Source organism: Eleginops maclovinus, chromosome 14 (genome assembly GCF_036324505.1).
Source record: "Eleginops maclovinus isolate JMC-PN-2008 ecotype Puerto Natales chromosome 14, JC_Emac_rtc_rv5, whole genome shotgun sequence".
In the NCBI taxonomy this organism is placed as follows: Eukaryota; Metazoa; Chordata; class Actinopteri; order Perciformes; family Eleginopidae; genus Eleginops; species Eleginops maclovinus.
In genome coordinates, this window is record NC_086362.1 from 1,121,384 (window position 1) to 1,259,252 (window position 137,869).

At 42.6% G+C, this 137,869-nt stretch overlaps 14 protein-coding genes, 2 long non-coding RNA genes and 5 other non-coding genes across 44 annotated transcripts in view; 7 read left to right on the forward strand and 14 right to left on the reverse strand.

The window, feature by feature from the left end:
* The first annotated feature begins 20,559 nt into the window (after positions 1–20,559).
* Positions 20,560–26,232, forward strand: fga (fibrinogen alpha chain). Its single transcript, XM_063901176.1, has 8 exons — positions 20,560–20,770; positions 21,084–21,185; positions 21,535–21,718; positions 22,140–22,285; positions 22,490–22,588; positions 23,490–23,654; positions 23,866–24,475; positions 24,946–26,232. Exons 1-8 carry the CDS (start codon positions 20,675–20,677, stop codon positions 25,635–25,637), a joined length of 2,094 nt encoding a protein of 697 aa, XP_063757246.1. The 5' UTR covers positions 20,560–20,674; the 3' UTR covers positions 25,638–26,232.
* Positions 26,233–26,439: 207 nt separating this feature from the next.
* LOC134876215 (fibrinogen alpha chain) lies at positions 26,440–29,905 on the forward strand. The gene is made up of 4 exons (XM_063901157.1): positions 26,440–27,310; positions 27,747–27,930; positions 28,286–28,431; positions 28,616–29,905. The coding sequence occupies exons 1-4, from the start codon at positions 27,254–27,256 to the stop codon at positions 28,928–28,930; spliced, it is 702 nt and encodes a 233-aa protein (XP_063757227.1). The 5' UTR covers positions 26,440–27,253; the 3' UTR covers positions 28,931–29,905.
* A 552-nt stretch (positions 29,906–30,457) lies between these two features.
* Positions 30,458–36,839, reverse strand: fgb (fibrinogen beta chain). The gene is made up of 13 exons (XM_063901078.1): positions 36,614–36,839; positions 36,479–36,511; positions 36,293–36,402; positions 35,242–35,344; positions 35,096–35,164; positions 34,868–34,982; positions 34,011–34,117; positions 32,967–33,081; positions 32,640–32,759; positions 32,217–32,339; positions 31,914–32,008; positions 31,636–31,826; positions 30,458–31,074 (listed from the first exon to the last, which is right to left on the reverse strand). Exons 1-13 carry the CDS (start codon positions 36,704–36,706, stop codon positions 30,843–30,845), a joined length of 1,506 nt encoding a protein of 501 aa, XP_063757148.1. The 5' UTR covers positions 36,707–36,839; the 3' UTR covers positions 30,458–30,842.
* A 720-nt stretch (positions 36,840–37,559) lies between these two features.
* On the reverse strand, positions 37,560–41,245 carry eslec (eosinophil lineage-specific marker). Of its 2 annotated transcripts, XM_063901161.1 has the most exons (6): positions 40,567–41,245; positions 39,631–39,938; positions 39,431–39,522; positions 38,928–39,062; positions 38,615–38,720; positions 37,560–37,853 (listed from the first exon to the last, which is right to left on the reverse strand). In XM_063901161.1, exons 2-6 carry the CDS (start codon positions 39,917–39,919, stop codon positions 37,786–37,788), a joined length of 690 nt encoding a protein of 229 aa, XP_063757231.1. In that variant the 5' UTR covers positions 39,920–39,938; positions 40,567–41,245; the 3' UTR covers positions 37,560–37,785. The 2 variants fall into 2 exon arrangements, with proteins under 2 accessions (XP_063757231.1, XP_063757230.1); XM_063901160.1 differs by lacking the exon at positions 40,567–41,245 and having other exon boundaries at positions 37,561–37,853; positions 39,631–40,222.
* Positions 41,246–43,656: 2,411 nt separating this feature from the next.
* LOC134876155 (toll-like receptor 2) lies at positions 43,657–50,795 on the forward strand. Of its 2 annotated transcripts, XM_063901041.1 has the most exons (12): positions 43,657–43,969; positions 44,832–45,100; positions 45,347–45,503; positions 45,768–45,917; positions 46,378–46,578; positions 46,977–47,099; positions 47,249–47,399; positions 47,483–47,647; positions 48,103–48,282; positions 48,521–48,661; positions 48,848–49,338; positions 49,568–50,795. In XM_063901041.1, exons 2-12 carry the CDS (start codon positions 44,833–44,835, stop codon positions 49,986–49,988), a joined length of 2,448 nt encoding a protein of 815 aa, XP_063757111.1. In that variant the 5' UTR covers positions 43,657–43,969; position 44,832; the 3' UTR covers positions 49,989–50,795. The 2 variants fall into 2 exon arrangements, with proteins under 2 accessions (XP_063757111.1, XP_063757112.1); XM_063901042.1 differs by lacking the exons at positions 43,657–43,969; positions 44,832–45,100 and having other exon boundaries at positions 45,455–45,673.
* Positions 50,796–53,089: 2,294 nt separating this feature from the next.
* LOC134876164 (serine protease FAM111A-like) lies at positions 53,090–60,273 on the reverse strand. 3 transcript variants are annotated; one of them, XM_063901055.1, is made up of 5 exons: positions 60,160–60,273; positions 57,300–57,383; positions 56,129–56,179; positions 55,226–56,042; positions 53,090–55,183 (listed from the first exon to the last, which is right to left on the reverse strand). In XM_063901055.1, exons 1-5 carry the CDS (start codon positions 60,256–60,258, stop codon positions 54,219–54,221), a joined length of 2,016 nt encoding a protein of 671 aa, XP_063757125.1. In that variant the 5' UTR covers positions 60,259–60,273; the 3' UTR covers positions 53,090–54,218. The 3 variants fall into 3 exon arrangements, with proteins under 3 accessions (XP_063757125.1, XP_063757126.1, XP_063757124.1); XM_063901056.1 differs by adding an exon at positions 59,420–59,478 and having other exon boundaries at positions 53,090–56,042; positions 60,160–60,231; XM_063901054.1 differs by having other exon boundaries at positions 53,090–56,042.
* A 1,719-nt stretch (positions 60,274–61,992) lies between these two features.
* Positions 61,993–68,918, reverse strand: rnf175 (ring finger protein 175). Its single transcript, XM_063901132.1, has 9 exons — positions 68,779–68,918; positions 67,026–67,063; positions 66,670–66,811; positions 66,258–66,412; positions 65,989–66,096; positions 64,692–64,812; positions 64,031–64,164; positions 63,784–63,885; positions 61,993–63,148 (listed from the first exon to the last, which is right to left on the reverse strand). The coding sequence occupies exons 1-9, from the start codon at positions 68,797–68,799 to the stop codon at positions 63,028–63,030; spliced, it is 942 nt and encodes a 313-aa protein (XP_063757202.1). The 5' UTR covers positions 68,800–68,918; the 3' UTR covers positions 61,993–63,027.
* A 542-nt stretch (positions 68,919–69,460) lies between these two features.
* Positions 69,461–72,249, reverse strand: LOC134876230 (uncharacterized). Its single transcript, XR_010167375.1, has 7 exons — positions 72,170–72,249; positions 71,312–71,374; positions 70,935–71,041; positions 70,651–70,715; positions 70,401–70,443; positions 69,805–69,860; positions 69,461–69,607 (listed from the first exon to the last, which is right to left on the reverse strand). It is a non-coding gene; the product is annotated as an uncharacterized LOC134876230 (long non-coding RNA).
* On the reverse strand, positions 69,676–69,768 carry LOC134876373 (small nucleolar RNA SNORD14). Its single transcript, XR_010167421.1, has one exon. It is a non-coding gene; the product is annotated as a small nucleolar RNA SNORD14 (small nucleolar RNA).
* On the reverse strand, positions 69,936–70,028 carry LOC134876374 (small nucleolar RNA SNORD14). The gene has a single exon (XR_010167422.1). It is a non-coding gene; the product is annotated as a small nucleolar RNA SNORD14 (small nucleolar RNA).
* LOC134876375 (small nucleolar RNA SNORD14) lies at positions 70,516–70,608 on the reverse strand. Its single transcript, XR_010167423.1, has one exon. It is a non-coding gene; the product is annotated as a small nucleolar RNA SNORD14 (small nucleolar RNA).
* On the reverse strand, positions 70,791–70,883 carry LOC134876377 (small nucleolar RNA SNORD14). Its single transcript, XR_010167425.1, has one exon. It is a non-coding gene; the product is annotated as a small nucleolar RNA SNORD14 (small nucleolar RNA).
* LOC134876378 (small nucleolar RNA SNORD14) lies at positions 71,171–71,263 on the reverse strand. The gene has a single exon (XR_010167426.1). It is a non-coding gene; the product is annotated as a small nucleolar RNA SNORD14 (small nucleolar RNA).
* Positions 72,250–73,147: 898 nt separating the features above from the next.
* On the forward strand, positions 73,148–83,514 carry trim2b (tripartite motif containing 2b). Its single transcript, XM_063901057.1, has 14 exons — positions 73,148–73,258; positions 76,810–77,097; positions 77,213–77,364; positions 77,489–77,669; positions 78,124–78,383; positions 79,073–79,211; positions 79,297–79,482; positions 79,613–79,808; positions 79,908–80,011; positions 80,144–80,311; positions 80,699–80,867; positions 81,297–81,367; positions 81,472–81,612; positions 81,701–83,514. The coding sequence occupies exons 2-14, from the start codon at positions 76,996–76,998 to the stop codon at positions 81,851–81,853; spliced, it is 2,022 nt and encodes a 673-aa protein (XP_063757127.1). The 5' UTR covers positions 73,148–73,258; positions 76,810–76,995; the 3' UTR covers positions 81,854–83,514.
* Positions 83,515–93,318: 9,804 nt separating this feature from the next.
* On the reverse strand, positions 93,319–102,028 carry LOC134876173 (L-amino-acid oxidase-like). 2 transcript variants are annotated; one of them, XM_063901069.1, is made up of 9 exons: positions 101,936–102,028; positions 101,375–101,622; positions 100,744–100,794; positions 99,793–100,028; positions 99,134–99,246; positions 98,862–99,063; positions 96,912–96,980; positions 96,688–96,824; positions 93,319–96,561 (listed from the first exon to the last, which is right to left on the reverse strand). In XM_063901069.1, exons 3-9 carry the CDS (start codon positions 100,775–100,777, stop codon positions 95,772–95,774), a joined length of 1,581 nt encoding a protein of 526 aa, XP_063757139.1. In that variant the 5' UTR covers positions 100,778–100,794; positions 101,375–101,622; positions 101,936–102,028; the 3' UTR covers positions 93,319–95,771. The 2 variants fall into 2 exon arrangements, with proteins under 2 accessions (XP_063757139.1, XP_063757138.1); XM_063901068.1 differs by having other exon boundaries at positions 100,744–100,814.
* Positions 102,029–104,297: 2,269 nt separating this feature from the next.
* Positions 104,298–121,269, reverse strand: LOC134876279 (butyrophilin subfamily 3 member A2-like). Its single transcript, XM_063901268.1, has 12 exons — positions 121,029–121,269; positions 120,390–120,683; positions 120,243–120,295; positions 119,892–119,927; positions 119,642–119,731; positions 119,339–119,443; positions 119,043–119,090; positions 118,792–118,935; positions 118,214–118,318; positions 117,593–117,667; positions 105,536–105,583; positions 104,298–105,334 (listed from the first exon to the last, which is right to left on the reverse strand). The coding sequence occupies exons 1-12, from the start codon at positions 121,267–121,269 to the stop codon at positions 105,224–105,226; spliced, it is 1,350 nt and encodes a 449-aa protein (XP_063757338.1). The 3' UTR covers positions 104,298–105,223.
* LOC134876178 (butyrophilin subfamily 3 member A2-like) lies at positions 107,256–112,104 on the reverse strand. Of its 6 annotated transcripts, none has more exons than XM_063901084.1 (11): positions 112,046–112,104; positions 111,412–111,514; positions 110,379–110,540; positions 109,683–109,976; positions 109,472–109,591; positions 109,006–109,163; positions 108,735–108,845; positions 108,432–108,536; positions 108,136–108,183; positions 107,921–108,022; positions 107,256–107,448 (listed from the first exon to the last, which is right to left on the reverse strand). In XM_063901084.1, exons 2-11 carry the CDS (start codon positions 111,503–111,505, stop codon positions 107,326–107,328), a joined length of 1,317 nt encoding a protein of 438 aa, XP_063757154.1. In that variant the 5' UTR covers positions 111,506–111,514; positions 112,046–112,104; the 3' UTR covers positions 107,256–107,325. The 6 variants fall into 6 exon arrangements, with proteins under 6 accessions (XP_063757154.1, XP_063757149.1, XP_063757150.1 ...); XM_063901079.1 differs by having other exon boundaries at positions 110,199–110,540; XM_063901080.1 differs by lacking the exon at positions 112,046–112,104 and adding an exon at positions 111,819–112,023 and having other exon boundaries at positions 110,199–110,540.
* On the forward strand, positions 112,689–116,892 carry LOC134876200 (sialoadhesin-like). Of its 4 annotated transcripts, none has more exons than XM_063901128.1 (6): positions 112,689–113,784; positions 113,869–113,907; positions 114,037–114,288; positions 114,727–114,975; positions 115,134–115,373; positions 115,452–116,892. In XM_063901128.1, the coding sequence occupies exons 1-6, from the start codon at positions 113,754–113,756 to the stop codon at positions 115,598–115,600; spliced, it is 960 nt and encodes a 319-aa protein (XP_063757198.1). In that variant the 5' UTR covers positions 112,689–113,753; the 3' UTR covers positions 115,601–116,892. The 4 variants fall into 4 exon arrangements, with proteins under 4 accessions (XP_063757198.1, XP_063757197.1, XP_063757195.1 ...); XM_063901127.1 differs by having other exon boundaries at positions 112,691–113,784; positions 114,034–114,288; XM_063901125.1 differs by having other exon boundaries at positions 113,748–113,907; positions 114,034–114,288.
* A 2,320-nt stretch (positions 121,270–123,589) lies between the features above and the next one.
* LOC134876233 (uncharacterized) lies at positions 123,590–125,375 on the forward strand. Its single transcript, XR_010167381.1, has 3 exons — positions 123,590–123,839; positions 123,909–123,967; positions 124,084–125,375. It is a non-coding gene; the product is annotated as an uncharacterized LOC134876233 (long non-coding RNA).
* The window catches only part of LOC134876195 (low affinity immunoglobulin gamma Fc region receptor III-like), a 40,344-nt gene continuing 27,691 nt past the window's right edge, over positions 125,217–137,869 (reverse strand). Inside the window, exons 5-11 of one of the 5 annotated variants that reach the window (XM_063901114.1) lie at positions 130,918–131,037; positions 128,478–128,534; positions 127,608–127,682; positions 126,945–127,007; positions 126,526–126,569; positions 125,945–126,006; positions 125,217–125,590 (exon numbers count right to left, since the gene is read on the reverse strand). In XM_063901114.1, the coding sequence (XP_063757184.1) occupies positions 125,989–126,006; positions 126,526–126,569; positions 126,945–127,007; positions 127,608–127,682; positions 128,478–128,534; positions 130,918–131,037 (377 nt within the window). In that variant the 3' untranslated portion in view covers positions 125,217–125,590; positions 125,945–125,988. Of the gene's footprint in view, positions 125,651–125,944; positions 126,007–126,525; positions 126,570–126,944; positions 127,033–127,607; positions 127,683–127,750; positions 128,274–128,477; positions 128,535–130,917; positions 131,038–137,869 lie in introns of those variants that run through there. The other 4 variants (XM_063901113.1, XM_063901115.1, XR_010167366.1 and 1 more) reach the window with 4 other exon arrangements.
* Positions 135,092–137,869, forward strand: part of LOC134876181 (butyrophilin subfamily 3 member A2-like) — a 28,086-nt gene continuing 25,308 nt past the window's right edge. For all 7 annotated transcript variants that reach the window (XR_010167364.1, XR_010167361.1, XR_010167362.1 and 4 more), the window contains exons 1-2: positions 135,092–135,232; positions 136,046–136,387. Coding sequence is in view for 3 of the 7 variants with exons in the window: in XM_063901087.1 (XP_063757157.1) it covers positions 135,136–135,232; positions 136,046–136,387 (439 nt within the window). In the remaining 4 variants the exon portion in view is untranslated. The remainder of the gene's footprint in view (positions 135,233–136,045; positions 136,388–137,869) is intronic.

Here is a 137,869-nt window from a genome sequence, read left to right on the forward strand (position 1 = left end):
CGTCCTGAGTACTTGTACCTTTACTGAGTACCATCCTGAGTACTTGTACCTTTACTGAGTACAGTCCTGAGTACTTCTACTTTTACTCAAGTACAAGACCTGAGTACTTCTACTTTTACTCAAGTACAAGATCTGAGTACTTCTACTTTTACTCAAGTACAAGACCTGAGTACTTCTACTTTTACTCAAGTACAAGACCTGAGTACTTCTACTCTAACTGGGTACAAGTCCTGAGTACTTCTACTTTTACTCAAGTACAAGATCTGAGTACTTCTGCCTCTACTGAGTACCGTCCTGAGTACTTCTACCTTTACTGAGTACCGTCCTGAGTACTTGTACCTTTACTGAGTACCGTCCTGAGTACTTGTACCTTTACTGAGTACCATCCTGAGTACTTGTACCTTTACTGATTACCATCCTGAGTACTTGTACCTTTACTGAGTACCGTCCTGAGTACTTGTACCTTTACTGAGTACCGTCCTGAGTACTTGTACCTTTACTGAGTACCGTCCTGAGTACTTGTACCTTTACTGAGTACCGTCCTGAGTACTTGTACCTTTACTGAGTACCGTCCTGAGTACTTGTACCTTTACTGAGTACCGTCCTGAGTACTTGTACCTTTACTGAGTACCATCCTGAGTACTTGTACCTTTACTGATTACCATCCTGAGTACTTGTACCTTTACTGAGTACCGTCCTGAGTACTTCTACCTTTACTGAGTACCGTCCTGAGTACTTGTACCTTTACTGAGTACCGTCCTGAGTACTTGTACCTTTACTGAGTACCGTCCTGAACTCTCAGGTGTATGTGTGATGGCGTTTTGTTTGTCTCAGTGCTTACCGTACTCATTTTGAAGCTTGGAGACGCTTCCCTTAGCAAGTGAAGGTCGATAGAAACGGTGTAATAGCAACGAGGCTCTAACAGGAAGTACAAAGACACGGGACAGGAAGGGGGTTACCGCGCCACACGTCTTGTTTTCTCCGCTCTTTAATTGAATCCATACGTCCCAAGGTCGAATCAACGAGCCATTAACGAGGCGGCTCTAACTCAGATTCCCGCTTAATATCCCTGCTGTTTCTTATGGTCTCATTCCTGAGTCGTTCATCTTTCCATTATTAATAAACCGCTGCTTTTTCTCCCATCAGTGTGAATTAGGTTATAGCTGCAAACTAAAGAATAATATGTATTCTGCAGATATCCCCCCCCCCAGACACAGGAACAGGTTCGACCCTGACACAAACGCTCCTGCAAAGTCCTCAGTTTTACGCCTTCAAGGCAAACGCACGGGTGGATTTTATAGATGTAGAACTTGTATGTATTTTTTCAGACCTGTGGAAAGAAAACCTTCCAAAAATCCACATCCAGGAGTTTATTCCACTAACTGTGTCTGTGTGCCTCTGTAGGGTTCTCCTGTTAGCATTACATAACGCCTCATTCTCATTTTCAAAACCTTTCAGAAAACTTTCATTATTATTTTCATTTTTGCTTCTTTTCACCTATTCAGTTATTTTGTATATTATTAATTATTATACATATTTATATTTTTGTAAACATTTACATATTTTGTTTTTGTGTATTACTATTATTACTATGATTAACAACAATAATAATTAAAGTATTTAACACACAATGATATATATATATATATATATATATAATTATATATATATATATATATATATAATTATATATATATATATAATTATATATATATATATATATATATATATATATATAATTATATATATATATATATATATAATTATATATATATATATATATATAATTATATATATATATATATATATAATTATATATATATATATATATATATAATTATATATATATATATATATATAATTATATATATATATATATATAATTATATATATATATATATATATAATTATATATATATAATTATATATATATAATTATATATATATATATATATATAATTATATATATATATAATTATAACCTTGGTTCACTTTATCTACACGTCAAACACACACTCTTGTATAACCTTGTGTGTGTGTGTGTGTGTGTGTGTGTGTGTGTGTGTGTGTGTGTGTGTGTGTGTGTGTGTCTCTGAATGGTCTGATAGTGTTCTGTAGGCTAAATGAATTTTAAATCTGCAAATCAATTTCCTGAACTTAATGGCCTGTCGGCGTCAGCGGCGCCGCAGAGATGATGTTATTTAATGTGTGTGTTCAATGTGTGTGTTCTAATATGTGTGCTACAATGTGTGTGTTCTAATATGTGTGCTACAATGTGTGTGTTCCCCTCTGACAGTTATTGAGCTTCAGAGGAGCGTCAGCAGCAACTTGTTCTGACTCTAAAACAAATCAAATGCCAGTTTATCGACTCGCAGTCAAATGGAAAAACAGCTTTCAGGGGCTTTGAGTTCCCCATCTCCAGCATCACTCAGAGTATTTCACAGTGAGGGGGGGGGGGGGTGTCAGACTGCATGAGAGTGAGAGTGAGGACATTTGACTCACTGAACTGGCTCTCTGGAACATTTTGGGAAAATTTGTAAAAGAAAATCAGACCTTTAACGGAAACTAAATTGGAAAGCCTTTGATGTGATCAGGATGGATGTGTGATTAACGGCCTGGATGGAAATCATTGGAGGGATGATTCGATGAAAGGTTGATTGATTGATTAATTGGTTGGTAACCTAATTGGCGACGGACAGCAGGAAGATTTGAAGGTGGTTAAATAGACCAACTCTCCCCTCCTCCTCTCTTCCCTGCCCCTCTGCAGAGGAGTTGAAAAGTTCAGACGTTTTTCTTTCACATTAAAATAAATTCAGAGACGACGCCAGCAGCGCTTTATGATAATCAGCAGCGGCTCATTAATTCATCTGGGGTTGGCTTTGTCTGAGAGCGGCACATATGTCAATATTATAAAGGCAGAAACATCTTCTTACAGTTCGTTTGTTCAGGGTATTATTTCCCGCCGCTGCGTATTGATGCCTCTAGCCGCTTATTGTTAATAAACGTCATTTTTTAGCACGTTTCATAAAGGAAATGTGGGCTTTGAGCCATCGACAACAGAGCTCCAATTAACATGGAAACAGGGGTAGAGAACTTTAGTAATGGGTACACGTTTAAATAACTTAATTAAAGCTCAACGTATCTGTCCGTACATCTAACTGTTTAAAGTAGAGATGCTACATACTGATATACACCTGAACATCAGCAGGAGAGGACTCTTTAAAGTAGAGACACTACATACTGATATACACCTGAACATCAGCAGGAGAGGACTCTTTAAAGTAGAGACTCTACATACTGATATACACCTGAACATCAGCAGGAGAGGACTCTTTAAAGTAGAGACGCTACATACTGATATACACCTGAACATCAGCAGGAGAGGACTCTTTAAAGTAGAGACTCTACATACTGATATACACCTGAACATCAGCAGGAGAGGACTCTTTAAAGTAGAGACTCTACATACTGATATACACCTGAACATCAGCAGGAGAGGACTCTTTAAAGTAGAGACTCTACATACTGATATACACCTGAACATCAGCAGGAGAGGACTCTTTAAAGTAGAGACACTACATACTGATATACACCTGAACATCAGCAGGAGAGGACTCTTTAAAGTAGAGACACTACATACTGATATACACCTGAACATCAGCAGGAGAGGACTCTTTAAAGTAGAGACACTACATACTGATATACACCTGAACATCAGCAGGAGAGGACTCTTTAAAGTAGAGACACTACATACTGATATACACCTGAACATCAGCAGGAGAGGACTCTTTAAAGTAGAGACTCTACATACTGATATACACCTGAACATCAGCAGGAGAGGACTCTTTAAAGTAGAGACACTACATACTGATATACACCTGAACATCAGCAGGAGAGGACTCTTTAAAGTACAGACTCTACATACTGATATACACCTGAACATCAGCAGGAGAGGACTCTTTAAAGTAGAGACACTACATACTGATATACACCTGAACATCAGCAGGAGAGGACTCTTTAAAGTAGAGACACTACATACTGATATACACCTGAACATCAGCAGGAGAGGACTCTTTAAAGTAGAGACACTACATACTGATATACACCTGAACATCAGCAGAGAGGACTCTTTAAAGTAGAGACTCTACATACTGATATACACCTGAACATCAGCAGAGAGGACTCTTTAAAGTAGAGACTCTACATACTGATATACACCTGAACATCAGCAGGAGAGGACTCTTTAAAGTAGAGACACTACATACTGATATACACCTGAACATCAGCAGGAGAGGACTCTTTAAAGTAGAGACTCTACATACTGACATACACCTGAACATCAGCAGGAGAGGACTCTTTAAAGTAGAGACGCTACATACTGATATACACCTGAACATCAGCAGGAGAGGACTCTTTAAAGTAGAGACGCTACATACTGATATACACCTGAACATCAGCAGGAGAGGACTCTTTAAAGTAGAGACTCTACATACTGATATACACCTGAACATCAGCAGGAGAGGACTCTTTAAAGTAGAGACTCTACATACTGATATACACCTGAACATCAGCAGGAGAGGACTCTTTAAAATAGAGACTACAGACTGATATACACCTGAACATCAGCAGGAGAGGACTCTTTAAAGTAGAGACCCTTCATACTGATATACACCTGAACATCAGCAGGAGAGGACTCTTTAAAGTAGAGACTCTACATACTGATATACACCTGAACATCAGCAGGAGAGGACTCTTTAAAGTAGAGACACTACATACTGATATACACCTGAACATCAGCAGGAGAGGACTCTTTAAAGTAGAGACACTACATACTGATATACACCTGAACATCAGCAGGAGAGGACTCTTTAAAGTAGAGACTCTACATACTGATATACACCTGAACATCAGCAGGAGAGGACTCTTTAAAGCAGAGATGACAGAAGGCTCTGAAATAGACGCTCTATTTGTATTCATGTCACTCCGCCGTCTGTAAACACTAATCATCGTTTCCTCTCGGTCTCATCGCCTGACATTTATCTCTGTCAGCCTGGCTCACTGTTCCTTTAATAAGTTCACACTCCCTGTCTCTTCACGCTGACCTTTGTTCGTTTGAAATGACAACTTTCCTCGGCTTGTCTTCAGTCCGTAACTCTGACAGCCTGTGCTGCCGTGGAGAGAATCTTAAGGTCTTCGGGGAGAAACGCTTAGGGAAAACCTGGTCCGGTGAAGATGACTCAAATATTGGAGATTATTGAAACACACTTTCATGACGTGCAGACCTCTGGGACTTTCAGCTCTCGGGGTATTGTGCAATGCTCATTTTCTCTAGGAAAACATGGACATATTATTGGGAAAAAATACGACCTTTTTGGGATAATTTGGGTGATTTCTTTTTAAAGGAATGTTTGAAAAGCGAAGGCGTCTTTGGAAAACTAAGGCATGGAAAATGTTGGAAAATGAGGACATTTTATAGAAATAGCTGTGGGGAAATGAAGACGTTCTGGAAGACTTTTTCGGATAGTTTGAACGATTTTATGGGAAACAAATTGGAAGGTCGAAACCATTGCACAGAAAACGCAGAATCAAACTCTGGCACATCTGTGAAAGAATGTTCATCAGCGCAAATTGCCGGAAAATTACGAAAAGGGTAACTAGAACTGTTTGACAACCACCAGTCGGGGAAGAAGCGCTCGCTGAAGTCATGCTCTGCTTCTCTTTATCATGAACTATAGTTTGAAGGTGCACGTCTGATTCCTGCAGACAGAAGCAACAAAGTGCAGTCAGGGTTTCCTAACAAGATAATGCATGAGGTGAATGTGTATTCATCGTCGCTGCTGTAGACTGTAGGTGACGCTCGTCTGTGCTCCACATGAAGTTTGAGAGAGTGTGTCTCCCTCCCGCTGTGATCCGGTGAAGGCCTGCAGATTGCTCCTGCCGTCGGAGGTCATTGTTCTCCACCGGAGCAGAAGAGCAGCGCTTAATATCCCAGAAATTAACCGCTGGCCCTGGTGTGTGTGTGTGTGTGTGTGTGTGTGTGTGTGTGTGTGTGTGTGTGTGTGTGTGTGTGTGTGTGTGTGTGTGTGTGTGTGTGTGTGTGTAGGTCACCTCATCAAGGATGAACTCTCTCTGCTGTGGTGACGTGCAGAGAGAGTTCTCTACATCGGAGACAAACACACTTTATATTAAAGCCGTTTGATTCCAGAATCAGGACAACGACTACGTTAGGAGCAGCTTATTATTTGGAAGACGGTTAAAAACACAAACTCAATTCATACACAGAAAGAACATCGATTTGGATTTTTGGGGTTTGTTCTTATTTCTTTGGGAGATTTGAAGCGTAATCTTAACGCTGCTTTTCGAACAGTGTGCTTTAACCCGCATGTTGTTCTGTTACATTTCCAGGAAAAACATCATTAAAATGATTAAAAACAAACGCTGCTGGCTGGGAACAGCTCAGAGCCCAGTGCTGACAGGGAAATGAAAGGCTGCCATGTCTGAGGAAATTTGAATATATTAAAAATTCTTATTTAAATTTGTTTTCAAAGTCTGTTTTGATTCCTGTTGTGTGCAGAATATTCCTCAGCAATCTGAAGTGACAACTGTGAAGAGAGAGTCACAACACACACACACACACACACACACACACACACACACACACACACACACACACACACTTATAATCCTGCCGGTTCTCTGAGGTGTGTTTCCATTAAAGGATAAGCTGTGTGTTAACAAACAAATCAACAAATCCCAACAAACTCCGTCTCCGGATACTTTTCCCTAATTGAAGCCGTAAATAAGCCTTTTTGACACGTTGATGTATAAAGATATATAAAGAGAAGTGAAGTCGCATGAATCCAAAGCTGTTTCCCTTTATTTACAGTCTTTATCTTCCATCTAGCTAGAGTGTTAATGCTAAGCTAAGCTAATACTGGCTGTATGGTCATATTTTACACTCATTTGAAATTGGTATCCATCTAATTTAGCTCACAGCTAGGAAGCAATTTCACGTCATTGTAGTTGTTGTTGCCTCCTCTAAGGATGTTTGTGTTTACTTTGTTGGTTTGTTTGTGTGATTGTCAGCAAGATAACGGAAAAACTGCTCGCCCTGTTTCTAATGAAATTGGTGGAAAGGTGCCGCGTTGGTCGCCAAAGAATCCAGTGAATTTTGGAGCTGATCCGAGGTGACACAGACGTGCTCTCTGAACGCTTTGATATGTTTTATTGAAATCTCATTAACAGATCAAAACCTTCTGCGATGAATGTGTTTCTGTAAGTTGGGTTGGGGGACGTATTATCCAGGGTGAATAACACCAAATATTACATCACGGGAAGCTCTCTGGGATTCTGAGGAAGCTGAAACGGGGGCCGCTTCGCCCCCGGGTCTGGGCGGCCTGCTGAGCTGTGTGAAGCATGGAGGAGAAACATGGGGAAATAAAAAGACCCCCGCTGATCCGCTCAGAAGATCTCCACATGCTTATTAATGCATGAAGGGTTTTACGAACACTTGTTCATCAGCCAGGCGAGGAAACACGGGGTCAGTAGGACGGGGCACGCTTATTCATTTCCCCCGGATTATTTATAGCCTCAGGATGCTTCCCTGTATCGACATGTTGACTGTCATGAAGCATGCACTTATAATCCCACTTGTTTCAAAGCTCTGCACATCATATGTTGTGTCTTGTCAGGTTTCTTGTTTGGGTCCCCATCCCCCAGGTCTGTGGTTGGTTGTTTTATGCTTTGTTTAGTCATTTTTATCTTGTCTCCCTGTTTTAGTTTGGTACTCACCTTCTGCGTCTCGTTCCAGGTCTCTTGACTCCCTGTCACTGCCCTCGTCAGCGTCAGCCCCGCCCCTGACTGTTTCCACCTGTTCCCTGTTTCCTCATGTTTAAGTAGTCCTGTCTCCCCTTGTCTTGTGCCAGTTCGTCTTGTCCTGTCTGTGGGTCAGCAACCAGCGTACCAGCACTGTGTTTATTAATCCTCCATGTGAGCGTCTTGAGTTCTTGTTTTTGTATTTTTGGAAATAAAGTGTTGTTTAATACTCTAACTCTCCTGGGGTCGTGCATTTGAGTCCTCCTGCATTGTGTATAAAGTCCGTGACATCATGGTTATGACTCAGTCTGTATGCACATGGCTACCAATCATCCCAACTTCACTTGGAACAATTCTGTCAAATGTGTTGGACTTTTACCAAAAGGCGGCACTACAGCAGTACCAATGCAACTTCAATTGACGATATTCAATAAAAGAATTGTACAATTGTTCATCGAAATTGGCAAAAATGTTCCAAATCCTCGAAAAATTCTGTCGGTTTGGGAATGATTGGCCTCAAATTATGCTTTTGAAATAGTTTAAAGGTTAAGAAGTATTAGCTGGTAGCAGTCTTAGTTGGATTTGAAACCAGTTACTGATGACTTAAAGTCTGTTTAAGAACCGGTTCCTGCGTCGACATTTTCTCGTCTTTTTGTCGTTTCTTGGGAAAACTTGTCCGTCCTTATTCCTAAAGAAGGTAGCTCTATAGAAATAGGAGGTTCCCATTTATGGCTCTGCTTCAAAGCGGTGTTTCCAACACCTTTGAATGAGTTTTTAATTCAATCATTGGACTGTTTTAAACCTTATATCTCGCTGTGCCTCAGTTTGTTCTGTAAGCTGTGTACAAGTGTCCTCCTAATATTTTCCTCCAATGATGGAACTACTTAGGAGGTCATCCCCTTTTTTTATTCCGGCCACAAAGTTCTGATGTACTCACGCTGTTTCTATAATTGCTTCCTATCCGAACCCATTGGACGGTACGTGAGAAGGAGGTTGTTATATTTCCTCGCAGAGTTTCATTTATTTGAATCCATCCGAGGCTCGGTTGAGATGTACAGACGTCCCAGAGTGACATCATTAACATTCCTGTCTTATCCCGCCTTTATTTCCCAGCAGCTACCACTGTTTGTTTCTCTAAATTACTTCAGTGTTTGGAGATTCACTGTGTGTGTGTGTGTGTGTGTGTGTGTGTGTGTGTGTGTGTGTGTGTGTGTGTGTGTGTGTGTGTGTGTGTGTGTGTGTGTGTGTGTGGTTCTTTATCTCAGATTGGTGAGTTCAGGTGGGTGAGACAGATTTCCTAACACAGTATTATCGGCTCTGACGTTCCACGGACTCTACAAATCATTAAAAGTTGCCGGTTTGATCCAAACTTCCAGATAAAGCATGTTCATTACTGATTATAATCGGAGGAGAAATGGTGCGGAGGTGTCCTCAAAAACCCCCGAGTCATTCCTTTGTTTAACTGACCGAACTCCAGTTATGGAGGAAAACTTGTTTTGATTGGAAGTGAAAATGGGTTGGTTTTAATTGGCCAATTCTATCCACTGGAGCAGTAAAATGAGCTGCAATTACCTGCGTTTGAACAAAGTCACAGAGTTTTCTGCAACCATCCGACAAAAGTTTTAAATATGAGCATTTAGCACCTAGGAGTCGGTGGAGACCAAATAGGTGCTAAAAGAGGACTACAGTTGGGCAGAGAACAGAAACGACTGTAGTTGTGTTTGAAGGCAGCTGTCTTTCTAACATTCTGTACGTACTGTATCTGCAATCTACCACTTTTACCTTCATTTGTGGAACATTTAGAATTAAAAAGAGACAGAAATGTGTTGTTTCTGGAGTCTGTGGAGACCAAACAAGAGCTAAAACAGGACTAAAGTTGGACTTAAATGTATTCAGAGGACAGAAACTAGTTGTGGTTGAAGGCAAACATTACCCAGATGCTTTTAATAGGTCGGTTTCATCAACATAAGCTGCCATTTCTGTAAACGTTTAAATTCATGGAACATTTGAATAGGCAGAGGCGTATGCTTTAGGAGTCGACTAAAAGAGAGGAAATACTGGACTTAAATCCATCAATAGGACACACACTTCATGCTGGTAGTGTTGATAGTCATTATAACCCTCTGAGGGAATAAGTACAGCTTTTAGAACAGGCAGTGGTTCCCAGCTACTCTTAAGGACACTGGTCCAGGCAGTAGAACATTTCCAGCGGCAGAGACGGGGTCTGGTGAAGCGTGAGCTGAGCGGTGGCCCGGTGCGACGTCGGGCTGATGTGAAGTGACAGGCTGTGTTGTTCCCGCTGATCTCTGGCTCTCTGTTCTCTTTGGGGAAGCTGTTCTACTTAATAAACACACAGCATCAAAACAACTGAGCCATGATGCCGGGGAACTCAGAGAACAACATGAAAGATGCATGTTGTTCTCTGGAGTCCCGGGGCTCAGTGTTGCCCGCTGTTACGCCATCAGACGTCTTCACATATGCCTACATCGTCTCCTCTTGCCCGGAAGCCCTGTTGGTCCTCCACTTCGGTCCAAATCGAATAATCACCGTAGCTGTTTTATTGATTTCAATGAAATGTTGTGCAAACATTCACGGTACCCGAAAGGTAAGCTTTCGTGAATTCGGTGATGCCCGGACTTTTCCTCTGGCAGCCGCTCGAGGTTGAACATCTGTGAGTTTTAAGTTAAAGAATCCTGACAAATGTTGGACTGATCCTCCTCTTATCACCCTCGGTCTGAAACCAGAGCCCAGTCTGCTCTGATTGGTCAGCTCTGTTGTGATAACAGATGTCCCGCCCCTTAGCCTCACATCACATACAATGTGTTGGAGCGCTAGCCTTTCATTGTATGTGATATTCCATTCATTGCACTACTATGTATATACTATCCTGCTTTGTATTTAGTTAATTTCAATAGTGTTTAATTATCCTACAGTTTATGCATTATGTATCCTCCTATTCAACTGTTTACATATCTTTTCTCTAATGCCAGCTTTGAGATGTCTACGCTTTAGCAATGTTTAATTCTTCTTTTTATTTCTAATTATTTTCGGTGCCTTGTATTGTATTATGCTGCTTCCCAGTTTGGGATAAATAAAGCAATGCTTATCTTATCTTAGCCAATAGGAGTGAGCGAAGCGATGACACGATGGGCTGGAACACGGCGATTTTAGCCTCTGCAGACCATTGACATGCACAGAAAAAAAAAGGGCCTCTTTGAAACAAACCTTAAAAGCCTTGATTGCAATATGCTCCGGTTGAATGGTCTGCCCTGATTACCCTTACACTAAACCACGGACATGTCCTAATGTATAAAGGTTTTCCTGGAGCTCTTTCACCTCTTCAACGGATTCTAAAGCTCCAACTCTTGCGTTCGGTATCACTCCTGAGAATTACCCCGACTTTATTCCAGGGACTCTTTCCCAGCACAGCGGGAGGAAAGTTCCTGCAAACACTGGAGACTTAGTGAAGGGCAACAGGTGGAATCAAAGCAAACATGCTCCCGAAACACAGGAAGGGAGACGCTTTGTGACTGAGCTGTTTATGCGAGGCTTTTGTGAGCATGACATTTCAAGTGTTGTGTTTTGAAGTAAATGGTTAAGCTGAGCCGTCCTCAGAGGAGCGATACGTCAAGAGATTATGTGCATTATCCCTCAAAGCATTCATAATGCATGAGCCCAGCAGATCCCGAGTCTGTAAACAAATCCCAGGATGCCGTCGGAAAGCATTAGATATTCCCCCCGATCCAGAACGATGCATGAGACAGTGTTTCTGTTTTGTTCTGAACTCTCCACCTCTGCTCTGCGGGGCAACATCTCCTGGTGTGGATGAATATTTAGTCCGATGGAGCACATTGTGTTTAATACAAAGAAAAACACAACATAAAAGCTTATACATTATTCAAGTTTAACTTCTCATGACCTTTTCAACTTTACAAAACACGCTTCTCATATTTAATTTCACTCATCTGAAGACACCAAACTACAGTTACTGTTTCTCAGGATGTTCATGTGTATATCAGTATGTAGTGTCTCTACTTTAAAGAGTCCTCTCCTGCTGATGTTCAGGTGTATATCAGTATGTAGCGTCTCTACTTTAAAGAGTCCTCTCCTGCTGATGTTCAGGTGTATATCAGTATGTAGTGTCTCTACTTTAAAGAGTCCTCTCCTGCTGATGTTCAGGTGTATATCAGTATGTAGTGTCTCTACTTTAAAGAGTCCTCTCCTGCTGATGTTCAGGTGTATATCAGTATGTAGCGTCTCTACTTTAAAGAGTCCTCTCCTGCTGATGTTCAGGTGTATATCAGTATGTAGTGTCTCTACTTTAAAGAGTCCTCTCCTGCTGATGTTCAGGTGTATATCAGTATGTAGTGTCTCTACTTTAAAGAGTCCTCTCCTGCTGATGTTCAGGTGTATATCAGTATGTAGAGTCTCTACTTTAAAGAGTCCTCACCTGCTGATGTTCAGGTGTATATCAGTATGTAGTGTCTCTACTTTAAAGAGTCCTCTCCTGCTGATGTTCAGGTGTATGAAGGAGGAACAGCTTGCTCTGTCCCTTCCTGCAGAGAGCATCAGTGTTGTCTCTCCAGTCCAGTTTATTGTTCAGGTGCACTCCCAGGAACTTGTAGGTGTTCACCACCTCCACCTCCTCCCCCCTGAGGGTGATGGGGGTTAGAGACCTCTTCGTGCTCCGCCTGAAGTCCACCTCCAGCTCCTTAGTCTTGCTGATGTTGAGCTGGAGGTTGATGTTGAGCATCTGTGATGCAGCTGACGATGGAGGAGTCATCGGAGAACTCCTGTAGGTGGCATGAGCCAGAGAAGAAGCGGAGGTCAGAGGTGAACAGGAATGGTGACAGCACAGTTCCTTGGGGGGCTCCAGTGTTGCTCACATCAGACCCGCTGCCCTGCGGTCTGACATACTGAGGTCTGCTAGTGAGGTAGTCAGTGATCCAGGCCACCAAGCTGTGATCCACCTGCATCAGGGACAGCTTCTCAGTGAGCAGGTGTGGCTGGATGGTGTTGAAGGTGCTGGAGAAGTGGAAGAACAGGGTTCTTAGTGAGCTGTGCAGCCTCTCCAGGTGTGAGTTGGCTCTGTGCAGCATGTAGATGAGGGCATCCTCTACACCGATGTTGGCCTGGCCGGCTCTGTTGTGATCGATCAACCACTTAGAGATGTCCCGCCCCTTAGCCTATCACGTACAATGTGTTGGAGCGCTAGCCAATAGAAGAGAACACTATGTTCCGGACCACAGGGATTTTATCTTCTGCAGACCGTTTACATGCACTATGGAAGACCACAGAGAGCTTTAAACTGGAAACGTCACAGCTATAGGAAATGTGCCTCTCTGTACGCTGTAGAGCTGTCATTGTGTTCTGATATCAGCTGCAAACCTCCAAGCTACAAAACATGCAGAACCACTGATGTGGTCCTGTAATTAAAAGGTCCCGCTGGAGGAGGATTCTTCAAAGGTGTACTGCTTTGACTGTGTGTGTGTGTGTGTGTGTGTGTGTGTGTGTGTGTGTGTGTGTGTGTGTGTGTGTGTGTGTGTGTGTGTGTGTGTGTGTGTGTGTGTGTGTATGTTTGCTCTTTTTCTTTTTTGGGGCATTTAATTAGAGTATTGGACCTTGAAAATAATGACATTTTGACTTCGTTGGAAAGTGACGACTCCTGTGTGAAATGACTGAAACTGTTCAGAAGTTGAGAACAGTTTCATAAATCGAGGTCATTCATGAAAACAAGGACATCGATTTTTTTCCAGCAAGTGAGGACATTTTTGAAAGTTCAATACTTTGAAGACACACACACACACACAAACACACACACACACACACACACACACACACACACACACACACACACACACACACACACACACAAACACACACACACACACACACACACACACACACACACACACACACACACACACACACACAAACACACACACACACACACACACACACACACACACACAAACACACACACACACACACACACACACACACACACACACACACACACACACACACACACACACACACACACACACACACACACACACACACACACATACAGGGGGAAAAAGTTATTAAAAATATTTTCTGAAACGCCTCCAGGTAACAAATATGTAAACAAGCTCTGCGCCCATTCGTACCGAAATTAACTGTGAAATGTACCTGTTTGTTTCACACACACACACACACACACACACACACACACACACACACACACACACACACACACACACACACACACACACACACACACACACACGAGCGTGGGTAATGATGCAAACAGAAGTGTGGTTCTGAATGGAAAGCCATTTCCATGATAATGATGTTTTCTTCAGATCTGTCTCATCTGTTTCGTGTTGCCCAGTGGAACCTCGTTATCCATTACAGTATATTTTTATTATTGTTTTCTTGTGTTTTCCTTTATTTTACACATTTATTCCTGAAATGGTTCCTCGTTTCTCCATAGAGTGGATTTGTATTTCATTTGTATTATTATTTCATATTCTTTTCCCCACATTTATTCTTTTCATTGATTTTTTAAAATAATATAATAATAATATCCCTTTAAATTACACTTCTGCTGTTCCCTATAGTGTTGACTTCCTGTCTGTCTTCTTCTGCTGTTCCCTATAGTGTTGACTTCCTGTCTGTCTTCTTCTGCTGTTCCCTATAGTGTTGACTTCCTGTCTGTCTTCTTCTGCTGTTCCCTATAGTGTTGACTTCCTGTCTGTCTTCTTCTGCTGTTCCCTATAGTGTTGACTTCCTGTCTGTCTTCTTCTGCTGTTCCCTATAGTGTTGACTTCCTGTCTGTCTTCTTCTGCTGTTCCCTATAATGTTGACTTCCTGTCTGTCTTCTTCTGCTGTTCCCTATAGTGTTGACATCCTGTCTGTCTTCTTCTGCTGTTCCCTATAGTGTTGACTTCCTGTCTGTCTTCTTCTGCTGTTCCCTATAATGTTGACTTCCTGTCTGTCTTCTTCTGCTGTTCCCTATAGTGTTGACATCCTGTCTGTCTTCTTCTGCTGTTCCCTATAGTGTTGACTTCCTGTCTGTCTTCTTCTGCTGTTCCCTTTAGTGTTGACTTCCTGTCTGTCTTCTTCTGCTGTTCCCTATAGTGTTGACTTCCTGTCTGTCTGTCTTCTTCTGCTGTTCCCTATAGTGTGGACTTCCTGTCTGTCTTCTTCTGCTGTTCCCTATAATGTTGACTTCCTGTCTGTCTTCTTTTGCTGTTCCCTATAATGTTGACTTCCTGTCTGTCTTCTTCTGCTGTTCCCTATAGTGTTGACTTCCTGTCTTCTTCTGCTGTTCCCTATAATGTTGACTTCCTGTCTGTCTTCTTCTGCTGTTCCCTTTAGTGTTGACTTCCTGTCTGTCTTCTTCTGCTGTTCCCTATAGTGTTGACTTCCTGTCTGTCTTCTTCGGCTGTTCCCTATAGTGTTGACATCCTGTCTGTCTTCTTCTGCTGTTCCCTATAGTGTTGACTTCCTGTCTGTCTTCTTCTGCTGTTCCCTATAGTGTTGACTTCCTGTCTGTCTTCTTCTGCCTTTCCCCATAGTGTTGACTTCCTGTCTGTCTTCTTCTGCTGTTCCCTATAGTGTTGACATCCTGTCTGTCTTCTTCTGCTGTTCCCTATAGTGTTGACTTCCTGTCTGTCTTCTTCTGCTGTTCCCTATAGTGTTAACTTCCTGTATGTCTTCTTCTGCTGTTCCCCATAGTGTTGACTTCCTGTCTGTCTTCTTCTGCTGTTCCCTATAGTGTTGACTTCCTGTCTGTCTTCTTCTGCTGTTCCCCATAGTGTTGACTTCCTGTCTGTCTTCTTCTGCTGTTCCCTATAGTGTTGACTTCCTGTCTGTCTTCTTCTGCTGTTCCCTATAGTGTTGACTTCCTGTATGTCTTCTTCTGCTGTTCCCCATAGTGTTGACTTCCTGTCTGTCTTCTTCTGCTGTTCCCTATAGTGTTGACTTCCTGTCTGTCTTCTTCTGCTGTTCCCCATAGTGTTGACTTCCTGTCTGCTCTCTTATTTATTGATCGGAGCCTGAGATTACAGAAACTGTCACTTATTACACACTTCCCATCTTTCCTTTGCTCCTTCATCATTCCATCATAAGAATAGATAGACATCCACTCACCACATTTACTTCAAACGGCAGCACGTGTGTGCGCACACACACACACACACACACACACACACACACACACACACACACACACACACACACACACACACACACACACACACACTCGGGTGGCTGAACATTAAAAATGCATCAGAAGCCAATTAGTGTTAGAGAGAGATAAACACAGAGAGAGAATGAGAGATATGAAGGGAGTGATGACTAAGGAAAGGAAGTAAACATGTTTAGCAGTTTGAGGTGGCACCCTTTAGTGTACACTAGCATTACAGAAGAGGAAGAGGAGGGAGAAGAAGATATGTTTATATGAAATATTTGATTTATATTCATTCATTTTATTCTAAAATGGAGCAACTGTCACAAATCCAATTCATCAACTTTCATCTGTCCTAATTCCTTCCTTCCTTCCTTCCTTCCTTCCTTCCTTCCTTCCTTCCTTCCTTCCTTACCTTTCATCTACCTAAATGTCCTGCCTACCTCCTCCTTCTATCTCTACTGTTTCCACTGTTTCCTATAGTGTGTGTGTGTGTGTGTGTGTGTGTGTGTGTGTGTGTGTGTGTGTGTGTGTGTGTGTGTGTGTGTGTGTGTGTGTGTGTGTGTGTGTGTGTGTGTGTGTGTGCTACCTGGGTATTAACTTGTCAAATATGTTTAGATGATGGAGGAGGATGTAAACCTCTGTAATCTTTGCAGGGCAGCAGACAGCTCAGCTCTTGTGTGTGTGTGTGTGTGTGTGTGTGTGTGTGTGTGTGTGTGTGTGTGTGTGTGTGTGTGTGTGTGAGAGAGAGAGAGAGAGCTAACTGCTCAGTGGGAAATAAGCTGGGGTCAAATGTTGCCTCAGTACACGCACAGAATACTAATAACTGAATTAAAAATTGCACTACCTGTAAAGTAAACACACACACACACATTTGTCACAAAAGTCCAATTCTGAGAAAAAAGGGAAATCATGAAAGAACTCTTTGAATAAAGTCTAAATGTATGACATGCTTTTACTTACCGTAGGTTGAGATTCATTTAATGTGAAATAATAAAACAAACCATTCTGTAAACATGAACTAAAAATGTATTCCTGCACATTTACAAAACCCCCTGCCCTCCCTCTTTCAGTGAGGACTCATTTCTTTAATCCAACTCACTGTAGAAAATGATAGTGTGGCTCCATCTGGTGACCGGGAAGAGCTCGAATGTTATTTACAATAGATCTGCAACTAATGATGTGTTCTTGATAATAAATCTGCGTTTTAATTTCTCTGAGCGTTTTTAAAGTCGTTTAAGTTAACAGGCAATAAGTAAATCAGGTCATTCAGGTCAAAACGCGTTATGTCTTGTTTTTGTCCTAAGCGAGGGTCCGTCTCCTTGTAAAAAAACGAGACAGCGATTGGCTGAGTTTATGAAAGAACCCGCCCCTTTTAAGTTTCTCGAAGCCCATTGGTTGGACTAACACCCGGGAGAAAACAACATGCAGTTTGAGTTTGAAGAGTCCTCCACAGTTTCTCTTTCGCGTGTTTTATTCCGTTTTTAATCCTCATTTCTGGAGGAGGGAGACCAGTTACACCAACAGAAAGCATAACAACTCCAGGTTACAATTATTTACCTTCGTACAGAGCGGATATACGTGTTTGAAAGCCGGAAACACTGGACTTTCTCATCATGTGGTAAGTTTTTAACATGTTTTATGAAGTTTAAGGACAATATTCATTTCACAGAACAACTCATACCAGATCAGAGCTGGTAAAGGTGCAGCTAGTTTGAATGGCTTTGTATACTGCAGGGTAGCTGCTGGATTTACTGCAGGTGAACTACAGTCTGATTTAAGGGATTATATTTACCATCATTCATCCTAATCTGCCTAGCAACTAAATAAATGTGGTGGAGCAAAAGTAGAAGTACTCAGATCTTGTACTTGAGTAAAAGTAGAAGTACTCAGATCTTGTACTTGAGTTAAAGTAGAAGTACTCAGATGTTGTACTTGAGTTAAAGTAGAAGTACTCAGATCTTGTACTTGAGTAAAAGTAGAAATACTCAGATCTTGTACTTGAGTTAAAGTAGAAGTACTCTGATCTTGTACTTGAGTTAAAGTAGAAGTACTCAGATCTTGTACTTGAGTAAGGTAGAAGTACTCAGATCTTGTACTTGAGTAAAAGTAGAAATACTCAGATCTTGTACTTGAGTTAAAGTAGAAGTACTCAGATCTTGTACTTGAGTTAAAGTAGAAGTACTCAGATCTTGTACTTGAGTAAAAGTAGAAGTACTCAGATCTTGTACTTGATTTTAAAGTAGAAGTACTCAGATCTTGTACTTGAGTAAAGTAGAAGTACTCAGATCTTGTACTTGAGTTAAAGTAGAAGTACTCAGATCTTGTACTTGAGTAAAGTAGAAGTACTCAGATCTTGTACTTGAGTAAAGTAGAAGTACTCAGATCTTGTACTTGAGTAAAGTAGAAGTACTCAGATCTTGTACTTGAGTTAAAGTAGAAGTACTCAGATCTTGTACTTGAGTAAAGTAGAAGTACTCAGGTCTTGTACTTGAGTTAAAGTAGAAGTACTCAGATCTTGTACTTGAGTAAAAGTAGAAGTACTCAGATCTTGTACTTGAGTAAAGTAGAAGTACTCAGATCTTGTACTTGAGTAAAGTAGAAGTACTCAGATCTTGTACTTGAGTAAAGTAGAAGTACTCAGATCTTGTACTTGAGTTAAAGTAGAAGTACTCAGATCTTGTACTTGAGTAAAGTAGAAGTACTCAGATCTTGTACTTGAGTAAAGTAGAAGTACTCAGGTCTTGTACTTGAGTTAAAGTAGAAGTACTCAGATCTTGTACTTGAGTAAAGGTAGAAGTACTCAGATCTTGTACTTGAGTAAAGTAGAAGTACTCTGATCTTGTACTTGAGTAAAGTAGAAGTACTCAGGTCTTGTACTTGAGTAAAGTAGAAGTACTCAGATCTTGTACTTGAGTAAGTAGAAGTACTCAGATCTTGTACTTGAGTAAAGTAGAAGTACCAGAGTGTAGGAATACTCTGTCACAGTAAAAGTATTCTAAATGTACTTAAAGTAGCGATGCAAGATCTTCCCCACGTTGTTCGCCCTCCTGCAGCACCTCCTCACAACACACGGGGGAGAAACCGTACGGCTGCTTCAGGATCCGGCGTCGCATCGGTTAACCCACTCTGGAGAGAAACCCTTCGAGTGCCGCCTCCGCTCCGAGGCCTTCAGCGTAAGGAATAATCTGAAGAAGCGCCGCATGATCTACAGCGGGGAGATGCCGCTCTGCAGCTCGCACTGCGGGAAAGGCTGCAGCACCTGGTTACCGACGAGCGCAACCTCACGGGGGAGAAACCGTACAAATGTGACGACTGTGGGAACGGTTACGGCCATCCGTCGACGCTGAAGAAACACCGGTAAACTTACGAAGAGAAACCGCACGGCTGCTCCCTGTGCGGGCAGGACTTCGGCGACAACCAAGAGCTGCATGAGTGCGTCGAGGCGGCGGAGAAACCGCACCGCTGCTCTCAGTGCGGGAGGTGCTTTTCCCAGGCTGTGATCCTGAAGAATCACCTGATAGTCCACGCCGGGGAGAAACCCTACGACTGTAAAGACTGCGGGAAGAAATGTGCAGACAAGAGCAACTTCGCCAAACACATACGCATCCACACCGGGGAGAAACCCTTCGAGTGGGACGTGTGTAGGGAACGCTTCAGGCTCCATCAGCACCGAACAAACCACCAACTGACTTTAAAGACCTCGGATAAATAAACGTTCAGTCCTTTACTCAATAAATCAAACCCCTAAAAGTATAACAAATAAATAGAAGTAGCTCTATCACAGACCGTTCCAATACTAAATGCAATAATTGATGTTGTTGCCTTCAGAATAATGATCAACTGAAGGTCCCATTGAGTTTATCATGGGGTAGTACTTCTTCCACCAATGGGTGTCGCACTTGTATAACGTCCATCTTTGACTTCTATAAACCTTTGACAGTTTTCTTTGTTTCTATTGCGAAATAAATGATGCCATACCCGATGATACGTTTCAGTCCCATCGTTACAATGCGAGTCATACATATACCTCCACAGTTGTCCAAATACTTCATGTACTATGTCCGTTAGTTTAAGTGAGTTTTTACACAACTTAAGAATGAAGTTTTGGTCCCACAATTATCGGAGAAATTCCTCTCCTGTTCCTTTCTGTGCTGAAGAAATCAAAGATGCTATAAATACAATTACACTTTGTATTCAATCCTCAAACCATCCCGAAGGAGTCAGGAGTTCAATTCATTTTATTATCTGTGTTTTCTAAATGTATTTGAATTAAGACTGTTATTTATTATTATCATTTTATTACAATTTAATGCGTTTTATTCACTTTTTTACACCCGAAAAACATGCCGTAATTAAATGTAATTTCATTATAATTTCTGTATTTCTATATTTATTTAAATGAATATGACATTAAACTGGGGAAAGAAACAAACAACAATCATGATATTTGTTGTTGTATTTCAAGAGTTCCGATCCTTTTTAACTGAGCGTTCGTCATCAACTGTTGTGTATTTTGTAGATTCGTCGTTCCTTGACTAATACGTTCTGGACGTTCCTGACAGCGCTGTTTGTCACTGCCAGTAAGTGTGTGGGGGTGTGTGTGTGTGTGTGTGTGTGTGTGTTCATGACAAACACACACCCACACACCAGCGCCCTTTGACCTCACACCGGAGGGTAGAAATGTCCTGCAGCGGCGTCAGAGGAGCATTAAGAGAGAAATCTGCAAAGATGAAGAACGTCGTCTTCCTCGCTTTAATATGCGTGGCTTCAACTCTGGTGAGACTTTTTAAATATCACACACATTTTACAAACCCAGAAACAGCTATGAGGAACTAACGGGACCTTCATTTACAAACTGTTAGGATATATTTGTGCTGTGTGCTCAAAAACCTTAAGAACTCTTGAAGGCGTGAAATTAATTTAAACGTTTTACTAATTATTCATTTTTAAAAAGCCTACGTTTTAAGCTTCAACTACAAGGACCATTTTTATCATTTCAAACATTTTTAACAAGTTTAAAGAATGAAACGAATGTGAGAAATATGCAGTTTGTGCCTCGGGCCTGATGTGTGTGTGTGTGTGTGTGCAGGCTGTTCTGGACCCCCGAGGGGCCCGTCCGGTGGAGCAGGCGACCCGATCAGAGAAATGTTCCACAGAGAAGGAGTGGCCTTTCTGCACCGACGACCAATGGGTACCGTCAATATAAAATGTTCTGAAGGATTTCTGAAAATGTTCATTTATTTTTGGGGACATTTTTTATCTAATCCTATTTATTTCTTCCACTTTTCCCAGGATCATGGAAGTCATTATTGCCATTATTTTTTAATAATAAATTAAAAATCTTGTAAAGTTTTTTAATTTATTTTCAAAAATGTTACTTTTACTTTTTAAATATTTGTATTTCATTTTTTGGTAAAATGGGGCAACTGTCTTTTGTCTGATTTTAGACCATTTACATGCACTCAAACCTATAGAGCACTACAGGAAAGGAAAACCACCCGAAACATATAATAGGCCCTCTATAATATACCTCCCCCCAGGGCTCCAAGTGTCCCTCTGGCTGCAGGATTCAGGGTCTGCTGGATAAATACGACCACAGCGCTCTGAAGAAGATCGAGAAGATCCGCAGCCTGCTGGACCAGAACCGGGCCAAACACCGGTCAACTGACCTGGTCTCCAAACAGACCTACAACTACCTGAAGGAGAAGCTCACCGTCGAATCAGGTCTGGAAGATATATATTATATAAAGAGAGAATTTATATAATATTTGAAGCCTTATTCAACATTTTGATCTTGAAGTAAAACATGCTTCATTTCATTTAACATTTCTGAAATATTTGATGTATTTTAGAAAGATTTGAGATTTAATATTCAAAACCCTATAAATGAAGTGATATTTAAAATATTCTAAATTCTACATTTGATATCTTCTTGAGATAACAGGTTTGATTTTAAAACACCTTCAGTAATTATTTGAAGTGTTTGAATCTACGTGACACATCAACATTTCATTCACTACTTTTTAAAACATAATTGATTTTATTAAAAGAAAGTCTAAAACATTTGAGATCTTCCTAGACATAATGTACACATATAGTATTTCAAATGTTGTAATTATTTGTACATGTGATATTTCTCCTGCAGGAAACGATAACAGCTACTACGACCTGGCTCAGAGTCTCCGTCAGAGAATCACCGACATGAAGATCCGGATCGACCGGCAGCTGGGAGTCCTGGCCGCCCTGAAGCAGCGCGTCAAGGACCAGGTGGACGACATGCAGCGCCTGGAGGTACAAATACATATACCTGTACATATAATACCTTCATTATAGTATTTATACTGCGGAGAATACTAAGAACCCCTCTGGAGGGACCGGAAATACTTTATCATAGTGTCTATAAAAACACGTCATTGGTTCGTGGCTGTCCTGGAGTTTTCTGTGGAGTTAGAGCTTGTACACACCTTTATTTGAATCTGTATTTCCTTCCGTCAGATCGACATCGACATTAAGCTGCGTTCCTGCAAAGGATCCTGCCAAACCTACTCCAAGTTCGACGTGGACCAGGACAGCTACGTGACTCTGCAGAAACAGGTGAGGACACACCGAAGCTCTTTGAAGACATCTACACGTGTCACAAAGATCCCGGTGAAGGGTGAACCTAACAGATGAGGTGATCCTGACTAGATCCAACCTTTAAAAGTTCAAATGTGTCCCAGTCTGCCCGGCAACAAGGCTCCAGCAGCGACTGTGTTGAGGTTAATCTGTGACACTCATCGGCTCCTCTTCAGGAAACCGTAACCAGCATTCATAATATTTTTTGCCGTGAGCATCTGAGTGTCCTGATGAACCATTTGTGTGATGTTTCTGAGTTTAGTGTTTAAAATGTGATGCTGGGGGGAGCAAGTGTGAAGGCTTTCCCACCAGAAAAAATGTTAACTATGGGTGTCTATGGGCAGGCAGCTGGAGTTTCTTTCACTCAAAGGCTCTTTTGGACCAGATTTGTAAGACAGGTGGATATGATGGAGGCACCGAGACAACGCTGACTCATTTTGCTACTCAAATCATCTAAAGTGATGTGAAAATAGTTAATATTATGGGATTTAGAGCAGCGTTAAGAGGTTTCTTCCCTGGAGATTATAAAGCCCCTCTCACTCTGAACACACACACAGCCATTATAACACCTGAAGCGCTCTGAACATTTCACCAAACTCAAACTGATTTTAGGAGAACCGTACCATCTTTCAAAAAACGCTTTTAGTCCAGGATAGTTGAGAGTCTGGAGAGCCAGGTACACTTTGAATCACCTCTCTTCGGTAAAGTACGGCGAGTCAGTGTGACCGCAAATTTGGATGATTTGGAGCTCTGTTCACATTGACTTCCTATTCTTTCTTATCGGGGGTGAACGTTTTCTGCTAGGGTTCCTGATACTTCCGCACGTTTTGATGTGCATGTTGTGGCTTTGTTTTCCGTAAATAAAAACCTCTTCCTGCAGGTGGACCAGCTGGATTCGCAGACGACGCAGAACATCGAGGCGGTGGGAACGCTGTACGTGATGAAGAGCCGCCCGCTGCAGGGCGTCATCGTGGACAGCATCTACAAGTCCGGACACAGCGGCCCGGTGACGGAGGCTCAGAAGAAGGAAGACATGTTCCCCGACGTGAGCACATCTTCATTTTCTCCACACACTGAATGATCCTGCACACTTTTACACCTTAGATGAATTAATTAATGTTATAAAAAAGGACCAACCGGATTCAGGTGGGTCAGGTCTCTGAATACTTAGTTGGATCCAGAATATTTTCCTTTTATCTCGAACACTTTAATATATTTAGAGTATTTTTCTAATCACCCATCCTCTCTGGTCTCAGGTGAAGACGATGAATTTGATCCTGGAGTTGGAGGGCTCCAGCTCCTCCCCTGCCACCATCTCCAAACCCCCAGGTACTTCCTTCCCTTCGTCTTCATCCACCTCCTCCTCCTCTTCCTCCTCCTCTTCTTCCTCCTCCATCACCGAGCTCGGAGGACACAATGATTTCTTCGGCGGTGGCGGCGGCGGCGGCGGTGGCGGTGGCGGCAGCAGCAGCACCAGTACGAGCCACGTCTCACACATCACCTGCACCAAGAGCATCCGGAGAACCGTGGTGCAAACCAAGGACGGGCCGGTGGAGAGGGTGGAGGAAGTGATCGAGGGAGGCCCTGAATGCCAGACCATGGCGACCCACAACGGTGGATCATCGAGCTCTCTCTTCCCCACCCTCACCCACACTTCCTCCGCCTCTTCGTCTCACACCGTCCACTCGGGCGGCACCAAGGGAAGCCTGTTAGACACCAAGGCCGGGTTCGGGAATCCGTTCGCCGACTTTGGCGCTGACCTCGGCGGGTTCATGACGGACCGCGGCGATGACGACCTTCCCGATTTCCACGCCCGCAGCGTGAAGAGCGTGCGGACGGAGCGGGAGGCCGGTTATATAGGAAAAGGTACCGAAACCTCAGACGTGGAGTAAAAAATAAATCTGCGTTCAGCTAGCCGTTAGCATCAGCTAGCCTTATGTACCAAAAATATGAAGTGAACACAGGACTGTTTATTGTTTAATGCAAGCAATTAAAGATTCTCTGTTGGAGGTATTGTTGTGTTTTTTTAGGTATTTTTGGACCTCAAATATGAAAACATCTGAAGAAGTTTATTGGGAGAAAAGACCTTTTGCGGTAAAAGCTGCTCAGGTTGTGTTTCGGGACTAAATACATTCATTAAAGTTAGCATTAGCATTAGCATCAAATTGCCCCTCGACAAAACCGCTCTCAGTGCACATTGACATAAATGGAAAATATTCAGCAGTGTTTTTTCAGACAGAAATGGGTTGCCGTCGTCACCGTTAGCTGCAGTACATTCAAGCTAGTGGTAGCGGTCCAAGCTAACTGGCGGTCTGCGGTGTCCCCTCTGTCCGCAGATTGTGTCGCCGCCCACAGGAAGCACCTGAACGGAGAAACGAGCGGCCTGTTTAAGATCAGACCCGGTGGCGCCGACTCCCCCCAGGTGGTGGAGGTTTACTGCCAGCAGGAGGGGCTAATGGGTGGGTGGGTGTTAGTCCAGCAGCGGGAGAGCGGCGCGCTAAGCTTCAACCGATCCTGGGCCGAATACCGCGACGGGTTCGGCTCGGTGGACGCGGCGGGTGGTGGGGAGTTCTGGATCGGAAACCAGAACCTCCACCTGCTGACGAATCAGGGCGAGAACATGCTGAAGGTGGAGCTGGAGGATTGGGAAGGTGGGGTAGCTAGTGCGGAGTTCACGATCAGGGTGGGTTCTGAGGGCGAAGGGTATCCGCTTCATGTTTCCGGGTACACAGGAGACGCCGGGGACGCGCTCACGATGGCGAAGTCACCCCACAACGGGATGAAGTTCAGCACCTTCGATAAAGATAACGATAAGTCGGAGGGGAGCTGCGCCGAGATGTACGGCGGAGGGTGGTGGTACAACGACTGTCAGGCGGCTAACTTAAACGGGGTTTACTATAAAGGTGCGTACGAACCGGAGAAAACCGCTCCGTACGAGGTTGCTAACGGAGTTGTGTGGGAGACGTTTAAACCCAAAAACTACAGCCTGAAAACTATTCAAATGTTCATCAGATCGGCGGCTTTTTAATTAGACGCTGATAAAGACTGGAAAGATAACATACTATCCAAGAACTCAAAGCTACGACTGTTGTCTGACTGATGCCTAACCGGGGTTTATTCTAAAGAATTCAACCATATGTCTCCAGTGAGTGTCCCATTTTAACATAACTGTATGCGGATTTGGCGTTAGTGTTTCAGGATTGCAGTTTGGTTTGCTGTCCGGTTCAAATGAATCTGACATTGAAAGGAATTAAAAGGATCTAAAAAACTGCTCAGATGTTCATCCGGTCGACGGCTTTTGTTTTAATGAGCACACTTTTATTCAAACACTAAGAACATCAAGGCAAAAAGAGCTTAAAGTAGGACGTATATTTGTTAGCTTCTGGCCAAAACTCAGCGTTTGCTTCAGACTTTGGACTGTTGATCTGTCCGTAAATCATTCAGAGATTTCACAGTGACTCAAACGGTGTGTGTTCTTCCAGATTGTGTAAATTTCATCGAACTGTTTATGCCACCAGAGTTCGTGGAAAATCACAAAGTTTTCCCAATATTTTCCCCTGTTTCTCCACTTTGTACCGAGCGATGAACTCTTGCAGATCAATAAAGACTACATGTTCACTTCAGCTGCTCCGGTGTGTGCCGTCCTTCGACTAACAACTACTAACAAAGATAAAGCAGGTCTAAAGACTTCCAAACACACCAAAGACATTCAGTCTATAATAAAGGAACTTTCAAAAAGAATGGTCTAGGATAAACTAATCTATGCATATTTATTCAAGAAATCCTTTTTTATTTCAATGTTTTTATTGTTTTCCAAAATCAAATATTTGAATTATAAGAAGGTATTTTAATATCTAATGTAAGGCTGATGTTTACACACCAAAGTAGTGGGAAGTCAGAAGTGTTCACATCAGTACTATTTTAAATGAACACTTGCATCTGGAAGGTCCAACTTTTGTATTCTTCATTAAATTTGAATTATTAAACATATCAATTTTATATTTACATATTAATCCTTCAAATTCAATAAATGTACTCTTTAAATACTTTAAAGTCTAAATTAGGGGCTGAATATTTAAAGTTTTCTTACATGAATAATACTTAAAGGGGATACAAAGGAAAAACAATTGTAATAAAAAAGATGTTACATCTGTAAGTTGTGAATTGCATTGCTGACACATTTTAAATTGCTTCTCATATTTTTAACATTATGGGAATTAAATCTAGAAAAAAGTTCTAAAATGATGTCGAATATTAGTCACCTAAAAAACCCACAATGCATTTTTTAGGTGTCATGCTACAATCTGCACTCCTTATGTGATGTTCATGTTTGTTCATACTGTCTGGTTCTTGGGCAGATCGATCATTACTTTTGGGGTACAATAAACGGGTAGAAGTAAGTTTATCCAGTTTTGAAAATAAGAACTCAGATCTGGGTTCATGTTGGATCGACTTGTTTGTTCATTTCCACTAAGTTGTTTCACCGTGTCCTCTCTTACAACACCACTTCACATTTGATGTTGTGTTTGATTTGGCGGCCGGGCCGAGGTGCACTGACCTCAAACATTTGTTTCATTTCTTGTTTCTGCAGTTTGTACAAGGCTGCAGAAACAAGATGGCCGACAGCGCTCAGGTCACACACACATGATGCGACACTGCCGGCGGGAAACACACTTGGCTCTGTGCGCCGACGACGACTGGGTGAGAAACACACAAAAACACACGACAGTTATTCAACTGTAGCTCATGAGGTGGAAGTAAGATTTAAGGTGAAGAATCCCTCAACATAAAGACCTGGAATATCTGAACGTTTACATCTTACTTCCACCTCATGAGCTACAGTTTAAAAATGTGTTTAGACATTTTCAAAAACGTGATTGTTTTTATCTGACGTTGCTTTTCCAAAAGACGAAAATTATTGGTTTTTTTTTATTATAAACATTATAAAAAATCTGAAGTGACTCAGTGTTTCACACCCATGCTGACACATTATTTCATTTCCTTGTGGATTTACAAAATCATACATAACTCTCTTTTACTCGAGTACACAGTTTGAGTGAAAAAGGGAATGCATTTTCTATATTTTGAGTGCAGTTGTAAAAGTATATCATTCACGTGTTAACCGTCTCTTCAAAAGGTTTCTAAATGCCCCTCCGGCTGCAGACTGCAGGGTTTGATCTCACAGATGGAGAGCAAGGTGGAGAGGAAACTCTCAAAGGTGTGTAAAACAGCGAAGATGCACGAAGAAGCGACGGAGAAGTCCATGGCGGCCATGACACGCCTCTACAACTACAACCGGAGAGTCCTCGTCAGCAGCTACGGTGAGACTGTGATGTCGTATTTCTGCATTGGACCCTGAAGGCAGCATCTCCCTGGTCCAATCGGATTCCTCCATGTGATTTGGGATTATAATCTCTGTGTCAAACAAACGTTTCTGATACTTAGACGTTTCGTTCAGCAGGATAACCTCCACACATTAACCAGTTTCCTCCCTCTATGCAGACGATGACACTCAAAACCTTTCAGGGTTCGCTTCAATTTAACAAATCTGTAATTCACAAAAGAAAGTTTTATTCTCTTTGACACTTTTCCACAGCTAGAAATAAACAAAGGTCTCATTCTGGACCAAACAAAGATAGGATGATTAAAACTAATGCTGTCTGCATCGATCTCCAGTTTCAGAGCTGAAGTTGGTGGAACAAAGCGAAGGATTGGCGAGGAACCTCACGTCGCTTAGTAAACGTTCCTCCAGGCTGTCGCTGCAACTCAAGGGGCTAAACCGCGACGTCCAGAAACAATTAGTGGCTTTGTACCGAACAGAGGTAAGACAACTCTCAGAATCTGCAGTGTGGTGATGCTGTTAAGTACTTAAAGGTGCTCCAATCGAACAATTAAAAGTGTCAGCATCTTTTTTGGGTGGGTGAGCGTTTTGGCATCGTTGAGCTGCAAGATTTCTCCAGCAGATTGATGCTATAGAGGAATAACATGGGTGTTCTCCCGCTCCAGGTGGAGGTTGACATGCAGCTGCGAGCCTGCTCTGGTTCCTGTAAGTCGGTGGTACCGTTCAGCCTGGAACATCACAGCTATATAACGCTTCAAACCGACTTGAAGCACACGGACAAGACTCCTAACCTGAGGAGGAAAGTCGCTTCGCTTCCTAAAGACATCCCTCACATGAAGCTGCAGCCGGTAGACGAAGGCCCGGTATCGCCAGAGTATAAGACCATCCCGACGGTCCAGAGAGATCTGTTGACCCAGTTCGAGGACATTCCCCAGAACCGGGTCTTAATGGAGGAGGTTGAAACTGACGAGCTGCACTGAGGCAGGTTACCGGTGGAAGTTCAGAACAGCACTCCAAGCTGCTTCAAGGGTAATATTTTATGAAATCACAGATAATCAACGCTTCAGTATCTTTGTAATATCGTTATCAAGGTATTGGATGTTCTCTAAATCGCCAAGCCCTACGTCCAACCTCACGTCAAAGAAGTCCGTTTGTCCACTTACTCCAGATGTTATCAGTCGATTAAAGGACCGTGATCATGTATTGGAAAGCAGAATGACTGCAGGGAGGTGAGGCGGGGACGTCTAGTGGCTGTCATTAAAAGAAGATTTATTTTGAGTCTTATTTAAAGTTAAGACTTACTTAACATACTTAACTTACATAATGCACTTAGCTTAATAAACCTATGTTCGTGTCTGACGTGGATTTTATCGTAACCCAAACCACGTCCTGAACCAAACCAGGGAGGGTTGATGGATAAATGTAGGTGCAGTTTGCCCATTCGCCCATCGAAAGCATTATAACAGCAGTAATAACGGACATTTAACAGCATGATAACAAGTATGTGGTTTGTCCAGTTTTGCCTATTGAATGCATTTTCTGCTAAATACTTTTCTATTTCTAACAAATTCAACTCACTATTATTGGAAATCAAAGGGAAATAGCGATGATTTGTATCCATTTTGGGGACAAAGTGAATCTCTAACTTTCAGTGACAGCCGACAAACATTACAACGTCTTCTGTTCATACTTTAGTTTAATGGTTTAAGGTTAAGTCATTCTCTGTACCACCTTTTACACTTCATGGTCAACAAATAATGTATTTCTAAAACACCTCAAACCGTTTGAAACATCTGTAAATATAACACACTCCTCTGTTTTCCTGTTGTATTATTTATTGTCTCAACATGAAGGCGCGGAAACACTGTCTTCCCTCAGCCGAAAACTCTCTGCAGGTTGTAATGTCTTTGTGTCTGCACGGATCAGTTAATAAAACACACTTTGGACATATCAAACTCTGACTTTTTGGGGATTTATTTTGCATACTATTATGTTTCTCTATAAAATACACAATGACTTTTTGTACAATATTTTTGGCCATACTTTTTACATACGAGAGGCAAAAGAAAGACATGATATGAGTGAGTTGCACACTGTCGCTCCTTCTATAATAAGTATTTTATATTCTTTATCTTTGGCATTTATAACCTCCCACTCTTGACTGACCAGATTATCTATTTCCTCTACGATCTCTAAAAGAATGGGAACTTCAGATTGTTCCGATGGCCCATTTTTACAAAACCCGGAGCAACTTTTCCTACTTAAAAGGATTGTCTTTATTCCTTGACAGTCGCTGTTTACACCCACCCACTCCTCTTGATTGACAGTATAATGTAAGCAACATAATTGTTTAGCACCACTCTTCTTTACACCTTCTTTGTGTATTTCACCACGATACGTTTTTGTGTTTTGGACACGTCAGCCGGTCTGCAGGAAGTTATTCAGCTGCGTTCATTGTGGTTCTCTACAGTCCCTATAGAGAAATAACAGGCAGACCAGACAGGAAGTATGTTCCTCAACGTGTTTATTGAGTAGCAGAGGACAGTCGGTTAACTCGTCCTGCACACTGAAGACGACCACACACACACTCACACACACTCACAACCAGCCGAGGTTTCTCTTCTCCTGTAGACACAATAATCTGACTGTTTCTCAATTCTTATTTCACTTCGTTTTAAAGCTTATTTTCAGCACACTCTCCTTTTTAGTTGTGCTTGAATGTGTGTGTGTCCACCAAATTGAAGGATTCAGCTAAAATAAAGGACACACTTTCAAATGAGCTACAAAGAGTTGTGCAGCTGTTTGACCCAAAACCCGAATGCCACCCATTTCCTTTCTGTCTTTTATTTTGGCGGTTTCCTGTCATGTGTGCGTCGACGCTCTCCGATGGGATTATCTGGAGGCGAAGAACGGCCTGATCTTCATGCTGATGGCCTTGAGCGAGTACCAGCTCCCCTTCCAGTTCATCCAGACCATTCCGTCGTCGGTGCCGTGTTTGGCCATTCGGCGGGTGTATGCTCCGCCGATGTAGTATCGGCCGTTGGGATTGGCCGAGTGGCAGCGGTTGTACCACCAGCCGCCTCCGTCCTCCCTGGCGCACTGCTTAGACGGATCGCCCGGGATCCTGGTTCAGGAAAACAAGGACACAGGTACTTAGGGAATGAGCCACTGTAGGTTTACACATATGAGGAACTTGATATATTCTAAGTAGCTTCAACTCTCCCCGTCGGTGAGGGAATAGTTCTGATGGGCCGTTATTAAAAAAGCCTATTTGTGCACCAGCGCATTATCTTACTGCAAAGCCCCATACCTGAACAACGAACGCTTACCCGACAGAAACAGGAAGCTACTCGGATTACTTTGCAAAGATTAAGGCATGACCCGCCCAATGGGTCCCTGATTGCCTCATTTTCGCATCCTCTGCTGGTTGAATTCAGCCATGAGGTTTTAGATTAGTTGGGGTAAGAATATCAGGGTAAGCCAATCAGAGGACTGTCACAGAAATGGGCTTTTGGTCCAATCAACCCCACCTTGGTACATCTGAACAATGGTGACTTGTTTATAGAAAACTGAATTCATTACAGGTGTGTTTGGTCTTGTCTCTTAACTGTGCCGCTAAATGCTTTGTGTTTCCCCCCATGGTGTTGCTCTGAGTCTGGGAATGTCCCAGTAACAGGACACTTACCAGTTGTCGTTGTCTCGGTCGTAGGTGCTGAACATCATGCTGTTGTGAATGGTCATTGTGCGGTTTTCACCAAACAGTTCCAGGGAGCCCTCCAGGAAACAGTTGCCAGCGTTCCCAGTGTAGCCGTCGACCGCCATCACGTAGTTGGACGTCTCTGATTGGATGGTGAACTGGCGGTACTGGGCATAGACCTAAAACAAGAAGCAGGTTTCAATTTGAGATAACATTTGCATACTTAAAGATTAGGTTCTGCCCTGAAGAGAACTGTTGTGGCTCACCTTGGCTCCAGTCCAGTCCTCCATCTCGATGAGGACCTCAGTGGGGCCCATCTTGGTCACGTGACTGATGCGGTCGTTACCCATCCAGTACTCACCTGTGAGGTGAGATAGGGAAAACCACAAAGGGATTCCAAAATCATGAATAAACACATTTCTGAAGATACTCATGCCTTTCCCCCAATTTTTCTTGTTACTATATCATAACTTTTTTGGTAATATTTTCCCACAAAATGTCCGGCTTCCACCCATAAATTACATCTCCCTTTAACAAATCCTCTCGACTCTTATTTTGAAAAGTCCTACCAGGAGTCTGGCAGTGACCCTTCCCAGAGTCGAAGGCGATGTTCCCGAATCCACGTCGATATTCGTCCCAACGTCGACCGAAGTCCACGCTGCCGTCCTGCCTGTTCTGGATGAGTAGCCAGCCTGCGGAAATACAAACGAAAGAAGAAGAAGAAGCGTTAATTAAAAACCTCGTTAGGACATGGGAGAGACCTTAATTAAAAACCTCGTTAGGACATGGGAGAGACCTTAATTAAAAACCTCGTTAGGACATGGGAGAGACCTTAATTAAAAACCTTGTTAGGACATGGGAGGGACCTTAATTAAAAACCTCGTTAGGACATGGGAGGGACCTTAATTAAAAACCTCGTTAGGACATGGGAGGGACCTTAATTAAAAACCTCGTTAGGACATGGGAGATATTAAAAAGGAAGTGATTCTGACCTCCTTTCTGTGTGCTCTGATCACAGAAGACTCGGTACGGAGCGCTGAAGCTGTCGGGCTGGATAAGGTACATCTGGGAGTCTATTCCTCCACGGCGGAAAATATCCTCGCACTCCTTACCTGAAACACACACACACACAAACACACACACACACACACAGGTTCACTACCTCCACAGTGCATACACTACAAATCCAGCATCTCTTTCTATCTTGTGATTTTTTTCATATTTTGGGAAACTTACGCTTTGAATTTGTTTCACATAATTGTTTTAATCACATAATCTATGATTTTTTTAAATTATATTATTGGGGACGCCAAACTCACCAGACACCACGGGGATGGGGCACTTGGTAGTGCAGGGCTCCTTACAGTCCTCCCTCTGAGCCTGGATCGCCTTCTCCAGCTTCAGGATCTTCAGACGGATCTTATCCAGGACGCCCTGCAGACAGGAAGCAGTTAGCGTCAGTGTCTGTAGTCTTTACTGCACACAGGAAGCAGTTAGCGTCAGTGTCTGTAGTCTTTACTGCAGACAGGAAGCAGTTAGCGTCAGTGTCTGTAGTCTTTACAGCAGACAGGAAGCAGTTAGCGTCAGTGTCTGTAGTCTTTACAGCAGACAGGAAGCAGTTAGCGTCAGTGTCTGTAGTTTTTACAGCAGACAGGAAGCAGTTAGCGTCAGTGTCTGTAGTCTTTACTGCAGACAGGAAGCAGTTAGCGTCAGAGTCTGTAGTCTTTACTGCACACAGGAAGCAGTTAGCGTCAGTGTCTGTAGTCTTTACAGCAGACAGGAAGCAGTTAGCATCAGTGTCTGTAGTCTTTACAGCAGACAGGAAGCAGTTAGCATCAGTGTCTCTAGTCTTTACTGCAGACAGGAAGCAGTTAGCGTCAGTGTCTGTAGTCTTTACTGCAGACAGGAAGCAGTTAGCGTCAGTGTCTGTAGTCTTTACTGCAGACAGGAAGCAGTTAGCGTCAGTGTCTGTAGTCTTTACTGCAGACAGGAAGCAGTTAGCATCAGTGTCTGTAGTCTTTACAGCAGACAGGAAGCAGTTAGCATCAGTGTCTGTAGTCTTTACTGCAGACAGGAAGCAGTTAGCGTCAGTGTCTGTAGTCTTTACAGCAGACAGGAAGCAGTTAGCATCAGTGTCTCTAGTCTTTACTGCAGACAGGAAGCAGTTAGCGTCAGTGTCTATAGTCTTTACTGCAGACAGGAAGCAGTTAGCGTCAGTGTCTGTAGTCTTTACAGCAGACAGGAAGCAGTTAGCATCAGTGTCTCTAGTCTTTACTGCAGACAGGAAGCAGTTAGCGTCAGTGTCTGTAGTCTTTACTGCAGACAGGAAGCAGTTGGTCTGTAATGTGTCCTGTCTCACTGACCTGCAGCACTCGGATGTTGGAGGGGAACACGGTGTCGACCGTCTCCTTGATGTAGGCGTGTTGCTCCTCCACCCGATCCGTGTACTGACTCACCACCCGGCTGTTATCTGAGCGGGAAACACACCGGTGTTACTGGCAGTGTGTGCTAAACTCGTTCAAGATGCACAAAGATAAGTAAAGGGGTATTTTAGGGAAGTAAATATAAAACGGGTTATATAAAATGTAGGGTATGTAACTATCCGAAATATTGCCACTTTTGCTCAAATGTTTGGACTCTAGCTAATTCTGAAGCTTGCGATGTGCAAGTTCAGCATGATGTATGCAGATGTATATTTTGGGTAAAGTAATTATATTACTGCTGTTGAAACACTGACCAAAACTCACCTTTTGAGACTAGCCAGATAAATGTGCTTTTATTGCTCGATTTTAATTCGACTTTTATCTTATTTGGATTTTTTTTTAGCCTCTAAAAAATGTCTAAAATATACAAATGAAAAATCGCTTTTATTTGTTCTTCTACTCTGCCTGAATTTTGTGTCTGTAAATATTTCAAATATTTCAAAATCTATGGAAATATTTGTTTATTTGAGTTTTACTTTTTGGGACTTTAAAAACCTTGCAAATCATGTAGAGAAGAAAAATGGAGAATATGAATTAAAAATCCCTTGTTTTGCTTTCGGCTGGATTTCGGGTCTGTAAAACACTCCTGCAATTATTTGTCAAATCACTCCAAAGATAAACTAACTTTTTTAGACTCTAGCAAATCCAAACTGCACTTCATAAACCACCATTGATCCCTGCCATCATGCAGACGTATATTTAATGCTTGTGCTGAATAAAAGGTGAGTGTTTCTCACCGTTGATGACTCTCTGCCTCTCCCTGAGAGACGAGGAGATGCTGTTGACGTAGTTGTACACGTTGTTGGAGGATCGAGACAAATCCTCCACCAGAGGCTTCAGCTCGTTGATGCTCTGCCACAAACAGAATAATATGCATTTAGATTTAAAGCAACGGATATGGACTTGAACGAGCTCTCAGCCTTGTTGGAACACTACATTTCTCTGAAAAAAAGAAGACGTTTTACCGTCTTGACGTTCCTCTCCTGCTTCAGCAGCATGGTCTTCAGCTCGCAGCCGGTCGGGCACAGGACACCCTGATGGACGGAAACATATCTGGTTAATCCCCCTCCTTATATTCTCACCCAGTTATCCTTTGCTGGTGTTTTCCTACCATCTCCTCTGCAGCGTGAATACATCCTCCTTCATCGGGCTGCACCTCCTTCTCCTGAACCTGCTGACCTGCCACCGGAGTGGCAGAAGGGCGGCCGCGATACCTGGGACAAACCAAGCCAAACATTAGGTCTAATTTGACCCGTGAACCACTGAAATGTCTTTAAAACGATGGGAGAGATTGCACTAAAACGTTGTATCCCGCTGGACTTTGTTGTGCTTTTTATTTAAATTACGTTTTATATAAAAAAGTCAGAAAAGCCTACCCTGGTTTAGCGGCTAATTGAGTCTAAATGGGATCATGGTTGACTAAGCGTGCATCATGCTGTCCTGGAGAAGACTCAAACCACAGATTGAGACCCTAAACTCATCAGGAAGTCGTCCACCGACGTAATAAATCAAACTAAAGTAGCGGCATTTTCTCGTAGACTTCTATACATGTGCTGTATGTTATATGGTTTTTCTCTCCATTCTTTATTTGTAGGAACCAAAATGTTCACCAATTGAGAGAACAGTTGTCTAATGATGGAATATCTACCAGCAACTCATTTTCTCATAACCATATAATAACTAAACCTAAATTAAGAGAAATGTGTGGAAGTACTTCTAAACATGTTCTTCTTCATAGACTTCTAGACAATTTTACAATCAGCTTGTCGCCCCCTGCTGGATATTAGAGAGGATGCATTTTAGGGTTTTGTACCCCTAACTAAACCTTAATTAAGGTTAGACATGTTTGACCTTTAAACTCTTTTTCTCATAGACTTCTATACATGTTCTTCTTCTTAGACTCCTAGACTAGGGTTTGTAACTCTAACTAAATCTAAAATGAAGACTAGAGATGAAATCTGAACTATTTTTCTAGACTTCTGTACAATTTTACAATCAGTGTTGTCGCCCCCTGCTGGATATTAGAGAGTGTGAGCTCTTGACTCTTTTTGTCATAGACTTCTATACAAGTTCTTCTTTTTAGACAACATTGATCTTTATCGACATATAGCGGCGTCAGCAGTAAAATACATTTACATCAAAAGATTAAAGTTTAAATCTACCTGGCGCCGCCGCTGATGGGGGGAGGGGCATAGCGGTTGGGGGTGTATGTGTCGTGGCCTCTCGTGGTTGGGCGATGACCTCGGGCATCTACACTGGTCGATGGTGGCGTCTGCAGGTCATCAAGATAAATATATTAAAACATGTATAATAACTTCATTGATTAATGTTTGCAGAGTCATACTCACTGTCCCGTTCTTCGTCGTCGTGCTCTTGGCGTCCTGGGGAAGAAGACAGGAAAAGATTGTGCATTTTTTCTCAGTGCAACTTGTGTTTGTCACTGTTGTTTAATAAAGGATGCACACACACATACACACACTTACCGTGTCATAGTTGTCATAATCCAGTTCATCATGAGCCAAGGCAGCGGACACACACACGCTCACACACACACACAGCAGCAGCAGCGTCCTCATCGTCGGCTGTCGATAAAGTTTTATTTCAAAGCGCTCGTCAGTCTTCAGTGTGCTCTCTCCCGTTTCTGTTCCTGAAACCTGCTTCACCACTTATATATCCCCTGTGTGTGTGTGTGTGTGTGTGTGTGTGTGTGTGTGTGTGTGTATTGATCTGCTAGATATTGGTCAGTATGTGCAGGAACAGTTTACATAACCTGAGTCACTGCACACACTGAACAGAAGGACAAACTGACTAACAAGCATTCTGAAACTGAAGAGGAGACAGGGTTTAAACTACCTTTGAGATGTCTTCGTAATGATTCAATGAAAAGGTTGAAATAGTAAAACACACAAAGGGTAAAATATTAAAAAAGTTGATTACATTTTTATAGAAAAATAGGAAATCTTTGGAAGAAAAAAGCTGTAAACAATAAAAGCGAATCATTTCAGATCAAAATGATTGCAGTATTTCAGTCAATGTGGAAAAAAGTCCTGTCTTTTAAGGAAAGCAACTGGAGCAATATCTCTTATTAATATCCCCCAAAAGTTATATTTAGAGGAAAACAAGTCAAGTTCATAAGAAAAAAGGACATTTTATAGAAACATTTTTTACATTTTTCGGGGAAAGAAAACAAAGTCAAACAATTCAGGAAAGAAAAGAAAAATTCCCCAAAAATGTGAAATATTTAGACCCAAAGTCTTAATGTGATTTATATCTTTAAACGGCGGAGAGTCACTTTCGGGAAATCAGGACGATTGAGCAACGGATGTTTGTTTGAGTCCAAAAGGAGACGTGGTGCAAATCCTTAAACACACACACACACACACACACACACACACACACACACACACACACACACACACACACACACACACACACACACACACACACACACACACACACACACACACCTCTTGTATCCTTATTTAAAACCTGACGTGAGGAGAGAAATGAACTTTTCACTTTTCATGCATTTTTTAATAATTCCAGCATCACAGTTCTTCGTTTATACAAACTTACTTTAAATGCAGAAAATAAAAGCCAACCTCTGGGAGCTTCTGTGCTTGAATATTTATCTAAAATAACAAACCCCGGCTGATCAGACCCTCTTGGCACAGAGGAAGGTCAGCCGTGTGTCGCAGGAGGCGGGATCCCACTTCTTCTCATCTGAAATCAGAACCAGGACGGTATATCGGTGTTCAGCTGGCATTATGTGGTGCACTTACAGGACTCAAAAGGCAGGTTGAGTTTATTTTTCTCAGAGTTTAAAAGTAAACGTTACTGATTTAATTCAGCTCAATCCTGCGAAGACAAATGGTGTGAGTGAACCCCCTTTGACCGTAGCATTACTTGCAATAAACAGATCAAATCTATCCTGAAACAGCACATCTGGAGCACCGAAAAACGTCTGTTCACATGACTTCTTCCTGCTGAATCATCTGGTTTACTGCCGCTGCACAAACCAGATGATTCAGCAGGAAGAAGTCATGTGAACAGATTTTTACTTTAGTTGAGTTAAAGTGTGTGTGTGTGTGTGTGTGTGTGTGTGTGTGTGTGTGTGTGTGTGTGTGTGTGTGTGTGTGTGTGTGTGTGTGTGTGTGTGTGTGTGTGTTTGCTCTTTTTCTTTTTTGGGGCATTTAATTAGAGTATTGGACCTTGAAAATAATGACATTTTGACTTCGTTGGAAAGTGACGACTCTGTGAAATGACTGAAACTGTTCAGAAGTTGAGAACAGTTTCATAAATCGAGGTCATTCATGAAAACAAGGACAAGGATTTTTTTCCAGCAAGTGAGGACATTTTGAAAGTTCAATACTTTGAAGACACACACACACACACACACACACACACACACACACACACACACACACACACACACACACACACACACACACACACACACACACACACACACACGTGTGTCTTACAGCCATGGTTCATCTTCAGACAGTGCTCGCTGGTCTTCGTGTTGCTTTCCGTGTTCCAGTTTTCGTACAGAAACCTGGAGCCGTCACTCCACATCCAGAACAACACCTGCAGAATGTATATTGGATAATATGTACATACACAAACATGTTTCCGATCCGGCACATTTTGCTCTGTAAAGAACCCGATCAAACCAAAAGACGTAATTACTGTCAACTCACACCCAGAAACCCGTTCACTTCCACTGATTCTTTCACTACTCAACAGATGAGGTGTGCACGGTTGGTGATTATATCGTGGAAAAGACGTACGTACGTTCACGCAGTTGTGGCCTCCGATCCAGGTGGGGGGGAAGTCATGGGTTTCTTCTCGGGTCAGTGCCTGCAGGAAGTGGTTCTCCTCCGGACTCCGGACTGAGGCCAGGTTAGCGCCTTCGAACATACAGTAGCTCTGCCGGGAGAAGAACCGCTATAGGTTATAAAAGCTCCACGTTTAACAAAGTAAAAGCTCCACGTTTAACAAAGTAAAAGCTCCACGTTTAACAAAGTAAAAGCTCCACGTTTAACAAAGTAAAAGCTTCATGTTTAACAAAGTAAAAGCTCCACGTTTAACAAAGTAAAAGCTCCACGTTTAACAAAGTAAAAGCTCCACGTTTAACAAAGTAAAAGCTCCACGTTTAACAAAGTAAAAGCTCCACGTTTAACAAAGTAAAAGCTTCATGTTTAACAAAGTAAAAGCTTCATGTTTAACAAAGTAAAAGCTTCATGTTTAACAAAGTAAAAGCTTCATGTTTAACAAAGTAAAAGCTTCATGTTTACCTCCGCCTCTACCCAAGTCTTCGGGGAGTCGATGAAGATGAAACACTGCCGGCCAAAGCGGGACCAGCCGTACGGGCAGTAGAACTCCCGGTCTGAAAAAATACCATTTAATATTTAACTTGTTTAAACACTGCAACCAAGAGCTGCATGATTTAACAAAATAAAAGCTCCATGTTTAACAAGGTAACCCCCCCCCTCACCACAGTTGACGGGTACGGTCCCCGGCGGCGTCCTGGTGTTGGGGATCTCCCCTCCGGTGATGATGTCGACGCACCAGCAGTACCCGGTGGATTTGGCGCACTGCTGCGGCAGGAAGTTCCCGTTGGCGTCGCACTGTGGCATGAAGGCACCGGGGATGCCCGGCGGCGTCAGCTGCACCAAGTACTCACACAGCCCCGACGTCCGGGTGCTGAGGGAGTTGTTGATCGCCATGGAGACACTCAGGGACAGGAAGCGGGCGAGGGTCAGGGTCACGGTGAGTGCCTTCATGGTGACGATGAGGAGGGAGCTGAACAAACAGGAGCAAAAAATAGAAGATCTGACAAAATATAAACAAATGAAATCTAAAAAGCTGGTTTCCTCAGCATGGCTTTAAAAAATAATAAGTCGTTTAGATGATGAGACAAAAGGATATGACCAATATGTTTGCTAAAATATTACATATCAAAATAACAAATCCTGTAAAGCATATGATCAAAGTTTAGGAACAAATCAATTCTGTCAAATATTCCTCAAAAATGAAACCTTACAAAATAATTCATTCTGTAACAAACATCATTTGATGTGGTTAGAAGGAAAACATGTACGTGTTTCTAATCAATTCCAAAAATAAGAAATTCTGTAGAAATATATGATCCTGTTCGCCAAAAAAAGAATCTGAAAAACCAAATGAATGTGCTTTCAAAATACAGATGTACCGTAGAGAGCCCTTTTGATAACACTGCCGTTAAAAACAAGCATTAAAGTAAATGTAGAGATATGAAGCAAAACCAAATCTAATCTGTCAAAAGGAATAGATAAGAAACATCAATGTTTGATATTAAATTGTGGAAAAATGGATGATCCATACTTTTACAGAGAGAGGTGTATTCCATGAACCGGTGCTTCGAAGAGTGATGGATTCTGTCCGGACTCACCTCTTCCCGCAGCAGTTGAGTGTCTGTGTTTCTGCAGCCTTTTATCCCGCAGATCTTCCCCGCCTCTCTCGAGTCATTATTTTATTTCCCACGACTTCTCCTAAAGCTCGGGGGTCAGAGGTCGGTGCAACAGAGCTGCAGAGGCATGTCTCCCTTTAAATACACCTTTTTATTGACCAGTGTTGTCGCGCTGACTCTTGGGTTTCATCTGTTTTCACGCCTTCATTGTTCTGGAGTCTCAGCTTTCAGTCTCGTCTGGCTTCCAGATGATTCCCTCTCATTTCACATAAAGCTCACATTATTCTCCTGACCTTGTTTTGTGCAAATCTGGGACTTTATTTTGGCAAGAGAACACCTGAGGAAGGCTGGATCATATCAAGTTATAGCCTCCGAAATAAACAACATACAGTGAGACAAAAGGTGATATTTTTAGGTATTGTGGAATTTAAGCTGAATCAGATAAAACAAACATCTTATGAATACCCCCTGAAACCTCCCCAAAGAATTAGTTCTATTTAGACATTATTCCTTTGTATTACACGTTGTCAGAAATGTCCTGTTCTAATATGCAAATGAGGCTTTATCTTATTAATGTGCTCATTTGCAGATTGGATGAAGTCAGCTTCCAAATTCTTGTTTCATTTTGTTCAAATATTAAAGTTGAGAGCGAGTCTCTTTCTATAAGTTCACAAATAAAGCCAACCAAAGTTATTTTCTGCATGTTTTGGGCAATAAAGTGTGAAATCCGAGACAAAAAGTCCTGCTTTTGTGCAATATTTAAAAGCGGCAAACATTTAAAGACAATGTTCATTAAAAATATAACTATTGTATTAAAGTATTATTAGGAGTTCAATCTCAATTATTTTACAATATTTAAACTTCTGTTTTCCTAAATATGAGTACTCGTTTTTGTAGGATTATTATTATATATCTATATTATATTTGCATCTTAAAAAACTGGACTGTTTTATTTGGCTGTACTTGATCTTGTTTTCTGGAGTTATTTGTATTCATTTCAAAGTTATTTCTAACTTTGAAATGAACACATTTTAGGGACTGAATGTTTGACCCTTCTTTGTGCTCCAAGTATTACGCCTGGTCGCTGGTATCCTCCAAAGATGGCCGACGTGCCGTAGATCTACGGACACAGACAGACAGACTCAACTAAACTCCTGGATTAAAGGTTCTCTTTCCTCCTGTCTGAATAGGAGACAGTCCTCACAGTTTATTTATCACATCCGTATCATCCCCAGCGAGTAACTGCAGCCTGAACACGAGGAATAACGCCTTTCATAAAAAGACGGGACGGATTCTGTTCAGGGGTCCATTCGATATCACAAGATATGTGACCCAGATTAGAACCATCCAGACTTTACGTCTCCTCGCTGTTTGGGGTTTAATATGTGAAGTAACAGTACATTTACTCAAGTACAAGACCTGAGTACTTCTACTTTACTCAAGTACAAGACCTGAGTACTTCTACTTTACTGAAGTACAAGACCTGAGTACTTCTACTTTTACTCAAGTACAAGATCTGAGTACTTCTACTTTACTCAAGTACAAGACCTGAGTACTTCTACTTTTACTGAAGTACAAGACCTGAGTACTTCTACTTTTACTCAAGTACAATATCTGAGTACTTCTACTTTAACTCAAGTACAAGACCTGAGTACTTCTACTTTTACTCAAGTACAAGATCTGAGTACTTCTACTTTTACTGAAGTACAAGACCTGAGTACTTCTACTTTTACTCAAGTACAAGATCTGAGTACTTCTACTTTTACTCAAGTACAAGATCTGAGTACTTCTACTTTTACTCAAGTACAAGACCTGAGTACTTCTACTTTTACTCAAGTACAAGACCTGAGTACTTCTACTTGTACTCTAGTACAAGATCTGAGTACTTCTACTTTTACTCAAGTACAAGATCTGAGTACTTCTACTTTTACTCAAGTACAAGACCTGAGTACTTCTACTTTTACTCAAGTACAAGACCTGAGTACTTCTACTTGTACTCAAGTACAAGATCTGAGTACTTCTACTTTTACTCAAGTACAAGATCTGAGTACTTCTACTTTTACTCAAGTACAAGACCTGAGTACTTCTACTTTTACTCAAGTACAAGACCTGAGTACTTCTACTTGTACTCTAGTACAAGATCTGAGTACTTCTACTTTTACTCAAGTACAAGATCTGAGTACTTCTACTTGTACTCTAGTACAAGATCTGAGTACTTCTACTTTTACTCAAGTACAAGATCTGAGTACTTCTACTTTTACTCAAGTACAAGACCTGAGTACTTCTACTTGTACTCTAGTACAAGATCTGAGTACTTCTACTTTTACTCAAGTACAAGATCTGAGTACTTCTACTTTTACTCAAGTACAAGACCTGAGTACTGCTACTTTTACTCAAGTACAAGAACTGAGTACTTCTACTTTTACTCAAGTACAAGAACTGAGTACTTCTACTTGTACTCTAGTACAAGATCTGAGTACTTCTACTTTTACTCAAGTACAAGATCTGAGTACTTCTACTTTTACTCAAGTACAAGACCTGAGTACTTCTACTTTTACTCAAGTACTCAGATCTTGTACTTGAGTAAAAGTACAAGTACTCATGTCTTGTACTTTTACTGAAGTACATTTGATATAATCTTGAGTATTTTAATAGGATTTCTTCTCTAATTGAATTATATTGGCAGGTAAATATAGATCTGCACAGGTATGCTCAGTCATTCATTATAATAAATTGTAATACATTATATATACTACAATATATATCATGTATTATATATATTGTAGTATATTATATATATAATATGTATTGGATATTAAAGGGTTGGAACCCCCTTCATTTTACACAGTATTAAATGGAGCTGGGCGCCATCATGTGGTGAAGATGAATAAATGTAAAGTCTATAAAACATCCATTTTACCAATAAGTAAGAATAGTTTTAAAGATGCACCAATCCCATGAAATCAGAATACACAGGGTAAGGTTTTGATTGGTCAGCCGTTTAGAGACGTCCCGCCTCTTAACCTATCAAGTACAATGTGTTGGAGCGCTGCCGACAGAAGGGTGAGTGTTCCATACTGATGTCACTATGTGTGTGAGAGAAAGTCCCTCTGGAGAGACACAGGGATTTTAGCCTCTGCAGACCATTAACATGCACACTATGGATCACAGTGCAGGAGAGGGGACACTGAAAGAAAGCAGATTAGGGCCTCCTTTAAAAGTCGTCATGCTCTGATACCTTCTGACAGATGCAGGTTTCCTCCCGAGAGTGCGTTTTCACTACCTCTTTTTGAGTTTGACTTCCTCTCCCATAAGACTCTAAAAGTCTGTTTTTGGATTTGAATCAGTGAAGAGCTTCAGGCTCCAGCTCTGCAAAGAAAACGAGGTAAGTCTCACTCAGATACACGATCAAACCCTAAGATCACACATGGAATGCACGCTATTGAATGCATACTGTCAGTCCTTTGCCGAAAGGAAGTCCTTCTGCTAATGATTCACCGTCTCTGCACGTGTCGCTGCGCTGCATTGTCAAAGTGTTGCATGGATTCACTTTTCTATAGACCTGAATGAAACGCTTGCACCCCCGGGTACATGTGAAGAGACACTTCATCGCGACACCTTCAATAACTGATCAAATCAGTTATATATCAGGCTTCTCTCGGGTTGATCCTGGACTTCCTTTGCTCAATGTGTATTCTTTTTATTTGATTTCCACCTAAGATGGTAAATGCATTCTTCTTTCCTATATTGCATTTATTGATATTATATTGCTGTAAAGCTGCCGCTAGAAGGGGCAGCGCTGTTTAAAAATATCTCATTTTTATTCCCCCTGCCTTTATTTGACGGAAGAGAGTGTTGAAAGCTGGAGACAGAAAAGGGGGGATTTATTTTGTCACCTCTCCTAAAGCCGTTGCATTTACATAAAGGCTTGTGAAAGTCATAATAGAACTCTAAAGACTTCCCCTTTCTTCAAATAGCACTTCCTCCCTGAGTTTCTTTCCCTTTGTGTTCTACTATCCATCAGACAGTACATGTCACAGGATTATGTAATAAAGATACCCAAAAATTCCCTTACAGCACACATGTAATGAGTGGTGCGGGAATGAGTCCTCAAACCGGGAAATGAGTCTCCAAGTGGGCATTTTTATGCGATAATCACATGGAGAAATCCCATTTCCTTCAGGGTCCAACACAGACATAGGTCCTCCTTGCAGCACTTTACCAACCTCTTCTTTGCCCCTCTGCAGTATGGCGCTGTTGCCCAACCTCCACCTCGCCCTCCTCCTCCTCTTCCTTGCCATGTGTCGAGGTCAAAGGTCAAACCCCGGCGGCGAGAGGTCGTCCTGCGATCGCTGCGACCCGCAACACGCCTGCAACTGCTCCCACGCCGGATACACGTTTGTTCCCATAGTAACAGACCGCGCCCTGACCCTTGACCTTTCCTTCAACGACATCACTGTGGTGACCGGCGGCGACCTGACGGCACACGAGGAACTGCGGATTCTGATTCTTCACCGTAATGTTGATGAGATCTTAATGGGTTTATGTCTAGTCATTTTATCATGTATATACTTGATATTCTAACCCCCCCAGGTGTAGTGTCGAGCAGGGAAAAGGTTCCTGCCTCACTGTGACGTTTGAAGATGGAAATTGTAAAGAACAACGATCATAATGATAACCACTTCAGTAGACCAGAGCAGGACCCCTGTGGAACTCCGGATCATTCCGCATGTTTTTAAACTCAGATATTCCCGTCCTCTAGGTAACAGACTGTCTGAGATCCATCCGGCAGCGCTCGACTCTCTGTGGAGTCTGGAGCAGCTCGATCTGTCCGACAACCAGCTGACTGCCATCAACCGCAGGTGGTTCAGTAAGCTAGGAGCTCTGCAGGAACTCAACCTGCTCAACAACCCGTACAGGTGAAACGCTCAGGACGCATTACAGTTCATTATATTGCTTCAAGTAAGCCACTTGCTGATGCAGCGCCTTCAAATAAGCTGAACCGTTTTAAAAACTACACATTTTCTTGAGATTTTTAACGGCCAAGGTGCAGTTAGTCCGTGACTGAAAATGGCAGGATAGAGAACAGGTGGGTTTCAGTTTAGGGGTATCTGGGTCCGTGTTAAAGAAGAAGCTAAAACCTCGACAAACTGTCAACATATTTTGTGTCTTGTGTCCTCCAGCTCTCTGGGATCTCGTCCGGTGTTGCAGAGGCTGGTCAGGCTGAGGAGGCTGATGTTCGGAGGTCCTGCTCTGGAGGAGCTGAAGAGGGGAGATCTGTCTGGAGTCTCTCAGCTGGAGGAGCTCACTCTGCAGGCAAACAACCTGAGGAGGTGCGAGACTGACAATGTGCGGGTTGTTTTCCAAGAAACCCACGGTCACACACAGCACGACCGTGTGGTTAAGGAATGAGTCCTAGAACCTGCATATGAGACAGCATTTAACCTGTTCCCTGTTGTCCCCGGGTCTGGAAATCAATGGTGCTCTGAATGTGTTTTAGTCCTGAAATAATCACAAGCTAAGGGACTATAATTCTAACCCTCTGGTCATTTCATTTCATTTGTTTACGATAACCAAATATCGTTTAAGATTTGAAGATAGAAGGTAGTGTGAGGACCAAAGACCAAATGATTATCAACAATAATATCCTAAAATGCTCTCTTGTAGAAATGTGTTTCCAGGATTGTCTTGATGGATTAAACATTGAGACCAGTGATTATTCAGCTCACAGTCTGGCCTTCAAAGGTCTTACTATTTCCACTTCTGTCGTCCTGTTTCTCTCCATCTCTGCAGGTACGAGTCCGGGGCGCTGGCGGACGTTTGGCCGTTGGGTCGTGTCACTTTGAGCCTCCATGGTCCGTTTTTAACAAACGAAGCCTTAGCTTCGGATGTGATCGGGGATGTGTCCTACCCTGAGACGCCTATTATTCTGAAAGACCTCCATCTGAATCATTCCATTCAGCCCTTCAAAGAGATGGTCCGGAGGAGAGTCAGGTCTGTACAAATAAACCCTTTAGTCAGGTCTAGTCGTACAAATAAGCGTTACCTAGAAAAGATTTTGGGTGAAAGAGAAGAAATTAATGTAATAGTTTAAAACGCTAATAACTAGCGACAATAACTAGCATGCTAATTGTAATCCAGCACTTTTTCCATAAGCTACATGCTAGCCAATATAAACGACCACATTATCAGACAAAACAAAAGTGTCTTATTCTCAAATCTACACAAATGAGTGAGCAACACCTAGTGACCACTGATCCCTTAGCCTTTGAGAATCCTTCACCACATGCTTTACAGAGCTAAGAGCGCAATCACTGCTTGGAAACACTTTACATCTGCCAGAAAATGTTGAACAAAACAAAAACTCAGTCTTCTATGATGTCTTTCTTCAGGAAAATTACCTTCTGCAACATTTCTTTGACGGATAATGCCATGGTTGACTTCCTTGAGACGGTGGATGGTGAGCCGATCACATCCCTGTTCATGGACGGCATCACGCTGATCGGCGAGGGCAGGTAAGTTCACAAACATGATCCGTCAAAACCAGCAGTTTTCTTTCTAGATTGAAAGACTTTTTATCAACCCTTCAGATTCCAAAAAGTGACAAACATAGGGACGAACTTTTGGTCAACTGTGGATAATGTGGTTTGATGGTTGGTGTCAGGTGGGAGAAAGCCAGATGGAGCGATCATAAAAACATCGATGAGTTCTTCGTACAAAATGTTGTGGTGCTGAATGTCTATCAGTTTACCTCCTTTCTGCCGCTGGGGTTTTTGCTGAAGTACCCCAGAAAGGTGTCCGTCATAAACTCTCAGGTAACTGTGTTATGGGGTAGTCGGAATTTTAAGAAAACAATTAGGGGGTGTGATTTAAAAACAAAAATGCTTCTCCACTGAAGATGTTTGTGATGCCCTGTGCCACGTCCTACCTGCTGTTGAACCTGCAATACCTTGACCTTTCCGACAACCTGCTGACCGAGCTGACTCTGACGGAGACGCTGTGCAATGGTAAAGGCACGCTAAAGGACCTCCGAGTCTTAAACGTCAGCGGAAATGCTCTGAAGGTACTTCCATTTAAAGGTTGTCGTTGAATCGTTGGGTCAAGATACTTAACGCGAGTCGTTACGTATGTTAAGAGCTTTGAGGGGTCGGAAAGACTGGATAAAGCACTAGAGCATTTACCATTTACCATTGTTGTAGTTTTACACATTGATACCACAAGGTCCATCATTCCGAAACCCAGATATCATGAAAGTTGTTTCCATTGGAACAAAAGTCTGAAAAGTATAAATGGAAAATATTCTGACGATCATTGTTTCAGAACAGTGGGCTGTCCCCACATCACTTAGAGTGCCAACAACATGAGTTTGAGAACTTATTCAGAAGAGAAAATGCAAGGCAAAGTTATTATTCAAACTACTTTCACCATGTTTACATGCTAATCGCAGGCTGTGTAGTACTCCTTTCTATCTAAGAAAACGTAGGCCCCAGATTTTGAGACAACATTGCTTCTCTGCAGTCTTTGTCCACGGTGAGCCGGCTGGTGACAAAGCTCTCCAAACTGACCCACCTGGACGTCAGCAGGAATGGATTCAGCTCCATGCCCGGGGTATGCTCCTGGCCTTCCACCCTGCGATACCTCAACATCTCCAGGGCCAAACTCAGCACCATCTCCGCTTGTCTACCCACGACTCTGGAGGTACGGAGAGAGGGTCCATGTAATCCTGACACTAGACTTGACACCAATCCAAAGAAGCACAATGACTTTATACTCCATAGTGAAGACAACAGAACAAACATCGTAGTTGTAGTTTTGAATATTGAGAGTTCATGGCCTGTAAAATGTGTGATATGAAGATGAAGATATTCTGACACAGTATTGGTTCCTTTACTTAAGCAATAGATGTTTGTCCAACGTTGCTTTTGATCCGGTACAGGTTTTGGATCTGAGCAACAACGATCTTAAAGCCTTCATGCTGATCCTTCCTTTCCTGAGAGAGCTCCACCTCTCTGGGAATAAGTTACTGAGGCTTCCCCCTGGATGGATGTTCCCAAACCTGCAAACACTGACAATACAGGTGAGCACCAATCGTAGTATTTATCCTTGTATTATTTAACCCCCGGGGAACGAGGCAAAGCACATTTTTTGAAGTGGCCAAACGAAGGGATTGCACGCAGGGGATGTTTCCTTTATTCATCCCACAAAGGTTTCCTGTCCGGTGTGAACCTACCATAAGTGTGACCCCCTGCTTTCTCTTCCACAGTCAAACACCCTGAGCATGTTCAGCCTTCCGGACCTCCAGTCATACAGACGCCTCCAGGACCTCCGGGCGGGCCAGAACAAATTTATCTGCTCCTGTGACTTTGTCTACTTCCTCCAGTCGGCCATTAAAGGAGGGGAAGATGCACATTTATCCGACGGAAAGGATGCCTACATCTGCGACTCCCCTCTCTACCTGCAGGGGGAGCCAGCGTGGCGAGTCAGGCTGTCTGTGGTTGTGTGCCGACGGGTTTTGTTTGTGTCCGTTAGTTGTGTGGTGGCGTTGATCATTGCCGTCTTGGTGTGTGTCCTGCTGTGGCGCCTTCATGCGTTCTGGTATCTCAGGATGACGTGGGCGTGGCTGAAGGCCAAGCGAAGCTCACGGCTGCGGCGCCGAAGAGAACAACTGATAACCTATGACGCCTTCGTGTCGTACAGCGAGAGAGACGCCAGCTGGGTGGAAAACTTCTTGGTACCCGAGCTGGAGGAGCCAAGGTAACGTCCAACACACTAGACTTTAATTAAGCTGATGTCTATTCAAAGGGACTTCCAAAAAGTGCATTCCACTTAGACTTAACAATGTGCCCTATTATACCCGTATACATTTCTCACGTAACACTTTGGGTTACTCAACATTTACTGGACTCTTTGAGCTGCTGGCAAACAGACTATCAACCTGATCTGTTGGGAAGCATGACCTGCTCTCTGGTTTTTACTCTTACAGGGAGAACGATGAAGACCCTCGGAACGGCCCAACCCCCAGACCGCTGACCCTGTGCCTCCACAAAAGGGACTTCCTCCCTGGTCACTGGATTGTGGACAACATCATGAACGCCATTGAGTGCAGCCGGCGGACCGTCTTTGTCCTCTCCGAGAACTTTGTCCAGTCGGACTGGTGCCGCTACGAGCTGGACTTCTCCCACTTCCAGCTTTTCGACGGGAAGGCCGGCAGTGACGCTGCCATCTTGATCCTGCTCGAACCGCTGTCCAAGGACGACATACCGAAACGCTTCTGCAAACTGCGCAAACTCATGAACTCCACCACCTACCTGGAGTGGCCCCGGGAGGAGGAACGGAGCGCAGAGTTCTGGAAGAAGGTCCGCAACGCTCTGAGAAACGAAGAAGAGGAGCAGAAGGAGGATTGAGAGGGAAAGACATGTGTTGTGTCTCAGTTTGTGTACTTCTGTGCTTAAACTAGCTTGCATCAGTGCGACCCAATGAAAGGTACGGCAAAATGCACCTGCATTGACACACCGATCCAAACGTACCCCTATTTTTTGACTCCGTTCCTATGAGGGCTCAGCAGCCGTTTGTGTTTTAAAACAACACTTTATGGTTGAAATACACTGCACACGTGTTCACAGTACACAACATAGCGTTAGCATTAGGGTACATCCCAAGTTGGACATTTCCCCTCTTCTAAACTTAAGAAGTTGATCTGGTGTGCCATCTCGAAAACCATCCGAAAGCCCTTATTTCTGGGAGGATCACAGCAAGATGAGCAAGGAAGCACCTGAGCGCCCTTTAGTGACGTTTCTGAATGCCCCCTTCATACTTTATCAATCCCAAACTGGGAATTGTTTTCATTGTAGCGGCGAAATACAAAAAGAAGAAGCATATCAAATAATTAGAACTAGAAACAAAAATAAAAATGAGAAATATAGAAGTGTACAGAGAGCACGTTCAGTCCAGCTCACAGAGAGGCTATGGAGCAGAGAGTCCTGCAGCCAGAGGGGAGTTATAGTACAGAGTTATTGCAGAGGGCAGGAAGGTTCTCCTGAACCTGTCCTTGTTGTTGTTGTTGTTGTTGTCGTTGTTGTTCTTGTTCTTGTTCTTGTTCTTGTTCTTCTCCTCCACCTCCTCCTCCTCCTCCTCCTGCTCAAATATTACTTTGCAGTTGTTTGTTTTAAGGACAATGAGAAATAAAAAGGCTGTGATAATTCACACACACATGTACTTGTTTTTTCCTTAAAGGTGAAGAGAAGGTGAATGCCCACTAGGGGGCGTTATAGGCTTACAGTACGGTCCTAAATAAACTCCAGCTGATGATACTTCTGTACTTAGACTACGGTAACATTTGGCATCCAGGACTTTTACTAGCTATGTTTTCTATTTTTGGATGAGTACATTTTGACACCACTTCCTTCTCTCCCATGATAAATGTGTTCTTTATGAACCAACTGCTGCTGTAGTTCTCTCGGCTCTGAAAGGTATGGTGGATGTACAGCTGCCCATATCAAGCCAGGTTGAAAGACACATTTATTCAAATATGGCTTAAAGGATGTGCTTGTTATTATGATTTAGTTATCACAGTTTTTCAGCCGAGAAACTAACTATTAAATTATCAACATGAGATTACTGGCTGGTATGAAAGCAGCCGGTCTGCTTAAAAAAACACGTCAACAACCTTTCTGGAATTACTCTGACCAGAGTTGGGTAAGTAAGGGAGTTACAGTAATGTATTACTTGTTGCTGTAACTCAGTAATATAACGCAGTACTTCTGAAATGTGGGTATTATAATACCCGGTCCAATTCTCAGTAACAGTTACAACACATGTTAAATGATGTGGTGTTTAGTTTCTAAGAATTCACTCGATGCAGAGCTGCAGCCTCACAATGCAGAGCTGCAGGAACAGATTCACAATACAGAGCTGCAGGCTCTCGATGCAGAGCTGCAGCCTCACGATGCAGAGCTGCAGGAACAGATTCACGATGCAGAGCTGCAGCCTCACAATACAGCGCTGCAGGCTCTCGATGCAGAGCTGCAGCCTCACGATGCAGAGCTGCAGGAACAGATTCACGATGCAGAGCTGCAGCCTCACAATACAGAGCTGCAGGCTCTCGATGCAGAGCTGCAGGCTCTCGATGCAGAGCTGCAGGCTCTCGATGCAGAGCTGCAGCCTCACGATGCAGAGCTGCAGGAACAGATTCACGATGCAGAGCTGCAGCCTCACAATACAGAGCTGCAGGCTCTCGATGCAGAGCTGCAGCCTCACAATACAGAGCTGCAGGCTCTCGATGCAGAGCTGCAGCCTCACGATGCAGAGCTGCAGCCTCACGATGCAGAGCTGCAGGAACAGATTCACCATGCAGAGCTGCAGGAACAGATTCACCATGCAGAGCAGCAGGCTCTCGATGCAGAGCTGCAGGCTCACGATGCAGAGCTGCAGGCTCTCGATGCAGAGCTGCAGGCTCTCGATGCAGAGCTGCAGGCTCACGATGCAGAGCTGCAGGAACAGATTCACCATGCAGAGCTGCAGGAACAGATTCACCATGCAGAGCTGCAGGCTCTCGATGCAGAGCTGCAGGAACAGATTCACCATGCAGAGCTGCAGGCTCACCATGCAGAGCTGCAGGCTCACCATGCAGAGCTGCAGGAACAGATTCACCATGCAGAGCTGCAGGCTCACCATGCAGAGCTGCAGGCTCTCGATGCAGAGCTGCAGGCCGAAGCAACAAAAGGTCACTCTCTCTGGGTCTGCTGCTTGAACCCAGAGACCTTCAGAGTCTCGTGGAAGAGTGTTGAAGATCTGCAGCCTCTGTCCTCTGTGGAATCTCCGGCTTTTAGAAAGCTTGTCAGCCAAATCCCCGTTAACACACCAACGACCAGGTGAGCTAACGCTGCATAGAGACTGGTTCCTATCCAGCAGGTCACAGGGCCGTGCAGAGGCTCCACTCACATGTTATTAATGACACACAGAGACGTCATGGTACCGGTATCACATATTATCCAGCCCACTGAAACGGAGCAGGAGTTTAACCTCTAGCGCTTTCCTAATGTTCAGCATGTACTGCCAGATAGAGAGCTTTAATTACTGAGCTGCAGTAAACTACATGTTAGCATTTAAAGCCAAACTTTAGAGGTTATTCTGGTGAGAGTACCTCAGAGTAACTCAGAGTAGTGTATCGATCACAGTTCAGAGACAGTGATGACGTAATGTTCCTTATTACTTTAAGAAGGCAGGAATCAGTAACATGTACTGCATTACATTTTGGAAGTCACTTGCCCATCGCTGATGCTGAACACCCCCCATTTATTTACGGAGGCCACAGATTTGGCGACAGCAAGCTAGATAACCAACATCCACCAGCTAGCTTGTGAGATTGGTAGCTAAGGTAAGCTAGCTAACTAGGTAGATCGATAGCGATGATTATTTTACTTGCCAGAAGTGGGAAAAAGCTTTGGGGCAACTTAAGCTGAATAACCCTAAACCTAAGGTGAGGAAACCAGTGACAGGAGACAGATTCTCAAGAGATCAAACTTTAATAAAACACAAACAGATTACATTGGTAGGGAAGGCCAGGACAGAAAGAATGCGTTGAAAGCATCATGTACACCTCCCACAAGAGAATACATGATATGGAGGTAAAACAATACTTCCAATACATGTTAAAAGCAATTACATATGAAAAAAATAACATAAATATGGCATTCAGTTCAGTGCCTCAAAAACACATAAGGAATACCTTCATATAATCCAAAAACTGGTGAGTATGCAGGATCAAAATCTGAGTTTGGTTTACTGCCAATTAGGTTAACACATACAAGGGATTTGTCTTCAACGGCGCATACATAAACACAGTAAAGGTAGGATGCTGTGAAATAAGAGCAAAAACAGAACGTAAAATAAAACAGAACGCTTACATAGAAAAGAGAATATACAAAACATTAAGACTGGTGCAGGAATGAGTCCTACAACCAAGATATGAGTCAGCATTTTACCACTTCCTGTCCCCGTGTCTGGAGGTCAATGGTTTTCTGAATGTGTTTTTGGTTGTTATCCTGGTCTGTGGTTAACACACCTGAAGAAGTTTTAACGTTTGGTTCTACCACGTAAAACACGCCAGTAAATACCCCACAAGTCACTCCAAATATTAGCCTCCTTTAGCTTAGCGGTGGTGACGTGAAGTCATGTGACCGTGCTGTAGTTCCTTTATAGCCCAACGTTAGCCACCTTTAGCTTAGTGGTGGTGACATGAGGTCATGTGACCGTGCTGTAGCTCCTTTATAGCCCAACATTAGCTCACAGAAATCATAAAGAGCTGTTAATATGTGGAGCTTATCCTGCTGAACTAAAGGAGTAAGAATCCTAAACGTTGTTTGACACAGGTCCCATTGGACCAGGAAGATGCTGCCTTCAGGGTCCAACACAGAAACGTCCCTGTACCAGTCTATGAGATAAACCATGTGCAGTATATCAGAGTGTAATAGAAGAAAAAGTTATTATTGATGATTAATATAATGTAGCTGGAGTCAATGAGTTACAGCTTCTCTGTCAGTATGAAACAGGATACACGTACTGGAAAACTGATCTTAAGTCTGATGATGCATGGGAATATAAGCTGTCCAGCTGTGCGTTTAGTCCCTGATTCTCTAATCAGTGTCCATTGATTCATCAGAGTCAGATGTGACAGTGTTCAGTATCTTTTTTAGGTCTGAGTTTCCCTGTGCTTCATCCTCAACTCTCTTCAACAGATCCTTCTTCCCATATTCCCTCAGTCTGCTCACAAAGTTTTCAAATATAGTGAGCAGAGGTTGGGCACACTCTATCACACTCTCACTCTCAGGAAATCCATAAACATATCCTGAGGTGTGCAAACCAAAAACCTTGCGCTGAGCATCGAACACTGGGGATCCAGACGAGCCGTGATACATGAAGCTGTTGTAGGTCACTACTTTCTTTTCTTTACACCCACCCACAAATATGTTTTCAATGCCTTGCTTTTTGATGAGGTGACGGATTGAGCAGACTGTGAATAAAGTGTCTTTGTATGGATCTAAATGATCTTCAATAGCCTTCTTTCTGTGTTCTATCTCAATGACACATGTTGGATCCAGTTTTTTCACTCCTCCTTCTGGGTGACCAATGATACAGGCCTCACCATTCTCAGGCACTGGACCAAACCTCTTCAGGAGCCCTGGTGGCACCTTCTGTTCTGTGACACTTTTTGTTTCTGGGTTGTATTTGTGGCCGACAGACTCAAGCTCAAATATGGCGTAATCAAGGTCATCATGACGGTAGCAGATGTTACGTTGAGCCAGCTTAAATTGGTGGTAATTTTTGTGCTCTTCTTCATAGTTAAACAAAACATAGACCTCTACTGCATCCTTCAGGTTCTCTGTTTCTTCAACACATTTATCAAACAGGTGTGCGTTAGTCAAGATGAAGTTATCAAACAACACAAACCCTGTTCCTGTGAAATAACCTTCAACAACCACTTTGCAAACTGACTCGCCCAGTTTTATCAGCTCTCTGACTCTGTGAACGTCGCTGAATGACTGTTGGATCTTTCCAAAGTCTTCCTTCCTCAGGTTCAGTTTCTCCTGATAAGAATCACCTGGGACTCTCCTCATCATCGGGTCCTTCTGATAAGAATCACCTGGGAATCTGCTCATCATCAGGTCCTTCAGACCTGCACATTGCTTCCGCAGTAATTCATAAATCTTGGTAACGTCGACACTGCTGCCACTCTTTCCACTGTTACCTGCAGCGCTTCCCTCTGCTCTGCCTTGATCTTCCACTACAGTTTGGACACTGATTTGACTGTTTTCAATTGCTTTTTGGACAATGATTGCTCTCTGCTTTACTTGATCTATGACTGCTTTTTTATTCAACTTCAGTTGTGTCTTTTCAAAACACAACTTGAATTCTTTTGCATGTAGGTTGTCAACAGGTTGTGTGCATCCAGTGCTTTTCGTTGGATCATTGTTGTCAGACAGAGTGAAGCAGCCAAGATTATCAATGAAGCGTCCATCTCTCTTCAGAGCCTCATCCACTGTCATATCCCTACCCTTCTCCCCGTACACACACATATACTTGAACTTATTGAAAGCATTGTTTCTGATAAACGTCTTTGTTCTGGTGTTTTCTCCTCCCGTTGTATCAATGCAGAACACAGAATACATTTCCTGTGAATGCATTGGTTCCTCATTTTGGCCCTGGCTCTTTTCAACCTCTCCTTTTTCATTGGACAAGATCAGACACTCATTTTCCCTGATACAAGAACAAGGGAAATGTGTTGCAATTGCATGTTTCCTATCCTTTTTACCCAGCTGAATCACAAGGTTTTTATCTGAAAACAGCCAGTCACATGTTTGTATCGCCCGCAGCACTGTTCCCGGTTCAACACAGTCTATCGTGTACTCCTTGCGGGCAGAAGGACTGAATTTCACAGTGAAGCGATGTAAATGTCCGGCCTGCAGGAAAAGTGAGAAAATGAAAGTAACATCTGCTTGTTGATTAAATACATGTGCAGAATGTTTGTGTATCACAGTTTACTCACCGGGGGATCAGCATCGGACTCCGTCTTTATTCTCTTTGTACAGCTCCCAGTCTGCAAATGAGAAAAAGATTTAGATGTGTTGTTGTCACTCATCAAAAATCTGTGTGCATGGATTTCTCCCTGTGCGATGTAAGGGTCTAAGGACAGAGGGTGTCATATTAGTCTTCTGTGCAAACTGTAAAGTCCTCTGAGACAAAACTTGAAAGCAACAAAGGAGTTGAAGGATCATCTTTGCTAAGTCCAGAGTGACACGGAAGGGAGGAGAGTTTGAAGGAACCGAGTTGGCAAGAAGTAAGCAACTTCCTCCGAAAGGCTGCAGGGCCAAATGGCATTCCATACAAAGTGCACAAGTAGGGCTCAGGAGAGGACTCTGGAAGTAACTGAGGTTGGCATGTAGGAAGAACCTTCTTGATGATGGCTGGTTGGTGGCTGAAGGATGCTTCATCCCAAAGATACACAACGCTGCAGAGTGCAAAGAATTCCTTACCCTCCTACATCTTAATGTGGAAGTCAAAATCTTCTTAGGGTTACTGGCAAAAAGGCTGGCCACTTCCACACACACACACACACACACACACACACACACACACACACACACACACACACACACACACACACACACACACACACACACACACACACACACAGTTTTAGTTTCTATAATTCATATCTGAATATAACAACCCAATACATACTACACAGGAAATGGATACAGCGACAAATATGCTCAACTGCATAAATCCCGCCCCACATTACGCCCTGATCCTGAAATGAAAGCTTGGATTGATGTTTCCTGAGCTCAGAATGATTATATATTACAGGTTTATATCGGTTGATTCAAAGCTAGGCTGCTGCCTGACTCACTGCTGCTGTTTTCCTCCGAGTCTAACGATTAGTCGACTAACGGGGGGCCGCCCTACTAATATCATCACAGCTGAGTGGTGGAAAGACTCCCGGAGTACCTCCCGGATTTGTCATGGGCTGAAATGGAAGAAACATCGAGAGAAGGTGTGCCCATTTCAAAACGTGCAGAGGCAACTCAACTCAGGCTCTGCTTGGAGGGAGGTGCCGATACCTCTGGCACACAGAGGCCAGTACCTGTAATAATAATCCTAATGGTAATCCTAAGGGAAAGACAGTAGTTACTTTCCATCACTGCACTGGATCTCACCTCAGATCCTCTACCCTTCTCCATGTTGGTCAAGCTGCCGAACCTCGGCTCTGGAGATGAAGGGCAGCTCTGCTCGAAATGCACCTAGGTAAAATAAAAAATGAATGATTTAAAATAAATAAATAGGTTGCAAATAATAAGGGGAGGTAGATCAATTCAATGAAATAATAAAAAGTATATAATGTTAATGTCAAATAAAGTAAAACAAACAAGTATTAATGTCTTAGTTGTAGTTCAGTCAGACAGCTCACATGTTTCATTAATATGTTTATTAGAAACAGTATATAGTTTGAGTTAGGCGTCTAGGCTCAGGCCTCATCACTCCACATATTAACACAGAACATTGAGTGATGATTAGATAACTATCCCCCGAGCCTACAGGTGGAAGCTGGGGAAGAGCTGGGGTGGTGGTGGGGCAGACGAGCATCGCCAACATGAACGCAGCACCAGCAGCAGTAGCAGTAGCAGTAGAAGCAGCAGCAGTAGCAGCAGTAGCAGCAGCAGCAGTAGAAGCAGCAGTAGCAGTAGCAGTAGAAGCAGCAGCAGCAGTAGTAGTAGTAGCAGCAGTAGCAGTAGTAGCAGCAGTAGTAGTAGCAGCAGTAGCAGTAGTAGCAGTAGAAGCAGTAGCAGTAGTAGCAGCAGTAGCAGAAGCAGCAGCAGCAGTAGTAGTAGTAGCAGTAGAAGCAGTAGCAGCAGCAGCAGTAGAAGCAGCAGTAGCAGTAGAAGCAGCAGCAGCAGTAGTAGTAGTAGCAGTAGAAGCAGCAGCAGCAGTAGTAGCAGTAGTAGTAGTAGCAGTAGAAGCAGCAGCAGTAGCAGCAGTAGCAGCAGTAGAAGCAGCAGTAGCAGTAGCAGTAGAAGCAGCAGCAGTAGCAGCAGTAGCAGCAGCAGCAGTAGAAGCAGCAGTAGCAGTAGCAGTAGAAGCAGCAGCAGCAGTAGTAGTAGTAGCAGCAGTAGCAGTAGTAGCAGTAGTAGTAGTAGCAGCAGTAGCAGTAGTAGCAGTAGAAGCAGTAGCAGTAGTAGCAGCAGTAGCAGAAGCAGCAGCAGCAGTAGTAGTAGTAGCAGTAGAAGCAGTAGCAGCAGCAGCAGTAGAAGCAGCAGTAGCAGTAGCAGTAGAAGCAGCAGCAGCAGTAGTAGTAGTAGCAGTAGAAGCAGCAGCAGCAGTAGTAGCAGTAGTAGTAGTAGCAGCAGTAGCAGTAGTAGCAGTAGAAGCAGTAGCAGTAGTAGCAGCAGTAGCAGAAGCAGCAGCAGCAGTAGTAGTAGTAGCAGTAGAAGCAGTAGCAGCAGCAGCAGCAGTAGTAGTAGCAGCAGCAGTAGCAGCAGCAGTAGCAGTAGAAGCAGTAGCAGCAGTAGCAGCAGTAGCAGAAGCAGCAGTAGAAGCAGTAGCAGTAGAAGCAGCAGCAGCAGTAGAAGCAGTAGCAGTAGAAGCAGTAGCAGCAGTAGCAGCAGCAGTAGCAGCAGCAGTAGCAGTAGAAGCAGTAGCAGTAGAAGCAGCAGCAGCAGTAGTAGTAGTAGCAGTAGCAGTAGTAGCAGCAGTAGCAGAAGCAGCAGCAGCAGTAGTAGTAGTAGTAGCAGTAGAAGCAGTAGCAGTAGTAGCAGTAGAAGCAGTAGCAGTAGTAGCAGTAGTAGCAGTAGAAGCAGCAGCAGCAGTAGAAGCAGTAGCAGTAGAAGCAGTAGCAGTAGTAGCAGCAGTAGCAGAAGCAGCAGCAGCAGTAGCAGTAGAAGCAGTAGCAGTAGCAGCAGCAGCAGCAGCAGCAGTGAGGCAGAGGTAGGCGGATCCAGCAGTTTAAATAGAGCGCCAGATTTAGGAGACTGTGTTTGGTTGGTTGCAAGAGTGACGAGAGACGTTATGTGCGATTGCGTCATTGGTGTTGGAGTTGACTGTCTGATCTAGCTCGCAGGCTTTGGCCCATTAGTTAAAGTCAAATTAATAAAACGATATTAAGGAGAAATCATTCTGATTAATCAAATAAGGTGCGAAAAGTACGGTGAAATAAATAAGGCAACATGTGAGCGCTGCAGTGTGCTTCCTGCAGTGTGCTTCCTGCAGTGTTGAGCTTCACAAACACAACTGTTGCAACATGACATTAAAGTGTAGCTGTAAAAAAGCATTGTGTACTCACTGCAGTTCAGACACGTTTCTCAGAGGATTCCAGAAAGATGACTCACTGCACAAACAGGGCTGAAACCAAGGAAATGAAAACTCACTCAGACCTTAACGACCATAAAACACCCGACTGAGGTCACACCTAACCCTCTACCGGAGACAGGAGACTCCAAGTGCAAACGGCTCTCCGGACTCTGAACTTTATCGGACGTGAAATAGCATGACGAGGTAGTACCTGCACTGTTTGTGTCCCTAAGGTGTTTATAAAGACCATAATAACACCAATAACACCAATGACACCAATAACACCAATAACACCAATAACACCAATGACACCAATAACACCAATGACACCAATAACACCAATAACACCAATAACACCAATGACACCAATAACACCAATAACACCAATAACACCAATAACACCAATAACACCAATGACACCAATAACACCAATAACACCAATAACACCAATGACACCAATAACACCAATAACACCAATAACACCAATGACACCAATAACACCAATGACACCAATAACACCAATAACACCAATAACACCAATAACACCAATAACACCAATAACACCAATAACACCAATAACACCAATAACACCAATAACACCAATAACACCAATAACACCAATAACACCAATGACACCAATAACACCAATAACACCAATAACACCAATAACACCAATAACACCAATAACACCAATGACCCAGTGGTGTCGAAAACACAAAGTAGAGGTCTTACCTTGACTGCCGTCGACCTGCTCTGTTGAGAAGGCGCGAACAGTGTGGAGCTCCATAAAACAGGGAGAGGCGCGGGGGGAGGGGTGTAAAGCTTTCTCATATCCCGCTTTTTTATAACAGGAATTAACCCTTCAGACTCCCAGTGTCACACCAAACACATGCCTGCAGACCTGGGGGCCGTACATTGGGGGGGGGGAAGACATTTTTTAAAAAAGTTTTAAAATAATGTTTGTATCAAAGATGTTTGGAGCTGCACCTGCACTACTTACAGCACCCATACACTACGGTGCACCCCCAAAGACACCCCACCTTACGTGATAATAAAACATCTTTGGTTGGGTGTGTGTGTGTGTGTGTGTGTGTGTGTGTGTGTGTGTGTGTGTGTGTGTGTGTGTGAGTGTGTGTGTGTGTGTGTGTGTGTGAGTGTGTGTGTGTGTGTGTGTGTGTGTGTGTGTGAGAGAGAGATACTGAGTGAGTGAGTGAGTGTGTGTGTGTGTGTGTGTGTGTGTGTGTGTGTGTGAGAGAGAGAGAGATACTGAGTGAGTGTGTGTGTGTGTGTGTGAGAGAGAGAGATACTGAGTGAGTGTGTGTGTGTGTGTGTGTGTGTGTGTGTGTGTGTGTGTGTGTGTGACGTGTGTGTGTGTGTGTGTGTGAGAGACTGAGTGAGTGTGTGTGTGTGTGTGAGAGAGAGAGAGATACTGAGTGAGTGTGTGTGTGTGTGTGTGTGTGTGTGTGTGTGTGTGTGTGTGTGTGTGAGAGAGAGAGACTGAGTGAGTGTGTGTGTGTGTGTGTGAGAGAGAGAGAGATACTGAGTGAGTGTGTGTGTGTGTGTGTGTGTGTGTGTGTGTGAGAGAGAGACTGAGTGAGTGTGTCTCGTGATTATTTCTTTCTAACGTTACGCCATCAAATCTTTCCCAACACACACACACACACACACACACACACACACACACACACACACACACACACACACACACACACACACACACACACACACACACACACACACACACACACACACTAATACTAAATGCACTGGTTGGTAAACTGAGATGAAAGAGAGTAAGGTCTGTTATCACTAGGTGTCATTATCTAGCAGAGGGAAGATCCCCCCCCCCCTAACAGCAGGACCCTGTCTCACTGGGATACAACTGGTCAAGGCATATCTGGACATATCCAGTCTCACACCCAGAAGCAATGACACTCCATATATGGGTATGTGGGTGTGTACTTCCGGCGGCTTCTGTCTGATATAGAAGCAGCTGAGAGAAGAAGAAGGGTCTCGGGACGAAATGGGAATCCCTCTCTCTGAAGACATGCATGGAGTTTCAACTCAGGGGTTAGCGGTTAGAATCTCTCCCTACTTTTTAGGGAAGTTTGCCCTATATCTTACTGACCCACTGTCATCATGAGGAAAGTATGAAGACATGCGCGGAGTTCTAACAAAAAGGTCAAATTGTAAACCGGTGAATTAGTGAGGGTATTACAAATGTTTGCGTGGGGGGACCATTTCTTCTAATAAAGCCACCCTTTTGGATTGGGACAAGCTAAAAGGATTCAGCGCTGTCCTCTGCTGCTGTAAGGTAAGCCCCCCCCCTGCCTGAACACAGCAGGTCGTTGAACCTGGAGCCTGGCGGTAAACCTGCATAGAATCAATAGCTTCTGATAGGTCAATTAGTAGGTCTGGTTAATTAGACCCGCCGACCTCCTCGCTGTTTTGAGTCCAGGTGCCAGGCAACAGTATTACCCATGTTTGTGGTTATGTTTTCATGACCAACAATAAAACTGCTCCAAAGAAACTAAAGATCAATGAAAACATGTTCTGACACACTGGTGAGGTTTTACAAATATTTAATAAATACAAAGTGGTAATACCAGCAGCAGTGTTCATGATAACAGAAAGCAAAATGATTTGGCAAAAAGGAGAAAGACATTTAAACGGCTGTGTCTGAATACGTTGGAGGTTGGAAACCTTTCATTATGGCACATAAGTTGGAAAAAATACCAAAAAAAGAGAGCGTCATCTCAAATTAGGACTGCACAGATGATGAGAATGCATAGGAATATTAAAATTAAATGTCCATGTCCAGATTCTACAGATTCTAAGATCAAAGTCGATAGATAACGACGTTATTCATTTTCAGGTCATCGGTCAACCCCTAAGATGTCCCGCCTCTTAGCCTATCACGTACAATGTGTTGCAGCGCTGGCCAATAGCAGCGCAAGTGTTCCATAGTGATGTCACCATGTTCCGGATGTAAACAAAGGGGTCCAATGGAGGCGTTTCAGGCATGGGGAGGGAGAGTGAAAGGCCCCCCCAAAAGGAGAAGAAAGGGACCCCTTTAAAATGAAGCTAATGGAGTAGATCTTTTTGTAAAAAAAACAAAACATAATTTCAGAAACAAAATGTTCAGCTTGGATTTAAAATGAGCTGTCAGTTTTTATTTGAAGGGGTACAAAACTAAAAAGTTGCCCGTGGAGCGTCCGCTTCGGACAGACAAAGACAGACACTTTAAAATAAGACAGATGAAATGTAAACAGGTCCATTTTCAGGACAGCTCTGTAACCATGTGATGCGTTAGTGTGCAGACTAACCGTTTGAAAAGGCGTTCTGGAGGAACCAGTACAAAGTAACGCGATGGTTTTATCACATTAAAAATCTCCGTCGACATACACCGCCCCCCCCCCCCTTCGTGACTTCAAGCAAATACTGGATCTGTGCTTACACATGTTCGGCAGCAGTTTTGGCATCAAAGTGTCCTCCGTCTGCAGGAAACTGTGCAAGCGTTCCGTCAAAATGAAAATAAAAAATACACTCGCTTCCTGTGAACGTTTTTTTTTTAAGCACTTATTGCATTTTGCCGGGGCTCTACTCGAGGCCCAGTGTGAAGTTTATCCCGTGGACGATGCCGATGATGATCGGCTGCCAGGCAACGAGGTATCTGAGCCAATCAAGAAGTTGCCCGTACAGGACGTGTGTCTTCTCCCAGCTGACGGCAAACGGAGCAATTAAGGAGGAAACGATAGGTTAGAGATAATGCATAAAGACTCCTCAAACCCTGGAATGAGTCAGCATTAAGACTCCTAAAACCCTAGAATGGGTCAGCATTAAGACTCCTAAAACCCTAGAATGGGTCAGCATTTAGACTCCTAAAACCCTAGAATGAGTCAGCATTAACAATCCTCAAACCCTGGAATGAGTCAGCATAATAACTCCTAAAACCCTGGAATGAGTCAGCATAATAACTCCTAAAACCCTGGAATGAGTCAGCATAATAACTCCTAAAACCCTGGAATGAGTCAGCATAAAGACTCCTCAAACCCTGGAATGAGTCAGCATAATAACTCCTAAAACCCTGGAATGAGTCAGCATAATAACTCCTAAAACCCTGGAATGAGTCAGCATAAAGACTCCTCAAACCCTGGAATGAGTCAGCATAGTGAGTCCCTTTTTTTGAGCGATTTTATTTTAAGTCTCAGGATTTTTTTTACCTAAAAAGTTTGGATATTCAGGGCCAAAAATAAAAATAATGAAAATGAAAACAAATGAAAAGATATAAATAATAACCATGGCATTGAACACACATTGGCTACTGAACACAAATATAGTGAGTATAAAGGATACGGGTTGTTCATCATCCTCTTCAGGTCCACCTTCTCGTTGCAGTACGGACACGTCTGCTTTTTACCCACAATGCACCAGCCGCGGATGCAGAACTCGTGAAATCTGAAGTGTTGCGGCGGGTTAAGGAGAACAAACTGGAAATAAATATCATACAACTGAACGATCCCAATGTGTTGGATCCCTGAGCAGCAGGAGCGCGATTGTTCCATAGTGATGTCACTATGTTCCGGAAGTTAACAAAAGATACATGTGTCCGCAGGACAGCTGGTAGGTGTCCTCTATGAAACCTTCCTCCTCCACGTCCACCAGGATCCTCTGACCACAGACGGCACAGATGTCGTCGCTCAGGCTCCGGCTCGGCATGCCCCCCCTGTTGTAGTACTGGGATCACACACGCAGGATTCAGAGTGTTTCTCCACACCACTAGAGCTGGAAACCAGCAGTGACATCATCTCATTGGGCAAAAAGGAATCATAATGAGCTCATTTGGAAACTAGCGCTGACTGACTTTGAAACTGAATACAACTTAAAGTTGAGAGTATGATCAGTGAGCTTTTGCAGTTTCTCTGATTTAAAAGATGGATTTTTGGACGTTTATAGAAGTCAAACATAACTGAATAGCAATTAAATACCTAATGTTGGAGCTGTGTACAGGATGCATACTGTGGCTGTCGTATCAGGGAGGTATTCTGTGGGATGCATTCTTTTTAGCTAGTATTTTTGGATATTTGAAGGAAATAAGCAGCACTAAAAGTGTACTGAACGAGCTCTTACAGCCCCTGTTTGCAGTGTACCCATGCAGGTGCAGACAGATCTCACTTTGACACTTAATGAAACCCTAAAGCGTGAATGATCTCACTGAAGTCGTGCAGTTGCAGCGTCTTTAATTATTAATTTGAGAGTCCTACCCCGATTGTGGAGGCCATGTAGTCGGAGCAGATTTCTGCAAAGTCTCTGCCCATGACGCCGTAGTAAAGGCCGTAAAACAGCATGATCACTCCCACGTCCATGGAGTCCTCCGCCTTGATCCTGCACACACAGAGGGCTTAGTTATTATGCATACCATAATATACCTGGGGTCTTTATTATAGCTACCTGATCAGAGAGCCAGAGATCTGATGCTCGGATCAAATTGTAAAAGATTTTCAATACAAATGTAAATAAATAGAAAGAAATTGAGTAAAAAAAAACAACCATTGCAATAAAAATAAAATATAATTAAGATGATATTATAAATAAAATAATTTTAAAAAAGGACAATAAACAAAAATCAAAAGCAGGGGAAATACTTAATATTTTACACCAATAAATGTTAAAGAGAAGAATTTTAAAAAAGCAGCTTAATACATTGAAGAGAAAATGTATAAATAATTTGAAAAAAGCAATAAAATAAAAATAAAATAATAATAAAAATAAAATAATAATAATAATAACAATAAAAATAAAATAATAATAATAATAAAATAATAATAAAAATAATAATAATAAAAATAATATAATAATAATAATAATAAAAATAAATAAAATAATAATAATAATAATGATAATAATAATAATAATAATAATAATAATAATAAAATAATAATAGTAATAATAATAATAATAATAATAAAATAATAATAATAATAATAATAATAATAATAAAATAAAATAATAAAAATAAAATAATAATAATAAAATAATATAATAATAATAATAAAAATAAAATAAAATAATAATAATAATAATGATAATAATAATAATAATAATAATAATAATAAAATAATAATAATAAATAATAATAATAATAATAATAATAAAATAATAATAATAAAATAAAATAAAATAACAATAATAAAAATAAAATAACAATAATAAAAATAATATAATAATAATAATAATAATAATAATACAAATAAAATAATAATAATAAAAATAAAATATAACAATAATAAAAATAATGTAATAATAATAATAATAATAATAATAATAATAATAATAATAATAATAATAATAATAATAATAATAATAATAATAATAATAATAATAATAATAGTCGTATTAATCCCTAAAGAAATTAAGGGGTTGAATAAGTAAATTGAATTAGAAATCTGAAAGCAGTTATGTTAGGTGATAAAAATATATATTCATTTTAAATTAAGGGGATCAAAGTAACTAAATAATAAAAATAGTTCTAGACTAAATAAAACCGTGTAGCGGCCTCACCTGAAGAACACGTTGAAGCCGAACATGGTGAACATGATGGCGAGGTAACCGAGGACGCCCACCGCGTAGCTCAGCTTGTAGATCAGCAGGAACCACTTGTACACCATCCTGGAAACACACACTTAGATTTTAACACACACACACACACACACACACACACACACACACACACACACACACACACACACACACACACACACACACACACACACACACACACACACACACACACACACACACACCTTTACAGTGACTGTGTTGTGGCTCACCTGGGCGTCCTGCAGGACAGTGGCTTGCGCGTCGCTCTGAAGATGACATAGCTGGTGACGACGGAGAACATCCCCCACATCGAGAGGAACCTCCACCAGTACAGCTTGATGGTGAAGTAGAGAGGAACCACCCACATCTGCACCAGCGTCACCAGCTGGGGGGGCAGAGCACCCAGTGTCAGGATGTTTACTCAACTGTGCTATTAGTCCTTTCTGGGGTGTTCCCTCTCCTGCAGTGTGTAGGTTTGTGTGCATGTAAACGGTCTGCAGTGGCTACAATCCAGAAGTTTTGGTACACGGAAGACCTTTCACATGCACAGACCCCTCTTTAAACACTCTACAGGAAAGGGAAGACCTCCAGGAGGAAGGATAGGGACTCTTTCAATATCAAACGTAAGGAATCTGCGCTCACGTTGTAGGAGCGGTGGTGCCGCTGCTTCCACTGCACCAGGACGATCTGAGCCACCACCAGCGTGGCGATGAGGATCATGACCATCTCGGCATGCATGGCCTCATGACCGCGGTGCTTCACATGCAGACGCTCGTGCTGCACCCTGACGGAGGGGGAAAACAAACAAAAGCACAACGAAAAAAAGCTGGTCATGGGGTAAAAGGGAAGGGGGGGAACGCAGCACTTCTTTCTTTATTTGATTTATTCTTTTTAAAACAAGAGAACAAATATGGCCATTTTTCCACGTCAATTTTAATGAACACAACTTATGCTCATTGTGGAAATTGACCGACACATGCATCGGAAATGAAACTCACTTCCAGTTCTCTCTGTGTGTCATCTTCAGCAGGTCGTCCTGTGAGGACAGAAATAACAGCAGTGGGTCTCTGGACACTTTAAAGTGGGTTACCTTTAATACCAGAGGCGTACAGTAACTAAGCACATTTACTTACGTACACTTTAGAGGTACTTGTACTTCAATGTTGTGCTACTTCTACTCGACTACATTTATTTAATCCCTTTAGTTGCTAGGCAGATTAGGATTAATGATAGTAAATATAATCCCTGAAATCAGACTGTAGTTCACCTGCAGTAAATCCAGCAGCTACCCTGCAGTATACAAAGCCATTCAAACTAGCTGCACCTTTACCAGCTCTGAGAACACTTTAATGATCAATCATTATAAAACATATCAGAGATATTATTCTGAAATGGACCAATCAGACAATGACTACTTTTACTGTCACTACTTTAAGTACATTTAGAGGAGAGTACTTTCTACTTTCACTGGAGGAACATTTAGAATACTTTCACTGTGACAGAGTATTCCTACACTCTGGTACTTCTACTTTACTCAAGAACAAGACCTGAGTACTTCTACTTTACTCAAGTACAAGATCTGAGTACTTCTACTTTACTCAAGTACAAGACCTGAGTACTTCTACTTTACTCAAGAACAAGACCTGAGTACTTCTACTTTACTCAAGTACAAGATCTGAGTACTTCTACTTTACTCAAGAACAAGACCTGAGTACTTCTACTTTACTCAAGTACAAGATCTGAGTACTTCTACTTTACTCAAGTACAAGACCTGAGTACTTTTACTTTACTCAAGTACAAGACCTGAGTACTTTTACTTTACTCAAGTACAAGACCTGAGTACTTCTACTTTACTCAAGGAGAAGATCTGAGTACTTTTACTTTACTCAAGTACAAGATCTGAGTACTTCTACTTTACTCAAGTACAAGACCTTAGTACTTCTACTTTACTCAAGTGCAAGATCTGAGTACTTCTACTTTACTCAAGTACAAGACCTTAGTACTTCTACTTTACTCAAGTGCAAGACCTGAGTACTTCTACTTTACTCAAGTACAAGATCTGAGTACTTCTACTTTACTCAAGTACAAGATCTGAGTACTTCTACTTTACTCAAGTACAAGACCTGAGTACTTCTACTTTACTCAAGTACAAGACCTGAGTACTTCTACTTTACTCAAGTGCAAGACCTGAGTACTTCTACTTTACTCAAGTACAAGACCTTAGTACTTCTACTTTACTCAAGTGCAAGATCTGAGTACTTCTACTTTACTCAAGTACAAGATCTGAGTACTTCTACTTTACTCAAGTACAAGATCTGAGTACTTCTACTTTACTCAAGTACAAGACCTGAGTACTTCTACTTTACTCAAGTACAAGACCTGAGTACTTCTACTTTACTCAAGTACAAGATCTGAGTACTTCTACTTTACTCAAGTACAAGACCTTAGTACTTCTACTTTACTCAAGTGCAAGATCTGAGTACTTTTACTTTACTCAAGTACAAGACCTTAGTACTTCTACTTTACTCAAGTACAAGACCTTAGTACTTCTACTTTACTCAAGTGCAAGATCTGAGTACTGATTCGGACTGACAGTTTGTTTACAGCTGCTTTAAAGCTAGGCGGCTAGTTAGCCACAGCTAGCTCAGTTAGCTACCGGTCCCTCCCCTTATAGTGTGTAAACGGTAGAAATATCTCCCCTTACTGGTTACAGAGTCTGAGCAGCAGTGTTGTTAATGTGAGTTCACTTACCTGGGGGTGCACGCCCGCCATTATTGCTTTTTCTTCACCTTTCTCGGTTAAAGCTAGCCGGCTAACAGCTAGCTCTGCTAACAGCAGCTTGCCCACTGACAGCTGGAAGTATTACGGGAAGCGAAGAGGGGCAAAAGGCATCCGTAACGCGAATATCAGTTAAAAGTTTTAGTATTTACCATATATTATAGTAGTATTTTGTAAACTTTAAAAACAGTACAAACTCCGCATTAACTTGTATTACATTAAAGGATATATCTAACTTTCATTTCAAACTACTTTGAATGTATATGCTAGATCTTCTGGTGTAATCTAATTCTGTGTATTTGATCAGTGTTTTGAGGCTTTTCTGAACATTTCTTACTGAAAATGTATGTTTATTTAATTTTTGTATTTCAGGCTATTCAAGTCAATTTGTAATTCTTGTAGTTTGTCCAAATGCTGTGACAAAAAAAATCCCAAATTGGAACGTTGTATATTTTGTTAACTGCTGCGCCTCATCTACCCGAGTGTACATTTTAAATACTTAACAGCTTTTAACATTATGTTTTATTGTGCGTTTTTATTCTGAGTCATGTGATATACAGTATATAGTGGTGCAACTTACTCATAAACTTATTAAACTACATACTAGGCTGACAAATGGGTTCATTTACATGCAAAAAAAAAAACCCATACAAGATTCAAAATGAGTACATTTTATTTTTAGAGAATCCCAATGAGACAACACATTTCCACTTTAGTCGAACAGATTGATCTTTATTTCTTTGTTAACAATCAATAAACATTGTGGGGGAAACAAGTCCTCTGCACCTGGTTTTTCCGCCACCTGTAGAGAATAAGAACACTTTTAATAAACAGACAACATTTTTATTTATCTGATTATAACGAGTTAATTCGCTCAGACATCCAAGGAAGGTTTGAGCCATCTTTGGTCTCTCGACCTCTGGTGGAAACTACGAATGGCAGGAAGAAGCTTCATCACAGCGACCTTTATAGATCACGCTCGTTAAAGAACACACGTACCAGGGAGGAACCCCCTCCAGCGGGTCCATTAAAGCATGGCGAGCCCCGACGTCACCCTGAAACAGACACGTAAAGGTAGGTTAGGTTTAGAGCTAAATATAATTCATAACATTTCATTTTCTGCTTTAAATTCGCTCAGACATCCAAGGAAGGTTTGAACCATCTTTGGTCTCTCGACCTCTGGTGGAAACTACGAATGGCAGGAAGAAGCTTCATCACAGCGAATAAAACGTAGAGTTTAAGCCCAAAAACGGACGGAAAAAAATAGTTTATTTCATATAAATTATGCAAAAAAGCTAAACTTAATTTGTTTTTGGCCAAATACAAGTATTTAGGTACACCAACTAAGTAGAGGAAAGTCACTGAATGTTTTCAAAGAGAAAGGCTCCTTTAAATACCAAATTTAGGGACTTTCCAGGAGCAGATTAGCTCAAGTCCAAGACCCAACAGGACGCATTAACAGTAAAGAAACAGCAGGCTTTACTGAATCTTGTTTCATTAATTAAAAAAGGATTAACATTTTTTAAAACCCTTTTTTGCAAAACGTTGATTCCATAAGCTACTGTAAATAAAGTATATTTAGTTTGAATACACACCTGCCGTTCTTCAGGTGATGCGCACAGCCTTCTCAAATCCAGCCTGCAAAACATTTCAAACACGCATTTAGTCACAAGAAATATTTTTAAAAGCAATGTTCCAGCTTTCTGTCGGTCGCTCAGACATCCAAGGAAGGTTTGAGCCATCTTCGGTCTCTCGACCTCTGGTGGAAACTACGAATGGCAGGAAGAAGCTTCATCACAGCGACAAAAACGTACATTTACAGTCAAATAATTCATGAGTAAGTACCGGTTTCACAGGCGTGGATCAGCAGCTGTGAGGGGTCTGTTCTGTTTCACTGCGCCACATTAAACCTGAGAGACATGGAGAACAAGTCAGTCCTGAAGGAGACGATACAGGATCAAGGTTTAAAAACACACATTTATTATTCGCTCAGACATCCAAGGAAGGTTTGAGCCATCTTCGGTCTCTCGACCTCTGGTGGAAACTACGAATGGCAGGAAGAAGCTTCATCACAGCGAATAAGAGACATATTTTAAGATTTAAATAACTACAGATTAAAACCTGCTCACCTGTGTTCAGGTTAATCATTTCTGCTTGGTGACAAATTCATCCCAGGTGATCACCAGCGTCACTACGGTGGCCCGAAGGGTCATTTCTCTCCAGCGCTGATGGTCCTCTGTTAGAGGAAGAGCAGATCTTTATATTTGGGAAGCTTTGAAGCAGTGGCAATAATGAACAAGACATGTATAGGCCTCAAACTAGGATTTAAACAATGAAAATACACTTTTTATTGCACAAAGAGAGAGCGCTCAGACATCCAAGGAAGGTTTGAGCCATCTTTGGTCTCTCGACCTCTGGTGGAAACTACGAATGGCAGGAAGAAGCTTCATCACAGCGCAGAACTCTCCAATAAAAGAATAATAAAACTCATTTAAAATGTTCTAACCTGGTGTGGACTTCAGGCGTCAGCTCAGAGATGAAGGAGCACCTGGAGACAGTCATGGTGGACCTGGGAAATAAAATATACACATTTAATAAAATGTTTATTGAAAGGCAGAAGTAAAAAAACATCTGAGTTTAAGTGCCAGATTTCGCGGTTTAAAAAGGGACTCAGTGATTGGCCAACCGCTTAGAGAAGTCCCGCCCCTTAGCCAATCATGTACAATGTGTTGAATCAAAGGCAGGATTAAAAAAAATGTAATAGGAAATGCTTTAATCAAAACCTAATAATTACAAGGTCGGTCCTTCATGAAGTGTGATGAACCATCAAATATTATTGCATGGTGGTCATTTAGCCTGCTACTGAACTTACATTAGTTTTATTTCCGCGATAAATGACAAATTAAGAGAGGTTTTTATTTATTGTGAAGCTGTAGTGAGATGCTGGGCACTACCATGTGGTCATCTGTAGGAAACCCATTTAAAGCTAAATTAAAAAAAATCTTATATACCCAGTTTAATTCAATGTACTAAAAATAAAGCAGATCCAATAACAAATGTCACGATTTAAATACTTTTTTAGCCTATTTAACAACCACGTTTTAACACGAGCGTCACTGCACATTTAATTAATACGGATTTAAAGCCAGTTAAAAGACTTTCAATTAATCCACAAAACTACATCTCGGTTAAAAACAACGTGTTGAAAAGTTCGGCGTTTTTTGATCCTGTGACAATCTAACATCATCCGTTAAATAACCTGATCATCTGTGATATATTTTCTATATTTAACTTCCATATATTGTTATTAAAATGTTAAATGTGATATTTAACGATAAAATCTGATATTTAAGGTTATATTCACCGTTTATTTCCGAGAGCTTCGAGAACCTGCGTCGCTTTCTGGTGGAAGTGACTGAAGAAACGCCGCTCTCTGTATTTATAGCATCATGGCGTGGGGACCATCTTCATGAAGACGCACCGCCACCTAGCGGTCCGGAGTGAGAACTACACGCTAACCGCAAATTACAAATATAACATGTTTATTATGCATTTTTAATTCCGTATCATATGTCCAAAATATCTGAAAATATATAAAAATAGGAAAAATACATTTGAGTAGTGCTCATTATAAAACATGGTTGTTTCGCTTTTAAAAGGACTACATTTAATAATAGTTATGCAGTATAAAATAACATTTCTAAATTACAAAGAGCTAGATAAAGTAGTTAGACATATTTCATTGTAGTATGACTATAAGCAAATCAATAGTATGAATTGAATTCAAATATATTATTTTCATAAGTATTTTCTTATTTGCATAAAGACGATTACAATTATTTTTGTATCATACTATGTATATATGTGTTTGTTGTGTGTGTAATAATAACAATAACAATAATAATAATAATAATAAATCATATTAAAGAAATGAGTGCATGTAAAAGTGTAAATTATACAATTTCTGTGACATCGGTGAAGTCAGAGGGGAGAGAGACATGTGACAAACAGAGAGGGAATCATCCGCCTGCACGTCACATCACTGACAGACATATCGACCAATCACATACCTCAATTTCGCCTTCTCTTGCTCCTGATTGGTCGACATTTCAGCAAGCCCTTTAAAGCCCTCTTCTCACCTCTCTCTCTCTCTCTCTCTCTCTCTCTCTCTCCTTCCCCCCCCTCCACCCTCATTGCCTGGTGCTGCTGCAAGCTGCTGGTGTTGCCGTGACGATGATATCCTCCCCCCCTCCCACACACACAACACACACACACACACACACACACACACACACACACACACACACACACACACACACACACACACACACACACACACACACTCTCACACACACACACACACACACACACACACACTTGCACACACTGTAGAGAGCAGAGGGAGCGAACAGGAGGATATCATGTTGCGATGGCTGCAAAACAGGAGAACATGGTGAGTGCTGGCTCTCTGATTTTGGGGGTGAGGATGGGATGGAGGAATGTTTTGGGGGAGACAGCAGCATCTGTAGCATGTTGTGGGCGGGGGGGAGACGGGTGAGGAGAGGAGGAGAGGGGGGGAGGAAATGAGGATGCGGATTGCAGCCACCTTTAGCATCAGAGCCAATACGTGTGTGTGTGTGTGTGTGTGTGTGTGTGTGTGTGTGTGTGTGTGTGTGTGTGTGTGTGTGTGTGTGTGCGTGCATTCTCAGGCCTGTATGCACTGACCGTTAGCATCCTGAGTGCTAGCAGTAACAGGAGGTACGTCACTCCATGTGAACAGAAACTGGGCGATTCCTCTCAGATATTTTCAGATCAGGATGGATTTTCAGGAACATATGGGCCACAGTGGTTTAATGAAGAGGAAGAGCTAAGGTTTATTTTTGGGAAAGTCAATCAAATTACCAAGAGACACAGACATGCAAGACATGGAAATAAAAGAGAGAGGTGAAAGCAGATAGAGAGAAAATACCCCGAAAAACGACCAGAAAGAGACTGTGATTAGCTGCAAAACGACCAAGAGAAGATCAGATATGAGGACCCCTTAACAACCACAAAGTGATGAAATATGACTATTAATACAACTGAGAAGACATGTTAAACAGCCTCAAAGATACAAAAACCACCGAAAGGAAACGTAAAGCGAAGAACAAGTGCAAAACGATCACAGAGACACAAAATCACTAAAAGAGGGACCACAAAGAGACAGATACCATACAGAAAGAGAGAGAGGAATGGAAAACACCCCAAAACCACTGCAGAGAGACACAGAAGACACCAAAAACTACCAGAAAGAGAATTTGAATAGGTGCAAGTCAACTGGAAATATACAATATGCTACTTCAGACAGGAGAAACCTACAAGCTGACCAGCAATAGACTGAACATGTCAGCAGAGACCCACTTAAAAACCAGAAAAAGAGGCAAAACGAGACACGAAATGAAGACAAAGACATGGTTAACGACTAAGACAACAAACATAACCAGCAAAGACCAAATGAGACTGAAAACCACCGAAACGAGACACAAAACGACATCAAATAGGGAGCAGAACGGCAGCAAAAGACGACAAAATAATCACAGATATGCAGAAACAACTACAACAGTAAAACAAACACATGGAAACAACTTAGAGATTACCGAAAACAAACAGGAAGAGACGACAACAACAATAAAATCAGTGCAGAGACACAAACGGACCACAAGTAAAGAAGAAACGAGGAGAAAAGATGGAGGTCAAATAACAGATGTCTGCTGTCTGCTGACATCATCCAGAAAACAAACTGAAACAACTGAAATAAATAAAGGGTCAATTATCTCTCCATCTGTATAGGTGACAGTTACAAACAGACACCAGAATCACAAGGCTCACACACACACACACACACACACACACACACACACACACACACACACACACACACACACACACACACACACACACACACACACACACACACACAGCATTGTACTGCAGAGAATCCATGAATGAAGTGTGGGGGTTAGATTATGTCTGAGCATTGGAGAATAAAACTGTGAGTATGTGTATGTCTGTGTGTGTGTGTGTGTGTGTGTGTGTGTGTGTGTGTGTGTGTGTGTGTGTGTGTGTGTGTGTGTGTGTCTGTGTGTGTGTGTGTGTGTGTGTGTCTGTGTGTGTGTGTGTGTGTGTGTGTGTGTGTGTGTGTGTGTGTGTGTGTGTGTGTGTGTGTGTGTCTTCAATCCCTCCCCTTATAAATGATTCATGGGAATGTAACTGTGCTCTTATTTGATATTAAATCCTACACAGATAATAGAAAATGTAATATCAATCAGGACTATAAATATAGACTATAGTAAAAAAAATCATGTTTAGCATTTAATGTTTTTAAAAGTAGAAATTTAGTAACAAATGAAATCAGAAATTCGAAATTTAGATAAAAATTCTGAAGTTTGAAAAGAAAATCAAAAGGAAAAAAGATTGGGAGACAAAAGTTTGTCAGAGTAAGAAGAATAGTAAAAATATTGAAAATTAAAAAATGAAAATACGTTAAAATTATGATAAGATTCAATAACAACAAAAATAATATCTAAATTAATATTGTAATGTTTGTAAATCAAATATCATTTATAACAACAATAATAACACACACACACACACACACACACACACACACACACACACACACACACACACACACACACACACACACACACACACACACACACACACACACACACACACACACACACACAGCTAAATCCGGGATTTTAGGATTACTACACTTTTAGTTGCACCCCCCCAAGCTCTTTTACATAGTCTGTTCCCATGGAAACCACATCCTTGCACCCCCCCCCCCCCCCACCACCACTTTCTCTCCATCACTTTGAAGATTTTGGTGTGACCTACATTTCCACATCCCTGCTCCCCGTCTCTCTTTACCCCTCCTCCTGCACTCCCCCCCGTCTGTGGATCGAACCATCTGTTCCTCAGCCTGCTGCACAAACGGGGCGTACCATCTGGGAGATAATTAGGGGGGTCTGATTGGAACAAACATATGGGAGTTCCGACAGTGGTTGTGTGTTGATTACAACATTCTGTATGGAGACATGTCCCAGTAGAGACTCTACATACTGATATACACCTGAACATCAGCAGGAGAGGACTCTTTAAAGTAGAGACTCTACATACTGATATACACCTGAACATCAGCAGGAGAGGACTCTTTAAAGTAGAGACACTACATACTGATATACACCTGAACATCAGCAGGAGAGGACTCTTTAAAGTAGAGACTCTACATACTGATATACACCTGAACATCAGCAGGAGAGGACTCTTTAAAGTAGAGACACTACATACTGATATACACCTGAACATCAGCAGGAGAGGACTCTTTAAAGTAGAGACTCTACATACTGATATACACCTGAACATCAGCAGGAGAGGACTCTTTAAAGTACAGACTCTACATACTGATATACACCTGAACATCAGCAGGAGAGGACTCTTTAAAGTACAGACTCTACATACTGATATACACCTGAACATCAGCAAGAGAGGACTCTTTAAAGTGGAGACTCTACATACTGATATACACCTGAACATCAGCAGGAGAGGACTCTTTAAAGTAGAGACTCTACGTACTGATATACACCTGAACATCAGCAGGAGAGGACTCTTTAAAGTAGAGACTCTACATACTGATATACACCTGAACATCAGCAGGAGAGGACTCTTTAAAGTAGAGACTCTACATTCTGATATACACCTGAACATCAGCAGGAGAGGACTCTTTAAAGTAGAGACTCTACATACTGATATACACCTGAACATCAGCAGGATAGGACTCTTTAAAGTAGAGACACTACATACTGATATACACCTGAACATCAGCAGGAGAGGACTCTTTAAAGTAGAGACACTACATACTGATATACACCTGAACATCAGCAGGAGAGGACTCTTTAAAGTAGAGGACTCTTTATAATAAAGCAGATTTCCTGCTGTGTTCCTCTGTTCCCTCTGCAGGCTGTCCTCCGTTTGAACCCTGTCAATTGAAGTCTGGAACTTTCCGCTGAAGGAGAGTCTACATTCGGTGAGGAATACCTGCAGGATGATCATGGCTCTAGGCTGAGATAATCAAGCTTTGTCAGAAAAAGTACCCGGCCCCAAAATAAGGGGTGCCATAAGGGGTGTTTTCGGAGCCCACCCCAGATGGATCCCCAGCAACACTCCCCAGACAGCAGCAGTGAGGAGTGCACAGTCCTGGAGGTCCCCCCCACTGGGAGAAACGACTGCCCCCAGCATGCAGGGAAGGTAGGAGTTTTTATTGTTACTATTATCATTAATATTTAGTTTTTATTATTATTATTAAATATTATTTAATTGTATCTGGAATAAACTTTTATCCCCCACCCCGGCTCCCCCTCAGGTGGCGGAGGTGTACTGCTCGTCCTGTGAGTGTGTGATGTGTGAGGAGTGTGTGCAGCAGCACGACCAGCAACATCCGCAGCAGCCACTCCTGCAGATCCTGCAGCAGCAGCGCAGCATCCTGCAGGAGGCGCAGGGGGCCGCACACAGCAGGTGGGGGGCGCTACATTCACTCACCCCGTTACACAGGGTCTGATGGAGTGTGGAGACTCAACCGTTCTGTGTTTTCTTGAATGTTTCTTCATATTTCCTCTCCTGTATTTTGATTTCCCTGAAGACTCCCTGAGATCTCGGACGCGCTGTCCTTCGTCCGGGAGATCCTGCAGCAGCTGACCAATCAGAGAGCTTCCATCGAGGAGGACATCCAATCGAGCTTCGAGGATCTCCACAAGCAGCTGGACGTCCGGAAGAGCGTCCTGCTGATGGAGCTGGAGGTCACCTACGGCCTCAAGCAGAAGGTAAAACACACACCAGACATAATGAGACTTAATATCTGAGAAATGCTCGGACTTGGATTTACTTTGAAATATTTTCCGACTTTTTTTGTACGTTTTTCTTGACTAAAGAATTCAATGTTTGTTTTCAGCTTTGTTTTCAGCTTTTTTCAGTAAACTCTACTTTGCATTGTCTGAAGACTTTTTTAAAAGTGTAATTTTTCGGGTTCGTTTTAAAGATATTTTTACACATTTTTGACTTCTTCCATCGTATTTTGCTAATAAACGATAAACTATGACTTATATATTTTAACTTACCATACTTAGACTTTATTTATGACATTTATTGCAGTTAAATACTTTTTAGAAAATGTCGACAAACTATTGTTTGACTTTTGATATTTCTTAATAAGCTATAATATTTTAAATCATTTGATTTACTTTGACGTTTTCATGATATTATCGATTGTGTCTCCAGGTGCTCCAGGCCCAGGTGGAGAGCCTGGTCCGGGGGGAGGGGGACCTCTCGGCCTCCCTCTCCCAGGTGGAGGAGGCTCTGGCTGAGGAGGCGTGTGCCGCCGGGATGCAGGCGGAGCAGCAGCTGCAGCAGCGGCTCGGGGATCTGGCCGGCCTCCGCCTGAACTGCCAGCCGCAGGAGAACGACCAGCTGGACCTGATCCTGGAGACCGACGGGCTCCGGAAGTCCATCCACAACCTGGGGACCATCGTCACCACCAGGTCAGTCAAAAACATACTGGGTAGAAAAAGCATTTTATGAAGTAACACCACTTCCATGGGTGGAGGAGGATCAAGGATAAAAGTATGAAGGCTGGAAAGTACGGAAGAGCGTGCTCCATCCATCCTTTTTTACCAACACACAATACTATGAATCTTTGCCATTTCTTTTATATTTTAAACTTTTTAAAATACATTTTCCGACATATTAACTTTTTTGGATAATTTTCTATATTTTTAGTTTTTTTAAAAGTCTGTTTTTTGTTTATTATTTTCAAACGTTATCGTATTTTTTATATACTTAACTGAGAAGAAATATACAGTCTGCTCTGATTGGTTAGATGGCAGGGCTCGGTTGTGATAGGTCAACTGCTTAGAAATGTCCCGCCCCTTAACCTATCCTGTACAATGTGTTTGCGCACTAGCCAATAGGAGCGCGAGTGTTCTGTAGTGATGTCACTGTGTTCCCTGACTTTGGGATTTTAGACCATTTACATGCACTAAAATCTATAGAACACACGAGAGAGGGAAAACCACAAAGCAGAATAGGACTCTTCCAGGTTTTGATATTCAGTGCTTTGTTCTAAATGTAAACATGGAACTGTTCAACTCTTTTAAGTACTTGATAATATCCCAAAAAGTGATTTGACTAAATGTTCTTACCACTTGACTGTGCTCATCTTCCTCCTCAGCGCGGTGGCGAGCCAGAGCGAGGCCATGGGCGCCGGTCTGGAGCAGTGCATTGTGGGACATCCCGCCTCTGTTACCATTGTGACGAGAGACAAGTCAGGGGGAGCGTGCAAGAGCGGCAACGCCATCCTGTCCGCGGAGGTCAGTCTTCACACTGAAAAGGTTGTGTAATTCTGTGGAAACGTATAAGCCGTATAACCAGACGTTCCCCGGGTGTGTGGTCCAGGTTTTCACGCCAGACGGCAGCATCGTGGACGGGGAGATATTGGACCACAAGAATGGGACGTACGAGTTCGTTTACACGGTGCCGAAGGAGGGCGACTTCTCCTTGGCTCTGCGTCTGTACGACCAGCACATCAAAGGAAGCCCCTTCAAGCTGACCGTCAACAAGTTCCTGGAGACCGAAGTGGAGGTGGGTGGTAAAATATTCATCACATCTTTCTGACTTACAATTCTCCAAATGTTGGGAACAGGGGTACTCAATATGTTCAAGTTATCTTGCATCCGATAACTTCTTCCTACGGATTCCTGTCCTTCTGCAGGTGTCCCCCTCCACCACCACAGCAACCAACTCCGCAGCCTACGCCACCCCCTCCACGGGCTCCTCTGAGGGGGCAAAGCGACGAGGCAAGTCCCCCGGCCAGAAGAAGAAGGGCTCCAAGAGGGCCAGCAGCGCCCTGGGGACCCCGCGACGCAAAACCCAGAACCCCATCGAGGACGATCTGATGTTCAGGATCGGTACGACGTCACATCACAGCAATCAATAAAACATCTCTAGCGTGCATTTTCCATGAGGCTGCACGGACTTTTTCAGGCTTGAACTTCAATTTTCTGCAGGAACGAAGGGGAGGAATAAAGGAGAGTTCACCAACCTGCAAGGAGTGGCTGCTTCCTCCAGTGGCCGGATCCTGATCGCTGACAGCAACAATCAGTGTGTCCAGGTAAATCACTTCTCACTAAAAGATAACAACTTATTTCTCCAGATGGTACCGATGTGAGGCTATGGTTGAGGTTTATAAGTTAAGGTATGCATTGAGTCTATAAGGGTTCTCACCAATGTCTATCCCGTCCAGATTTTCTCCAATGAGGGGGATTTTAAGAGTCGCTTTGGTGTTCGGGGGCGCTCTCCAGGCCAGTTGCAGCGTCCCACCGGCGTGGCCGTGCACCCCACCGGTGATATCATCATCGCCGACTACGACAACAAGTGGGTCAGCATCTTCTCCAGCGAGGGAAAGTACAAGGTAGGAGGCTTTGAGCTCTGAGGGAAGGAAGGACTTCCTGTAAGCATCTGAAAATACATCCCATTTTAATGCCACATGTTCTTACTGGTGTAATGTAACTAAGTAAACTTCTCGCAAGTCCGATTTTAGGTAAGAATAAAACCGGCTATTACAACTTTTACTTTTGAAAGTAAATTATAACACCAATACTTTTGTACTTTTACCTAATTAAGATTTTGAATGCAATACTTATATTACAGTATTGAGTGTTGTTCCTTTGATCTGAAAAAAACGACTTCTTCAGGGACTGGATTATCTGACGCATAAAACGTTTGTAAAAACTCACACGTTTTGGTGTTCTGTTGAGTGATTTTTCCCTCTCGTTCGTCATATTTTCTGCCAATCCAGACGAAGCTTGGCTCCGGTAGACTGATGGGGCCAAAGGGCGTGTCCGTGGACCAGGAAGGTCATGTGATCGTGGTTGACAACAAGGCGTGCACCGTCTTCATCTTCCAGCTGACTGGCAAGCTCGTCTCCAAGTTTGGAAGTCGAGGAAACGGTGACAAGCAATTTGCAGGTAGGGTTTCAAAGAGATGGAAGAGCCACAGGACAAAAGTCTGACAGTGAGGCCCAGGTGTAACGGTTCATAGACCAATTTTGCGGTTATTTCATTTGTCTAAGGACTCACTATGCATAGAAACAGTTTTCTCTAAGAAGCAAAATCGTTCCTCAGTAGAGCAGCAGCTGAAGTTGAAGTTTACACACTAGAACTACTTGTTGTTACAGTTAAAGTATTCCCCAGAAAGCACTGCAGTTTAAGATGAAGTGCAATCACTGAAACAGGATGATGTCCGCAGTTGAGATATCACTAAAAATGCAAAAACTGGAAGCAGTTCATATTATGAGATCTGAAAGCAGGTGAGGTACCCGTTGACTTCTATTACCTGAAAGTGCATGTTGAAGGGTTCGCAGAAGCACTGAAAGCATAATCTGTTTCTGTTCAAAGGTCCACACTTTGCGGCAGTCAACAAGAACAACGAGATCATCGTGACTGACTTCCATAACCACTCTGTCAAGGTAGACCCAGCCATTCCTGCAGACTACCTGAACCCTTCCTTCGGTATCTAAAGTCTGTTTCTCAAGAACACCGTGAATTTGAATCTTGATCTCTTTTCTGTCAGGTTTTCACTCCGGAGGGCGAGCTGGTGATGAAATTTGGCTCTAATGGCGAGGGAAACGGCCAGTTCAACGCTCCCACTGGTGTAGCTGTGGACGTCAATGGGAACATCATCGTAGCCGACTGGGGAAACAGCAGAATACAGGTACAGCGTGTCATCACAAGAAGCCCCTACTTTGGTAGTTTGTGCAGAAATCCAACCTCTTTCTCTCGCTCTGTTGAAACATTTCCAGGTGTTTGACGGTAGCGGGTCCTTTCTATCCTACATCAACACGTCCGCGGACCCTCTGTACGGACCCCAGGGTCTGGCTTTGACCTCAGACGGACACGTGGTCGTAGCTGACTCTGGAAACCACTGCTTCAAAGTCTACCGCTACCTGCAATGATGGAGGATTGGAGGAAAGGCGGTTGGAGGGAGTGGTTGTTGGGAGTGAAGGGATATGGTGCACGTTGTCAAATTTCTAGGAATAATTGCATGAACCTCTACCATCACACTGGAAGAAGGGATGGGTATATGAAAAAGGAGGAAGCAAAGAAGAAGGATTAGCCATCATTACATCAAAAGACCACATCGAAACTATGATCCAGTTCTGTCCTCTTTAAAGATTTCCATCATCAGCTATCGTGTGAACCAGTGAATCGCAGATAACGGTGGGACAGCAACCGGTCTTTGAACTACATATTCTTAAAGTTTAAAGAGCTATGAAGACAGAGGAGGGAATGAAAAGATGGTGGATTCAAGGGTTTGCTGCCCTCGTGAAAAATCGGGAAATATCGCAGATTTGACGCAAGTAAAAACAGTTATGCAACAACTGATTCATGATGTCACTCTCTATAAGTCCCACTTACTCCCAGTGTGGCATTAATAGAAAAGGAAAAGGGAGGAACAACAAAGAAAGGTTGCAAGAGGAGGTGAAAAAGGTATTGGGAACCACTGCTTCCTAAACCCAAAGCGGAGAAGAGGATCAAAGAAAGGTGTGTGTATAAATGAAGGCTTCTGTTTGGGAAGGAACTGATCAGAAAAATGAAAGGGTTTCTAATGTTCTGCCCCGTGGCGTGGTGTGTGACATCAACTCTAACATGTGGAAGCTAACATTAACTACCCACTTTTGGAGCTTGTCAGGACGCCCTCGAGCAAAGCACTTCCAGCAGAAGAAGACTTCAGTGAACGTTGAAATCTGTAAATATGCAACAAGAACTCCTTAAGAAGGGAAGACGGTGATGTTGAATATTGTTGGACTAAGACACTCGGCCACTTTCAGCCTGTGGTCCGTTGTTTGTGCATTAGGATTGTCTGAATACGGAATGTTTAAATTGAGTTTCTTGTCATATGCTCGTATTCTTTAGGCAATAGATTCATCGTTAGAAATGATTGCTTGACTGTGATGCTGATTGTCTGTATGACTGCTCCGATTGGTTGATTGACACGATAGATTGACACGGGCACCATTGTCTAGTCTGTGCTTGGTTTGATTGTTTTTTTTTCATGAGGAATCTGTTGCAAAGGAGAAAAAAGAAGGTCTATAAATCTATCCTATATATTTGTGAGAACACCTTTAAATAATATTGTGTAAAATGCTCAAATCAACCGATATACACACGCTCTCATTTCTGCTTGCCGTCTCAGTAGCGAAAAACAAGAAGAAGGAACGGGTTTCCTGAAAGTCCCCATTCATTCGTTAACATCGCCCAGGCTTCTAGAATGTTCGGAGAATTCCGAGAGAAGTGTCCACGCGTTCTTTCATCTTTCTGAAAACGAGGCCACGGTGTCCGATCAGCATGCCTCTGTATTTTGTGATCGTCTTCATCAAACTGACGGTTTATTAAACTGTAGGAAATGCAGTTTAGCAAACATTCATTAGCTCCTGAGTTTACAGTTAAGGACACGACACCGATGTTATGTCGTGAAGTGCTTTTCAACAGAAGGAATAAACAAAGCATTTACAATGATTATTCGACAGGCAACGAAAGCATTGAAGTTACTCACACGAGCGTTCAGTGACAGCTTTGGCTAACAGAGGCTAGCGCGAGAAATTCCCGTGTGATCGAATAGCCTCGTTGCACGGTAACCGTAAATTCTACTTCCGCTGTTACTGTATGCGCTTCTAAACTTCCGGTGTGATATCGGTGAACGTCAAACATGGCGAGTTTCTACACTAGATGCCTGCAGGATCTCCCAAACATTTCCACCTCAGATGTCCACCGACTTGTTCGGATGGGCAGTTCTACACCGAAGAGCAAACGTGATAAGGGATACAAAATGTACCTATCCAGTTATATCGACAATTATGAAGGTAAGTTGTAACTATGGCACAATATTATTGTAGCTACATAGCTAACATTAGCGCTTACATAGTGATATTACTGTGGTAATAGCTTTACTTACTTTTATAATTTAACGTGGTCTTTGCTCGACTTTTCAATGTTCAATGTCCAAAATCCTCCGACGCAAGGCTTCGTTGTCCTCAACCAAGTCACTTGCTCGTATCACCGTTTGTGGCAACACCGAGTAGTCGTGGTCAGTAGCTACAGCCGCGATTTCCATCTCGTTGTCAGAGACATCGGGACTCTCCACATCTGGCCGCGGGCGCCTCTCCCAAACACTCGGTCTAGGTGCCGATAGCTCAAACCCGTTCCAAGAAAACAGAACAGGGACTGATCCCTTTTGGAGTTTTCTTAGTCCCCCGGCTGTCACGACAAAATCTGTGCTTTTAAAGTGCCTACTGCAGACCTTTGAATGTTTCGTCGGACTGAAATTATCCCTTCGGATTCTCCTCAGCCACTCGGCCCGTACCGCCGGGTCAACGGGAAATGAATGAAAGGAAAGTAGCTTATTGTACCTCGAAGAATTCGTACACTGAGGTACACAACAGTGCAGTGCCGATGTCCCCACCCTTTGAAAGGTCAGTCGTCTTTCTTTTATTGTGAACACACTCATTGTACACTTCTAAATAGTAAAAGCCGGTTACCGGTATCCAGCTGTCAAACGCTATCATAACACGGAAGTGTTCGACCGGAAGTTTAGACGCGCATACAAGTAACAGCGGAAGTAGAATTTACGGTTACCGTGCAAGGAGGCTATAGTAAACGTTACGTCAGTTATTGCGTCATGATATTTATCTATTTATTGATCTTGTTTACCATTTGATTGTTTTCCAGCATGTGCATTGAAATTCTTAAGTGCCCATTACATTCCTTCTTTTTGTACATTTTGCCCGTTATGTTGAATCCAAATATGATTGTTGTTATTGATAGACTTTATACTGACTGTTGTGAGCGGACAAATCAGCGCCTTTCAAGTTTTGTTCTATTTTTATTTGTCAGATCAAAGTAGGCATTCTGCGTGGGGAAAACAATGAAGCTAGCCAATAAGAAAAGCAGCTTGTTAGCATTGCATTGCTGATTGAAACCAATGGACATGTTTGTGATCTTTGACATGTTTGGTGTTTGTACAACAAGCTAACTCGTTAGCTTGTTGTACAAACACCAAACTTATAAACTGTAATGTGTCCAAGTAAGGACATTTATTTTGAAGACTTAATACTTTCAAAACTAGGTAAATGCTAACTTACGTTGGTTTCAATGCTGAATGCTAACAATGCTCTTCCTGTGATATGTTCGATAAGACATTGATTTGAATGAGCTGCCAGGAGTCCTTTCCATAACTGTGCTGATTGTCGGTTTAAAGTGCTTCCTCCAATAGTGTCGCTGAATCTCACATAGTGCTGATCAACAGCCGAGGGGAGATTTGTGGCGCTATTGATTGTTCGGACTAAATCAGGTTGTGTTTCATAAAGTAATCTGGGCCTTGTTTGCTGGACACTCAGCCTTACTGTCAGTAATACATGAATGTCGTTTCAAAGTGGGTGTGATGGAATTGCCTTCTCACTAATCTTGAAATGTATCGCAAAAATAACCGAGAGATAGTGAACGACCATTTCAAACACACTTCAAAGGAGTACACATCCATTTGGGGTAACGTCCTACGTGGATTGGGTGTGTGTCATTGTTGGATTGCCACCACTCGACGAAAACCATTGTAGACCAGTTACGGTTTTACTGTCCTTAAAGTAATGAAATCTTTCATCGTCACATGCCTGCTCTCTCTCGCTCTCTCCTTCTGTATTTACTATATGTCTGTTAAGTGTTATGGACTGTCTCTTTAACATTCACTCCCACTCTCAACGCTACAATAAAGCATTCCTTCCTAAATAATCTCCTTTATTTGAACGTGGAACCTTTTTCAGGACCTTGAAGAAGTGAAACACATTACCCACATTGTTAAAGGATGAGAAATGACACTTCAGGGAGATATACATAACGATGTGCATTTATTATCAAACCAGGATCACACACTTCTGGATAACTCACCCAGCAAATCACACACACAAACATGCATTACACACACAGCAATCCTTGTTTATTCGGTCATTTGCATGCCCACTAGCTACTGAATGTGACCTGCATGCTTTTGGAAACAACCGTTTTGCATTTCCCCACGTCTGAGCACAGGCATCTTCTAATATACATATCAGGTATTTAAATCCCCCTGAATGCGTGACTCTGATTAACAACCCATACCACTCATCCCACAATATAAGATCCACACAACACACATTTCACAAAACCTTAAAAGTGCTCTTCAACGATCAGGCCTTTGACTTCAAATCAACAACTTCAAAAAAAGTTTAAAACAATGTCGTCTCCTTATCGAAACCTGACCATTACCCACAATGCAACTCTACTAACAACATAGGAGCTATTTCTAACTGGTAATTAAAGCAACCACCATCAACCCGAGAGAACGTTCTTCAGGACATCACGCTGATTAAACTATATTGTGAGTCTGAACCCGACGTACACCACTAATAAATATACACAGGGTTCAGCAACCCATTATTCCGAAGAACCGTTTTTACTTTATTTCATTACTGGTGTAATTATTAGTAGCTCAGGTAAACTTCAGACATCATTTACATGTAGAATAAAACGTTAGAATCACTCAAGCTTGTTTTAGAGCTTATTTTCAGGCATATCTCCAAAACCATTCTTAGGGAACAGTAAATGCTGACTCACTTCAGTGTTTGAAGTACCACCTTGCAACAACATCCGTTTTATTAATCCACCATTTGAATTTGCAAACTAGCTAAATTGATTGAAGTTGTAAAAAATTCAAATTGCATTTCTCAGAAACCTGCTACGCAAACGTCCTGGTGTGAACATTTCTCATTTACTAAATAGGCGCTAGGCTCACAGACAGGTTCTTTCCATACCTTGACTCAGCAACACAACAGTTTTCTTTCCCTGTGCAGATACAGCAGTGGTAACACCAGACTGGCGGGCACGTTGAACACTCCTGAACACGACAAAATTATACAGACGTCCCTTTCCCTCAGAAAAGCTGAGGTAAACAGACTCAGAGAAACAATCAGACCTGCTATCCACAGCCACAGCACTCCTGCTATGGCTGTGATGGTATAGAACGCTCTCTGCTTTGATTGGTCGACCTTCTTCTTTTTCTCCCCGCCTTGGTCCCCCGGCCCTATGCGAATCAGAACACAGAGGGTAGAGAGGCTGCAGAAGGACACGAGTAAGGAGGCGAAGACTAAAGCGCATAAAAATGGGACGATTGGCAAACCAGGCAGGTAATGAGCGGAGAATCCCATCATTCCACAGACCAGCAGCCAAACGCAGCCAATGCTGATGTTTCTGATCCTCAGCCCACGCTCGCTTCTCAGCCCCAGGTAAATGATGGGGTGAACAACAGCCAGGTATCGCTCCACACAGGTGAGGGCGTTAAAGAAGACCTCTCCAAAGAAAGTGAAGACAGTAAGAACGACTGCTACATCCTGAAGCCTTGGGAGTTCAGCATATGAGCCCCACAATGAGCAAAGCGTCCCCAAGCCAAAAATCGGACTCATGGCACTCAGGTGGAAGGTGACCATGTCGGAGTGGCTCGTTGTTTTGAAGGAACGCTGACGCCTCCATCGTTGGTGACCCAGGTGGAAGACGAAGGTGCAAACGGGCAGGAGGAGGATCACTTTTATGACCATGATGCTGTTTGCGATGTGTCTGCCAAATGTGGTGCTGCTGCAAAAGCCGTGCAAAAGACTGCTCGAGTTGGATGTGGAAGAGGAGTTAGCTGCCATGTCTTCTGTATGACTTCTGTATTGACCTGAGGAGAATGAGAAAAATAAGAACAGAGGAGCTGGCAGTGCCCAATGAAATATCAATTTTCATATTCAACATGTTGCTCGTTATGTTTGTGGTGACCGTCTGGACTGATGGCCGTCCGTCTGGGCTGGTGATTTCTTAAGAACTTCCTCTAGGTACAAAAGTCCATTTTAACTCAAGGAGGAACTGATCAGAAAATGATGAAGTGATCTTTGACTTTCCTTTTTGTCAGAAACAGAGTTGTTATTTCTAATGATTTCTGGTTGGTTACTTACCAATGGAGAGGAACAGACCTGTGTTTGAATACTGAATTATTTTGCTCATTACAAACATTTTAACTGACATCAGTTTTCCATTACGGGACACTCACCCTGCTCAGTGTTGTCTCTGATGGTCCTTATCCCGCGTCTCCAAGCTCACAGTCCTGTTGAGGAGGCGCGAGTGAACGATAAGCCAGTCAGTGTGATGAAGCGTTAGAGCTGTTAGACTGGGATGGATTACACTCTTCATATTTCCATATCAGGATCTGTGCATCCATCACGTCTCACTGGATTCAAATGATCCTCAGCGTTCATTCAAATTCAGCATTGTCCCGCACAGAGCAGTTTGGGAGCAAATCTGCTTTATTTGCTTATTAATAAACTTCAACACAAACAGTTCCAGTATGCATGACCCCAGCCATCCCCATCAACAGCTGTGATGAAGGCCTTCGACCCCCCCATCAGCCAGAGGAAATGTAATGTAATGTAGAAGTGTGTTTTCAGTAGGGCTGTCACTATGTCAGTGTTTTATTTGTTTACATTTTGAAATGTTTAGACATTTAATTCCCAATAAACAGTTTGTTGGCCCAAGACATGGACACATCACACCAGGGTCATATCCAGGACGGCTCGACAGCGGCTCTTCTTCCTCCGCAGGCTGCGGAAGTTCAACATGGACTCCAGGATACTCTGCAACTTCTACAGGTGCACCATCGAGAGTATCCTGACTGGCTGCATCACCGCCTGGTATGGCAGTTGCACCGCCCTCAACCGTAAGACTCTACAGAGGGTGGTGAAAACTGCTCAGCACATCACCAGGACGGAGCTGCCATCCATGGAGGACCTCTACACCCAGCGGTGTAGGAAGAAGGCCGGTAGGATATTAAAGGACCCCCATCACCCCAGCACCAATCTGTTCTGTCTGCTGCCGTCTGGCAGACGGTACCGCAGCATCCGGACCAAGACCACCAGACTCAGAGACAGTTTTATACCACAGGCTATAAGACTGCTGAACTCCTGAGCTATGTCTACTCACATCTGTTTATAGTACACACATCTATATATTATACATATCTGCCATATACATCTGTTATACGTAATATGTGCATCTGTCCATACCTCCTCATTCAACAGAGTAAAGTGTGTAAATACTCTCAATGTATTCCACATATGTATATATTTCACATCCTCAAATCTTTACTGTTGTTATTGTAAATATTCTTCTCTCTTTTTGCACCATTTTATTTATCTTATCTGCACCATGTATGTGGAGTTGTTGGAGGAGCATGGGACATAAGATTTTCGTTTCATACGCTGTATCTGCTGTGCATATGACCAATAACACCTTGAAACCTTTGCTTCATTTACTATGGGGTTACATTTATACACTTACTGCATGTTTTACACATTTACTAAATATGTTATTCAATCCATGTTCTGTTTACTACCTTCGTATTACACGTTCAACCCTGTTTCTGTTGTATTGTGTTAGCTGGAGCAATAGTCAGGTCTGCCAAACATTTACATGGAGTCTGCAAAGTTCCACTCAAACTGACAGAGAAAAATGAGGATCTTAAAAAGCAAAGCGTATCGTCTCTTCTCCACGCTCATGCTCTCAACTTCTCTTTGCATATATACTGTACAAACAAATTAAACCCTACACACACACACACACACACACACACACACACACACACACACACACACACACACACACACACACACACACACACACACACACACACACACACACACACACACACAGAGATACACCCACTATTGTTTGGACTAAGAACCTCCAGACAGCCTGTGAAGACACCGGAGAAAGGAGATCAGGAACCAACACGTTTGGTGAGATGGGAATTTCATTTTGGATGTTTTATGACTTTAAGGACTATTTATTTATATATGTATATATTGTATTTTTACGATGATTGGTCCAATTACAAACCAAGTTATAACCTAAAATATTGTTGTTAAATATATTATAAATATTGGGCTTGCATTGATTTCATTGTTGGTAATCTGCGGGGCACGTCGTCAATAAAACATCAGACAGCGCTGCACAGTTCATAGCAAAAGTCCAATCCCAAACAAACGCATACCTTCAAACAAAATGTACAACAAAAAGACTGTTCATACCAATTTTGAGATATTTCTTTAAGTGTTTTTTAATAATTGTACCAGTTTTCGGGGGTTTGTGGCACCAGTCAAGATATCCCAGGTCCAAATCGTGGGTAAAAATCCCTGAGGAGAGCCTTAGGCTAAGGAGCCTGAAAATGGATGAACCCGGGGGAATCAGAGCATTCTAACCCAGAAATAGGCTCCAAATTGGGGGAAATGATCAATATTTGCCTTGAAAACATGTGCTTAAAAGGACCCTGTATCTGAGTCTTCTTGATTGTTTTGTAACCATCGATTATACATTTTCCGTTCAGTCATATTAACAAGTCACGCCTCCAGGGATTGCAAGGTAGCTTGTTGGTGGTCTTCAGCTATTTGATAGAATTGCCATCAAACATTGAAACCCGGCTCAGGATGAGTTGTGAACACTTTGGTGATTAACTGACTTTTTGACATTTGTATTTGTCTATTTTTTGACTAAATGCTTTTGAAACTAGTTCCCATTTGCCCATTTTCTGTACTGCTTAGAGCAAATGCTATCATGCTAAGGGGCTAATCTAAGATAATCACTTCCCTGGTACACATCCACATGTTAGCATGACTGCTACCACACAGTTGATTTTTGTCTCTCCCCTCCTCTTCAGGCGTCTTCTGTTAAAAATGTCCATCAATCATTCATCCTCCACCAATGACTCTCTCCCTCATCTGTCTGCCTCCTTTGACTGCACCATTACTGGCTACCTGCAATTGGCCACTATCCTTACCAACATCATCTTCCTTTTCCCTCTCTCCGTCTTTGTCCTCCATCTTGGATTCCAGCGATGGAAACAACAGCGATGTGGTTCCTCAGCGGCGGTCACGAGTCTCTCCGACTTTGTCACCTACAACATGGCCGTCCTGGAGCTGATTGGAGTATCAGGGGCCGTCACCACCCTTGCCGGGGACTTCCTCGGTATCCCTGTGATGATGGATGCTGGGGTACTCATTTGGGTTTTCCCCTGGTATGGACAAATGCTTTTCCCAATCCTGTCCTGTGTGGAGCGCTACGTCGCTGTCGTCCACCCCGTCACCTACCTGGTGGTGAAACAGGGGGCCGGGGTCCGAATCAGAAACATCTGCACCGCGTACGTTTGGCTGCTGTGCTTCATGGGGGTCGGTGGCTATTTCCTGTTGATGGGAGAATCAACGTTAATGTATTTACCAAGCACCTGCCAATTTGCATTCAATTTAATCTCCCTGACAGTCAGCAGCGTTTCCGTTCTCCGCGTTCTGTCTCGACCCCGGCCAGGGGAGGTGGGTGTGCACAGCAGGCGGGTTAGCCAATCACAGAAGAAGGCCTACCACACCATCCTGATCATAACGGGAGTGCTGTTGTTGAAGTTTGGAGGGAACCTGGTTTGCAATTTGATAAGCCTCTCTTTGAACAGTGCTCAGTGCGTGCTGATCCTCCTCTCACTGCTGTTCAATCTGCCCAGCAGTCTGGTGTTACCGCTGCTGTTCCTGCACAGGGAGGGGAAACTACCGGGCTGCAAACACAACCCAGAATCACGATAGAGTGTGTGCCATCAGATGGTACATGAGACAAGGCTGAACTACACCAGTGCATTGTTGTAACCATTACAGGGGAACTTCTTAGTGCCAGGACGGACGGACAGACAGACAGACAGACAGACAGACAGACAGACAGACAGACAGACAGACAGACAGACAGACAGACAGACAGACAGACAGACAGACAGACAGACAGACAGACAGACAGACAGACAGACAGACAGACAGACAAACAGAGGACAGACAGACAGACAGACAGACAGACAGACAGACAGACAGACAGACAGACAGACAGACAGACAGACAGACAGACAGACTGATAGACAGACAGACAGACAGACAGACAGACAGACAGACAGACAGACAGACAGACAGACAGACAGACAGACAGACAGACAAACAGAGGGACAGACAGACAGACAGACAGACAGACAGACAGACAGACAGACAGACAGACAGACAGACAGACAGACAGACAGACAGACAAACAGAGGGACAGACAGACAGACAGACAGACAGACAGACAGACAGACAGACAGACAGACAGACAGACAGACAGACAGACAGACAGACAAACAGAGGGACAGACAAACAGAGGGACAGACAGACAGACAGACAGACAGACAGACAGACAGACAGACAGACAGACAGACAGACAAACAGAGGGACAGACAGACAGACAGACAGACAGACAGACAGACAGACAGACAGACAGACAGACAGACAGACAGAGGGACAGACAGACAGACAGACAGACAGACAGACAGACAGACAGACAGACAGACAGACAGACAGACAGACAGACAGACAGACAGACTGATAGACAGACAGACAGACAGACAGACAGACAGACAGACAGACAGACAGACAGACAGACAAACAGAGGGACAGACAAACAGAGGGACAGACAGACAGACAGACAGACAGACAGACAGACAGACAGACAGACAGACAGACAGACAGACAGACAGACAGACTGATAGACAGACAGACAGACAGACAGACAGACAGACAGACAGACAGACAGACAGACAGACAGACAGACAGACAGACAGAGGGACAGACAGACAGACAGACAGACAGACAGACTGATAGACAGACAGACAGACAGACAGACAGACAGACAGACAGACAGACAGACAGACAGACAGACAGACAGACAGACAGACAGACACGGACAGACAGACAGACAGACAGACAGACAGACAGACAGACAGACAGACAGACAGTGGTGTATTTATTGTAGCATTAGAATTAGCATAGAAAACTCCTCACAAATAACCAATGACTTTACTTACACTCTATGTTAATGAAACCTCCCGGAGCAACACACTGCCGGGGACCCTGCGCTCTGCCTGACTGTGAACACAAAGTGAGAGGAACATTTGCATGCCACCATCAGCAGTGTAGAGTGACTGGAATCCATCATTAGTTTGACAACATGCAAAAGCCCACAGTCCTGCAGCTGTGTGTCACACACATAGGTATTAATAAATGAGATTCAGATGATAGAGAATCAGAGAGTGCGGAGAGAGATCATCAACAACACCGTGACAAGGTGCGTGTTTCATTCAAATATAACATGTAGCTTTACTAACATGCCGCTCTTCATTGTGGTGACAACTTTAGCTATTTTTATGAACCTCAATCAACTAAATATACACTTATACATATTCTGGAAGTGTGTTATAGCATGCTTATATTTAAAACATCTGCATGAAATAAATCATAATCTGATGGTGTTGATTTAATTGCAGAAGTGATTTATTACAATACACAATCATCTGCTTTAATATCCCAGGGTGAATACTGAACTTGTCCGGGTTGTTTCTGTACTTTGGGGTGGGAAAGCTTTTACTTGAAGAAGATTTGTCATGATTTAACCTGTAACCAAAAATTCCAACATGCTTCTTTTTAAATAACGCTCTTGGTGTGCCACAGGGATCAATTCGATGCCCACTTCTTTTAAAACGATGTCTGCAAATGTCTTAATTGTTGCGTCAGTTAATTAATTTCTCCCGTCTCCTTTTTTATCCATAAAAGCGATTAACCGAGATGTCAGTGAACTCCTCTTCCTCCTCGAAGACCCACTGCCTAAACTCACCAGCGGCAGTGGTCATGTCCATCACCTTCAACGTCACAAAGCTCACCCTCACCCGGGCGCTGCACGATAGCTGCCCACTGCTCCTAGTACTAGGATTGGTTAAATGCAGAGGACTAATTTCACTGTGTGTGCTCTGCTGTGTGCATGCATGTGACAAATAAAGAGGGTTTCATCCTCCGATTCTATCTATCTATCCTCCTCTACCCTTTCTGTTTCCTCGTCTTTGTCTTGGGCTACCAACGATGGCGGCGGCAGCGCTCCTTCGAAACCACGAGCCACTCCGACGTCTTCACCTACCACCTGGCCGCCATAGAGATGATCCACGGGGTGGCGGGCATCACGTACATCACCGAGGTCACTAAAGCGGGGGTGTGTGTCAGTTATATAGTTTTCTTTGGACAGATTGGCTTTCACACCCTAACCTGAATTGAGCGATACCTGGCCGTGGTTCACCCCGTTGTGTACATGGGGCTCAAAAAGGTGCGTGGCGTCAAAATACGAAACACCAGCGTCGCGTGCGTTTGGCTGCTGAGCTTTGCAATGAGCGGGTTAACGTGCAGATACAGCTTGCACTTGGTGCCAGTGTTCATCTTATTGGTCGTCACTTTAATTGCCCTGACCTTCTGCAGCCTTTCTGTTCTCTGCAGTCTGATTGATCCAGGGCCAGGGGAAGGAGGCGGGTTGTGGTTCGCAGGCATGATCGTGAGTCTGTCTCTGGGGCAGTCAAAGTTGCTGAACCCCGAGGAAGGCTGTGCACTGCTGGTCTCTGCCAACTGGTTCAGTCTGCCCAGCAGTCTGGTGCTGCCGCTGCTGTTTCTGCACCGAGCCGGAAAACTCTTCTGTGTGAAGTAATGTACGTATTTTTGTTGGACCACCCCATGGTAAGCAATCCAAAATGAAATGGAGGAATCACATTGGCTTTTTGTAAAGGGATCCAGCCTTCAGGGCCCAACACAGAAAAACAACATTCCTGCACCATGTTAATTTAACACTAGAACCGCCAACGGGTAAATTTGACCCGCAGCTGTTTCTTGATTGTCTGGAACTTTGTTTCAACAAAATATTCAAGTCTCCCAGTCCGTGACTTTTCCTGAAAGCCAGCAGGTAATATTTACCCCTACAGAAAATGCAGTGATTTTCGCGTTATTTATTTCGCGTGTAAAGATAAACTTGACGTGTTGTGTACTGCTGTTCCTTATAGAGCCGGTCATATTTTGTAGAGAGACTTTTAAAATGGACAAAGGAAAGAGACTCATGAATGTACAGGAGGCCTTAGCGCTGCTAAACCGAGTGATGTGTCCTGGGTTTGTTCTGCCGCTGACGGGTCATCTGACAGCGATCCACCCAGCCTCCGAGGAAAGTGAAGCCGTCCCATCATTTTATTAAAGAGTAGAACCCTGTGTTCTAGTATGATAAATGAAAGAGCATTGTACCTTGAAAATCAATGCATTCTAGCAGTGGGTACATTTGACCCATTGACGGTTTTATGTAAACAGCGAGCCCTGGCGGTGCTGGTGTTAATCTGATAGATTTTAAACCAATGTTACGGCGAATAGAATTAATGTTCTGGGAGCATTTTATTTAGGGTTATGTTTGTTTCAGGGGTTTTGGTTAATGTAAAGTTATATTCAAAACGTATTCTATAATAATCATATTATCTCAAGATTGTATTTTAAACTGTGAATAAAATGAGTGTTTAATAAAGAGCTCTTATTGCCAGTGGTGTAAAGTACTATAAACTACATTTTTGAAGTTCTTCATTCCATTTCATGCTATGTTTGCTCCACTACATGTACTAATACCTTTAGTTGCCGGGCAGATTTGGATTAAATCAGACTGTAGTTCACCTGCAGTAAATCCAGCAGCTACCCTGCAGTATACAAAGCCATTCAAACTAGCTGCACCTTTACCAGCTCTGAGAACACTTTAATGATCAATCATTATAAAACATATCAGAGATATTATTCTGAAATGGACCAATCAAACAATGACTTCTTTTACTGTCGCTACTTTAAGTACATTTAGAGGAGAGTACTGCTTATTGCATCGCTGCTCTAAAACTACAGCACGCTCATTTGCAGGATGGAGATGCTACAACTCGTCATGCTGTTGATTGCTGGCTGCCTCTGTGTTAATGTTAGCAGCAGCCCTGATCGCAGACTTCATAGACGTCTCGATCCAGGCGTGAGGGAAGGCTGTATGTTCCCCAGCAAAGTGCACCCTGCCCTCGCTTCTGAACAGCTCCTTGGAGTAATCTAAATGCTGGTAGGGGGTGAAGAGAGCAAAGGCGCCCAAACTGTGAGGATCGGCGCTCCACCTCTTCACCAACACCCCAGTGCAGAGGGACCAGACTTTCCTCCCGTGGATCTGCTCCAAATCTCTCAGCGCCAGCTCCTTGAGGTCTTGGTCGCTCGCTCCCAGGAAGAGGAGGGAGTCGTCGGACCAGGTGTAGGATGCCAGAAGAACCCCGATGGTCTTATTGGTTGGGAAACTGTGACTCGGGTAGTAGATGAACCGAGACGGCCTGTCGGTGATGCTCTTGCCGCCTCGGATGCCATCCTCCAACCAGAACTTCTTCCTGAAAGTGAGGATGATCTTAGTGGAGCTGTCGTAGTGGACCGCCCTCAGGACTTCCATCTTCTTAATGGAGAGGGGGGGGTCAAAGTCCATGAAAAGGGCGGCTTTGGCCGTGGTGGTCACCAGGACGACGTCGGCATGAAGGTCGGTGAGGGGAAGTTCTGGATCGGTCTGATAGGACACGATAACCCCCCGATCTGATTGGTGGATACGTTTGACTTTAGAGTTCAGGAGGATGGGCACGTCGAGGACGGTGAGAAAGGCTTTGGTTAGCAGATCGGTCCCGCCCGTCACCTCATCGTACCTGCAAGACAAAACACTTTTAGTGTCCAGAAACAAATATAACAGATTAGGCTTTAAGGAACTACTGCACGGTCACATGACTTATTTCTGCATCGTTAATGAATTCAGGAGAAAGTAAGACTGGTACGTGGTGGTGTCGCTGACGTCGCTCTCGATGTAGATCATCTCGGTCAGCGCTAGGTGCATGAGGCTCTGTTCGTTGAGCAAGTCTCCGATCATCCGAATCGCCTCCAGACTCACGCCACCTTCTTCCCTCAGGTACTCCTGTGAACACACAGAGCTTTCCACATTATAGTCCTACCCTCGGACGATGTGAACACAGCATTTATATTGTTTGTGAATAACATTTACCTTCACAGAGTAGTGGTCGTATTTTCGTAGTGCAGCTTCGCAGCCATGATCCTCCACTTCATCTTTCACCTACAGAAAACATGATTAGCATCCAGCTGTTTCATGTATGCTTGTGGTGGGTGAGGAAAAAAAACAAGCAATAGTAGATAGAAAGTTTGTGTACCAATGATCCTCTATTAAATATTCTGTTTTGCGTATTGGGTAAATTAATTTGCCATTGTTATTATATTATTTATATTTTACTGATATTTTTCTTTTTTATCGTATTTATTTGTATTATTAATATTATCAGTATTAATCATTCCAGCTCAAACCGGCCCTGCTTAAAGACGTAACGTGTGTATAAGATACAAAAGGTTGCAGCAATAGTAAAAGATATCAGTGCATGATGTCCACAGGAAGTCAGTACAGAAGTCCTCGACAGAAGTCTCAGATGTCCACAGGAAGTCAGTACAGAAGTCCTCTGATGTCCACAGGAAGTCAGTACAGAAGTCCTCTGATGCTCACAGGAAGTCAGTACAGAAGTCCTCTGATGTCCACAGGAAGTCAGTACAGAAGTCCTCTGATGTCCACAGGAAGTCAGTACAGAAGTCCTCAGATGTCCACAGGAAGTCAGTACAGAAGTCCTCTGATGTCCACAGGAAGTCAGTACAGAAGTCCTCAGATGTCCACAGGAAGTCAGTACAGAAGTCCTCTGATGTCCACAGGAAGTCAGTACAGAAGTCCTCTGATGTCCACAGGAAGTCAGTACAGAAGTCCTCTGATGCTCACAGGAAGTCAGTACAGAAGTCCTCTGATGTCCACAGGAAGTCAGTACAGAAGTCCTCTGATGTCCACAGGAAGTCAGTACAGAAGTCCTCTGATGTCCACAGGAAGTCAGTACAGAAGTCCTCTGATGCTCACAGGAAGTCAGTACAGAAGTCCTCTGATGTCCACAGGAAGTCAGTACAGAAGTCCTCTGATGTCCACAGGAAGTCAGTACAGAAGTCCTCTGATGCTCACAGGAAGTCAGTACAGAAGTCCTCTGATGTCCACAGGAAGTCAGTACAGAAGTCCTCTGATGTCCACAGGAAGTCAGTACAGAAGTCCTCAGATGTCCACAGGAAGTCAGTACAGAAGTCCTCTGATGCTCACAGGAAGTCAGTACAGAAGTCCTCAGATGTCCACAGGAAGTCAGTACAGAAGTCCTCTGATGTCCACAGGAAGTCAGTACAGAAGTCCTCTGATGTCCACAGGAAGTCAGTACAGAAGTCCTCTGATGCTCACAGGAAGTCAGTACAGAAGTCCTCTGATGTCCACAGGAAGTCAGTACAGAAGTCCTCTGATGTCCACAGGAAGTCAGTACAGAAGTCCTCTGATGCTCACAGGAAGTCAGTACAGAAGTCCTCTGATGTCCACAGGAAGTCAGTACAGAAGTCCTCTGATGTCCACAGGAAGTCAGTACAGAAGTCCTCAGATGTCCACAGGAAGTCAGTACAGAAGTCCTCTGATGTCCACAGGAAGTCAGTACAGAAGTCCTCAGATGTCCACAGGAAGTCAGTACAGAAGTCCTCAGATGTCCACAGGAAGTCAGTACAGAAGTCCTCTGATGTCCACAGGAAGTCAGTACAGAAGTCCTCTGATGTCCACAGGAAGTCAGTACAGAAGTCCTCTGATGTCCACAGGAAGTCAGTACAGAAGTCCTCAGATGTCCACAGGAAGTCAGTACAGAAGTCCTCTGATGTCCACAGGAAGTCAGTACAGAAGTCCTCTGATGTCCACAGGAAGTCAGTACAGAAGTCCTCTGATGTCCACAGGAAGTCAGTACAGAAGACCTCTGATGCTCACAGGAAGTCAGTACAGAAGTCCTCTGATGTCCACAGGAAGTCAGTACAGAAGTCCTCAGATGTCCACAGGAAGTCAGTACAGAAGTCCTCAGATGTCCACAGGATGCTCCTGTGTTTGTTGTACCTTCTGCAGAGCTCTCTGCAGCAGCTTGTCTGCAGACATCCCCCTCTCTCTCCTCCACACTTTATACTTCAGGATGTTGGGGTTCGCCTTCACGGCGTACGTCCTCCTGCGCAGCCCGTTCACCAGGAAGAAGGTGTTGTTGTCCTCCATCACGAATGGATTCAGCTTCACCCCCAGCTCGTCAGCAAACCAGCGGACGATGCTGCCGACAGACGCATTTCCATCAGTCAGACTTCAGATGAGGGAATTATTTCTCAAACATTTTGACTCACCGGTGAGAACTGGGGATCCTCATGGCTCCCAGTTCAGCGTACCATCCCTCCTCCTCGTTCCTGTAGGTCTCCACCCGGCCTCCAATTCGACCACTGGACTCCACTATAGTTACCTTGTCCAACACACAGAAAAACCCCTTTAATATAATATCTGATAGAGAGGGAGACATTGTATTTGAGCCTCATGTCTCGGTGGGACACTCATGGATTATATTAAGCAACTGTGAACATGTGTTGTATACACATAAGAGATGTTAGTGTCACGGTCCGTCTGTTTCCCTGTTTTATTTTGAAAACCCCTGCCTCATGTCTGTGTCTCTGAGTTGTCCCTCCTGTCTGATTGCTGATTGCTTTCAGTTGCATGTATTTAAGGTCTGGTTTTCCTGTTGGTGTTATTGGAGTTCTGGTCTGTTCTATGTATTTCATGTGAACCTTGAATAAAGGTCATTTTCAGTTTCATTTACACTACATTTAGATGAAGGTATTCATAGTTACTTACAATAAGTGCAATAAACCATGAAGAACTGAGACACAGAGTCCTGTCTACCAGCCCATGCTGCTACACTTACATATATCATACCCTTCATTATTGCTTTTATTTTAGAGCCTTTAAATGATGAGAAACGTTTACAGTTCATAAAGTCTATTAGAGCTTGCACCCTGTGCCCGGCGTCCTGCAGCAGCTTTGCAGCCGTCAGTCCTGCAGCCCCGGCCCCGACGATGACCACGTGATGGGAGGTTTTGATGTGGGGAAGGCCGTGCTTCACCGTGTCCAGGAGCTCCTTGTAGTCCTTGTCCTGCAGACAGTCTTCCAGATGTTCCCTCACACTCCCAGCGGCCGCTGGTGTGTTGCTGAGGCACAGTGTGAGCAGCAGCAGCAGCAGCCGGACGCCACCTGGAAACACAGGTATTATTCAGGGAGTGAAGGAGGAAATCGGAGAGAGGGACCTTTAATGAGAGCCTCAGTGCTTCCCTTCGTGCTTTACAAGTAATAAATAAGAACTTAGTGCCAAAAATAAATAATTAAAGAGCATTAATTTAATAAACACAAACATATTCAGGTATATCAATTATAATAGAGAGGATTTTACCAACAACCAAAGGGATTCAGATGAAATGAGACATTTAAGACCCTTAGAAAGTTTGAAATGTTTAGGCTTATCAAATATAACAATAAACTAAAATACTGGTTATTAATCAATATTCTGAGGATGTTTTTATTTTAGGGGAATAACATATGGGGAAAGCATGAAAAGTATTAATATAACAACATTTTAAAACAGTCAATAAAAAAAGTCAAGTAAGACAAATAAATGAGCTGCAGTCAGAATCTGTTGGGTTTACTTCACCACTCCTTTCACCCAGCATGTGACCTGTGAAATATTCCAGTAAAATCCTTGTGTTTTATCATGCAGTGATGAATAATAACTGAGACCATGACCACAGAACAGAAAGCAGAACTGGGAAGTGACCGCAGCGACAGCATGCACAACTCTGAAGACATTATCTCATCTGGACATACATTTAGGGAATTTCCAAAGATCGCTGTCGCCAACCTTTTGTGATTTTAACACAGAATAAAAACTCAATATTTCTGAAAGAATACTCACAGGAAATCCTCTTCCTCTCCGGCTGTGAATCCATCTCAGTTCAGAAGCTTTCTGAAGAAATGAAACAGAAACTAAAAGAGACAGAAATAATTCAATCCTGACAAACATTTACAGTATTTCATCTTAACAACTGTAAAGTGATCTGTGTGTGTGTGTGTGTGTGTGTGTGTGTGTGTGTGTGTGTGTGTGTGTGTGTGTGTGTGTGTGTGTGTGTGTGTGTGTGTGTGTGTGTGTGTGTGTGTGTGTTTCTTCTCCAGTTTTCATACAACTCATCAGCAGAGATGTGCTGTCTCTGATCATCCCATCTATTTTCCCCAGATTTAAAAAGCAATGTTTTTTATTTGATTACATAAAAATGTATGAAATGAAACTCATTTATATTATATATTCAAAAGCATGTTTTTCTCTTATTTGTGTTCTTCTTTTATCCTGTTTTATACATTTAATGGTTTCATATTTCTACTCACTTATATTTAAATAAAGCTTTGAATATTTATTTTATTTCTATGATATTTAAGGTAGCATTGACTCTGCCTTCAGGGTCTGATTACATCCAGTCTAGGCTGTCTCATTTTCTATATATTTATCCAAGACACCTCTTGCACACAATATGAAATCTAAGTCTTCCTACCTTAGTTGGAGCTTCAACATCAGACGGGTTGTGACGGGGCGCTCCTTCAGAGCCCCAGTGATCCTCTCATCTGACCGCAGAGGGCGGGACTTTGCAATCAGGCAAGTTCTTCTTCACACATGTTTTGTACATTTTAACCATCAGGTTGTCCTCTCATTTAACTATGGACTAGAAAATCAGTGGTCATGTTTCTTCGGGTGGGGGGGTTGAGAGTATCCAAACCAGCAGAAAGAATACACGGGAAGAATCTGTGGAAATATTTCTTCTTTTATAAACTCTTTTGGGAGATAAGTATTAAAACTCAGCAATCAATAAAATACACCAAAATAAAATCTCTGAAAGCTTTGTTTTTTTTGCAGAACCTTCAGCTAAAGGCAATTGTTAATCGACTGCATTTAAACACAGCTTTTATCCAAAGCATTTTTACAACGGTCGAGATAAATAATGATCAGATTCCCAGAAATCTTAAAAGTGAACCCCTGCTCTTAGAGTCACATTTAAAACACACACACCTTTACAAAGCTCCCTTTCTTTAACTGCTCTTGGCTGCAAGAAGCTTACCTTATGTTCACTATGCATGAAATACCAAAATCAGGGTTGGTTTCTTCTACTGATATTGCAATCTCCTCTTCATCAGCTGGTCGACATGGGTTCATCATTTCTTGGAAATCTTGACAAAGAGTGAACTGAAAAGAGGAAATATGGAGTGGATTTTCTTTAATCATTGAGTCACTTGGAATTTCTTTCACTAACCACAGGCCTTTGAGTTTCCTATTTACTGTACTTTCTTTATTATTCTGAGAAATGTTGGCTGGTATCTCAAGTATCTATATTGTAAAGGATTCATATATACTGTATATATATATGTATATATATATACATATACAGTGGGGCAAAAAAGTATTTAGTCAGCCACCAATTGTGCAAGTTCTCCCATTTAAAAAGATGAGAGAGGCCTGTAATTTTTATCATAGGTACACTTCAACTATGAGAAACAGAATGGGGGAAACAATCCAGGAAATCACATTGTAGGATTTTTAATGAATTTATTTCAAATGATTGTGGAAAATAAGTATTTGGTCAATAACAAAAGTTCATCTCAATACTTTGATATGACATTCTCCCAATCCTCTTCTGGATCATCCAAATGCCCTCTAGCAAACTTCAGACGGGCCTGGACATGTACTGGCTTAAGCAGGGGGACACGTCTGGAACTGCAGGATTGAAGTCCCTGGCGGCGTAGTGTGTTACTGATGGTAGCCTCTGTTACTTTGGTCCCAGCTCTCTGCAGGTCATTCACTAGGTCCCCCCGTGTGGTTCTGGGATTTTTGCTCACCGTTCTTGTGATCATTTTGACCCCACGGGGTGAGACCTTGCGTGGAGCCCCAGATGGAGGGAGATTAGCAGTGGTCTTGTATGTCTTCCATTTTCTAATAATTGCTCCCACAGTTGATTTCTTCACACCAAGCTGCTTACCTATTGCAGATTCAGTTTTCCCAGCCTGGTGCAGGTCTACAATGTTGTCTCTGGTCTCCTTTGACAGCTCTTTGGTCTTGGCCATAGTGGAGTTTGGAGTATGACTGTTTGAGGTTGTGGACAGGTGTCTTTTATACTGATAACGAGTTCAAAAAGGTGCCATTAATACAGGTAACGAGTGGAGGACAGAGGAGCCTCTTAAAGAAGAAGTTACAGGTCTGTGAGAGACAGAAATCTTGCTTGTTTGTAGGTGACCAAATACTTATTTTACCGAGGAATTTACAATGAATTCATTAAAAATCAGACAATGTGATTTCCTGGATTGTTTCCCCCATTCTGTCTCTCATAGTTGAGGTATACCTATGATAAAAATTACAGGCCTCTCTCATCTTTTGAAATGGGAGAACTTGCACAATTGGTGGCTGACTAAATACTTTTTTGCCCCACTGTATATACACACACATATATATATATATATATACATGTGTGTATATATATATGTATATATATATATATATATATATATATATATATACATACATATATATATATACATATATATATATATATATATATGTATATATATATATATATATATATATATATACATATATATATATATATATGTATATATATATATATATATATACATATATATATATATATATATATGTATATATATATATATACATATATACATATATATATATGTATATATATACATATATATATATATATATATACATATACATATATATATATATATATATATGTATATATATATATGTATGTGAACAGAAGGAAAGTCCTGATCAAGTTAAGCTGAAATGGTTTTGAGCAAATGTGTAAATCTATCAGAATCAAAATACTGTTGAAACTCGGAGACATTCAGTTTTGTGACAGTAGCGAAATTTAAGAATTAAAATATATATTATTTTAATCAAAATGTGTTTGGAGCTCGTTTTCCAGCTAGCTTACGAAGCTACCTCGACACCCCGCATTTTGAGATCGCAAGGTTTTCATTCCTATTTTGAGATATTTTTATTGGAGCAGCTTTGTAGTTTGACCCTTGAGGTCAAAGAGCAGTGAGGTTTGAACGTGGTAATACCTGCTAGATGGTAAGCGTGCTTACTTTGGCTGATAGCTCAAAGGCCGGCTGTGAGCCTCACAGAGCAACAGTTTAATATAATCACCAGGATGAAGGTCTCCACTTTGCTCGATCTGTTTCCATTCAGCCAACAATATCACACTCTGATATCAACAGGTGAACACACAGCTGGACGACACACACTGCCTCCACAGGGTCACAAACTGTCCCACACACCTGACTCTGACCACCAGCTGATTACCTATATGCACTCTGAATGAATGCTCCCCCTGTGGTCAATGTCAGAACTGCATGTGATGGAGCATTCACTGCTGATCAAATCAAACACACAACACACACTATGGCTCCGACACAGCATATAATTAAAACACCTTAAAATAAACGTTATCCATCACATGAGTTCATTCAGACATATTCAGAAGTTAACAAAACATCAAACACATTGTTATATCTTAACCACATAAACTGGAATGGTAAATCACAATATGCACGGTCTACAAAACAAAAGGAGTTACAAAGATCTGATGCACATTTGAAATCAGCTGAACAATCATTTCTTGAGAAACTTGTATCTGATGACTTGCTGCAGCTCACATTTAGTATGAATAAGAGTGGAATAGTTAACGTTTCATGTTGATATTCTGTACGGTAAAGAGTAGATTCAGTGAAATATCAAAGCAGTGTCCACAGAGTAAAGGCAGGTCTTTAAACACAACATGTTCCAACTGGTGAATAAACCTGAACAGTGAAAGTAAAGTGTGTGATTTCATATCTATAGAAGTGAAGGGTTGAGTCTTCCTGTCCCTGTTGGTAATGTTCAGATATTTTATAAAGCTCTAACTTTTCTCTCGTGGCTTTTTCCTGTTGCTGATAAATCTGCTCCGTCTCTGCACACAACTTCTGAACAACACGGGGAAAAGTTCAAAATGAACTCCTGCTGTTTCTCTCCAGGCAGAAAACAGTTGATAAATGCAGGGTAAGATAAGCATCATGAGAGCAGGAGAAAGGGGAGTTAGAGTGTTCAGGGTATTGTCACACAGAGTTCATGTTGGATCTCTCTAGTGTTGCTGTAGAGAGAGAACTGCAGTCTGTCTCCAGAGCAGCAGGGCTTCAGATGCTTCCACTTCAGGTCAGTGTTAGTATAAGAGGAACCACAACCTCGTGCACACATCTGTAAAATATGAAGAGGTTAATAAGCAGAATCTTTAAATCATGAAATAATTGCAGGAAGAATGCAACAACATGAAGTGAGAAACAAGAAGGACTCACTCTGACAGATTCTCCAGCCTGGAGGATGAAAGGTTGTTTAAATGTGAACTTGATGGTTGTTTTGTGTTAACCTGCAGATGTAACTCCCAGAGTCCCAGCTGTTTGTCCTGCAGGGGGTTAAATAAGGGAAGAGAGGGAGAGTGAGAGACAGAAGGACTCACAAATGGAGGATTGAACCCACTTTTTATAAATGACAGGAAAACCAGAGAAAGGGTTCTTGAAGTTAAACAGCTGGTTTGAGATTTGGATAAATGACAGTGTTCACACGTATGAAGCTCTCATGCAGAGTCCATCATCACAAACATCACCTGAGCTGAAGTGTTTCTCAGATGGATGTATTTGCCATGTTGGTCGACCTCAATAGCAAATCCTAGTGAGGTCTATGGGTGGGGCGGCCTCCTGACGAGCACAGAATTTTCCCTCCAGATAGGAGTTTCCCTGTGTTGTCCCTGCCATATGATCTGATTCTTACACAGGTGAAATCAACGGAAATTCTGGACGAACACACATCTCCTGGTCCTCACTTCCTCCACAACTTTGACTCCTGCCACCAGGATAAGCTCTGTGATAGCTCCCCCTTGGTTCTTCAAACGCGTGTGAGATGTACAAACATAACTATTAGCGCTCCGTCCAGATAAAACCCTACTTTCCTCACTCTGGTTATGCATTACAAATAAAAAACGATCCAACACATGTAAAACTAAAACTGAATGGAAATAACCGTTATGCTCCTCACAACAACAAAGTTATTAAAAGATGATCACAGACAAATTCAGATACAGAAGGAAGAACTGATCTGTAGTGGTGTTTGTGTGTGTTTGTGTTTTGTGTGTGGTGTGTTGTGTGTGTTGTGTTGTTGTGTAGTGTGGTGTTGGTGTGTTAGAGTGTGTTGTTGTTCTCGGTAAAGGCGAGGTCTGTTATCTGTTCCTGGTGTATTACCTGAGTGATGTAAGTGTGTTGTTTTTTGGTGTGGGTTGGTTTGTTGTGGTATGTTTCAGATACTCTTCTATAGCCTTCACTTTCTCTCTCGAGCTTCCTCTCTGTCAATCTCTCCGTCCTGCACACCTCTAACAACACAGGGAAAAGAAAAAAAAACTCTGAACTTTTCTCCAGCAGAAAACGTAAAATCCAGGAGATAAAACATACGTCAGGAGGGTTCAGATGTCTTCAGAACTATAATGCAAGATCATGAAAAGATGAACCTCCGTGTTGCTTGGACTCCGTCAGTCTCCTCAGAGGGTCTCAGCCTCCACTTCCAGCTCGTGCTGCTTCAGTAGGAGAGGACCCTGTCTTAACTGAAGAGGAAACAGAGAATCTTTCATAGAAATGCATCTAAAGACAAACCCAAATGAACGTAGTCTAAATAAGAAGGATTCACCACAATCACCAGGAGGAGTAAGGTTGTAAATGTGATGATGGTTTTTGTGTTACCTGGATAAACTCATAGGTTGTTGAGGGGGATAGGGAGAGTGGGAGTAGGTGAAGTAAATGGAGGTTGACATTTTTATAATGAAGGCAGTGAGAAGGGTTGTTGGTTGTGGTTTGTGGTTTGTGTATGGTGTTCCGTATGAGTCTTTGCAGTGTCCATCATGCATTGGTGAGTGTTTCGCGGAGTTTTGTGTGTTGGGCGTGTGCAATCCTGGTCTGTGGTTGAGTGTGGGGGTGGTGTGGGCGTTGGTTCTGTGTGTGGAGCGTTTCCTCCTCATCTTTGCGAGCTGACCTCTGTGTCTTCACCCTGTATCCTCCGTCTTGATAAATGTAAAGAAAATAGACTTTCCACTTAAAGAGTTTCTGTTGATGTGTCTGTGTTGAAGTGTAGATTGAGGTGTGTTTTTTGTGAGTTGTCTAGGTGTCTGAATTTGTTCTCCTTCCTCCTCTATCTCTCTTGCTTCATCCACCCCCAAACCTCCCCCTGAAACATCGCCATGACACTGAAAGACACACACACACACACACACACACACACACACACACACACACACACACACACACACACACACACACACATACACACACACACACACAGTCAGTGTGCTGTTTCTCTCTAACTGTTCTCTGAGTGTCTAGAGACTATACATCTCCATATGAACATCAAAGGTCACGCAGAAAGATGAACCTCCATGTTGCTGGACTCCAGATCCCCCATCAGGGTCTGCAGGCTGGCCTCCATCCCCTGAACCTCGTCCTGCAGCTTCTGGACTTCAGCTCGTCTGTCTTCAAACTGAGAGGAAACAGAGATCCTTTTAGAGACCGCTCAAATATATGAAGTGCTAATTTGACAAATCAGCATCATCTGTTCTGGAAAACAAACTACAGTCTAGTTTACACGGCAGGACTCTACTCTGACTTAAAGAAGGCATGGAGTCCTGCAAGGTTCTATAGTAGGACCTATTCTGTTGGACTTATGCATGCTTCCTGTAGGTAGAAATAAAAGGAAACGCTACATAACTTTCCTTTCATCGAGATGATACTCAATTATATATCGTTCAAGCCAGAGGGTACCAATCCATTACCTAAACTTCCAGCATGCATTCAGGACTTAAGATCCTGGGTCATATTTAGATGTTGGACATGAAACGTGATTATATCTGCCCCAAACACCTCCAGAGTCAAAGACATCGTTTGCCGTTATGATGATGCATCATATAAACTGTATATCTACACAGAGAAGAGGAACTGAAAACTAAGGGAACCTCTTTGATGTTGAGCTCTGTTTCCTCCTGTTTGGTCTTCAGATGTTTCTGCAGAGTCTTCACTTCCTGTTCAGCTTCATCCTTCTTCTGTTTTGCTTTTTTCTGAAACCAGATTTATTAAGAAATGTGACTCAACAAACTGTTCAAAGTGTTGCACAGTTTAATGTGGTAATGAATCCGGTCTGATGTAATGTACTTATATCATGTCCACTTACCGACGTAAAGCTGTAAGGTTTGTTTATGCTCCTCTGAATTGTCTCCAGCTGTTTCAGGAAAACCCATGTAGAGAAACATGAGCACTACTTTACAGCATGTGATAATTATACAACATGCTTAAACACTTAGAAATATTATGCTAAATGTTCCTCAGTGGAAGTAAATGTATTGAAGTAAACATAGTGTACTGTGATTCATTTCATAAGCCTAAACTTGAGTGTGTTACTGCATTTGGGTTTTCCTCAAATGTTTTCCTGTTTTACAATAAATACAAGTTAAAGATGAAGACATGAACCTCTCTGCTCTTCTTCTCCAGGTCTTCCTTCAGGCTCTGCAGCTCCTTCTCCTTCCTCTCTTTCTCTGAAAGGAGATCCTGCAGCTCAGACTGTTTGGATTCAACCTGAAAGAACAGAGACAAGCTTAAGAGAGACAACATGAGACTCTTTTCTTGATGACCACTTAAACTAACAATATAAAGCACAGCTCTCTGATCTGGTCTCCACTTGGACCTGCGCTGTGGTTTGCCCTTGTCTACACTATGGACATTAAAGGGGGCTTCAACAGGTCTGCTGTGTTTATTATAGAAGTGGAGATGAACCTCTCTCTTCTTGGTCTGCAGCTCCTCCTTCAGGGTCTGGACTTCTTCCTTCAGGGTCTGGACTTCTTTCTCAGCTTCCCTCCTCCTCCTCTTCTCCTCAGATGTGTTTCTCTGTGAGAGGAACAGTCACATTTCTTTAGTGATTACTCCTGAAGGTACCACACAATGACACAGGGTCTCCTTGCATTTCTGGCAGATCCTGTATCTTGATGAAGGTCTTCTTTGCTTCTTGATTAGACTTCACTTTTCATGTTCTTGTTTCTTTTCTTACCTGTTTGCTCTTATGTCCTCCTTCTCTCTTCAGATCCTCAGTATGCACAGTGTCAGGTTTCATCAGCTGTCCTCTTTCTTCATCAGTCCCAAACTGATCTTTAGTTTTAGAGCGGTTCTTCTCTTCTCCTTCAACATCTGTAGGGTTTGTCTTTGTCTCTGTGTGAAATGAAATCAAGATAATAAATACATTAAGCTGCACTTAAGGAAGTCATTGAAGCATGTGAGGCGTTTGAATCTAAAATGAAAAATAAACTCTTATGTTATTCAGACCAAAACCTGAAAAGGATTGACCTTTGGACTGTTTGAACGATGGCACATCAAGTTCAACAAGGAGCATCATTTATTTTTCTTTACATGACAGACTTTTTATAACCCAATCTGAATGTTCAATATGAATTCATATGAATGCAGTTTTATCATAAGCTCAACGTATTATATATATACAGGAATCGTCTCTTGCTCACCGTTGATGTTTTGTCTCCATTTCCAGACTAAAAGGACGACAGCGATCACAAACATGAGTCCAAACAACACGCTGACAGCAACAGGAGCAGAGCAGCTAGAAGGGACTATGAAGAAATCATCTGAAATAATAAAGAGAAACACCATTTATATAAAACTGGACTTCATGTGAGACAGAATCATTGCAGGGGAAGCTTTAATCCTGAGGTCTACCTGGAACCTGGAGGTGTGTCTGTGTGGTGCGGTTGGTGTTGTGGTGCTGGACTCTGCAGGTGAAGCTGTTGCTGTGTCTCTTCTCCACAGTCACTCTGCTGCTGACAGTATAGAGGTCATCAGGACCTCTGACTGTCTCTGGAGGTCCAGCAGAGAGGAGCTTTCCCTCAGCGTCCAGCCACAGCACCTCAGGCTCCGGATACCAGCCTGCAGACTCACACTGCAGCACCACTCCTCCGGTCTGACCGTCCAGCCCTGATAAACTGATGACAGGAGGAGAGGCAGGACCTGATGCTGACCGAAGAGAGAAGTTTAAAACAGCAGTGTCAGTGGGAGTCTCTAAAACCAGAGAGATCAAATATCTGACAAGAATTTGACCAATAAGCTTTCTAAATCAATTCAGTTCTGCAATAACTTTGTGTTTGCTGTTGTTCTGGAAGTAATAAACTATAACCTACATCTTTGACAAAGCACACACCAAACTCCACCATGAACTCAGCCTGTGAGTGTACTTACCCAGAACGAGCTTCACAGAGGAATGTTTATGCTTTAGAGGAATATCACAGGTATACGTTCCCAGATCAGAGAGTTGTACTTCAGAGAGTTTCAGAGAAATGTTTCCATGCTTCAGCTCCTCTCTGAACAGCGCTGTCCTCCCTTTGTAGGAAGGGTTTCTCGTCTTTATGAGATCCTGACCAGCACGCCACACGTTGACAAATCTTGGGTCTAGGTTGAGTTTCGCCCACTCCAACATGTCTGCGCTCACATCCATCTCTGGTTCCAGGTGACACGGCAAGACCACGTCATGTCCAAGTGTCGCCACTATAGGCAGAGGAGGACCGACTAACTGAAACTGACCTGGAGAGAAATGGATCTGTTTCAATAAAGTTTTCTGTATTTTATCATTTAAAAAGTATCGGTCAAAGCTGTTGAGATAAGGGTTAACGCCCCATTGGACACCTGTCAATCACAGGTAGCCCCGCCCTAAAGCAGACCCTGCTTAATCGGCTTCTTACTTTGAATACGACCTCTTCTAAATTAGCATTATGCTGAATTGAAAACACCTCAGACCGTAAAGTCATTAGGAAAATGTTCACTGATTATAAATCCAGTGAGGAACAGGCTCATATTCTCATAGACTTCTATATTATTTCATCAAAGCATCCCAACCCTATCGCATCCTGTTCACTTCCCCTTTCAAAAAAGTTATGGAAACTCATTCACTGTAGCTGGCAAAGTACATTCTAAAGTTTGTTTCACGTTGAGTTCAAACCTTTATTTGCATGTATGACCTTACTGTGTATGTTACTCTAATTGAACCATCGCTTACTAAATCAATATCAGCTGTATTGCAGAAGAGATGGCGGTATGGATTGAGAGCATAAACTCTTCAGGTGAATGTTGACTGAGGGTGTAAATGAAGTCGCAGTATGCTCATTCTCTCATAGACTTCTGTTCAATCTGACCTCTTTTTGAAACCGGAGCAGTCGCCCCCTGCTGGATATTTATGAACCTTTCAGACCCGGGGATGGAGCTTAAAATGAATAACATACATCAATGCCGTGTTGGAGTTTCAATCAATCCGAAAGGTTCTTTGTGAGATTATGTGTGTGTGTGTGTGTGTGTGTGTGTGTGTGTGTGTGTGTGTGTGTGTGTGTGTGTGTGTGTGTGTGTGTGTGTGTGTGTGTGTGTGTGTGTGTGTGTGTGTGTGTGTGTGTGTGTGTGTTACCTCTACAGGAGGGTGTTAGGAGCAGATGGAAAACCAAAACGCTGAGAGGTCTGAGTGGAAACTGAGAGGACAGTCTGTCAGTCTGGAGAAGCATCCTGCAGCTCTGAGAATAAACCAGTAAACACAGAATATAAAGACGTGATTTAAATAGTTATCCTGGGTTTTAGTTCCTCGTGTGGGTCAAAGTATAAAATCCATGTAGGTGCTCCTTCAGAAATAAAGGCTGCTCTGTGATGCATCAGACTGAAATGCAGTCAAAGATGCTACACAGAAGAAAGAAGACAAAACAAATCAGAACAAACACAGCAGAGCAAGCTTTAAAGCTGCACCAAGTTAGACTCACACACTATAACAAGTAGGGATAGAATTCTCTTTGTTTCTGTGTGTTCAATCTGTTTTTGTCTCACCCATACATGGATTCTCTTTGTCTCACCCCCTACACCAATGACCGCGTTTCAGTTTTGCGTGTCATGTAAGGACACCGACCTCTGATCAGAACTGAATGACATCTTAAATATGTAGGACACATTTCAGCAACGCCAACGCAATGAAAACACACTTTGCAGCTTCTGTCTGTTTTTCTAAAATATGAGTTAAAACATGTGTAACTGAAGGAGTTCAGAAGCTAACGTACCTGTTTCAAGATGTCTGAACAGCTTTGACCTCAATAATTCACTAATGATTAACATCTTTCGTTGCCGGGTAACTTAGTATAAAGTTTATAGCTGCTTTAAAACTTTAGGAGCAATAAACATGGTTCTTTGATCCACTTTGTAGAAGGGGAGTGGTTATGGTGTAACACCTGTTTTCTTACTGCAGGGGGAAGAACAGGACTTGTTGTCAGGTCCACACTGACTGAACTCAAACATGTTGATGCTGAGTCGTGTGTTATATGATTAAATGTCTGCCTGCAAACGTTTAGTATTTATATGAACAATAATCAAAGCACCGTCTCTACCTCTGAACGAAGCTGAATATAGGACAACACCTAAAGGCAGCTGCAATAAAAAGGGCTCTTCATGATCCTGGTTTTGTGTCTGTTTCCTGTTTTACTTTGAAATGCTTTCCCCTCTTGTGTCATGTTTAGCTTCACTTCCTGTCTGCGTTTCCTTCCTGATTGTGTCATTGTGTTCAGCTGTTGCCCCTGTGTTTCTCCTCCCCCTCCAGCTGTGTCTTGTGATTACCCTTGTGTATTTAGTCTCTGTTTCCCTTTGTCTCTTGTTCGGTTGTTGTCGTTTCCCACCTGGGCTAGTCCATGTTACCTGCCTGTTCCTGTCATCCTTCTTGTGTCAAGTGAAGTATCCTGCCGTCACCTGTTCCAATGGGGGTCCCGCCAACATCTGGCCTTGTTCCGTTGGGGGTCCTGCAGTCACCAGTTCCTGTTAGTTAAACAAAGCTGAATATAGGACAACACCTAAAGGCAGCTGCAATAAAAAAGGAACTGAACAAACCAATCAAAACAGATGCAATCCAGAAGACTTCACACAACTTAAAAGTGACTAAAGAGAGATTCACAAAAATCCTGTTTATAAAAGCGGCTAACGTAAGGCCTATAGTGTCCAAAGCGAGACAAAACCATAATCAACACAAGACCTGGATCAGAGGAACACATCTGTGAGAGTGCTGTTCATCGACTACAGTTCAGCGTTCAGCACCATTGGGCCCTCCAAGCTCGTCATCAAGCTCAGGGACCTCTGGCTCAACGACGCCCTCTGTGACTGGATCCTGAACTTCCTGACAGGCTGACAAACAGACAGTGGGGGTTGGAAACATCACATCCTCCGCCCTGATCCTCAACACTGGAGCCCCTCAGGTCTGCATGCTCAGCCCTCTCCTCTACTCCCTGTTCACGCACGACTGCGTGGCCACACAGCTCCAACACCATCGAGAAGTTTGCTGACGACACGACCGTCATCGGCCTGATCACAGACGAGACGGCGTACAGAGAGGAGGTCAGAGCCCTGACATCTTGGTGCCAGGACAACAACCTCCATCTCAACATCAGTAAAACCAGGAGCTGATTGATGATACCAGGAAGCAGCAGAGAGAGGCACACTCACTGGGACTGTGCTATGATAAAGACCGAGCAAAACACCCAGAAGTCTTATAAAGCAGGCAGTGTGTATTCAACCCGTTCAGCAGAAAACATTTGACCATTGGATGTTTCTGCAAAACCATTGAAACACTGAAAGTCATGAATACTTTCAGATCTGCCTCACAGCACTGTGCAGACACACACAGGGTCACGTGTGTGTTCAGAAATAAGCTGAACAGGAAGAGGAGGTGTTCATCTACATGCATGTGCTTCAGTCTGATGCTCAGTCATTCAGCAGGAAGTCAACATGGAGGTCACAGCTCTCTGCTTCACACCGTGTGAGTTTGACATGTTCCTGTTTACAGACTAATGAATAACAGAGATAATGGTTGATACTCAGTGTGCTTCCTCTGCCTGTACAGTGATGCTGATTATCCTGGTTGCACATGGTCAGATCCACGGTAAGCAGGACTTTTTGCTCTTACCGTGCACATTGAGAGGGACTTTCAGTGGGGACTGCTTTTGTATTGGTACCGTGTTTCATATCAGACTCTTCCAGTAAGACTTGATATTTGGTTTTCCATCAGAAGCAGCTTTCCGTATCGTTCCAACCCGACTGCAGCTCTTTGAACAGGAGCCTGTCTCCTTCCACTGCGAGGGTCTCGACGGCTCCACTCGGTTGAGAGGGATCAGGGATGCTGATGAGTTTATTTCCACTTGTAGTGAGCGGACCCCCGTACTATACTGCACCATTGAAAGAGCCTATATAGGAGATAGTGGAGACTACTGGTGTGAGGCTGACGGAGGAGAGAGGAGCAACAGTGTCACCATCTCTGTCAATGGTAGGTTAAAGGCTTCATTATATGGCATGAAATGTCTTGAACTATCTTCTGAAATCTAACAGATAAAGAAGTTGAGAGAGCTAAAGGAAGAGATTTAATGGATAGAGATTCAAATAGTAGACCCATAAAGTGAGCCATCGAGTGTACCACTACAGTAACTGAGTGGAAGTGGGTTTGGTGGAAAAATGGAGCTGGGTGTCATCGGCGTAACAGTGGAATTGCATATTGTATTTTCTGAAGATATGAATAGTGTTCTCCTCTATGCAGACGATACACTGCTTTACGTTCCTACTCAGTTTCTGATTATCTTATCATGTTCTTTCTAATAGGGAGGCATGTTCTCAACTTTACATCCACAGTATATTTCAGGATGTCCTCTCTCTCCTCTGTCTCCAGTTTTCTGATTCAAATAACTCATGTTTTCTGCATGTTGTTCAGTTGGCTCTGTGATCCTGGAGAGTCCTGTCCTCCCGGTGAGAGACGGCAGCGCTGTGACTCTGAGCTGCAGAAACAAGACGAACACTTCCTCCATCCTCTCAGCTGATTTCTATAAAGATGGCCGCCTCATCAGGAGCAGCTCTACAGGAAACATGACCATCCACAGGGTTTCTAAATCTGATGAAGGACTCTACAAGTGTAACATCTCTGATGTTGGAGAATCACCAGAGAGCTGGCTGATTGTCAGAGGTGAGATACTGTATATGCGTTGACTGTATCGTTGCTGCCCTTAACGTGTGCATACACTCACTTTAAACCCAACAAGCTGCGGCACGAGCACTTCCTCAACAGGCCCTGCACTGGTGTCTGCAAATATTAAGAAAGGCTTTAAAACCTTTGTTTTCCAGCTGGCTCTGTGATCCTGGAGAGTCCACCCCTTCCTGTGATGGAGGGAGAGTCTGTGACTCTGAGCTGCAGAACCAAGACCTCCATCCTCTCAGCTGATTTCTATAAAGATGGCCGCCTCATCAGGAGCAGCTCTACAGGAAACATCACCATCCACAGGGTTTCTAAATCTGATGAAGGACTCTACAAGTGCAGCATCTCTGGTGCTGGAGAATCACCAGAGAGCTGGCTGGCTGTCAGAGGTGAGATATTGCATCATAGCTAACACCTGATCAGGTTATTTATCTGCAGTATATATTGATGTTGTGTTGTGTTTGCAGCTGTTCACAGAGAGACGTGTCCCTGCTCGGATCACTCCCTGTACGTCCTCCTCGTCTTAAGGACTGTGTTCACCGTAGTGATGGTGGCTCTGCTGCTGCTGCTGGTGGGACTGCTGCACTGTGGGAAACTCAGGGTTACACAGAAATAACTCATGAGAAAGATCAGAGTCTGGTCATCAAGATAATGACCACCACGAGCTTTAATGCTTTAGCTCAGGTTGTGTGTAAGGTGTGTAACCTCTCTGTGTTCCATGATCGTACGTGCAGCGGCTGTTAGACTTTCTCACACAGAGACAAAGTGAAACCACAGAGGTACTGACTGACGCATTTATTTTAGAAGGCGAGCTGAGGGTACGATGTTCTGAGCTTTATTTTAGACTCTACAGATACTGCTGATGCTTTCTGCTCTCACACATGTTTGTATAAATAAATGAATACATGTGTGAGGAGGCCTTCGGGGGACTTTTATGAACGAGTAACAACATATAAAGAGCAGTGAGGTTTGAACGTGGTAATACCTGCTAGATGGTAAGCGTGCTAACTTTGGCTGATAGCTCAAAGGCCGGCTGTGAGCCTCACAGAGCAACAGTTTAATATAATCACCAGGATGAAGGTCTCCACTTTGCTCGATCTGTTTCCATTCAGCCAACAATATCACACTCTGATATCAACAGGTGAACACACAGCTGGACGACACACACTGCCTCCACAGGGTCACAAACTGTCCCACACACCTGACTCTGACCACCAGCTGATTACCTGCACTCTGAATGAATGCTCCCCCTGTGGTCAATGTCAGAACTGCATGTGATGGAGCATTCACTGCTGATCAAATCAAACACACAACACACACTATGGCTCCGACACAGCATATAATTAAAACACCTTAAAATAAACGTTATCCATCACATGAGTTCATTCAGACATATTCAGAAGTTAACAAAACATCAAACACATTTTTATATCTTAACCACATAAACTGGAATGGTAAATCACAATATGCACGGTCTACAAAACAAAGAAGGAGTTACAAAGATCTGATGCACATTTGAAATCAGCTGAACAATCATTTCTTGAGAAACTTGTATCTGATGACTTGCTGCAGCTCACATTTAGTATGAATAAGAGTGGAATAGTTAACGTTTCATGTTGATATTCTGTACGGTAAAGAGTAGATTCAGTGAAATATCAAAGCAGTGTCCACAGAGTAAAGGCAGGTCTTTAAACACAACATGTTCCAACTGGTGAATAAACCTGAACAGTGAAAGCAAAGTGTGTGATTTCATATCTATAGAAGTGAAGGGTTGAGTCTTCCTGTCCCTGTTGGTAATGTTCAGATATTTTATAAAGCTCTAACTTTTCTCTCGTGGCTTTTTCCTGTTGCTGATAAATCTGCTCCGTCTCTGCACACAACTTCTGAACAACACGGGGAAAAGTTCAAAATGAACTCCTGCTGTTTCTCTCCAGGCAGAAAACAGTTGATAAATGCAGGGTAAGATAAGCATCATGAGAGCAGGAGAAAGGGGAGTTAGAGTGTTCAGGGTATTGTCACACAGAGTTCATGTTGGATCTCTCCAGTGTTGCTGTAGAGGGTGAACTGCAGTCTGTCTCCAGAGCAGCAGGGCTTCAGATCCTTCCACTTCAGGTCAGTGTTAGAATAAGAGGAACCACAACCTCGTGCCCACATCTGTAAAATATGAAGAGGTTAATAAGCAGAATCTTTAAATCATGAAATAATTGCAGGAAGAATGCAACAACATGAAGTGAGAAACAAGAAGGACTCACTCTGACAGATTCTCCAGCCTGGAGGATGAAAGGTTGATCAAATGTGAACTTGATGGATTGTTTTGTGTTAACCTGCAGATATAACTCCCAGAGTCCCAGCTGTTTGTCCTGCAGGGGGTTAAATAAGGGGAGAGAGGGAGAGTGAGAGACAGAAGGACTCACAAATGGAGGATTGAACCCACTTTTTATAAATGACAGGAAAACCAGAGAAAGGGTTCTTGAAGTTAAACAGCTGGTTTGAGATTTGGATAAATGACAGTGTTCACACGTATGAAGCTCTCATGCAGAGTCCATCATCACAAACATCACCTGAGCTGAAGTGCTTCTCAGACGGAAGTATTTGCCATGTTGGGGACCTCAATATCAAATCCTGAGTCTGAGGTCTGAGTCTGGGGGGTGAGGAGCGGCTCCATTGGTCCTCCTGCCTGTGACTAAAGGAGACACAGAAAATATTCCTCCATCATCTTTAGACTGAGCTGTTTGATCCCTGTGTTTGTGACGCGCTGTGATCCATCTGATCTGTCTTGTGTGTGTGTGTGTGTGTGTGTGTGTGTGTGTGTGTGTGTGTGTGTGTGTGTGTGTGTGTGTGTGTGTTGTTCTCTCTAAAGCTGGCTGATCTCTGTTTCCTTGCTCTCCAGGTGAATAACACACACACACACACACACACACACATGCACACATACACACACACGCACACACACACACACACACACACACACATACACACACACACACACACACACACACACACACACACACACACACACACACATGCACACACACACACACACACACACACACACACACACACACACACACACACACACACACACACACACACACACACACACACACACACACACACACACACACACACACACACACAGTCAGTGTGCTGTTTCTCTCTAACTGTTCTCTGAGTGTCTAGAGACTATACATCTCCATATGAACATCAAAGGTCACGCAGAAAGATGAACCTCCATGTTGCGGGACTCCAGATCCCCCATCAGGGTCTGCAGGCTGGCCTCCATCCCCTGAACCGCCTCCTGCAGCTTCTGGACTTCAGCTCGTCTGTCTTCAAACTGAGAGGAAACAGAGCTCCTTTTAGAGACTGCTCAAATATATGAAGTGCTAATTTGACAAATCAGCATCATCTGTTCTGGAAAAGAAACTACAGTCTAGTTTACACGGCAGGACTCTACTCTGACTTAAAGAAGGCATGGAGTCCTGCAAGGTTCTATAGTAGGACCTATTCTGTTGGACTTATGCATGCTTCCTGTAGGTAGAAATAAAAGGAAACACTGCATAACTTTCCTTTCATCGAGATGATACTCAATTATATATCGTTCAAGCCAGAGGGTACCAATCCATTACCTAAACTTCCAGCATGCATTCAGGACTTAAGATCCTGGGTCATATTTAGATGTTGGACATGAAACGTGATTATACCCTGCCCCAAACACCTCCAGAGTCAAAGACATCGTTTGCCGTTATGATGATGCATCATATAAACTGTATATCTACACAGAGAAGAGGAACTGAAAACTAAGGGAACCTCTTTGATGTTGAGCTCTGTTTCCTCCTGTTTGGTCTCCAGATGTTTCTGCAGAGTCTCCACTTCCTGTTCAGCTTCATCCTTCTCCTTCTTCTTCTCCTTCTCCTTCATCTTCTTCTTCATCTGTTCTGCTTTTTTCTGAAACTGGATTTATTAAGAAATATGACTCAACAAACTGTTCAAAGTGTTGCACAGTTTAATGCGGTAATGAATCCGGTCTGATGTAATGTACTTATATCATGTCCACTTACCCACAGTGAGCTGGAAGGTTTGTTTATGCTCCTCTGAATTGTCTCCAGCTGTTTCAGGAAAACCCATGTAGAGAAACATCAGCACTACTTTACAGCATGTGATAATTATACAACATGCTTAAACACTTAGAAATATTATGCTAAATGTTCCTCAGTGGAAGTAAATGTATTGAAGTAAACATAGTGTACTGCGATTCATTTCATAAGCCTAAACTTGAGTGTGTTACTGCATTTGGGTTTTCCTCAAATGTTTTCCTGTTTTACAATAAATACAAGTTAAAGATGAAGACATGAACCTCTCTGCTCTTCTTCTCCAGGTCTTCCTTCAGGCTCTGCAGCTCCTTCTCCTTCCTCTGTTTCTCTGAAAGGAGATCCTGCAGCTCAGACTGTTTGGATTCAACCTGAAAGAACAGAGACAAGCTTAAGAGAGACAACATGAGACTCTTTCCTTGATGACCACTTAAACTAACAATATAAAGCACAGCTCTCTGATCTGGTCTCCACTTGGACCTGCGCTGTGGTTTGCCCTGGTCTACACTATGGACATTAAAGGGGGCTTCAACAGGTCTGCTGTGTTTATTATAGAAGTGGAGATGAACCTCTCTCTTCTTGGTCTGCAGCTCCTCCTTCAGGGTCTGGACTTCTTTCTCAGCTTCCTCCCTCCTCCTCTTCTCCTCAGATGTGTTTCTCTGTGAGAGGAACAGTCACATTTCTTTAGTGATTACTCCTGAAGGTACCACACAATGACACAGGGTCTCCTTGCATTTCTGGCAGATCCTGTATCTTGATGAAGGTCTTCTTTGCTTCTTGATTAGACTTCACTTTTCATGTTCTTGTTTCTTTTCTTACCTGTTTGCTCTTATGTCCTCCTTCTCTCTTCAGATCCTCAGTATGCGCAGTACTGGTCAGGTTTCATCAGCTGTCCTCTTTCTTCATCAGTGGTAAACTGATCTTTAGTTTTAGAGCGGTTAGAGGGTTGTTGGGAGAGAGGAACTCCCTCTGGAGGGAACACAGGCAGACCATTTACATGCAGACAAACCTACAGAACACACATCACTCAGCAGAATAAGGCCCCTTAATTAACCCAACTGAGTCATATTGCCCTACTGTAAGTCACTCACTGATTTTGTTTGGTCTCTGCTTCCACACAAATAAGGAAGAACCAGCCAACATCAACAGAATGCAAACAGCCAGACTGACAGCCAGACCAATAATGACGGGAGAAGAACTGGACTGGAGTTTAAAGAAATCATCTGAAATGATAGAACACAGAACATCACAGCATTAATGTGACACTGGACCTCAGATATTTGAAACTAAAACCTGTTGCATGAACATGAGGTCTACCTGGAACCTGGAGGTGTGTCTGTGTGGTGCGGTTGGTGTTGTGGTGCTGGACTCTGCAGGTGAAGCTGTTGCTGTGTCTCTTCTCCACAGTCACTCTGCTGCTGACAGTATAGAGGTCATCAGGACCTCTGACTGTCTCTGGAGGTCCAGCAGAGAGGAGCTTTCCCTCAGCGTCCAGCCACAACACCTCAGGCTCCGGATACCAGCCTGCAGACTCACACTGCAGCACCACTCCTCCGGTTTGACCATCCAGCCCTGATAAACTGATGACAGGAGGAGAGGCAGGACCTGATGCTGAAAACAAAGAAGAAGAGGAAGAGGAAGAAAAAGCGGAGATTTCAAATCTGATGCAGCATCCTCTCTACCAGGATCCTCACTTAGAAATGTACCAATGGGCTCCCAAGTTAGCGGGTTATTGCTCTGTGGGAGAAACCTTCTTTATGCTATATACTATACAGCGTTCAACAAACTCTCACGAGAACATGCAGTGCGTTAGGCTGGAAGATCCTCAGAGACGAACAAAGAAGAGTACGGTATTTTTTTGCTGGAATTTCTCTCAATACAGAGACTCCTAACATCTGTCCTCAAGATAAAGACTTATCGAAACATGCACCCTGAACACACACAGTACTCACTTACCAAAACCCAGTTGGACAAAAGTTTCCCGGCCCAGTGCTGGAATGAAACATCTGTATTTCCCTTTATCAGAGAGTTGTACGTTGGACAGTTTCAGAGAGATGTTTCCGTTCTTCAGCTCATCGAGGAACAGTGAAGTTCTTCCCTCAAAGGTTTTGTGTTTTTTATCCACAAGTTCCTGACCAGAACGCATCACATGAATAAATCTGGGGTTCAGGTCAGGCCTCGTCCACTCCAGCGTCATACCAGCAGCATTTACCGCCGGCTCCAGGTAACACGGCAAAATGATGTCATCGCCAAGGTTTGCTACGATTGGCTGAGATGAGCCAATCAGCTGAGACTGACCTGGGAATACAAAGTAAGTTCATTATATAATGTAACCGTGACGGTAGACTTCGGCTAATCGTAGGTTTCTCATATTTGAAGAGTTCTGCTATAGGCTGTTCTCCGTTGGCCTCCTGGCTAAGTCACGGTCGCTACAGCTAAGTCGGTCAAAGTTGATATTGTACCGAGCCTCAATTCACAGCATGTCATACCAAAAGGCTTTACAGTACCAGTGTGCAAAGAAAACATGGAGGAACTGTTTTCTCTAATCATCATTTTGCAGTAACAACGTATATTGGGAAACCACTTTATGACAACATGCTTAAAGGTCATTACTGAACTTCTGCCTGATTATGCGCGTTAGTTACTTAGATATGGTGAAGTGCATACTCCAAATATTTACTTTACTCTGCCTTTTCCAGAAAACAGCATATTCTGGGGTAAAAATATGCTACACAGTGATGACTCAAATTTCACCCCAAAATAAACGTGTGTGTGTGTGTGTGTGTGTGTGTGTGTGTGTGTGTGTGTGTGTGTGTGTGTGTGTGTGTGTGTGTGTGTGTGTGTGTGTGTGTTAGTTACCTCTACAGTGGTGTGTTAGGAGAAGAAGGAGAACCAAAACACTGAGAGTCCTGAGGTGAGTTTTAAGGGGCTTTCCGTCTGTGTGGAGAAGCATCATGGAGCACTGGAGAGGAACAGGAAACAGAGAACAGGCTGAACTTCCAGGACTACATGCTTTAAAACAATCCTTTATCCAAACACTGGACAAGAAGGGCTCCATCCAGAGGTCTGAGTTATGAACTCGAGGCTCCAATCAATTCAGCAAACGTTATCCCCTTCTTGTGTGCTCTACTTATAATCCACATATCCTATTTCTTCATCTGATATCTTCTGTTTCAAACATGTAGTGATCATTTAGTCACACTAGCAGCCATGTTACAAAATACCCCCGGTGCATTAACCTGACTAAAGAGTCTCTGCACACAATAACCAGTTCAGTTTGATGACTGTCACCAAGTGAAGGCAGCTTTCCCTCGGACACAAACGCATGAAATACATTTTGTGTTCTGCTCTAATCTAAAACTGTGCTTCACCAAAACTCAATATGCAGACTGGCTTTTGATAAAACAGCCTTGCCTCTTTTTGATCTCATGTATTAAATGTTTAAAATATAAAACAAATGTAAGAGCTCGTACCTGCTGGGTGTCTCTGACTGTGAGGACCGTCTCTGTAAATCACTGACAGACTCAACCGTGTACGATGCAGAGAGAGTAACGGCTGATTCACTTTCATATTATTATATATGTTCTGCTTAATTTAGTGTTTCAGTGTGCAGATATTTCTGCAACAGTAAGAGACGCTTCTTACTAAAACACAAACAAGTTTAGTTCAAATCTATCCACTGAATTGTTATCTGAGCTTCACATCGAGCCTCTCGGTTTATCTGGACTTTGGATTCAGTTTCTCGGTTACTGGTTATAAATTAATACGTGGCAATAAAAAAAGTTCCAGAGGATCTTTTGAATTGTTTTATTGTGGCAGCTGCTGAAAGACTATTCTCTATGAAGGCAGAGGACATGTCTGATCTTTGACTGCAGGGGGCAGGACGTCACTCAGACTTCTGTTTGACCCAAAATAAGAATGTCTCTTCTGTATGTAACTCCTAGAAAGTTAGACTTCGATCGATTGATTGGCGATTTCAAAGTGAATGTACCTGCAGGATTCTTGCTCATATGGTCTTTGAATCTTCATGATTGAATGCACTTACTGTGATGGAATGCAATCTTAGATATCATGGAGCCGTTTCTTCTCAACTCTTTAAACAGCTCGTTAGCAGAAATGAACGCTGAATAAACCTTACAGTCTCCATCAGATAATCAACTCTGAGCTGAGGCTGTGCAGCTACTGTAATGTGTATTGTATGTAAAGCAGTGTGCACGGCCCTGCGGCGGGTAATTCACAAACTCACCAGCAGGTGGTTCAGTTTGTTCTGTTCCGCTTAAGGATGGTACCCTCTTGAATGAGTCTCCTAGTTTTGAGTTTGTTTCCTCATGATTTGTTGCACTTATTATAAGTTACTTTGGATAAAATGATCAGCTGAATATCACAAATGTCCTTGACTGCTGCTGTGTTTCATTACCACACGAGTGTAAAGTCCAGGTGTTAACAGACTTAAGTGGATGTGCCTTGACTTACGGCCATTTAGTAAACATGATGCCTCCTGATTAGAAAAACATGACTTTGTCTCTGAAGAAAGTGGAATATATGACACTGCCTTCAGTTTCATCATACTTATTATGTCCTCGTACATAAAAAGAAGGTTTCAGCTAGAGCTCTGTGCTGAAACCACAGTGAGTCTGACCCCAGCGTCAGAAATACTCTGCACAGGAAGAGGAAGTTCTCACTCACATCATCTCTATGTGTCTCACAGTGTGACGCTCAGACAGCAGGAAGACATCATGGAGGTCACAGCGCTCTGCAGCACACTGTGTGAGTCTCAGGTTAAACACTCTTTACTTTTAACTTATATTATGTTAACATGAATCTTCTCTTGTTCAGAATCAGGATTTAAAAACCCATGCTCAGCAGAGGAGCCTCTCTACGCCCCCGCGCTGAAGGTAGGACTGTAAACTTTGCTCGTGGTAGTGAAATGTATTTTATGAATGAAAGTGAAATTTGATGGAGAAGCAAATGAATTCAGATTTAATTGAATGTTTTTCTGCTTATCTTTCAGGACTCGTCCAGAGATGCTCCGTATAACTGTTCAGAAAAGATTTCCAGTTCAACTCAGATCAAAGTTCAATGTCCTGTATAACATATACAACCCAAATATTCCCAGAGCTGGAAGTACATTTTATATTGATGTTGTATGTTCTTCTGTTAACTCTGCTCTGATTATTTGGTTTCATATCACTTTTCATGTCTGTGTAAATCTCAAAGAACAATAACTGTGTGTCATTGGTTTGCTTTTACTAAATGAAGTTTAACTTGAAAGTGTTTTCTTGTTTACCACAAGTTCTCCAACTATTCCATCCCACACAACTGTTGAGCTTTGTGAGGGTTTTCACTTTCCTGACTTTATGGCATGTAAATGTTCTATAGAGGCTGAGATCGATCCCTCCACACATTAACAGTGTGAGGCGAACCAGGGTCACGTGACTGCACTCTGAGGAGTTCAACAGGACTCTGAGAGTTTGGGGACATCTGGTGGACAGAGGGAGGGAAATAATGCAGGTTTATTGTGTCATATATTTTAATGAAATGACTTCACACATCAGATCCTCTGTGACCTCAGGACTCAGTTGACAAACACTGCAGGTAATAAGTAACTCTTGATGAAAATGGCTGAATTTTAAAAGTTCTTGCTATGATTATAAATGGAAAAGCTTTGTCACAGTGCCACCATTTAGTTTCTCTTTCAGGATGAAAAGAAAATCCTTACAGGGACTCAGAGCAGACCCAGTGTAACAGCCATTTAATGAGAGGTCTGTTTGGGTTTCCAGCTGTCACTGTTGTTATTCACAGTGTGCGCCATGAGGTGTCGCTGTCGGATTACCTATTACCTATTAAGGTTGGTTTTGTCACCTGATCAGTTGTGTGTGACCCCAGGAGGGCGAATGGTTTTTAACCAAAGTAGTGCAAGTGTGAACCCAAAATAATGATCATTGAATGGACTTCACCACGCACAAAAACAGTCTGATAACGAGCCTACTGATACGTGTTTGAACACAACAGCACAAACGGTATCTACAAACACAGTAAAGCGTGTCAGCCAAGTCCTCCCCGGGAGTCAAACCACCACATACGAAGCTTTGGGCTGAAGCTCCTACACCCAGCGTAGGGTCTCTTTAATCAATGCAGATGCTGTTGAAGATGGAAGCCTTTATTGTCATTATCAAAAACAATGAAGAAACTAGTGCCTGTTCCAAAAAGGGACACGCAATAACAGACTGAGACACAGTTAAAGCGCTTTGCTGAACAAATAAGGCAGGTCAAATAAGAACCTGGTGGCTGTGTGAAAGAAGACAGAGGCTCTAAGTTCATGCTGGGGGTTGCAGAGGCGCTGTGTGTGTTTGGTTCAGTGTGGAGGCAGGTGGGGGAGCAGGTGGGGTCCGGGGTGGGAGGAGTCCTTGGTGATGTTCTGTGTCTGCGATGTCGTGTATTGAGGGTGGGGGCAGCCGTGCTGGGGACCCTCTGTAGGCCGCTGTACACCACACCGAGAGGCAGTGGGTCAATCTGCTCTGTACGGCAGAAGACCTCATTCAATCATGTGACAGTTTAAAGCATGATTACCAATGACACTGCAAACAAAAGACAAAGAAGAACACTATGGCTCGTTCAATAGTTCATGTGTCACCTTTACACTTTCACAAGAAGTAAATATAACCCGTGTTTAACCAGACTCAGCGCTGCAGCAAACCACAGCGAGAGTATTTGCAATCAGCAGTGTGTCTGAGAGATGGAGCCAGTCGCTGTGGCTGTGAAACCACAACACACTCAAGCTTCTAAAAACATAAATGAGCGATTCACTTAAAAAAGAATAACCACAACCTTTGTTCTTCTAAAAGAAAATCAGACTATATTATTTATAATACCTGATTTCACCTTTCCATTTAGGTACCCTGTGTGAAACAGCTTTTCAGAGCTCCATCTTCACCTGAGAAACAAACACAGAGCAACTGTTAATAATAAGGGGGTGTTATACAGGTAGGCTTTGTCAAGGTGGTAAAAAAACATGAAATAAATACAACTGAGTTACAATTATTAGCCAACGCTCATTATTTAACAAAGGTCAACCTTAAAGCATTCATCTCTTTTAATATTGCAGATCTTTAAGTGCTGGTTCAAATGTGATATATGTTGTAATATAATTCACGGGTAGTATGGGGGGAAGGATACCGCCTAAATATCTGGAATAATAATGAGAAATGGTGCAAAACCTAAATGTAAGTTGAATGCATAACTCCAGGAACTGATACGTACGTTAGAAGGTAACCCTTTTGTTCCCTATATAATATATCAAACCAGAATTCAAGTATAGTTTTATGAAGTCAAAGCACATTATTTAAAACCCATGTTGTCAAAGCTGTAAATATTGGGAATGCTTGAAATATCTACCATCCATCCATTCTAACTTAACAGCAGCATTGATTGTAGTAATGTAATTCTTTCTTACCTCCTTTACTGTGGAATAGAAGTCTTCCTCTCTTACAGACGGCTCTGTGTTGAAATCAGTGGTTGGTTAGGGTCAGGGTTAGGGTTGGTAACAAATACGTGTCATTTTAAGTATGTTGTACGTTGCACTGTTCAGAGAGCCTAGGGTTTTGGTGTGAGGCCCAATTTTAAAGATCTGTTCTAACTCTATTCTGTCCCAATAAATCAGAGCTAATGTGCTAATGCCAAAGAGTTCCCATTGACCTGAGAGCCAAGAAATACCATAACTCAATACTTATTGCAGTTGAGACTTGGGACGGAGGACATGGGATTACTGAAAAACTAGAGAGCATCATCAGCGTAAAGAGAAATCTGACATCGTTTCCTGGGGTTTGGATACTGGTAACTAATACATCTGCATGGTTTTACACTGAGTCTCACCCTGTGGAGTTTCTCCCAGGCCCAAGGTGTAGTAAACGGCTGCTGGATATGATTGATCCACATCTGATGGAGAGACAAAGTTAATCATCTGATTCAAACAAATATAAATATTGATATTACTAGAAAATCAGGCCAGTCGTTTTTCAAATGTTCTGCTGACAGACAGAAAAAAGTACCAACCATGATTATCAAACGGACCAAAGGTATTTAAAGAGGCCCAATTAAGCTCTTTGTGGTGATCCCTCTCCTGTCGTGTGTTCTGTAGGTTTCAGTGCATGTAAATGGTCTGCAGAGGCCAAAATCCCTGTGTTCCCTCCAGAGACATAGTGACATCACTATGGAACACTCACGCCTCTATTGGCTACCACTCCAACACATTGTATGTGATAGGCTAAGGGGCGGGACATCTCTAAGCAGTTGACCAATCACAACACAGCCGGCCAGCTAACCAATCAGAGCAGACTGGGCTCTGGTTTCAGACGGAGGGTGAAAAGAGGAGCTGCAGCACAGGCAGTCTGAGAAACATGAAGAGCTTTCTGAACATTGTAGTATTAAAGTGCACCACAATGGATGTGTGAACCTAAACATAGACTATAAATGTGCCTTTTACCCAAAGAAATACACAACTGACATGAGTAAGAAAAGCATGTAAGGAGAGAGTACCCGTCTTCTTCCTGGTTTTTGACACCACAGTATAGGTCATTTGACTTGAATCCACTGCACTGGCCCCTTCTGAAACTAGTAAAGAAATACATATATTTTAGTTCACAAGGCAGAAAAAGAACGAGACAGAAAAACAGCCAGTGTTTATTTTCATGTGAAGCCATTTATTCTCATAATGTTTTTCTTTTCTTTACCAATTACAGAATATTGCTGTTATTTTAAGTAATTATAATAACACATTTTATTTGAAGGTGGCTTTCTCGGCACTCAAGGACACCGTACATGATACACACACAAAGACAATCAAAGGAATCAACAATGCAAGTAAAAATAAAAACCACAGACGGTGACGGAGGAATTGATATCAGGGTAATGAGTTCCAGAGACGGGGAGCAGAGTGGCTGAATGCTCTGCTCCCCGTGGTGATGAGACGGGCGGAGGGGACAGACAGGTGTATGGAGGAAGAAGATCTGAGGGAGCGGGAGGGAGTGGGAACATGGAGGAGGTCGGACAGATATGGGGGGGCGAGGTTGTGGATGGCTTTGAAAGGTAACAGGAGGACTTTGAATTGAATACGGAACTGACCCGGGAGCCAGTGGAGCTGTTGGGGGACAGGAGTGATGTGGTGGATGGAGGGGTCCGAGTTATGATGCGGGCAGCTGAATTCTGGACCAATTGAAGTTTATGGAGGGTTTTTTGAGGGAGGCCGAAGAGGAGAGCATTGCAGTAATCCAGATATGTAACAGCATTTAAACAGTTGTTTGTATTTCAATACTTCAAATAACTACAATCTAGTTATTGTGCACATGACAAATGGATCTTCTATTAAAGGTCCTAATATATTAAGGTGAGCTCATCTTGTGTTCTCACCTGTGTGATCCTCAGCCGAGCCTGATGCAGGTGTTCGTGTGGACAGGAAGAGCAAAACTGCAGAATAGTAAAGAGATATTCAAATCAAACCAGAAACAGAACATGATTTAGAAACGGCATAACGATATGGCAACTGTTTACTTCCATGTTTCATTTTGTGACAGCAAACACAAATGGATATATTTCTGAGAGGTAGAAAAAGAGAACCCATACATCAACTACAAATCAAATGTACAGGGATGCAGACCTTCGACAAACACAGAGACCTTCACAGAGTCAACAAAAATAATGAATGTCTTGGCTCAAAAATGAACAGAAGTTTTCCTTTGCTTAATAAAAACACTTTGAAAATTTGGGTCATCATAAAAGAACTACAACACGGTCACATGACTTCACGTCTCCACCGCTAAGGTAAAGGAGGCTAATGTTGGGCTATAAAGGAACTACAGCACGGTCACATGACTTCACGTCTCCACCGCTGAGCTAAAGGAGGCTAATGTTGGGCTATAAAGGAACTACAGCACGATCACATGACTTCACGTCTCCACCGCTAAGGTAAAGGAGGCTAATGTTGGGCTATAAAGGAACTACAGCACGGTCACATGACTTCACGTCTCCACCGCTGAGGTAAAGGCGGCTAATGTTGGGCTATAAAGGAACTACAGCACGATCACATGACTTCACGTCTCCACCGCTAAGGTAAAGGAGGCTAATGTTGGGCTATAAAGGAACTACAGCACGGTCACATGACTTCACGTCTCCACCGCTGAGGTAAAGGCGGCTAATGTTGGGCTATAAAGGAACTACAGCACGGTCACATGACTTCACGTCTCCACCGCTGAGCTAAAGGAGGCTAATGTTGGGCTATAAAGGAACTACAGCACGGTCACATGACTTCACGTCTCCACCGCTAAGGTAAAGGAGGCTAATGTTGGGCTATAAAGGAACTACAGCACGATCACATGACTTCACGTCTCCACCGCTAAGGTAAAGGAGGCTAATGTTGGGCTATAAAGGAACTACAGCACGGTCACATGACTTCACGTCTCCACCGCTGAGCTAAAGGAGGCTAATGTTGGGCTATAAAGGAACTACAGCACGGTCACATGACTTCACGTCTCCACCGCTGAGGTAAAGGCGGCTAATGTTGGGCTATAAAGGAACTACAGCACGATCACATGACTTCACGTCTCCACCGCTAAGGTAAAGGAGGCTAATGTTGGGCTATAAAGGAACTACAGCACGGTCACATGACTTCACGTCTCCACCGCTAAGCTAAAGGCAGCTAACGTTGGGCTATAAAGGAACTACAGCACAGTCACATGACTTCACGTCACCACCGCTAAGCTAAAGGAGGCTAATGTTGGGCTATAAAGGAACTAAAGCACGGTCACATGACTTCACGTCTCCACTGCTAAGCTAAAGGCAGCTAACGTTGGGCTATAAAGGAACTACAGCACGGTCACATGACTTCACGTCTCCACTGCTAAGCTAAAGGCAGCTAACGTTGGGCATTAAAGGAACTACAGCACGGTCACATGACTTCACGTCACCCCCGCTAAGCTAAAGGTGGCTAATGTTGGGCTATAAAGGAACTAAAGCACGGTCACATGACTTCATGTCTCCACTGCTAAGCTAAAGGCAGCTAACGTTGGGCTATAAAGGAACTACAGCACGGTCACATGACTTCACGTCTCCACTGCTAAGCTAAAGGAGGCTAATGTTGGGCTATAAAGGAACTACAGCACGGTCACATGACTTCACGTCTCCACTGCTAAGCTAAAGGCAGCTAACGTTGGGCTATAAAGGAACTACAGCACGGTCACATGACTTCACGTCTCCACTGCTAAGCTAAAGGCAGCTAACGTTGGGCTATAAAGGAACTACAGCACGGTCACATGACTTCACGTCTCCACTGCTAAGCTAAAGGAGGCTAATGTTGGGCTATAAAGGAACTACAGCACGGTCACAGGACTTCACGTCTCCACTGCTAAGCTAAAGGAGGCTAATAATGGGCATTAAAGGAACTACAGCACGGTCACATGACTTCACGTCTCCACTGCTAAGCTAAAGGAGGCTAACGTTGGGCTATAAAGGAACTACAGCACGGTCACATGACTTCACGTCTCCACTGCTAAGCTAAAGGAGGCTAATGTTGGGCTATAAAGGAACTACAGCACGGTCACATGACTTCACGTCTCCACTGCTAAGCTAAAGGAGGCTAATGTTGGGCTATAAAGGAACTACAGCACGGTCACATGACTTCACGTCACCCCCGCTAAGCTAAAGGAGGCTAATGTCCGGCTATAAAGGAACTAAAGCACGGTCACGTGACTTCATGTCACCACCTCTAAGCTAAAGGAGGCTAATGTTGGGCTATAAAGGAACTACAGCACAGCATAGCCTACAGTAGCACCTTGTTGGTGAATTGTATCCGTACCTCTGTGCCGATAGCTTTTCCACAGTTGATGTAATCCCACGGCCAGCAGCAGAATCATCAATGAAATGGACACAATGATCCATGGGGAGAAAGTGGAAGGCGAAACAGGAGCTGCAGACGCTATTTCACATGTATTCCTTAACATCATTTTGACATGCATCCTCAAAGTGATGAAGACATAAATGAATAATACCATTGCATAAAATATATTAGTCTGTAACGGTGGTACTTTCAGTATACTTTGGGTCCATTAGTTTTGCCCATTCACTTATCCGAGATCTGAGTATTTCTTCCACATTCAATTTAAAGACGCAAAGATTAAAATGTCTGAATGCAAATAGTTAACTGATATTATAACATTAAATGCATTTTAATATCTGAGTACAAAAGGTATATCTCACCTCTGACAGCCAGCCAGCTCTCTGGTGATTCTCCAACACCAGAGATGCTGCACCTGTAGATTCCTTCATCAGATTTTGAAACCCTGTGGATGGTGATGTTCTCTGTAGAGCTGCCGCTGATGAGGCGGCCATCTTTATAGAAATCAGCTGAGAGGATGGAGGTCTTGGTTCTGCAGCTCAGAGTCACAGACTCTCCCTCCATCACAGGAGCAGCAGGACTCTCCAGGATCACAGAGCCAGCTGAAAGACATCGGGATCAAACATTCAGTTTTAGTTTTGTAGTATTAGTGATTTACAATAGAACAATTGGAAATGATTTAGATGAAGGCATTGTGAAGATACTGTGACAGTAACATCCCCAGAATAACTGAACATCTCAGGAACAAACCGAACACATTGATAAATGAATCAGAAATCCAACAGTTATGTATAGCAGTGTATCGTCTGCATAGAGCTTCATAATATGAAACTGTTCCTGATGTCCCTGTTGCAGCATTGAAGGTTCAGTGTGTGATTTAAATAATGTTTGTAGAACATTATTTAAATCACACCAGAGACAGGAGACAACCACCATGTAGGTTAGATTTCAGAAACCTGGAGACATACCCTATATAGACAAAAGTATTGGGACAATTCACCTTTCATATTAATGCCTAAGAATTTGGAATGGGATGTCATTAGAGCTCCTGTAGGTGTCCCAATACTTTTGTCTATATCGTGTATTTGTTTGCAATTGTGTCTTTAATCCAGTAGCAGGCAAAGCTGAATGACTACAGCTCTGTGCACACTGTTTGCTTTCACTGCACTTTCTTGATTTATTCTGTTCTTTCTTTACAATGTTAAAATGTGTTCTGTTAAAAAACTATACGTTTATTTTACACACCTTAGCTTCATTGCACTCTTTTGTTTTCCTACTGAACATTTAATAGAATCACGTTTATTGCTAAGTTGTTTTCTACATACAGGGAATTAGTTTTGGTGTGTAATGGTGCATACATTCACACAGAAAGAGGTTGCTGAGTTAAAGTCTACATACCGGTGATAATGACGTTCACAGAGTTGCTTGTCTTCCCTCCAGCCTCACACCAGTACTCTCCACTGTCCTCTTTATAAGGAGATTTAATGGTGCATTTAAACCCTTTCAACGAGCCCCATTGTGAACCATCACAAGTTTCATTCCTGTGTCGCTCAGACGTAAAATGTTCACATCAGTCAAACCATCGAAGCCCACACATCTCAAAGAGACAGGCTGGTATTCAAAGACTTGAAGTCTGGATGGTTTGATCCAAACGTCTGCATCTGAGACAGAAAGATACAGTTGTTGAGATTAATATATGCTACTTTAAATAAAGTTGTGACTGATTATTGTTTTTCTGCTTTTTTGGGGGTAAACCATCGTCTTACCAACTTTCTGTTCACAGAGCTGCAGAAACCCTGTCATCCCTGCAGGGACAAACAGCCAGACCTCACAGAGTTATTAGATATGTTTTATTACATTGACTTTATGGTTTAAATGTGTCTTTGATAGATCATACTTGTAAAACAACTGAACACTAAAACCTAAAATACACAACAGAGAATAGTGCAAAGGGCCATGTAGCAGCAATAAGTAACAGCATCTATGCTCTTCTGTTTCACACAGGATGAAATTAGGGCTGTCCATCGATTCAAATATGGAATCGAAAATGCGCTACAAAAATGTGTGCCGTTAAAAGAAGTTGCTTTAACGCGTTAATAACCCGTTAACTTTGACGGCCCTAATTTGAATATTTCATATTAAACATTAAAAATACAAGTTATTTTATATGAGATGTCACCTAGAAGATCCTCTACATAAACGTCCTGTCAGGAATGGAAACCTTTAAAGGATCCTAATATTTGACCTATTGTCTTTATCTAGATGGAGGTGGATGTGTGTGGACAGATCAATGTTTTGTAAACTCACAAAAATATAAAAGTGTGGAAGAAATGTATAAAATGCACATCAAGCAGAAATCCTTTTTCAGAGCATTCTCTTCCTCTAAAAACTCTTAGAGTGCGTAGACTTCTTTCACATTTACACACGGGTTATTGATCTGTTCACATCAATAGTGTTGACACAAATCTACCTCCACAGGTTTCTTTAGCTAACGATGATCTAGTAACATCTTTCAAATAAAGGACAGCAGGTAAAGACTCACACAGTGTGATGCAGAGCGCTGCGGCCTCCATGTCGTCTTGCTGCTGACTGAATGAACTTTGCAGTGAAATACAAAAAGAAGAGGGGTGGTCTCTTCCTGTGTGGCTCACTAATGAAACGCCTTGTAGCACAGACACGTGTCATGGAAGAAAATACGTGTCAGTGGTGAGGTTAATATTAGAGGCAGAAACACACACAAGAGAAAGACTTTCATCTGAGGCTCAGCAACTTCACGTCTTGATGTGTAAAACAGAAATGCATGACGGAACATATTTTAAGTACACAGCCACTCACACAGAAGTAAACATTGTTATGATGCTGACGTTAAATATGGAATACCAAAGTTCAGTTATTGCTTAATTATTTTTAAATCCGTATCAAACATGTTATACCTACTCAATATATGTATTTATTCATCATAATAATGATAGCATTAAAAGGCAGTTTGAAAAGTTGAATTTTACATTACTAACATCTAGTCAATGACCTGCTACGGTTAGGAAATGGGACTCCAGAAGATGCCACAAACATTATACGGTAGGACCTTGTTCTACTTTGATCTGGTCGAAATAAAACAACATCTACAATACAACCTTGATCAGCCCTTCACTTAACCTCACATCAGGCTGGCTGAAAGCACTCTGTGTCCTGATGAAAATAGGTCTGCTGTGTGTGTTTGACGGGTAGGGTTCAAACGCTGGCTGCACGGTGGGCTGAGGGGCCCATCTTCCGGTTTCTGTGTGAGGGTTCCTCGTGTGGTTTTAATTCTGAAAGTTAAAAAAGAGGAAGCTGAAACCAGGGCCTGATGCTGCAAGAGCAGGAGCAGTCTGACACATTTCAACGTCTGCTCAAAGTTCTCTCTGTCAGGCTGGTGGCCGCTAAGGGAAAGGACCCACATGTAAACAAACCAGTCAGATTTCAGTGGTGATTATAAAGAGCTTAAAGACAGACAGAGGAGCAACAGACAGAGGCTGCAGGATACTTATACTCTGCAGGCTGACGAGGGGAAGTGGAAACAGGTGAGCAGGTGAACCAGGGTCATGTGACTGCCCTCTGAGGAGTGAGGAGTTCAACTTGACTCTGAGAGTTTGGCGAGATCTGGTGGACAGAGGGAGGAACTACACTGCTCCATTTTAATACAGTTCAAAGCTGCAAGGCTTAACATCAACATGTAGTTATATTACCTGAAAGCAGGTTTTAACATTCAAATGATGCAGGTTTATTATTTGATGTGTGATATTCAAAGGAAGGTCACATGGTCAGCTCCTCTGTCCCCTGAATAGTCAGTTGACTGAAACACTGCAGATAATAAGATCTCAGAAAACCAATAAGAAACAGAAATCTTTTTAGTTGTAATTCTTGAAACCAAACATTGAAATGTGTTTGGATCCCGTCCAGTTAGCTTACTAAGCTAGCTCGACAGAGGAACCACTGCATGAGGGTAATTATTATTAGAGCCCAGGAGATGGCAGCAACGTTTGACTTGTCATTTATTGGAGCTTCCAGCAGCAGTAATGGCCAACATTAAATGACTGTCAGGTTTCTTTCTTCTTAAAGTTCAACACAACAACTATTCACTTTATTCTTTCACCTGGAAGTTCAGCCTGTTCTCTGTTTCCTGTTCCTCTCCAGTGCTCCATGATGCTTCTCCACACAGACGGAAAGCCCCTTAAAACTCATCTCAGGACTCTCAGGGTTTTGGTTCCCCTACTTCTCCTAACACACCACTGTAGAGGTAACACACACACACACACACACACACACACACACACACACACACACACACACACACACACACACACACACACACACACACACACACACACACACACACACACATACAAGCCTGAAAAGTCCATTTTAGAGAGGAGGCAGGAATTTGTGTTTGGCATTATTGGGAAAACATTCCGTTCGGTCAGACAACTCATGTTTGAACTGTTTATTAAGAGCAGCTTATAGTTTGATTTGGCGTCTATGCTCCGGCCTCATCGCTGAAAATAAACTAATATATAAGTGTTTTTTACATCCAACATAGAGGAGTGGTTATAAAGGACGATCACCCAGAGCGGCCCGGACTCTAAGAGTCTAATGCTGGCCTGGGAACAGCCACAATGAGCCATTCCTCCTAAAAGCTGTGGCTTTAAGAGGATATGCTATCTACTGAGGCTGTATGTGTAGGCCTGGGACCATCCACAATGATCCTTTCCCACTCTCTTTGTGAAATCCTCTTTGATTAGTTGACTGTCTAACGCCAGGACTTTCTAAATCCTGAAAACAGAAGCAGGAGGTTAAAGAGTCTCTCAGGCTTCTTGAATTCCAATAAATTGGTAGTTAGGGATTTATTTTCTGACAAACACACAAGATACGTCACTAATAAATCAGTAGTGTGGGGACATTACTCGAGCTACCATCATTTGTGTCCGTGTGCTTTCTACTCTCACACATGTTGATAAAAAGACCTAAATATGTTTTGATTAAAATACAATTACATAAAAAATGATAAGTGTTCAATTGGAGAGGGTATGACGTACTTCCTTCATCTTCCCAGGTCAGTCTCAGCTGATTGGCTCACCTCAGCCAATCGTAGCACACCTTGGCAGTGACATCATTTTGGCGTGTTACCTGGTGCCGGCGGTAAATGTTGCCGATCTGACGTTGGAGTGGACGAGACCGGACATGGACCCCAGATTCGTCCATGTGATGCGGCTTGGTCAGGAAATGGTGGATAAAAAACACAAATTGTTTGAGGGAAGAACATCGATGTTCACCGATGAGCTGAAGAACGGGAACATCTCTCTGAAACTGTCCAACGTACAACTCTCTGATCAGGGGAAATACAGATGTTTCATCCCAGAACTGAACCAGCAGGCTTTTGTTGAACTAGTTTGTGGTAAGTGAGTAATCTATGTGTTCATGGTGCATGTTTTGCGATGTGCGATGTATCCCTCTGAACGGATTGTAGTTAGAGCATATCTGTGTTCTGAAGTCTCTGATAATGTAATACTCTATTCTACAGCTCAAAGAGGAGAGTATCAGTTTGTAGTTGGTGTATGGAAAGCCATAAATGGCACAAGTCACCCATTTTGACAAAAAAAAGTTGTACACAGAGCAACTGTTAGGATTTCAGTTTCTGTATTTTTAGTTTACTGTTTTATTTTGAAATGTGTCTTGTTTTGTCACTTCCTGTCTTGTGTACTTTACTTCCTGTCTTGTCTAGTTCACTTCCTGTCTTGTCTAGTTTACTTCCTGTCTTGTGTACTTTACTTCCTGTCTTGTCTAGTTTACTTCCTGTCTTGTGTGCTTTACTTCCTGTCTTTAGTTTCCCTCCTGTCTGATTGTCTGATCATGAGACAGAATGTTGCTGCTTTCCTGAAATCAACGAGGAACTTGTTCCAGCTCTCTTCTGTTGAGGAAATGATTTCTTTAAACTCCAGTCCATCCTTATTGGTCTGGCTGTTTGCATTCTGTTGATGTTGGCTGGTTCTTCCTTATTGGTTTGGAAGTGTAGACAAAACATATTCAGTGAGTGACTTACAGTATTTCTGGGTTAATTAAAGGGGCCTTATTCTGCTTAGTGCTGTCGAGTGTTCTGTGTTTTTGTGTGCATGTAAATTGTGTCTAAAATGGCTAAAATATCTCCTCAAACTCCCCCCTGCCTGAAAAGCCTCCATTGGACTCCTTTGTGTTGAACATAGTGACATCATTATGTAATACGTGTGCCTCTATTGGCTGTAGCACTAGGGGTTGTTCAGGTAAATTTAGCCTGAAATGTTTGATGTGCTTGAATACCTTCCTAAAGTTCCTCTGAGTATCTGTTAACACATGTTTCCACACGTTTCATTTCACACAGAGAGAAAGAGAAACCGTTTGGATGAAGCTGATAAAGGAGAAAAGAAGAGCCGCTCTCAAACTAAAGATCAGGTTATCCCTGAAGAAGAAAGAGGACAGCTGATGAAACCTGACACAAGTGGAAAAACAGAAGCTCTCTGAAGAAACACTGAACACATCTGGAAATATGTTTGTCTCTGGAGAAGAAAGAGGAAAGAATAGCTAGAGATGAAACAAAGCAAGAAGGAGCATTTACAGGAAACAGTGAAGGAGGGGAGCAAACATGGCACTACTTTTAGTAAAGGTAAAGTCTGAGCTGAAAAAAGGAGAGAACATCTTAACATGAAGATACACTAACACCTATATAACTACAGGAGAGGGAACAGAACACCCCGAAAAGCCTCTTTAATTTGTGTCGCATAAAAACTATTCTGTGTGTCTTGTCTCTGTCTCAGGTAAATGAAAGTAAATATGAGGAGGATGGCAGCTCGAAGAATCAGACCTCAGATCAAGGATTTATTATTGATGTCAATCACCGGTATGA

What these genes read in the sequence shown, in the direction of transcription:
- rnf175 (XM_063901132.1), bottom strand. Translation starts at nt 68,799, where the DNA reads ATGGCGGGCGTGCACCCCCAG. An exon ending in CTGTCCTGCAGGACGCCCAG is followed by an intron (nt 66,097 to 66,257) that starts GTGAGCCACAAC and finishes GTGTGTTTCCAG; the next exon opens with GATGGTGTACAAGTGGTTCC. An exon ending in ACATGGCCTCCACAATCGGG is followed by an intron (nt 64,165 to 64,691) that starts GTAGGACTCTCA and finishes GTGTGATCCCAG; the next exon opens with TACTACAACAGGGGGGGCAT.
- fgb (XM_063901078.1), bottom strand. Translation starts at nt 36,706, where the DNA reads ATGAGGACGCTGCTGCTGCTGTGTGTGTGTGTGAGCGTGTGTGTGTCC. An exon ending in AGGACTGGACTGGAGCCAAG is followed by an intron (nt 31,827 to 31,913) that starts GTGAGCCACAAC and finishes TTCTTGTTTTAG; the next exon opens with GTCTATGCCCAGTACCGCCA. An exon ending in GACCGAGACAACGACAACTG is followed by an intron (nt 31,075 to 31,635) that starts GTAAGTGTCCTG and finishes TTCCTGAACCAG; the next exon opens with GATCCCGGGCGATCCGTCTA.
- LOC134876164 (XM_063901054.1), bottom strand. Translation starts at nt 60,258, where the DNA reads ATGAGAAAGCTTTACACCCCTCCCCCCGCGCCTCTCCCTGTTTTATGG. An exon ending in GCAGGTCGACGGCAGTCAAG is followed by an intron (nt 57,384 to 60,159) that starts GTAAGACCTCTA and finishes TATTTTACCTAG; the next exon opens with GTGCATTTCGAGCAGAGCTG. An exon ending in AGTCCGATGCTGATCCCCCG is followed by an intron (nt 56,043 to 56,128) that starts GTGAGTAAACTG and finishes CTTTTCCTGCAG; the next exon opens with GCCGGACATTTACATCGCTT.
- LOC134876155 (XM_063901041.1), top strand. Translation starts at nt 44,833, where the DNA reads ATGGCGCTGTTGCCCAACCTCCACCTCGCCCTCCTCCTCCTCTTCCTT. An exon ending in ATGGTCCGGAGGAGAGTCAG is followed by an intron (nt 46,579 to 46,976) that starts GTCTGTACAAAT and finishes GTCTTTCTTCAG; the next exon opens with GAAAATTACCTTCTGCAACA. An exon ending in GTCTACCCACGACTCTGGAG is followed by an intron (nt 48,283 to 48,520) that starts GTACGGAGAGAG and finishes GATCCGGTACAG; the next exon opens with GTTTTGGATCTGAGCAACAA.
- eslec (XM_063901161.1), bottom strand. Translation starts at nt 39,919, where the DNA reads ATGAAGGCACTCACCGTGACCCTGACCCTCGCCCGCTTCCTGTCCCTG. An exon ending in AGACTTGGGTAGAGGCGGAG is followed by an intron (nt 39,063 to 39,430) that starts GTAAACATGAAG and finishes TTCTCCCGGCAG; the next exon opens with AGCTACTGTATGTTCGAAGG. An exon ending in TCTGAAGATGAACCATGGCT is followed by an intron (nt 37,854 to 38,614) that starts GTAAGACACACG and finishes TTCTGATTTCAG; the next exon opens with ATGAGAAGAAGTGGGATCCC.
- trim2b (XM_063901057.1), top strand. Translation starts at nt 76,996, where the DNA reads ATGGATCCCCAGCAACACTCCCCAGACAGCAGCAGTGAGGAGTGCACA. An exon ending in GCCCCCAGCATGCAGGGAAG is followed by an intron (nt 77,098 to 77,212) that starts GTAGGAGTTTTT and finishes GCTCCCCCTCAG; the next exon opens with GTGGCGGAGGTGTACTGCTC. An exon ending in CGGTGACAAGCAATTTGCAG is followed by an intron (nt 80,868 to 81,296) that starts GTAGGGTTTCAA and finishes TTCTGTTCAAAG; the next exon opens with GTCCACACTTTGCGGCAGTC.
- fga (XM_063901176.1), top strand. Translation starts at nt 20,675, where the DNA reads ATGTCCTGCAGCGGCGTCAGAGGAGCATTAAGAGAGAAATCTGCAAAG. An exon ending in GAAGCTCACCGTCGAATCAG is followed by an intron (nt 21,719 to 22,139) that starts GTCTGGAAGATA and finishes TTTCTCCTGCAG; the next exon opens with GAAACGATAACAGCTACTAC. An exon ending in GGCCGGTTATATAGGAAAAG is followed by an intron (nt 24,476 to 24,945) that starts GTACCGAAACCT and finishes CTCTGTCCGCAG; the next exon opens with ATTGTGTCGCCGCCCACAGG.
- LOC134876178 (XM_063901079.1), bottom strand. Translation starts at nt 111,505, where the DNA reads ATGCTTCTCCAGACTGACAGACTGTCCTCTCAGTTTCCACTCAGACCT. An exon ending in ATGGAGACAAAACATCAACG is followed by an intron (nt 109,164 to 109,471) that starts GTGAGCAAGAGA and finishes CATTTCACACAG; the next exon opens with AGACAAAGACAAACCCTACA. An exon ending in CAGAGCTCAACATCAAAGAG is followed by an intron (nt 107,449 to 107,920) that starts GTTCCCTTAGTT and finishes GTTTCCTCTCAG; the next exon opens with TTTGAAGACAGACGAGCTGA.
- LOC134876215 (XM_063901157.1), top strand. Translation starts at nt 27,254, where the DNA reads ATGATGCGACACTGCCGGCGGGAAACACACTTGGCTCTGTGCGCCGAC. An exon ending in AGTCCTCGTCAGCAGCTACG is followed by an intron (nt 27,931 to 28,285) that starts GTGAGACTGTGA and finishes ATCGATCTCCAG; the next exon opens with TTTCAGAGCTGAAGTTGGTG. An exon ending in TGGCTTTGTACCGAACAGAG is followed by an intron (nt 28,432 to 28,615) that starts GTAAGACAACTC and finishes CTCCCGCTCCAG; the next exon opens with GTGGAGGTTGACATGCAGCT.
- LOC134876279 (XM_063901268.1), bottom strand. Translation starts at nt 121,269, where the DNA reads ATGACGCTGGAGTGGACGAGGCCTGACCTGAACCCCAGATTTATTCAT. An exon ending in TGGAGTCCCGCAACATGGAG is followed by an intron (nt 117,668 to 118,213) that starts GTTCATCTTTCT and finishes TGTCTCCTTTAG; the next exon opens with TCACAGGCAGGAGGACCAAT. An exon ending in TGAGAAACACTTCAGCTCAG is followed by an intron (nt 105,335 to 105,535) that starts GTGATGTTTGTG and finishes AACCCCCTGCAG; the next exon opens with GACAAACAGCTGGGACTCTG.
- LOC134876200 (XM_063901125.1), top strand. Translation starts at nt 113,832, where the DNA reads ATGGTTGATACTCAGTGTGCTTCCTCTGCCTGTACAGTGATGCTGATT. An exon ending in TGCACATGGTCAGATCCACG is followed by an intron (nt 113,908 to 114,033) that starts GTAAGCAGGACT and finishes GTTTTCCATCAG; the next exon opens with AAGCAGCTTTCCGTATCGTT. An exon ending in TGTCACCATCTCTGTCAATG is followed by an intron (nt 114,289 to 114,726) that starts GTAGGTTAAAGG and finishes CATGTTGTTCAG; the next exon opens with TTGGCTCTGTGATCCTGGAG.
- LOC134876173 (XM_063901069.1), bottom strand. Translation starts at nt 100,777, where the DNA reads ATGGATTCACAGCCGGAGAGGAAGAGGATTTCCT. An exon ending in AGGATCCCCAGTTCTCACCG is followed by an intron (nt 99,064 to 99,133) that starts GTGAGTCAAAAT and finishes GTCTGTCGGCAG; the next exon opens with CATCGTCCGCTGGTTTGCTG. An exon ending in GACGTCAGCGACACCACCAC is followed by an intron (nt 96,562 to 96,687) that starts GTACCAGTCTTA and finishes TTTGTCTTGCAG; the next exon opens with GTACGATGAGGTGACGGGCG.